The sequence below is a fragment of the Callorhinchus milii genome, unplaced genomic scaffold (assembly GCF_018977255.1).
Source record: "Callorhinchus milii isolate IMCB2004 unplaced genomic scaffold, IMCB_Cmil_1.0 Scaffold29, whole genome shotgun sequence".
Lineage (NCBI taxonomy): Eukaryota > Metazoa > Chordata > Chondrichthyes > Chimaeriformes > Callorhinchidae > Callorhinchus > Callorhinchus milii.
The window spans coordinates 4148165-4273169 of NW_024704770.1; the positions used below are offsets into that span (position 1 = coordinate 4148165).

The window sequence follows — 125005 nt, forward strand, 5'->3', positions numbered from 1 at the left end:
ATCTCTTTTCATGTGGGATAAAGTCTCGGATCGCATAAACAATGATGCCAAGCCGGGGGAGAGAAGGGCGGTGAGTGTTGGCATGGTCGAGGAGGAAGGCGTTCAGTCATGACCTGAAGACGGACAAGGAGGAGCCGAGGATTCAGGATGGGAATGATGGAGATTCGGAGTAAAAATACAGACACTCACCACCACACGAAGGGTCTTCCTCACTCCGTCACTGACAAAAGCTTCATAGACAGAGGCCTTTATTTCGATTGCAATATCTCCAAGCACCAGAGGGATGATGGTGTAGAACACGGCTTCGGAAGACTTTGGGTGAATCTCAACCGTCTGTTTGAACCTCTTCTGTGGTGTTGCCCCACTGCAGATATGTTCATTGTATGGAAACTCCACTTGGACCTGGGAACAAGCAGATTAAATGCAGGTCTTTTTATGGGGTGATAAATAGATACACAGAAGGTACAGCTCAGAAACAGGCCATTCAGCCCATCAAGACTGGCTCGGGTTTATACTCCAACGATGGAGTGTTGATCCTACATCTTATCCTTAGTCCCATATCTCAGCTTTTCCCCCATATCCTCAACATTGCCTCCAGTCTTTTTTTAAGGGGCACATGGTTCCTTCCCCAGCTGGCTGCAGCAGAGAATGCCACATTCCCACCACTCTCTATGTGAAAAAGTTCCTCCTCGTCCCCGTTCGAGATCTCCCGGTTCTGATTGTAAAATAATGCCCTGTACCCCTGGAAATAATCGTTCCCGTCCATCTTATCTAAGCCTCCCGCCATCTTATATATCTCTATCACATCCCCACTCAGTCTTCTGATCTTCAAAGGAATATGTAATAAAACCAGTAATCCCTACATTTGATACAGCGCCTCATCACACCACCGAGACACCTCAAAGTGCTTCAGCGGGATACACTAGAAAGTGACTGTGGGGGATCTTTAATGCCTATCTGAACTGGCCACAGTCGGGGAGAGAGGTTTAATGACTCAATCATCTAATTCCCAGGCCAGAGTGCTACAGACTGAGCCAAGCTGACACCTACATTTCTATAGAATTGATGACTCATTTGAAAGATCGTTCTCTCCAGTTCCTAGATTCAATTCCACTTTGTATTTTGTGGTAACATTTTGTATTTTACTTTGAAATAAAAATCTTGAGTAAGAACAAAACTTACTTTAATCTTCTCGGTGTGGTAATTGTAAAGAATGGCTTTGATTTCCACTTGCTCGTTCCGTATGACCGAATAGGGCAGACGAAGATCAATGAAAAAGTCTTTCATCACTGTCATCTCGTAAGAATCAGACACACAAATACCTGTAGGATACAAGCAGGTCGGGTCAGACCACACTCGTCCCTGTCAAACGTTCATTCGTTCAAATACATTAATAATACCCCTCACATTTGATACAGCGCCTTTCATGTCTCAAAGGGGTTCACAGAATTCACCGTCAAGTGCAGTGACTATTTCTGTAGGCGGCCCATTTGCTCATAGTGACGCCCCGCAAACTGCTGTGAAGTCGACGAACAATTTTTTGTTGGCGGTATTGCTGGCCAGGACATCGGGGAAAGAAACTCCCTTTTCGTTTCGAACAGCGCCATGGCGGGGGGGGGGCTGGGCGGGGGTGGGGGCGGAGAGAGGGTAATCTTTAACATCTTTAACAGACTGTGTGTGGCGGCTGAGAGTTGACGTGTGGCACTGCAGTGCATAACACTCCTCAGAAATATATTGTAGCCTGGACTGCGAGCTCAAAGTCCCAGACGTTGGAGGGGGCTTGAACCCATAACCTTCCAAATGGATGGATTTTTTTTGGGGGTGGGGGGTGCAGCAAACGTAACAGTGTGATGTCCATACCTTTATCCTGTGAAATACTGACCGCCTGCACCTCCCAGGAAGTAATAGAGTCTGGCAGGTGACCTGGTATTTCTTTTGAAGCATAGCTGATTAAGCAGAAAGAGGCTTATTTTCAGTGGACATTTCCACAGCGACATTACCACACCTTGCATTTAACACAGTACAAGTGGGTAGCGCCTCAGAGCGCTTGACAGTGGCAGAGCATGAACGCCGAGTTGGTGGGAGGTGACCGTAGACACAGATGAAGAGGAAGGTCTTAAGGAGGGATCCGAAGATGGACAAAGAGGGGGCGAGGTGAGGGGGATGGAGGCAGGGAGTTCCAGAGTCTCGGAGTATTGGCTTTAAGCATGGCTGCTGATATTGGAGCAGAGGGAACCAGGGTCGCGCAGGAGGCCAGAGCCAGCTGAGCAATGGGAGTGGGTAGAGGAGCGGGATGTGAGCAGAACCCATGTTCTTTTGACCCAAGAGGCAAGGAGAACAGAGAAGACAGGCCAGAGGTTACAACTTCTGATAAATAAACAGGGATTTTAAATGAAACGGATACCCACCCTTCTCTGTCAGTCTCCTTGGGCATGTCGTACAGGTACCAAAGCCAGCTTTCTCTGAAATTACTTCGGGCGAAAATATCTTCATACAGACGATAACCTTGATCATCGTCGCCTGCAAGAGATGAATGGGGGGGAAAGGAAAAAAAGCTTGTGGGACCACGCAGGAATTTGGCACTCCCTACCCACCCGCTTCCTTCCTCAGCTCCCTCCACCCACCATCTCCACATCCCCCTCTCTATAATAATAATAATCCTTGCATTTGATATAGCGCTTTTCACGTCGGGAGGACGTCCCAAAGCGCTTCACAGAATATACTGTAAAGTGAATTGACTGTATATTTGTGGGCGAACGCGGCAGCCAATTGCGCACAGCAATGTCCCACAAACAGTCGTGGATTGAAAATGACCAATTTATTATTGATTTTGGTTTTTGGAGGGATTATTATTATTATTATTAGGCTCTGTGTGGAGTAAGGAAACTTGCCCAAGGTTTCGCCCTCTGCCTGGAATTGAACTCAGGTCTCTCACTTGCAAAGCGAGTGCTCTAACCACTGAGCTACAGGACTCTCTCTCTCTCTCCCCCTCGCTGTCCACCCGCCTGCCCTTTTTCCTGCCCCCACCTCATCAATGGGTGAGCATTCAACCATTTTGCCTTCCTCCCCCTCTCTGTCCATCTGTTTCCTCCCTGCCCCGACCCTCAGCCTCGACTACATTGGTTCCAAGTCGCAGGCCGGCACAGTATCATGTACTTACTTCGTGCTAATGTCATCATACTACTTGCTTCTAATTTCTTCCTTTGCTGGTAAGCGTTGCAGCAGTCCAGGAAGGCATCAACACATTCACGGCTTTGCTTAATGCGTCTTGCTCTGAAGGTACACGAGTAGGCCATTGGAATCGACTTCATTCCATCCCGACAGCATCTCAGTAAACGTTTGAGTACTTGCTCTCTAAAAGAACCAGAGACACGGATACAGTCACCGCAGGACACGGATACAGTCACCGCAGGACACGGATACAGTCACCCCAGGACACGGATAGTCACTGCAGGAGCGGAGCGGGAAGTACTGAGATGCTTTTAGCCCCCTCCCACCACAAGAGGCAAATCCACAATCGGCCGATGAAAACGGCCGCCTTCTGGGTGGTCAGGTCACCGCTGACCTGACTTCGTGCACTCAGCACAGGAAAGGAAGGGAGGTCGGTAATGAGCTGATGAGCTGGCCGGCACTGAGCAAGTGGTGGAGGCCATTTGGCCTAACAGATCTGTGCCGCTGTTGATATTCCACACAGCCCAAGCCCTACTGGGCCTCACTATTCCCCTCACGACTGAGGCAAGATTCCTCTTATATACCTTTGGATCTCCTTAGCTTCATGAGAGTGAGCGATCGACGTTTCCTCTTCTGTATCTGTTTGCACCCGAGTTCTGCAACAAACCAAAGCCAACTTGTCAGTCTGATATGTAATGATAACGTGTTGTTAACCTGGTTCATGGTTTGCACTTCATACAGGCCCAGTAACATGCAACCAGTCTCCCCAATGAGCTTCTCTCTCCCGGTGACCTGGCCATCAATCGCTCATTCACTCCATGGCTGTTTGCGGGACATCTCTGTGTGCAAATTGGTGGCCATGTTTCGCCTTCAAAATACACACGAGTCCCCAGTATGGGTAGTTGAGGCCAGGACACTGGGGCTCGTTTAAATGGGATAATGGTCGGGCGGGTGTGCTGCTGGGATGAAATTAACGGGGTCAAAGTGCCTTCATCCAAACTAATCTTGATAACAATAATCCTTAATCCTAATCCAGTAATTGATGAGACCTTGTGAGATAAGGTCAGGGGCGCTTCTCAGTGACTGGAGCGGTTGCCAAGTGAGGGAGAATAGGGCCGACGGGGGAAAACTGGGAATGGAATTGAAGGGGAAATATCTGAACCGAACCTCTGTGCAATCTTAATTTCAATGGCATTTCCTTGACAGACACTTCTATGTTGAAAGAGTTAATAATAATAACAATCCTGGCATTTGATGCAGCGCCTTATCAAGTCATCGAGATGTCTCAAAGCGCTTCACAGGATACACTGTAAAGTGGAGTGAGACTGTGTGTTATGTGGGCGAAACCCAGCAGCCAATTTGCAGGCCACGTCCCCACAAACAGCCACAAAGTGAGCGATCGATTTTATTTGGGGAAATGATTGGTTGGCCAGGACACCGGGAGATGTCTTTAATTGTCCATCTGAACAAACAGATTGGACCTCGGTTTAGACCATGTGATTCCACTCCCGTGTTTGACCTCACAACGAATTGTCAAAAATGTATTGTAAGTCCTAGCGAACACTACCTGTCCGTGTGGTCGACTTGAACCCATTGCTTGCTGTGAAAGCTAAACCTGCATCACTAAAAACACCAAAGGCATCAGGCCCACTTCCTGCTGTACATCCAATGTCGCTCTCCTCTACTGTGCTCCAGATCTACAGGGAACACACGCGGGAAGTTTAAAAAAAAACATTATTCATCACAACAATAACAACAGGTATCTTGGCATTTGATACAGCGCCTTTCACCGGGGAGGTCAGGATGGCGATTCAAAGCACCTCCCAGGACATTATCCCGAAGCACAGCAATTTGGCGGAAATTTGGAGTCAATATCGCACAAAGGTTTTTTTTTCTGAAGGAAGTTCGACATTCTGTCAGCAGAAGACGATAAAACTATGCGAACCGGACGGACATCAGACTCTAGTTCCCAGAATAGTGTAGCGGGATCCTCACCTTGCTCTGAGTCAGTCTGTTTTTGTTATTCAGCACGTAGATGGCTTTATCCACAGCCACAAGACCAAACTTGGCTCCTGAATCGCCTGTTACTTTCAACTTGAATGCTTGACGTGGGCTATAAATCTTCTTATTGTCCCCTTCGTTGGCCCCAGTGATTTTGAGCTGTGTAGTAATAATAATACTGCTTGTAATTATCATAATAATACTTAAGTTTGATACAGCGCCTTATCACAGCTTTGAGACATCTCAAAGCGCTTCATAGAATATACAGTGAAGTGGAGTGACTGAGTGTTTTGTGGGCAAACGCAGAAGCCAGTTTGAGTACAGCAGTGCCCCACAAACTGCCGTAGAGTGAGTGACCAATTTTATTTGGGGGATTATTATTATTATATTTTATTGAAGGAATTATTACTCCCAGAAAAGTGATCCGCCAATCGACTGACAACCAAGTTCCAACTTACTCCTGGGTAAACAGAGGTGTGTGGAGTAAGGAAACTTGCCTAACGTTTTGCCCTGCCCGGGAATCGAACCCGGGTAGTCTCACCTGCGAGACGAGTGCATAGGATTTTGCTACAGGACTCCTGAGGCATCCCACCCCAGCAATGCATTGGAGCGTCAACTAGACCAAGGTGATTTAAACACCACACCCAGCCCGGCCCGCAAACACGGTCTGGAGCTCTGGCTTGGTCTGACTCGACTGGGAGAAAAAAGCATCACAAGGCATCATTTAGCAGCAGAACCTGTCAATCACTTTCAAACCGGTAACTGGATAGGCAGAGAGACAGAGAGAAATGCAGAGACATCAACAACAACAAAATTACATGTATAGAGCGCCTTTCATGTTGCCTTTCACGTTGGGAGGACGTCCCAGAGACATGAACAAATAGGGAGAGTGAGACAGACATAGAGATAGAGAGACACCCCATACAGACAGAGATACAAAAACATATGCAGACAGACAGATAGAGACACAGAGAGAGACACACACAGACCGAGCGCGAAACACAGAGACACATACCCAGCCAGAGAGAGAGTGAGAGAGAAACACACACAGACTGAGAGAGATACACAGACAGACACACACACACAGAGCGAGAGACACACATACACACACACAGAGAAACACATACAGACAGAGATACACACACACACAGCCAGAGAGAGAGACACACACACAGCAAGGGAGAGAGAGACACACACACACACACCCACAGAGAGAGAGACAGAGACACACACCCAGAGAGAGACACACACACACACACACACACACACAGAGAGAGACGCACACATACACACAGATACACCGAGAGACACAGAGACAAGTACCTCATTGCTGGTTGTATTATTGTTTTAAAATTTGTCTGAATTTTTAAATTGACTAACTAAGGTTTGCAATGTAACCGAAATGAAGTGAACTGAAGTAATACAGGCACACAATTCAAACCAGAGGACTTCGATAGGATTCTTTGTTTCAGGAAGGGAAACGCAAAAATATTGCTTATTGTGAAGAGTCAAAGGGACAGTTCCCAAATCCAGCATCCGGCCCTCAGCAGCCAAAGGGTTGGACCTCCTTCACTTAGACTGTGTGATTTCAAGTCCCGACGTGGGGGCTTGAACCCACAACCTTCTGACTTAGAGGCAACTGAGCCAGGCTGACACACAGAAGAGGCAAACAAGAGGCTGTAAGAGTCAAAGGGGCTCCAGATGATCAGATATCATGGCAATGAACATGCTTCCCCCCACCACCTCCTCCAACTTGGTGGCCTCGGCAAGGCATCAAATAATTACCTCTCGTATATGGCCCCCACGAGCAACGCCCCCCCCCACCACCCCCAGCATAACAGAATATTTACCGATCCCATGCATGTGTCCTTCACATCAATCGAGATGGAATCAGCCACTGATTCAAATTTCCCTCCCACAGCTATGTAGTAATAAGCCACGAGTCGGAACGATGGGATCAGCGCACTGGTGATCGGAACCGTCATCGTCACCACGGTCTGCCCCGGGTCCTTTGGCTGCTTCCCAACTTTCACGATCGCCCCTTTGTTCATCAGCTAAAGCGAGAGGAGAGAGAGCGAGAGAGAGGAAAAATAATTTGAGGAACAAAGATAACAACCGCCCGCCACCCCCCCCAGAAAGAGGATTTTATGGGGTAAAGTTTGCTTGATTTTTACTATTTTGATACAACGCTGCTTCACATCTACACGGTGGTCTTCCCGAGGGGCAGCGTCACTGAACGCTGCTTAACAAAAGCCGAGGGGAGAGGAGAGGGGAGGGGAGCGCAGGAGGGGTTGAAGAGGAAAGCCTTCAGAAGCAATCTGAAGACCGGGAAGGCGGTGGTGGGGCGGGAGGTGGAGGGGCAGAGGCAGTGAGTGACAGAACAGGGTAATACTGGCTGAAAACACACCTCTGACACACAGGGGGTGCAGGTGACCCGAGCTGGCCAAGGGCAAGGGCGCGTGCGAGTGTGTATGTGTTGTTTGTGTGTGTGGTTTGTGTGTGTTGGCAGATGGATGAGGTAGGGAGGTGCCAAGGCGTAAAGTGATTTCTAGGCGAGTGTGAGGAGGTTCTGTGACAGGGAGCAAGTGGTCTCTGTGCTGCTGGGGGCGCGGGTGAGGTCAGGAGTGGCAAGTTTTACACCAGGACTGCAGTCACAAGGCACATACGATATAGCTGATGTGCTTGATCTTCTCGGTAACGGCGGCAGTTTCTTTCGGAACGTGCAGATAAACGATCAGGTTGTCTCCATCTGTCACTTTGGGGTTGATGTGCAAGTAATTGTTTGAGTTAAACATCGTTTTGTAGGCTTTGGCAACCATGGAGGCCGTGGCTTGACGTTCGTTTGGGAGCTCTGGATCTTTTGTTGTAACCTGCACCACACAATGGAAGGACAGAGCCAAAGGGACAGGTCAGGTCAAATGTAACTTAAATGCTGCACTGTAACTGTACAACTCGAAATAAGTCCAATAATCATTAATAATAAGTCTTGTATTTGATTCAAGGCTCTTCATCCGAATCCAATTTCATCCCTCCACGACACCCGCCCTACCCTTCCCCCACCCCCACATAACAGCATCCAGCTACTTAGTAAAAGGGTTCTCAGTCTCCTGGCCTCAACCCTGGCCTGGAGTCCTGCAGCTCAGTGGTTTACAGCATTTGCCTCGCAAGCGAGAGACCTGGGTTCGATTCCCAGCAGGACAAACCTTGAGCAAGTTTCCTTACTCCACACACCTGATAATAATCCCTCAAGAAAACAAATAAAAAAAATTTAAAAAATTAATAATCTGGTCACTCAATCCACGACTGTTTGTGCGACGCTGCTGTGCACAATTGGCTGCTGCGTTTCGCCCACAAAATATAGTCACTTCACTTTACAGTGTATCCTGTGAAGCGCTTTGAGGCTTCTCGAAGACGTGATAAGGCTCTGTATCAAATGCCAGGATTATTATTATTATAAAAGAAGAAGCAACATTAACAAAATTACACTGCAAAGCGCTTTTCACGTCTGGAGGAGGTCCAAAGGCACTGGAAATAGTAAGTGGTGGAGTGCTTACGGTTATTTTGATAACTGTTGACGATCCTGGTGTGTTGATAACCATTCTGGCTTTCCCATTGAGTCCGGTGATGGATTCGCTGTGGGCCGTATCATGACTCCCAGACAATTCGATTCTTCTGGCTGGGGTACCGTCAGGGTTTGTGACAGAGACCTTAACAACAATAACAACAACTACTTAACCTTTACACAATGCTGTTCACATCTGTGTCGGGATAGTGGTGGGGGCGGAGTGATCATAAGTGTGGTTGAAACAAGATGGGCTTTAAATTAAATTGGGGGGTGAGGGAAGAAGAGGGAGGAAGGGGCAAGGTGGTGAGACTCCAGGCTTAGTTTTTTGGGGTAACTGCATCCCAGCTATAAGGAGGTCAGACCAGGAGCAGAGTGGAGTTTGAGCCGGGAAAATAAAAGGTCCAAAGTTTTAAAAAAAGCAATTATTAATAAAAACACACACACACACTACACACAGCCCCATACACCCCCACACCCACCCTCGGCACTAAAGCAAAAAGGAAAACACAAAAAAGGGTTACGTTTACCATGAAGTCAAAGGGTATCCCTGGTTTGTAATACTCTGGTGTTTTAGTGAACAGTATTACGTATGGAGATTTGACGATTTTGGTGGCAGAGTTTTCTGCTTCTACCATATCACTTCCTGGAAGAAACAAGTGGGGAATTAGAAAAGAAACTTACAAAGTGTAAGCAGTTTATAAAACAATTGGCTGATTCACCCACGCAAAGCGGAAACCCATCCCATGATCAACCGGGTGTCTGACCCACGCGGAAACCCATCGCCGTGATCAACCGGGTGTCCAAACAGTTGCAGGGTTTACCTGTGCGGGTTATCACGCTGACAATGACGTAGATCGAAAATCCAACAAGCTTTTCCAAGGGACCCAAAGCCTCAGATATTGTGTTACTCTCCAGAAAAACCGACGCTTTCCCCTCAATAATCTGAAAATAAACACACACGGTCAGACGGGTAAAAAGCTTTTAAATTAATGAGAACACACAATCCCTGCATCTGTCCAGTTCTATTCACATCCTCGAGGCATCTCAAATGCTTCACAAGATTTTACTATCGAGCGCAGTGACTGTGTGTTTTGTGGGCAAACACAGCAGCCGATTTGTACAATGACGTCCCCCAAACAGCTGGGAAGGTTACGGGTTAGCTGTCGGTGTTGTGGGGCTTGAACTCACAACCTTGCGAAGGGGCAGCAGGATGGACCAGGGCGTGACTGTTGTACTCACATCGGTGGACTGAAGGGACGATGGGATTAGTACTTTATCTTTGTCCGTCACCACCCCGAAGAGAGCGAACGCACGGCCTTCTATGGATTCGCCATAGGTGTATCTAAATAAATAAATAAATAATAATAATCCTTGCATTCGATAAGGTGGCATTCAAATCACGAGGAAATCGCTTCACAGGATTTACAGTAAATTCAGTCACCCAACGTGGCAGCAAGTTTGTGCTCAGGGACCTCCACACGAAGTGAGCAACTTACTTTATTTGGGTGACTGCCACCCAGGACACTGGGAGAGAGAGATCTTTACCATCAGACGGGGAGCTCGGTTTAACATCTCATTTGAAGGATGGCACCTGCGGCAATGCAACACCCCCCCAACCCCAGCACTGTATTGGAGCATCAGCTTAGACTGTGTGATTCTAAGACCTAATGTGGGGCTTGAATCTGCAATCTTCTGACTCAGAGGAGAGAGAGAGAGCTGCCCCTGAGCCTGGCTGACTGACAAAGTGTAAACCCTAAATTCGGAAGTGGGGTGAGGTGAGCACGGAACAGAAAGCAGATTTCCTGTCTGCTCTCTTCTCCCCGACAAGCCCACTGACCTAGCCTTGATGTCCACGTCCAACTTCACGTCATCCACGTAGAAAAAATGCTTCCTCGGTTCTAACACGACCTCGAAGCTTGGGAGTACTGCGTGTTATTGAAGAGGAAAGTGGTATTTTTAGGCTTACAGTACAACACAAATTTTAAAGTGCAGTGACCACATGATTTGAGGGCAAATGTGGCAGCCAAGGCACGCACAGCGTGAACAACTAATTTTTACTTGGGGGATTGTCGGCTACGACACTGGGGTGCGTATGAATGTGTGGGTGTACGTGTGTGTGGGGGGAACTCCATCTCTTTTTCAATAGCGCCACGGGGATGTTTGAACATGAACAGGCACCGGTGGTGGTGGGGGGGCAGGTCAATTCCATCAACAGTAAGGGAGCAAAATGGTCGACTGCTTTGTTCAGTGGGATCCCTCACCGTATTCCTTGACCTCGAATTCCGTTGTATAATTGTAGGTCTCATCGGTATCATACTTTGCTACAATTTTCCAGAACCCAAACCTGGAAGTAGAAATGAACCGACATTTAGTTAAGAAAGAATAATAATCCTCATGTTGGACACAGCGCACTAGCGGGTCGTCGAGACATGTGGGAGGAACGCAGCACGTCTTCCAAACAGCCGTGAAGTGAACGAACGATTTTATGAGAGAGAGAGAAATTCCCTTCTCTCCTAGAGTTCCTAGACGTTGCCTCCGACATGCCGGGGTGTGCACTGTGAGCTCAGGACTCAAACCCACAACCTCCTGACTCAGAGACGAGAGAGCGCGCGAGAGAGCAACAGGCTGAGACTGCACCGTGGTTAATGACTGGCCGAGCAGCGTCCCCTCTCCATCAGGGACAAATTTGGGAAGTGCTACTTACTGCACCAGCTCTGGGATAGCGAACGTGCCCGTGCTGATTCCAGACGACTTCATTCTGCTTTCTTTATTTATCTGGACCTGCTGCACGGTGACACCCTGTGGGGTCTGAGAGGAGGAACGAGCTGTGAGAGTAAGCAGAGATCAGGGCTCCACTAAACCCGTTGAGGCACGGGGAGGAGGGGTGGGGGTGAGGGGATGGGCAGAGGGGCTGACACGTGGACAGGTACATGACGTCAGAGACCTTTTCATAGCATCATATAATTATACCTCGGTGACAATATGTCCACTGTTAATATACAAAATCTACGTGAGAATATATCAGGTCAGAGCCTTACCAAAATTTCAACAGTTGCCTTTTTGTTGTTTGGCTTCAGATCCCTGTCCACAGTGAGCAATCGGTAAAGCACTAAGAATGGAGACCAGAGACACAACGACAGAGAAACATTAATTAATTCATGCGCATTTTGTGTGTTAGAATATAAATCCCCCCCCCCCACCCCGGGGTTTATTCAATACACCCCAGAGGGAGGGAAGCTATGCTCCTGCGTGAAGGAGTGCATCTGAATCTTCTCATTTCAGGTTAGTGAAAGCCCTGAAACCCCACCCCTAACACTATCCAGAATTAGGTAAGCAGAGGGTGCCACCACCCTCGAGGGGGAGAGCGAACAATGTGATTCCATTCCCAATTCCACGTGACAATTATAGAATTCTTGGGCTGGTTTGGGAGACAAGTGACAGATTTCCACGTGGATGAGAAACATGGCCGATTGCAGTAACGGGTTTCCTCGTGTGCGGGTGAGACACTCGGACGGGTGACCAAAAATAATTTGCTGAAGGAGTTACCGTTTTGCAATGGTGTGTAGATTGGTTTATCAGTCTGGAGGAACAGGTGACCAGTTTCGTATAAAAGAAGAACTTCTCGGTTCAATTCGAAGTTTGGGAACCTGGCGTTCACGATAACATACTGTTTAAATCTCGTTTTAGGAACCCGATCAGCTGGAATCTGGGCAGAAAACAGGTGGAAAGAGATACGTCATTAATAATAATCCTCGCATTCAGTACTGCGCCGTAACCCGTTGAAATGTCTCAAAGTGCTTCGCAGGAATTCACCGGGGAGGAGAGGCAATACGTTACCGAGGTGTTGAACCCACACTACCACATTGAAACAGGGTTGGTCACCTAAACTTATAACTCCCTTCGCTCAGTGGGGCTCACCTCCGCTTTGTGTCTTGTGCCCCAACCTCGGGTTCAGGCTTTCAGCCTATCTGCCCTCACCCTCTGGAGTTCCTGCTACCTCACCCCTTTAAGGTCCGTCTCAAAACTTTATTCTTGGCCGCTCTTTAGGTCATTGTTTCCCACCTTAACCCCCACCCCAGCTCGGGTGCAAACCCTGGACTATCCAGGATCTTGGGACATCTTCCCGATGTGAAAGGCGCTGTATAAATGTAAGTATTAACTTGCGGTTTACGTCCTCAGCTGATTACCTTGATTTCCACAGAGGCCGGGTTATTATCTTGTGAGAGATGGACTTCGGTAGAAAACAGAATTTCAGACTTGGCAGGAAAGTCTTGGACACGGATTTGCACTTGAAAGGCACTGCTTGTGTCATGAGATTCCACAACAATCTTTTCGAAGATGTCGACCCTCAGGAGATTTGGAGTCGTTAGAGTGTAGCTGGGGAAAGACAACAAATTAACAGGTAATTAATATAATTACAGTAAAACTCCTGGTAACTCCTCAACCCTGGCTTAACTTGTCACTACCAAGTAGTCATCGTGCTGTCAATATTTTGGCCGTGTTTATTTATGCATTTATACATATGCCTAACTCACCCACTCTGGATAACTCGTCAGAGCCCTTTTCATAGCATCATAGAATTATACAGTATGGAAGGAGGCATTCGGTCTGCGCTTTGAAAAGAGCTTCCAAATCAATCCACTCCCCCGCTCTCTCCCCACAGCCCTGCAAACTTGTCTTCCCCAAATATCTATCCATTTCTCTTTTGAAAGTTGTTATTGAATCGGCTTCCACCAGCCTTCCAGATAGGTGTGACAAGTTATCAGTTTACTGGACTACTACTAATAACTATCTTTACATTTTATACAGCGCCTTTCACATCAGAAGGATATCTCAAAGCGCTTCACAGGTGTTTACTGTGATGTGCAGAGACTGTGTAGTTTGTGGACAAACTCGGCAGCCAATTTGCGCTTAAAAAGGCATTCCCGCAAACAGCCCTAAAGGGAACGACTACATTTATCTGGGGGGATTGTTGGCCAGGACATTAGGAGAGACAGAAAAAAAATCTCCCTTCTCCTTTCGAATAGCGCCACGGGGGATCTTTAGTGTCTGACTGAACAGGACACAGCCAGCACGGGAGGGTGGGGGGTAATGTTTCAGCTTCACGGCTATTTGCAGGGATGTCACTGCACGCAAATTGACTGCCCCACTTGGTCACAAAGCACACAGTCGCTCCCCTTCCACAGTAAAATCCTGCGAAGCACTTTGAGACGCCCTCCTGACATGAAAGGCAGTGTATCAAATGCAACGATTACTATTATAGGAAATAGGAATATTAATACTTACAGTGCACCACATTGGGAGAAAGCAGTGAAATACGTCCACAGGACCAGATACAGACATGTCCCCTTCATGGTGACAGACTTTCACTGGGACTAAACCTCCCCAAAAATCTTGTCAGTTTATATGTGGGAATGATATCTATTAATCTTTAACATTGGAGGTGGATTTGCACCATTCGTTTTATCTGTGAACATATTTATTTAAGAGTTGATCGCAATCCAGCGGACAAGGCGAATTCCAGGAAGCAAACAGTTTTCTGGCATGAGGGACGGTTTGACCTTGTCTAATCATACAGTGAACACCTGATATCTCTCTGCTCCAAGGAAAAGGGCTCAGTGGCGATTTATCAAGAATGGCAACTTAGGCAGATGTATAAATTCATAAACAAACGCGGCCAGGATATTGGCAGCACGATCACAAGTTAAGCCAGGGTCGAGTTATCGGGAGTTACACTGTCATAATAATCCTTGCAATTGTGACAGCGCCTTATTATCTCATCAAGATGTCTCAAAGCGCTTTGCAGGGTGTTACTGTGACTGCGCGTTATGGGGATGAAGGTGGCAGCAGATTTGCACACATTTGACATCACCGTACAACAACAACAACAACAAGATTCCATTTATAAAGCGCCTTTCACGTCAGGAGGACGTCCCAAGGCGCTGCACAGTTGGGTCATGACCCGAGCATTGGGGAAATGGTCAGGGTGAGGGGAGGGAAGGGAGGGAGCGAGGAGGGGGGAAATGGTCAGGGTGAGGGGAGGGAAGTGAGGGAGCGAGGAGGGGGGAAATGGTCAGGGTGAGGGGAGGGAAGGGAGGGAGCAAGGAGGGGGAAGAGAGTCGAGAGGGGAGCTGAAGGCACGGTCAAAGAGAAAGGTTTTGAGACCGGCCTTGAAGGAGGAAAGGGAGGAAGCGGCGAAGGCACTGGGGGATGGAGTTCCAGAGCCTGGGGGCTGAGAGGCTGAAGGCCCGACCACCGATGGTAGGGCGATTGGGGCGGGGGACGTGGAGCAGACCGGAGCCAGAGGAACGGAGGGTACGGGCAGGTAGGTAGGGGGATAGTAGGTTGGAGAGGTAGGAGGGAGCGAGGCCGTAAACAGCCATCCCCATCCCACTGGTTTTATCCATGGGATTGTCGGCCAGGACCCCGGTGGGGGGGGGGGTACAGTTTAAAAAAAAATTTGAAAACAACAAATTGTTATTAGGACATCTGTAAACACAGAGGGAGATTATACGAGATCCTGTTGTGAAACGCATCTTAGGACAAGTTTACCTCAGATAAGGTGACCTTATGATTACGGACAGACTTGCAATGTGACTGAAGCTCGGAATAAGTCATTTAGGTCCTTTCTAAGTGTGTCAGTCTGGCTCACGTGACAGCACTCTCGCCTCCGAGTCAGAAGACTTTGAGCTCACGAGGTCTAGAACAAAGCTCCAATGTAGCGCTGGGGGTTGGGTAGGTGGAGGGGTGGGATTGCGAGCCACCTAGTCCGTGCCCTATTCAGACAGACGTTAAAGATCCTCAAAACGCTTCACAGAATTTACTGTGAAGTATTTTGTGGGCAAACGCAGCAGCACAATTGCACACAGCAACATCCCACTAACAGCCATGGAGTGAGTGACACGTTTTTATTTGGGGGGATTATTGGCCAGACACCGGGAGAAACTTCTTTCTCTTTTCGAGCCATGGGAATCTTTATCGTCCACCTGAAGAGGCAGACAGGACCTCAGTTTAACCTCACTTGAAGGACGGCATCTCCAACAATGCAGCGCACCCGCAGCACTGAACTGATATGTCATCTTACGGATGTGCCTACGTGTGTGATTCCAAGTCCTGACATGGAGCTGGAGCCCCCAACATTCTGACTCGAGAGGCGAGAGAGAGAGAGAGAGCTACCACTGAGCCAACCTGACAACGTACATGAAGGGGGGTATACACATGTAGAAGGATAGAGACTTGAAGGGTTTGGGGATAGGGTGCAGACAGTGAGATTGAGTGGAAAGCTTGCTCGGAGAGCTGGGACGGACTCGATCGACCGAATGGCCTCCTGTAGGTGCTACAATTCTAAACCCCTCTAAATCAATCAATCCATCAATCCATCAATCAATCAATCAATTTAAAAAAGAGTGAGACGGGGTGGAATTTTGGGCTCCGATTCTCTGCCATCGATAATGACTAATTTGTTCCTCTCTGTGTTCACAGTGTAAACAGTCAAATGCTGCGCAACACAGAGTCAATAACACAAGAGTTCAAAGAACCGCTCGTTTACTCAGCTTCCCCCATAATATTGTTCAATTAAAGGTTCTAGCGCAGGGAACGTAGAATTCCCCCATGTTACACAGCCCAGCCATTCCCCACCACCTCAACTATCCTGACCGACAAGTCCCTCCTTCCCCCACCCCACCATCACCACAGCTACAACTGGTCGTTCACTTCACGGCCATTTTTGCGAGATGTCAAAATGTGTAAATTAACTGCCGCGTTTGCCCACAAAACACACGACAACTTGCGTTCACGTAGCGCCCATCACATAGGGCATCATCTTGGAGAATTGCACGGTGGGCGGCGGGAGGGGGGGGATCATCGCGCAGTTGAAGAACTAGGTCATCAGTTGGCTTATCTATTAAAGATAAAGAGGGCACAGGCGGAGGAGTAGTAGGGGCAGGGAGTCCAGAGGTTAGAGGGCGCATTGGCTGAAGGCTCGGCCACTGATGGAAGTTGGCCTTTCAGGCCAATTGACCAACTGGCTGAGCTAAGCTCACTGATCGAGTTAAAGCGAGCGAGGGAATTGAACCTGGGGCGTTCATCTGCACTCGCTGGAGAAACCCATAGGGAGGGAGGGAGCCGGGAGGGAGGGAGAGAGAGAAATGGGGATTTGGGGGGAAAATCAATCCACAGCATCCAAAAAAATTAAATTAAGCCCTGCGTTGTAGTCAGCAAACCAACCTAAGATGTCCGGGCAGCGTAACCCGCTGAGCTGGGCTTGGTACCCTTCCCTATCTAATTTATTTAAAGTGAATCCACTTTACAGTACATCCTGTGAAGCTCTTTCAGACGTCTCAACGACGTGATAAAGAGCTATATCCAAATGCAAGGATTCTTCTTCTTGTTATTAAAACTCTGAGCCGACCTAAGGCAGCTGGAAACCGCCTGTAATCAGTGTCCACGGTGGATTACCGGTCCGAGTGCACAAAGGTGACGTAAACATCCCTCGCTTAAGCTGCCAGCTTATCCCATCTCTCCAGCCGCTGAGCCTCTCCAGTGTCCGGCTCAGGCTCCTGGGCTCTGTCAGCAATGGCGAGCGACGGGCAAAAAGTCGTGCTGATCACTGGCTGCTCCTCGGGGATCGGTCTGAGGCTCGCTGTGCAACTCGCTAGCGACCCACTGAAGCGATTTCACGGTAGGTGGCTTGCTGATGGCCCATGCTGGGCTGTCTCGTGCCGGAGCTCAGCCGCCGGCCAGCGCTCTGGTCTCCGAGTTGGGAGGTTGTGGGTTCGAGTCCCCTTGGGTTGAGTTCACACGGTCCAGACTGACGCTCCGGTGTGGCGCGGGGTGGGGGGGGGCGTGTGTGTGTGTGTGTGCGGGCGGCATTAAACCGAGCTTCCTCCCCGTTCAGGCAGAAGTTAAAGAAGCTGTCGGAAAAGAGAAGAGTTTCTCTCCCCCACAACCCGTGTTCTGCCTGACAAATTGCCCCCTCCACCCCCCACCATAAAATCACTCATTTGCTTCCTCGCTCTTCTCGGGGACGTCGGTGTTGCAATTCAGCTCCACATTCGCCCACAAAACACACAGTCACTGCACTCGACAGCGAATCCGGCAAAGTGCTTTGAGACGGAAAGTAATAAGGTGCTGTCTAAATGCGAGGATTATTATTATCATCAATTATTAATTAACGTTAAGATCATTAGCAAACAAAAAAACTGCAGTAAAGTCTATTTCGTCATTTTTATTTTTTACATGGACCAAAGTTCACCCCCAAATCAACTCGATTATTTTACTGCAATTCAAGATGTGTTTGTGTTTGTTATGAAACAGTCCAGTACAGGGTCATTTATCTGGAGTGTTACAGTGATTTAGTTCGAGAAGATTAGGTGTAAAAGGATTAACGGGGACATGTGCTACATTTATATATAATAAGCTTTCTGTCTAATTCTGATCACTAAATTACAGCGACGCCAGTGGCCCACAAAAAACACAGTGAAATCCTGCAAAGCACTTCAAGACATGAAAAACAGGTGTGGAATGCGAAGATTACTAACGATTGGGTCGACATTCAGAATTTTATCATAGTAATAATAATAATAATAGTCCTTGCATTTGATACAGCGCTCTTCACGTCTTCTTGACGTCTCAAAGCGCTTGACAGGATTTTTTTTTCTCTTGAGAGGGGGAAATTCCCGTTACTTGAATACCATCTTAATAATAACTCATATAGTCATCTTAGACTCTACGAGTTTCACGTCCCCCACCCACTTGAACCCACAATCTTCTGACTCAGAAACAAGAGAGCTGCCGACTGAGCCAGAGGCCGACAATGTTTAATAGAAGAGAAAGTGATTCAAATCTGTGGGATCAGTCAGCCTTCCATGTCGAGAGGGTGTCTCGAAGCGTTTGGGTGGGATTTAACTGTGAAGCGGAGTGACCGAGTTAACGCTATTCTTTGGTCTGTGTGGGGGCTGTGGTGGGGGCGTCTGTATGGAAAGTTATCGCGACAATGAGGAACTTGAGTAAAAAAGGGAAGTTGGAAGAGGCGGCTGGAGCGACGCTGAACAAAACATTACACATCGCACAGCTGGACGTCTGCTATGATGAGTCTGTGACCCAGTGTCTCAGCAGCATTCAAGCCGGGCGAGTCGATATCGTGGGTAAGCGAGTGAAGCTTTGTGTACTCAAGAGTAACACACAACCAGACAGCGTGCAAACAGGCCTTTACACCCAACTCGTCGAAGCCGGTGTTTATATCCCACCTTCCTGACACCCTTCTAGTCACTTCTCCCTTGTGTATTCATTAAATACCACCCGATTCTTCTCTGCCCCCCACCCTACCTATCCCTCCCCACCTCTACCTGTCCCATCACCAACCATTCTGCTTCCCCCCAGTACTCCAGCCAACTCCCCTACTCAGTGAGAGAGCTTGATAGGGTGTGCAGTTGGGCTGATAACTGGTACATTAAGTTTATTGCAGAGGTAAGCTCTCTGGAACTCCATCACGGAGTCCCTACATCTCTGCATCAGGTTTCCTCTTAAACACTTAAAAGATTTCTGCTTTAACCCAGCAGTAAGTTCCACATTCTCATACCCTCCCCATGAAGAAGCTCCTCCTAAACTCTCCATTCAATCTACCGCTGTCTATCTTCTATTGACGATATTAATTTGTTCTATTCGTTTACCCCGAACACACACCTTCCCCAGACTCTTCAGCAATTGGAAATAGCTTACCAACATCCTCCTTAATGAATGCTTCACACACAGTCACTACACTTGAACAACAACAACTTTTTGTTCATGTATCACGGGGCAGTGTTTTGGAGGGTTGATAGCATAACTTTGGAAAGCGCTTTGAGATGTCTCGATGACATGATAAGGCGCTGCATCAAATGCGAAGATTACTATTGTTATTAACATCAGAATTATTTTGATCAAGTCAACAACGCAGGGGTTGGAAAGATAGGACCAGTGGAAAGCCTGAGCATCGAGGAAATGAAAACTATCTTTGAAACAAATTTTTTTGGGGTTGTTCGTATGATCAAAGCTCTGCTGCCCGACATGAAGAAAAGGCAAAGTGGCCACATTGTCGTGATGAGCAGTGTCATAGGTCTGCAAGGTACAGGCGCTTAAATTCATGGCATTTTTCTTTGATCATCCAGGAGTCTGACCTCCACGCGTGAAAACCCATCTCCTTGCTTCGAGTCTCCAAAACAGACCTAGAGTCCTACACGTGCATATGCACCTACACGTGGAAATCTCCCCATCTGGCACACACTCTCTCTCCCCCCTCGAGAGATGTACCCCACTTACCTCATTCTGGAGGGTACTAGATTAGGGGAGTGGAGGGTTATGATGGGGTGGGGGGGGCGGGAGGGGGCAGCTGCATATTCTGATGTGCCGGTTTAGACATTACTGCATAATTTAGATGTGGTGGCTGAAGTAACGACACCCAATGATGGTGCGGGGATGGGGGTGGGGGGAGGTCATCCGAGTTAGCTAAGCGAAGGGAGGGATGGGTTCGCAGGAGAGTGGAGTACGAGTAAATCAGAGAAGTAGGGAGAGGTCTTTCATAGCTACTGGGATACAATTTAACAGGACTTCTTTTTGCTTAGGAGTGGTATTTAATGACGTGTACGCTGCCTCCAAATTTGCCATCGAGGGATTCTGTGAGAGCCTTGCGGTTCAACTTCTGAAATTCAATATCTAGTAAGTTTTGACTTTTTGATACACAGATTTTAGCTGTTGGGTAAACTCCAGCAGTTACTTGGTTAAGGTACCCTCCCCACCAATGGACTCTCTAAGGTCCCCAGGCCTTGGCCATCCCCACCCTGCCTAATACTCTCCAGAATTGGGGGTCAGCTCATTCAGAGGCACTCTTGCCTCTGGGCAAGATGCATCCCTCCCGGGACCAAGAGAGAGAGGGGGGGAGAGAGAATGTGCATTCCATTTCAAGACACAGAGATTTCTGTGTGCAGGTGACTTACCGACTTGGGTTTAGAGACCCCTAAACACAGCGAAGTGTTTCCCCGTGTCAGACCCTCAGCTGCCCCAATAACTAACCGAATGAAACAACATAGGTATATGACTTGACCAGATTAATTTTGATTTTATTTGAATTGATTTAGCGTGTCAATGATTGAACCAGGTCCGGTCAACACAGAATTCGAGATGAAGCTGATGGAGGAGGTGTCTCAATCAGAGTTCCCGGGAGCAGACCCAGTGACCGTCCAGTATTTTAAGGACGTCTATCTTCCTGCTTCCCACGACATCTTTATGACAATGGGTCAGACTCCGGACGCTATTGCACAGGTATTCAGCAAACTCACAATCCGGGCTCATTAACCAGCACAGTGCTGGGGGGGTATTGTGGGATATATTGTGAGATGATGAGATGTTAAGACCGAGCTCCCCCCACCCCCCACTCCCCCCAGGATAAAACCGGTCATTCACTTCATGGCTGTTTGCAAGGACGTGGCTGTTGTGTTTGCCGACAAGACACACAGTCACTACAATTTACAATGGAAATCCCGAGGAAGCGCTTGCTTTGAGGCGTCTTCCCGGTGTGATAAGGAGCTCTATCGAACACAAGGATTATTATTATTATTATTATAAATAACTAAATGTCAAAGAAACACAGATGTTGGGATTTGCAACAAAAAAACAGGATCGAATCTGTGAGGTCTGAAGCACCTTTGATCGTTGAAAACATCGGGACATCTGCTAACAGCGTAAAAAACAACTATTTAGGTTATTAACTATATTCCGCGGTTATTCTAAAGTACTTCTTTTTTCCCAGGCAACTATGAAAGTGATCAGCATGGAGAGGCCAGTTTTTCGTTACCAAACGAATGTACTCTACACACCTCTGATAGCAATGAAATATGCGGACAACACAGGAAACCTGTCCGTGCGTACGTTTTATAATTTGCTCTTTAACCACGGGACCATGTTCAAAATTAGTTTAACTCTCCTCAGGATCATAACTTGCAATTGCTTTCGCAGCGGTGAGATTTCACCGAACTGACCGATAAGGTTCAACAGCCAAAATCAACCACAACGGCAACAGAGTGGTTTCCCCCACACAATATACAGTCACTACACTCCACAGTATATTCTGTGTGTGGCACTTTTGAGACAAGATAAGACGCTACATCAAATGCGAGCAATATTATTATCAACAGCATCCGCAACATCATCATGACGAACCTTTAGGCCCCCCCACTCTGCTCTCTGGAACTCCATCCTGGAGTCCACCAACTCCCCTCCCCTCCCTCCCTCCCCTCCCTCCCTCCCTCCCCTCCCCTCCCCTCCTCCCTCCCTCCCTCCCCTCCCCTCCCCTCCCCTCCCTCCCTCCTTTCAAAGTACGCCACAAGACTTACCTCTTTGACTGTGCTTTTGGTCGGGAGAGAGAAACTCCCTTCTCTTGTCGCGTCGCATCGCTGTGGGGGGGGGCGGTGGGTAGGGGGGGAATCCTTAACCTCTACCTGAAACAGGTCATGAATGGGGAAGAGCTCAATGAGGCCAAACTGTTCTTCTCCCGGTTCCCCCTTCGTGGTCAGATTGGGTCGTTATGTTTGCTGTGCTATCCTAATAAATATGGTCCTGTCTGTAACTTGACCTCTCCGGCGTTCCCAGTACTTGGCAATCCTCCCGACCCTCATCACAGGACCTACCTCTCTGTGACCGCTCTTTCGGTCATCTTTCCCCTCTCCCCCCAAACCCCCTCGAGCTCTCACGGAGTCTGTGTATTTTGTAGGTGAACGCACAGCGCTATTCCCTCTCCTTAGTGGAGTCCTGAGGCTCAGTGGTTAGAGCACTCGCTTTGCAAGTGAGAGACCTGAGTTCAATCCCCGGCAGAGGGCGAAACCTTGGGCAAGTTTCCTTACTCCACACAGAGCCTAATAATAATCCCTCCCAAACCAAAACTATAATACATTGGTCATTTACAATCCACGACTGTTTGTGGGACATTGCTGTGCGCAATTGGCTGCCGCGTTCGCCCACAAATATACAGTCAATCACTTTACAGTGTGTTCTGTGAAGCGCTTTGGAACGTCCTCCCGACGTGAAAAGCGCTATATCAAATGCGAGGATTATTATTATTATTATTATTATATTATTAGTAGTGTTTTCAGATGAGCAATCTGTGTGGTTTTAGCTGATTACACTCCGGCAGTAATTCCCCCCACTCCCCTCCCCTCCCCATGCAGACGCTCATGTTTATTATTATTATATTATATATATTATATTAATTATATATTATATCATTATAATCATTAATCGGTTTAGATTAATTCATTCACACGATGCAATAATGCATTAAAATAATTTTTTAGAAAAAAAACAAATCGGAAGACATTAAATTAAAAGGAAACTTTAAGCGAAAAGTCAGAAGTCAAAGTAAATAAAATCAAATAAAGAAATAAAATTACATCAAATAAAATATAACAAAATCGAACAAATTAACGTAAATTAAAATTGAATTACAACATAATAAATAATAAAATAAAACATAATAAAATTGCATAAAATTAATGATATAATTAAAGTTAAACTGCAGAGAACATAACATATAAAATAAAATAAAAGGACATAAAGTACAGTAAAAATGACATAAAATTAAATGAAATAAAATTCATTAAAAACGTGAAAAATAACAAAATAATCAAATGTAATAAATAAAATGAACCGATAATGACGGTTATACCCCCAACTGCAGACCCCCCCTCACCCCCTCCCCCCGGGGCCCGGACCCCCCCTCACCCCCTCCCCCCGGGGCCCGGACCCCCCCTCACCCCCTCCGCGCCGGGGCCCGGACCCCCCCTCACCCCCCGGACCCCTCTCCCCCTCCGGTTCCCGCGGCTCTGACCGCTGTAGAGCTCTCGGCGCCGCCACAGTCCCCGCACTCCCGGAGCGTTCCTTCGGCGCGTGTGGGTGTGTGTGACTGTGACTGTGTGGGGGGTGTCTGTGTGTGGGGGTGGGGGTGTGTGTGACTGTGTGTGGGGGTGTGTGTGACTGTGTGGGGGGTGTCTGTGTGTGGGGGCGTGTGACTGTGTGGGGGGTGTCTGTGTGTGGGGGTGTGTGTGACTGTGTGTGGGGGTGTGTGTGTGTGGGGGTGTGTGTGACTGTGACTGTGTGGGGGGTGTCTGTGTGTGGGGGTGTGTGTGACTGTGTGTGTGTGGGGGTGTGTGTGGGGGTGTGACTGTGTGTGGGGGTGTGTGTGGGGGGTGTGTGTGACTGTGTGTGGGGGTGTGTGTGTGGGGGTGTGTGTGACTGTGTGGGGGTGTGTGTGACTGTGTGTGGGGGTGTGTGTGTGGGGGTGTGTGACTGTGTGTGTGTGTGTGTGTGTGACTGTGTGTGTGACTGTGTGTGGGGGTGTGTGTGACTGTGTGTGGGGGTGTGTGTGGGGGTGTGTGTGACTGTGTGGGGGTGTGTGTGACTGTGGGTGTGTGTGGGGGTGTGTGTGACTGTGTGTGTGTGTGGGTGTGTGTGGGGGTGTGTGTGACTGTGTGTGTGTGGGTGTGTGTGGGTGTGTGGGGGTGTGTGTGACTGTGTGTGGGGGGGTGTGTGTGGGGGTGTGTGTGACTGTGTGTGTGTGGGGGTGTGTGTGGGGGTGTGTGTGACTGTGTGTGTGTGGGGGGGTGTGTGGGGGTGTCCCTCAGTCCCGGTCCTGTGGGTGTCGCGGGTAAGAAAACAGCCGTCTCAGATCAGCAAAGGTTTGCATTTTACTGATCATTTTTACAAACTCAAACGCATGGCTTCCCGTCATATATATACACACACACACACATGTATATATATATACACACACACACACGTGTATATACACACACACACACACATGTATATATATATACGCACACGTGTATATACACACACACACACGTGTATATACACACACACATGTATATATATATATATACACACACATGTATATATACACACACACACACATGTATATATATATACACACACACGTGTATATATACACACACACACGTGTGTATATATATATACACACAGTATATTTAAAAAAAAAGGCTCAAATGGCAAAGATTTGGAAGTTTGAATCCAGTGACCAGTCGGGGGGCGGCACCCAAACCAGGACAAGGGGAGAAGAGCGAGAGAGAGGGACGGGGGGTGGGGGGTGAGGGGTGGGGTGAGGGGGGTGGGGTCAGGGGGTGATGGGGTGGGGTCAGGGGGTGATGGGGTGGGGGGGGGGGGGGGTGCGGGGGCTGCTCGTCCTTTGCACACTTTATTAAAGGAAGTTCAGATAACATTGGTCCAGACGGGAGCTTTTCCAGATCTGTCCAAAGTCCAGAGAAGGAGCATCTCGGAAAAATGCACCTCACTCCTCTACTGGCCTGGTCACGTGGACACGGGGGCGGGTGGGGGGGGGAACAGGTCCACTGACTTACTGCCCACGACCCGCAAATTATCCCCCCCCACCCCCTTCCCCCATCGAGACGTTCCGTTCAGAGAAACGTCGCGCGGCTCGAAAGAGTCGACGTCAAAAGAAAACATAAAAAGTGCTCCTGGCAATTTGGGGGGGGGGGGGGGCAGGGGGGAGGGGGGGGGCAGGGGGGAGGGGGGTGAAAGCTGAAAGAATGGTTCGTGGGGGTTACTGGCAATGCAACACTTTGGTACGTCCTCCAGGCGTGAAAGGCGCTACACAAATGTAATTTGTTGTTGGTCGCATTGGATCCGTTGGGCTGGGAAAGCGGGAAAAGAGTGTGGGCGGACGGACCCTATGTGGAAGATGTCCCAAGATTCCCTAAGGGCTGGCGAATAAGGTACGGGAGTTTTATTGGGAGCAAGTCAGCTGAAACCTCCTTCCGCAGCCTCCAAGCGAGGAGTATTAGGGCTGAGAAACCGAGCTCTGTCCTGCAGGATTCAGGCGTGTAGCCGCATTAAGTAGAACTGCCACAATGGGAGGGTGTTTGGGGGAGTGGGAAGGGTGAGGGGGGGGGGTGACAATATATAAATATATTATATATATATACACACACACACAATCGCCGATTTATACATCGTTGGTCCCCCTTGAAGTGCCAGTCGGGTTGCAAGTATTCACGTCAGCCTAAAGGGAGAGAGAACACACACACACGCACTCTCACGCAGTCCAAATGGCGCTCCACCCCACAGTGTAACCCAGGCTCGGCACAGGGCCGGGTCCTGCCGCTCTCCTGAAGTCGGGCCAGTGAAACCGCATTATGGGTGTGAAGGAGGCAATAACAGGGCCTCCTTAAATAGTACTGAGCAAGGAACTAAAGTGAGTGGGTGGGGGGGGGGGGGGGAAGAGGGGAAGAGTACCTCAACTGAACACCATTCCATTTCTCATCGTCGTCACCCCCCCACCCCCTCTCTCTCTCTCCAGAAAAGCCAAAGGTTTTAAAAAAAAACAGGGCCAAGATTTCAATGTGTGGGAAAAGTGGAGCTTAACAAAAGGAGCTGAGCCACATGTGCCACACGTCACTGGGTAGAAGATGCGAACACGGCTTCAGCAAGTCGGGTCGTGAAGGTTTAGAAAGAGAGTATTCCAATGGACTCTACGGTATGAAGGTACATCTTCATTGCATTCCCCATGTGCAGGTAAATCAGTCACGTTTGTTCGTGTGTGTTTGTGTTCTCCTCCTAACAGTTCTAGAAAATTCGATGGAGAACGAGAGCTTGCATTTATATAGCGTCCTTCACGCCAGATGGCTTCTCAGAGTGCTTAACAGTGGCGGAGCCCGACCCTGAGACAGGGGGAGGTGGGGGGGGGGGGAAGATGACTGTAGGCACAGTCGAAGAGGAAGGTCTTCAAGAGCGAGCTGAAAATGGAGAGGGGGGGGGCGCAAGGCGGAGTGACTGAGGGAGAGAGTTCCACAGCTTTGGGGTGCAGTGGCTGGGTTCTGGGAAAGGTTTTTACTTCATTCACACTCACACACACTCACTCACACGCAGAGAGACAGAATACGGCGGCTTCATAAAGAGGTATCCCGCAGTTTGTCTCTCCCATTGCTAGTTTTCTTCAATTTGGTCACATTTTCCAGCAAACCCGACTCAGTCAATCTATTTGAGAAAATGCACTTTGTAAGTTAATAGTCCACGTTGTATGAGGTTCTCTCTCTCTCTCTTCCTCCTCAACCCCAACCCCATAACCACCACACCATCTGTTCAGATGGACGTTAGAGACAGTGTATCCTGTGAAGCGCTTTGAGACGTCCTTCACGTGTGAAAAGCAGCACATCGGATACGAGGATTATAACAATTACAAAACACAAAGAAAGATAACTCCCCACCCCCATCCCGCACCCTCCAAAAAAGGGAAAGCTGCAAAGCTCCGAATTACTTAAGACATGAAATGACCTCCGTTGCATTATTCTGATGGATTAAAAATTGTTACTTACACCTCATCCATTGTAATATCTTCCTCGTCTAGTGGCAGCTGCAGGTAAGGGTTATTGCAGGCCGGCCGGAACTTGTAGCCGGTTAAGATAAAGAACACCAGTGTGGACACCTCTACAAGGAGCTGAGGGGGTTCACAAAAACAGTTGCTGATCACAGAGCAGTCTGACACTGCAACCAACTAAACAGTCACTACATTTTACAGTTTGTTCTGTGAAGGCTACACTGCTGTGTTTTGTATCTGTGTCACGTCATGTCAGACTTACACTGTACAGCCACTGCCACTCGAATGGGACGGTGAATTTGAGGAGAATGGCGATGATCCTGGTGAAGTAGATGTAACAAACAATCTGCAGAAAAGAGAGAAAAACCGTGAAGATAATTTTCCATCATTACCTTATGTTCGACGCAGCGCCTTTCAGGTCCACAGTGGGTCACGGGATACAGTGTGAAGTTCAATGACTATGTGTGTGTCTTGTGGATGAACCAACACTGAATAACACAGATCTGCAGACAGACGAACAGACGGACTCCCACATCTTTGCTTGAAGCAGAGGGTCAGGGAGAGCTCTCAAACTGCCCCCTACTATCAGACAGCCTTAACTCATAGTATGGTTACTCTGGGCTGCTCCTTGTCTGCCTGCCCTGTCTGACTCGCCATCGGCACTATGTAAATGCCATTTGTTGTTGTTGCGAGTACCCAGCGCTCTGGGACGCTACCTCGCATGAGGGGTCCTATATATAAGCACATTGTTGTTGTCACTGCCAGTGCAGGTACCTACCATAACATAAAAATGTCTGAAGAGTTTCAGCTTGGCCAGGCTCATAGCAGCTGCCGATCGACGTCAGATGCAGGAGAGAAACAAACAGTTAGTGAAGAGAAATGAGAGATCAGACCTTCTGCAGCCACAACACAATCTTCAACAGCTTCTATATCTCGATTAGAACAGGGGAGAGCGACACACACAGACACACACACACACACACTGCCTTACAAGACAATTTTCCAGGCACCTAAATCAAGGAGTCAACATGGAGAACATCAGAACACCAGGTAACAGCAAAAAAAGGGGGAAATGACACTGATATGAGACCTTCTAGTATTTACTGAAGGCAGTAAATGGAGCTCTCAAGCTACCGAGTGCAGGACTTCCCAGGGACAGGATTAACCTGCAGGTCACTGACCTTTACCATCCGTACTGGACGCCTCTTGCAAGTGTCTGATCGACCTGAAAGGCAGAAAGCGATGTAGGGAATGAAACTGGGACGTGGACCAATAGCTCGTTTGTCTTTTCACCCACGTCTGGAGCAGGTCCCAAAAGCGCTTCACAAGATGTGTCTTTCCTCTCTCCTGCACAAAACTCTGTGACCCGACAGACCCCCGTCCCCAGAGGATTGAGTATCGCCCTAAAAAGAAAATCCAAGACCACCCCTCGCTGTACTCTCTCTCTTTAGCCTTTGATGAAGATTCTTACCACACGACAGGAAACAGGATGGCCCCACAGCAGATCAGGTCCACCAGAAACAAGGTCTCCTTCCACAAGGCGTAATCACTGGTCCCTTCCTCTGTTGACTCGATGATTATATAAGCTGTATTCGCCAATACCTTGAAGCAGAGACGCAACAAAATGTCTACAAAATGCGCAAAGTCTCTGTTAAACTCTGAAACGCTTCGAGACATTACCCGCCCGTGTGAAAGGCGCTGTATCCAATGGAAGGATTCTTTATTGTTTGTTACAGTCACATGTGCAGAATCACACACACGTTCACACATCCCCGACACCCCCATGCACACACAACCAGACCTGCAAGCACTCACACACACACCCGCACACACTCATACCCACACATACCCGCACCCGCACACCCATACCCCACACACAGACACCTATACCCGCGCGCACTCACACACACACACCACTGACCTGGAGAGGAATGACTATCATGAAGATCTTCTTGTCCTTGTCTGACAGAATGTACTTGACGAATGCCCAGCCAGTGCCGATTAGAGCCAAAGTGATGAAGAGCAGAGCGCCTTTCAACCTTCACAACAAGGAAAACACTGTCAAACACCACAGACCAGCAGCTTGCATTTACGCAGCAGCCCTCGCTCATGCAGGGTAGTGCCAATCCACTTTACAGTGTATTCTGTGGAGCGCTTCGAGACATCTCAACAACATGATAAGGCGCAGCATCAAATGCAAGGATTATTATAATATGATAATTTCTAGAACTCTGTAATCAATATACTCACAGATGAGTGATGTAGTACATCACAGCCCAGCCTTCAATGGCATACCCTCGAACAGCAATGAAATGGTAGTTTATCTGTAAGGGAGACAAATCTATGTACATTAGCCTGGCTGGAATCAGCCGTGTAATACAAGCTCAACCTGTCTTGAGTGATCCCTGTTGATTATAAAAACGTCACGCTCTTGCATATGATAATCTAATCCCCAAACTCCGCTGCCTGCATACTCACCCGTGGCAAACTCCATCCCCCATCACCCCAGGCCTCGCCAGGCTCCACTGGCTCCCTATCACACACACTAAACTCCGTCCCCCCATCACCCCAGTCCTAGCTGAGGAAAGAAGGAAAGATGTGGAGTGCGAGTCAAAATGGCTTCCACTCCTATAGCAAACTCTATTATTATTATACTCACAGCGTGGAACAGGATGGAAACAGTCTTGGTGAACGCAAGTGAAGCCATCAGCCAGTGGATTTTAAAGACACTGAACCTGAGTGTGGGGACAGAGAGGCAGATACACAGAATGGGGTTTTAAAAGTCTGGGAGCAGTTTTTGTCAAGTAAAATCCAAAAAACAGTCATTTCACTTTACAGTGTATCCTGGGAAGCACTTTGAGACGTGGTAAGGCTCTATATCAAATGCGAGGATCATTAGTAGTAGTAGTAGTAGTAGTATTATCCGGACGGATAACAAAGTCAATCAAAGTCGGGTAAGGAAAGGAGTTGTGGAAAGGCTTGCTGTACCTGTACTTCAGGAGCAAGTAAACCCAGTATACAGCCGCAGTGAAGAAGAAGCCAGACATGACCATGTACAACAGAGGCAGCGGCATTTCCCCGGCTGACAGGAAGTTCTTAGGATTCCTCGCTCTTATATCAATCTAGGGAAAAGGAAGATTTAGAAAGTCACGGCCTCTGCTGGAAACGCTCAATTCAAAATACTAAATACCAAATGACATTTGTATTAGGTGCTTTTCACATCGGGACAACATCTCAAGGCGCTAGACAGTCAGGGGTTTGGAACCGAGGGCGACTCAAATGGTTTTGACTGGGACGCTACCCTTGGTGAGGGGGCGCTGCATAAATACAGCAAGTTGTTGTTGTTGTTGATCTCCCGGGATGTCGTCGCTGGTCGCAAACCGGCTGACGTGTTTGCCCGCCCACAAAACCCACAGTCTTTCCACTTCACAGTGAAATCCTGTGAAGCGCTTTGAGACGTCTCGAAGATGTGATAAGGTGCATATATCAAATGCAAGGATTATTATTATTATAGTTATAAATACAGCTCAGGTCCAGCGGGTTAGAGCATGTGGGGGGACGGGGGCCGAGAGATCGTTTCGGGGCCCGAGGAGCTGGGAGAAAGTTTGGGAACCCCCCTGGTTTAGAAGGATCAGTTAGAGGAAGGTTCATTGACTCACCTTCATATCGAACACCACCGCACCTTGCTTTCCCGGGGCTGCGTTGTAGCAGTTGTGAAAGCTCAGGGTATACAGGCCTTGCTCCTTCGTGGACATCACCTTCACAAAGAACTGCAATAACAACATCACAAAACAATAATATAATAAAAATCCTGACCTTTGATACAGCGCCTGATCAAGCGCTTCCCAGGACACACTGTAAAGTGAATTGACTGTATATTTTGTGGGCGAAACGTGGCAGCCAATTGTGCACAGCAGTGTCCCCGCAAATAGTCATGGATTGAGTGACCACATTATTATTGTTGTTGAAGGGATTATTACCTCCGGGAAAGCGAATCACCAATCAACTGACAACTGGGTTCCTGCTTACTGCTGGGTAAACAGAGGCATGTGCGTGTGTGAGTGTGTATCTGTGGAGTAAGGAAACTTGCCTCAGGTTTTGCCCCGACCCGAAATCCTCGCTTGCGAGGTGAGCTCTCTAACCACAGGGCTCCACACATTACACCACAAAAAGACTTGTGGCTTCCCCTTTTTTTTTTAAAACATAAAACCGCTGTATCAAATCGCGAGGATTATTATTATTTGGCACTTCTCACTCTCCCACACCTCAAAAATGGGACAATGTTCAAAAAGTCAAAATTCAGGTTTTGCAATTAAAAAAAAGCGCTTAGTGTCAAGTGTCCCCGAGGATGGATGGATTGGAAGATGAAATTCTTACGTTAAAGTTGTAGGAATCGTTCATTTTCCCGAGTGGATAAAAGGTTTCCATCTTCGCGTCTTCAGTCTTCTTGCCCTTTTGTTGCGAGACAGAGAGAGGGAGAAAGAAGGTAAGCAAGAGGTATGTGGAGGTTTCCCCCTGACCTGCCCGGGAATCGAAACCAGGTCCTCTCGCTTACGAGGCATGTGCCGCAGGATTTCAATCAGACCTGTTTTGACTTCCAGCCGTATGTACTAGTTGGGCCCCAGCGTCTGGCTGATAAGCACGTCACGGGTATGGGGCTGGGAGCTGGAGAGGTAAAGGGGAGTCTGGAGAAGATGAATGTGAAGAGGTAGTTCCCCCTTTTTTTTTTACACAAAATAAACCTTTCCTTTGAATTGTTCAAACCCACTGGTGCAAGTGTTGTTTTCTGGGCGCGTAGGAATAGGAGGAGGCCATTCAGCCCCTCGAGCCTGTTCTGCCGTTCTATAAGATCATGGCTGATCTGTACCTCAACTCCAATTATCTCGTTATCACGACCCACACCTTCCCACCTCCCTCAGTAACTTGCGCGCTCACACATCCCCAACCTGTTTGGCTTTGACCTGGTCGTTGCTCCCGATTTGTTTCTTCACTGTGTTGCTCTGGCTGTCAGTCTTGTTGCTCTCGATCGAACTTTGCTCCCGTTTCCTTCTGCTTTTCTCTGACAAGTGTTTAAAGGTCAGTTAGGGTCGGGATCAGATACAGCTCGGGGGGCCCTGCAACTTTGGACGAGCTACGCGAGGTATCACCATTGATGTTTTACATTTACAGAACAAAAGGAGGCCATTCGGCCCACAACTGTTTGTGGGTCACTGTGCGCAATTGGCTGCTGCGTCACTCCACTTTACAATATATTCTGCGGAGCGCTTTGAGATGTCTCAATGACGTGATAAGGAAACTTGCCTAAGGTTCTGCAGACCCGTCCGGGAACGGAACCCGGGTCCTCTCGCTTGCTCTAACCACTGAACTACAGGGACTCAACATTAAATGTTGTTAAATTGATGTTAAATGTTACCTGGAGTTTTGGACGGATTCCCGGCAGTACCATTTTGGGATTTCGCGGGCAGTTTATTCTTCTGTTTATCGGCACCGATCACCGGTTTGGCCGACTCTGTCTGGGACGGCACATCACGCACCTTGTCTGTGCCATCGATCAGCAGCTGCCTTTGCTCGCCAAACTTCTTCACGGAGACTCTGCCGGCACAAGGGTTGTACATCTGTCTCCAACACCATGTGGGTGATCCTAGCTGGACAAGCAGCGGAAAAGCTTGCCAGACAGCGCTCTCTCTCAATGGCTAGTTAGACTCCAACAGTTACCCCAACGCACACTTTGGGCTCCCCCAAGCATACTAATCGCCGGTGGTTGGGGCGCGGGGGGGGGGGGGGGGAGGGAGGGAAGCAGAGTCTCCTTGGGGCTGAACTGGCTCCGAGGTGACATGCTTGGCCACGGAAAGTCGGAATCGACCCAGGCCTCTGTGATGGTCTCTAGTCCAGCTCCTGAGCCAGGCAGATCCACAGTATTCCAGGGCACTCACTGGTCCCCATCGACAGCCCTTGGAAGGGCTGACCAGTCACTGGGGGCAGGGAATTCTCCCCCTCAGCTCCTGTTAACCCTGCAGCCAAAGCTCCTAACTAGCGGGTAGGGTGGTCCTAGCACTCTCTCTCTCTCTCTCTCTGGCTCTCTCAATGGCCAAGCTATGTGGATTTAGCTGGCTAGACTCCAGCAGTTACCCCAATGCACATTCTGGGCTTCCCCCACCCCCCTCCCAAACCTTGGCTCTTCGCAACCTGCGTCTAATACTCTCCAGAATTAGGTAAGCAGGGGGCGTCCCTCCAGGGAAAGAGAGAGAGCGCATTCTATTCCGACAATCTATCTCCACGAGTATGAAGCTCAGTACCAGCCGAGCTCAGGACTTACTGATTCGTATTCAGATCAAACTTGAAGAGAGTGAGAGATTCCCTTGTGGATTTATTGTACTTTTCCAGGACACACGTGTCCGATTCATCTACCTGTGGCGGGAAAGCACAATCCTCGGATAACGTCAACGCAACACAATAGACATTTACGCAGCGCATTTAGCAATGGAAGGATGTCTCGAGGGGCTGGAAATGGTGGTCGGAGCAAACCACAACAACTTGCATTTACACCGCGCCCCTCACACACGCAGGGTAATGCAGTGGCGGAGCCCGCCGCTGAGCCAGGGGGAGGGAAGTGACCGCAAGCACAGTCAAAGTGGAAACGGTTTTAACGTACCGTATAGGTTGACACGCCGTCGGTCTTGGACTTGGAAAGGCTGAACCCGATCTGGTGCAAAGAGAAGACACGGGAGGATCAGCCGCAGAAAGTGACGCGAGAGACGCGGGCAAATGTGTGATTGCCGTTCCGACTTCCGTAAGCAACGCACACACTCAGGAAAGGCTACTTCAAGGCCTACGCTACCTCACCCTTTAAACGTCTCCGAGTGTAGAAGGTTACCAGCAGTGTCAGCAGAGTGCGAACGAGTGAGCAAATGAGCGAGGGGTGAAGTGAGGCATTCGTGTAACCCAGCGCTTGTTGAGACAACGACTGAATGAACTGCCACACTGGGAAACACTGAGACTAGCAACAGGGTATTTCCGTTGGCTTGGAAGAAGTAGGCAATTTCGGATCTAAGCTTCCCAAAGCTTCCCACTGTGATGTGAGGCTAACACGTACAGAATTAATCGCTATGAACGTTTCCATTATTGCAGCACTCGACTACCAGGAGGAACCAGATGGACCTTGGTCTTTTCTCTTCGAGCAATTCCTATGTTCCAATGTTCCCGCCCGAAGGGAACACGACAATTCCCTCACGCTCTCGCAAACATGGTAAGAGACCCTCACACTCCCTGAGCTCCTGTAGCTCAGTGGTCAGAACCCTCGCCTCGCAAGCGAGAGGACTTGGGTTCGAATCCCGGGCAGGGCAAAATGTTGGGCAAGTTTCCTTACTCCACAAACAGGCCTCTGTTTACCAGCAGTAAATAGGAACCCGGTTGTTAGTCGACCGGCGGATCGCGTTTCCAGGGGTAATAATCCCTTAAAAAAACAATAAATTGGTCACATCAATAATAATAATAATCCTTGCATTTGATATAGTGTCTTATCACATCTTCGAGACCTTTCAAAGCGCTTCACACAATATACTGTAAAATGAATTGACTGTATATTCGGGTCCTGACCCAACTGTCAAGCGCCTTGGGATGTCCTCCCTACGTGAAAGGCGCTCTATAAATGGAATCTTGTTGATGTTGTTTATTATAGGCAACCATCAGTTTCCAAGGATATTTCACCGCAAACATAAACTGTTGCCTGAACTTACTTTGAGTCACGGCGTAAATGCATGTATTTGCGCAGGTACCCAGGAGCTCCAGTAAGTAGGCGCTTTCCTGCGTGATGTACACAGGGTCCTCGGGACCCGTGTAAATGTACGTTTTTGCAATGCGCCAGTAGAAGAAGACACAACGTGAATCAGCCAGAGGATCACGGAGAGCAAGACTACAGATCTTTTGCGGCTTTCTGTTTATGGGTCCTTCTGGTTCTCCCCTCTGCTCTGCCCGCGGAGCACCCTATTGGCCAATACGATTGACCTGATGGTCAGAGCGTTTAGCAGGTCAATCAGAGAGAAGGGAAGCAGGAGTGTGAAGATAACTTGGAACAATTCAAAAGCCGCCCAGGCCAGTGAAGTGTAAAAAATATCCATCAATTGACACATCCATGGGATATTACTGCTTATATATATTGGTTCTTGGACGAAGAGCCAGGGAATGTTTTTCACTCCACTTAGCAAACACACCGTGGTTATTACAAAGGCAGCCGTTCTCTCGTGGCAATATATTACGTTCAGATTCGGGCAATAAATTGCAACAAATCGATCCAACGTGAAAGCCACGGTTAGCCAGACAGAGCCGTCCGTTGTGACGTAAATCAGAGACACTTTGATAGTACAAAGGGGGACAGAAGACTGTTTGGGAAATAAAGCCCTCCGATGCGATTCAGTATCAAGTCAACCAACAGAACGAAAAAAATCTGCTGCCGCCATGGTCACCAGATAATTGGTAATACATTTGGACAGACCACATCTCCCCCGAGATAGCATGGCCATCGCCAACAAGTTGACTAGAAATAAAACGGAGTGTTAGACAGCGATCATGATTGTTATATGTTATTGAAAATTCCCGATCGATTCTGTGCCTTCGGAAATTATTTTGGAAGATAACTGGTTGAACATATACAAACGATCAAAAACAAACTGCCTGGCTCTGTTTCATTGGAGGGGCGGCATCTCTGTAAATTCAACACATCCTTAGCTGGAGCATCAGGTTAGATTATAACATAACAATCCTTCCATTAGATGCAATAATTTTCACATCGTCCAGACGTCTCAAAAAATACTTTAAGGTGAATTGACTGTGTGTTTGTGGGTGAAATGCGTCAGAAAATGACATACATCTGTGTCCACAAATTGTCGTGGAATCAGTGACCAAATAGTTATTTTTAAACCCTGAAATGGCACTTCAACTCACAGGCCTCTGACTCAGAGTTGCCAATGCTTGAACTGAGACAGACTGACACTCGGTATAAAACCACTATATTCCTGCAATGCATTCCGGTTTAATATACCCAGAAAAGAATCCACTTTACAGTGTTGTCAAAACATGATAGCAAAACATTACACAATGGTTAGATTCATTTCTGGGCTGTTTCTTTATTCCTTTATCATATGCTATAATCGGTGACATTGATGGCCACTCACTACTTTTGTACACACAGAATCCCAGTATGAACACAATGATCACTGTTGCAGTGAGAATCCCCACAGCCAGTCCTATAGTGTGTTTCCCGATCGAGTTTGCCAAAGAGAGAAATAGGCAAACAGTCATTTGTTAATATTGAAGAGCTAATATGGCGGAAAAACTCATCATTTTCAAGACATTACTTAGGTTTGATTTCCTCTTGATTCAAAAATGCTATAGAAACTAATGGTTTCTCTCTTCCAATGAAAGTAGCCAAAGTTCCACAAGTCTATCCTCATGAGACTATCCTGAGGAGGAAGAAATACACAGTTTCTGTTTTGGTACTGCGAAGATGACCTGCCAAGCTGGAGAAGATCGGAATCCAGTTCTCCCTTGATGTTGGTCTCTAGACGGGTCCCTGAGCCAGGCGGGTCAGCAAAAATCCAGGGAAATGCTGATGGCAGCACAGTCCAGCCATCGGCAAGTTGTTGAGGAGTAGATCGGCACTGGGAGCCATGATTCTTCCACCTCGCTTCCCAGTAATACCCCAAGATAGCGCGATTGTTTTTGGTGTTCCACGCTGGACAAGTTGGGCTTGTATACCAGATTGAACTCAATGACAAGCGGAGTGCTTGGCCGGTTCAATATCGGATGCTATATTACAGTAGGATCTGGGATGGCCAAACATTATCTCACCGAAAAGTTACGTGATGATGATTAGAAGAAGTTGGGCGTCTCTGCCTCTTGGAAACGGAGAGAGAGTTTACAACACAGACTTGCCGTGTGGAGATCACACGGGAGTTTGGTTTAGTGAACTGTTTTATCTTGTTGATGGGTTTCCGCCCGAGGCCAAACAATCCAGCATATACCAGGAGTTACCAAGGAAACATGATCGATGTATAAAAAGAGTTTAAAACAGGAGTTGCTGTAAATGGTCAAAAGACAAACCTTTTATTGTGCGAGATTTTATTGAGCTCTTACCCGACAAAGAGATTCCCACTCCCTTGCTCTCTGGTGATGTGAACTGTCGTCCGTCTATGTATGTAGTGTATTTACACGTGTCATTTCCAGCTCTGATCTCCGATGGGGTGAATATTGCTGTGTTGTTATTCTCTGGAGCTGGTTGTGATGTGATAAACTCGCCGTCTCTGTATAAAGAAAAATTGCTGCCAGGATAAATTCCAGCACACGAAATCTCAATGCTTTCCCGCTCACAAACACTCGGTAATCTGGCATCAGGGAAATGGTGGGTTTGTGGAGCGAATCTGCAATTAATCATAGTAAAGATAATTTCATATACACTCCCTCTGATCTGTGTTGTGAAAGTAAACACAGGATCGACAAAGAGCCCAGTGATAGCCTATGAGTCTGCTTATGTGTCACGTCTAAAACGAGGCAGAAATGTGATTGTTATTCAACCGAGTCTTGATGGGACTTAAGACCAACATATATGACCACATTGTGCTTATCCACTCAGAGCACAACCACCTGTGCTTACGCAGGAAAATGTTTCTGCTGTAATTAAACATTTGTCTGTAACCTTGGCTTCAGTGGGAGCTCGGAGTCAATGTGAGCTCCGGGTTAGTGTGAACTCGGGGTCACTTGAGCTCGGGGTTCGTGTGAGCTTGGCGTCGGTGTAAGCTCGAGGTCAGTGTGAGCTCCGGGTCAGTGTGAGCTCTGGGTCAGTGTGAGCTCCGGGTCAGTGTGAGCTCGGGGTCAGTGTGAGCTCGGGGTCAGTGTGAGCTCGGGGTCAGTGTGAGCTCCGGGTCAGTGTGAGCTCCGGGTCAGTGTGAGCTCTGGGTCAGTGTGAGCTCTGGGTCAGTGTGAGTCCGTGGTGCCTGTTCCCTTGCTCCCTGTTCAGGTTAAGGATGCATATTTCGGGGCAATATTCAAAACCAGACGGGAATTTCTCCTGGTGACTTGGTGATAATCCACCAAATAAAATTAATCTTTCTCTTCACGGCTCTTTGCAGTGCTCAGGTCATTATTCTGATTATTGTCGTGGTTTTAAAGATTTCTTCCCGACACGGCAATATCTGGTTTCGAGGATCTTCAGATCCAGCGCCTTGGGACGTGCTCCTGATGCGGGCGAAGCTGGTTACTTGTCGGTGTTGGTGTAACGATCCGATTCACGTCACACTTTGTCTATCGATAGTCACAAGTCAGTATAACCAGGGAATTTATATCCCTTCATCCCCTTGCCCTGTGCACAGTCCCTCCCACTGTGCTCAACCCCTCTGTAATAAACCCCTTATTCTGTGCTCAGTCACTCCCCCTGTTGTTAGTCACTCCCGCTGTTCCCAGCACCTCCCGCTTTGTTCAGCCCCACACCCTGTTTCTAACCCCTTACCCTGTGACAAGCCCCTCCCCCTTTGCTCAGCCTCTCCCCTTGTGTTCTGCTCCTCCCTTATGATGAACCCTTCACTCCTACGCTCAGCCCCAAAACCCTGCGTTCAGCACCTCCCCTGTGCTCAGCCGCAAATCCTTTGATCAGCCCCTCCTCCTGTGCTCAGACCCTCCCACAGTAGTCAGATCCTCCCTTGTACGTAGCAGCTCCAGCTGTGCTCAGCCCTACCCCTATTCTCAGACCCTTGTGTTCAGCCCCCTCCTGTAGTCAACCATCCCCTGCTAAGTTCCCTGTCCACACCATGAGCCCCCCTACCCCCCACCTTGTAGTCAGCCACGTCACTGTGCTCAAGCCCCACGGGGGTCACTTCTGTGTGTCCAACCATATGATGTGTTCTATATCTCACGTGTGCTCAGCCACCCACATTTTCTCAGTCCCCTGTGCTGAGCCCCTGTGCTGATCCCGCCATGTGGTTTCCACCCTCCCCCTGCTCAACCCCTCTTCTAATCCACTGTTCTCAATCCCCTGTGATGAACCCCCACCCCCGTAGGTCAACCCACCTGTTTTGTGTATGAGACAGAGACAGAAAAATACTGTGTGAGTGGGTGTCCGTGAGAGAGAGTCACAGAGATAGGCTACGTGTTTGAGAGACAGAGTGAGGCTGTGTTTGTGAGACAGAGAGAGCTGCTGTTTATGTGTGTGTGTGTGTGTGTGTGTGAGAGAGAGAGAGAGAGACTGCGTGTGTGAGAAACGGAGAGAGGCTGTGCGTGTGTGAGAGATAGGGAGAGAGTGACGGTGTATTTGTGTGACAGGTAGAGAGAGCGAGACTGTGAATGTGACAGATAGAGAAAGAGAGAAAGAGAGAGAAAGAGACTATGTTTTTGTGACAGACAGAAAGAGACGGTGTGTGTGAGGGAGAGAGACTGTGTGTGAGAGAGAGTAAGACAGAGAGAGACTGTGCTTGTGTTAGAGACAGAGAGAGACGGTGTGTGTGATTGAGAGAAACCGACGGTGTGTGTGCATGTTTGTGTGTGTGTGTGTGTGTGTGTGTGAGAGAGAGAGAGAGAGAGAGGTGTGAGACAGAGAGAGATTGTGTGTGTGTGAGACAAAGAGAGACTGTGTGTGTATGAGACAGAGAGAGACTGAGTGTGTGTATGTGTGAGAGAGATGTAGAGAGAATGTGTGTGTGAGAGAAAGAGAGAGGGGATGTGTATGTGAGAGGCACAGAGAGATTGCGTTTCTGAGAGGCACATGGAGTCTGTGTGTATGAGAGAGAGAGAGACAGTGACTGTGTATTTGTGGGTGAGAAACAGACTGTGCATGTGTGTGTGAGACAGAGAGAGAGAGAATGTGTGTGTGTGTCACAGAGAGAGATTCAGTGTGTGAGAGACAGAGAGACAGTGTGTGTGTGAGAGACAGAGAGAGACTGTTTGTTTGTGTATGAGACAGAGACAGAAAAATACTGTGTGAGTGGGTGTCCGTGAGAGAGAGTCACAGAGATAGGCTACGTGTTTGAGAGACAGAGTGAGGCTGTGTTTGTGAGACAGAGAGAGCTGCTGTTTATGTGTGTGTGTGTGTGTGTGAGAGAGAGAGAGAGAGACTGCGTGTGTGAGAAACGGAGAGAGGCTGTGCGTGTGTGAGAGATAGGGAGAGAGTGACGGTGTATTTGTGTGACAGGTAGAGAGAGCGAGACTGTGAATGTGACAGATAGAGAAAGAGAGAAAGAGAGAGAAAGAGACTATGTTTTTGTGAGAGACAGAAAGAGACGGTGTGTGTGAGGGAGAGAGACTGTGTGTGAGAGAGAGTAAGACAGAGAGAGACTGTGCTTGTGTTAGAGACAGAGAGAGACGGTGTGTGTGATTGAGAGAAACCGACGGTGTGTGTGCATGTTTGTGTGTGTGTGTGTGTGTGAGAGAGAGAGAGAGAGAGAGGAGAGTGTGAGACAGAGAGAGATTGTGTGTGTGTGAGACAAAGAGAGACTGTGTGTGTATGAGACAGAGAGAGACTGAGTGTGTGTATGTGTGAGAGAGATGTAGAGAGAATGTGTGTGTGAGAGACAGAGAGAGGGGATGTGTATGTGAGAGGCACAGAGAGATTGCGTTTCTGAGAGGCACATGGAGTCTGTGTGTATGAGAGAGAGAGAGAAAGTGACTGTGTATTTGTGGGTGAGAAACAGACTGTGTATGTGTGTGTGTGAGACAGAGAGAGAGAGAATGTGTGTGTGAGAGTCAGAGAGACTTTGTATGTGTGCGTGAGAGAGAGAGACTCTGCGTGTGTGTGTGTGAGAGAGAGAGAGAGAGACTGTGTGTGTGTGTCAGAGAGAGAGATTCAGTGTGTGTGAGAGGCAGAGACTGTGTGTGTGAGAGAAAGAGAGAGACTGTGTGTGCGTGAGAGAGAGAGAGACTGTGTTTGTGTGTGAGAGAGAGAGACTGTGTGTGTGTGAGAGAGAGAGAGATAGACTGTGTGTATGTGATAGAGAGGGAGATTCAGTGTGTGTGAGACAGAGAGACTGTGTGTGTGAGAGAGAGAGGGAGACTGTGTGTGTGAGATAGAGAGAGACTGTGTGTGTGTGTGAGTTCACACACACAGAATCCAAGATCCTCATCCTCACCTACACGGCCATTCACGGCCTCGCTCCATCCTATCTGTCCGACCTGGTATCCCCCTCCCTACCTGACCGTACTCTCCGTTCCTCTGGCTCTGGACTGTTTCACATTCCCCGCCCCAACCGCCCTACCATCGGTGGCCGGGCCTTCAGACCCTAGGCTCTGGAACTCTATCACCCAGTGCCTTCGCCGCCTCCTCCCTTTCCTCCTTCAAGGCCGATCTCAAGACCTTTCTCTTGGACCGTGCCTTCAGCTCCCCTCTCGACTCTCTACAGCCTCCTAGCTCCCTCCCTCCCCTCCCCTCACCCTGACCATTTCCCCCCTACTCGGGTCCTGACCCAACTGTCAAGCGCCTTGGGATGTCCTCCCTACGTGAAAGGCGCTCTATAAATGGAATCTTGTTGATGTTGTTTATTATAGGCAACCATCAGTTTCCAAGGATATTTCACCGCAAACATAAACTGTTGCCTGAACTTACTTTGAGTCACGGCGTAAATGCATGTATTTGCGCAGGTACCCAGGAGCTCCAGTAAGTAGGCGCTTTCCTGCGTGATGTACACAGGGTCCTCGGGACCCGTGTAAATGTACGTTTTTGCAATGCGCCAGTAGAAGAAGACACAACGTGAATCAGCCAGAGGATCACGGAGAGCAAGACTACAGATCTTTTGCGGCTTTCTGTTTATGGGTCCTTCTGGTTCTCCCCTCTGCTCTGCCCGCGGAGCACCCTATTGGCCAATACGATTGACCTGATGGTCAGAGCGTTTAGCAGGTCAATCAGAGAGAAGGGAAGCAGGAGTGTGAAGATAACTTGGAACAATTCAAAAGCCGCCCAGGCCAGTGAAGTGTAAAAAATATCCATCAATTGACACATCCATGGGATATTACTGCTTATATATATTGGTTCTTGGACGAAGAGCCAGGGAATGTTTTTCACTCCACTTAGCAAACACACCGTGGTTATTACAAAGGCAGCCGTTCTCTCGTGGCAATATATTACGTTCAGATTCGGGCAATAAATTGCAACAAATCGATCCAACGTGAAAGCCACGGTTAGCCAGACAGAGCCGTCCGTTGTGACGTAAATCAGAGACACTTTGATAGTACAAAGGGGGACAGAAGACTGTTTGGGAAATAAAGCCCTCCGATGCGATTCAGTATCAAGTCAACCAACAGAACGAAAAAAATCTGCTGCCGCCATGGTCACCAGATAATTGGTAATACATTTGGACAGACCACATCTCCCCCGAGATAGCATGGCCATCGCCAACAAGTTGACTAGAAATAAAACGGAGTGTTAGACAGCGATCATTATTGTTATATGTTATTGAAAATTCCCGATCGATTCTGTGCCTTCGGAAATTATTTTGGAAGATAACTGGTTGAACATATACAAACGATCAAAAACAAACTGCCTGGCTCTGTTTCATTGGAGGGGCGGCATCTCTGTAAATTCAACACATCCTTAGCTGGAGCATCAGGTTAGATTATAACATAACAATCCTTCCATTAGATGCAATAATTTTCACATCTTCCAGACGTCTCAAAAAATACTTTAAGGTGAATTGACTGTGTGTTTGTGGGTGAAATGCGTCAGAAAATGACATACATCTGTGTCCACAAATTGTCGTGGAATCAGTGACCAAATAGTTATTTTTAAACCCTGAAATGGCACTTCAACTCACAGGCCTCTGACTCAGAGTTGCCAATGCTTGAACTGAGACAGACTGACACTCGGTATAAAACCACTATATTCCTGCAATGCATTCCGGTTTAATATACCCAGAAAAGAATCCACTTTACAGTGTTGTCAAAACATGATAGCAAAACATTACACAATGGTTAGATTCATTTCTGGGCTGTTTCTTTATTCCTTTATCATATGCTATAATCGGTGACATTGATGGCCACTCACTACTTTTGTACACACAGAATCCCAGTATGAACACAATGATCACTGTTGCAGTGAGAATCCCCACAGCCAGTCCTATAGTGTGTTTCCCGATCGAGTTTGCTAAAGAGAGAAATAGGCAAACAGTCATTTGTTAATATTGAAGAGCTAATATGGCGGAAAAACTCATCATTTTCAAGACATTACTTAGGTTTGATTTCCTCTTGATTCAAAAATGCTATAGAAACTAATGGTTTCTCTCTTCCAATGAAAGTAGCCAAAGTTCCACAAGTCTATCCTCATGAGACTATCCTGAGGAGGAAGAAATACACAGTTTCTGTTTTGGTACTGCGAAGATGACCTGCCAAGCTGGAGAAGATCGGAATCCAGTTCTCCCTTGATGTTGGTCTCTAGACGGGTCCCTGAGCCAGGCGGGTCAGCAAAAATCCAGGGAAATGCTGATGGCAGCACAGTCCAGCCATCGGCAAGTTGTTGAGGAGTAGATCGGCACTGGGAGCCATGATTCTTCCACCTCGCTTCCCAGTAATACCCCAAGATAGCGCGATTGTTTTTGGTGTTCCACGCTGGACAAGTTGGGCTTGTATACCAGATTGAACTCAATGACAAGCGGTGTGCTTGGCCGGTTCAATATCGGATGCTATATTACAGTAGGATCTGGGATGGCCAAACATTATCTCACCGAAAAGTTACGTGATGATGATTAGAAGAAGTTGGGCGTCTCTGCCTCTTGGAAACGGAGAGAGAGTTTACAACACAGACTTGCCGTGTGGAGATCACACGGGAGTTTGGTTTAGTGAACTGTTTTATCTTGTTGATGGGTTTCCGCCCGAGGCCAAACAATCCAGCATATACCAGGAGTTACCAAGGAAACATGATCGATGGTATAAAAAGAGTTTAAAACAGGAGTTGCTGTAAATGGTCAAAAGACAAACCTTTTATTGTGCGAGATTTTATTGAGCTCTTACCCGACAAAGAGATTCCCACTCCCTTGCTCTCTGGTGATGTGAACTGTCGTCCGTCTATGTATGTAGTGTATTTACACGTGTCATTTCCAGCTCTGATCTCCGATGGGGTGAATATTGCTGTGTTGTTATTCTCTGGAGCTGGTTGTGATGTGATAAACTCGCCGTCTCTGTATAAAGAAAAATTGCTGCCAGGATAAATTCCAGCACACGAAATCTCAATGCTTTCCGCGCTCACAAACACTCGGTAATCTGGCATCAGGGAAATGGTGGGTTTGTGGAGCGAATCTGCAATTAATCATAGTAAAGATAATTTCATATACACTCCCTCTGATCTGTGTTGTGAAAGTAAACACAGGATCGACAAAGAGCCCAGTGATAGCCTATGAGTCTGCTTATGTGTCACGTCTAAAACGAGGCAGAAATGTGATTGTTATTCAACCGAGTCTTGATGGGACTTAAGACCAACATATATGACCACATTGTGCTTATCCACTCAGAGCACAACCACCTGTGCTTACGCAGGAAAATGTTTCTGCTGTAATTAAACATTTGTCTGTAACCTTGGCTTCAGTGGGAGCTCGGAGTCAATGTGAGCTCCGGGTTAGTGTGAACTCGGGGTCACTTGAGCTCGGGGTTCGTGTGAGCTTGGCGTCGGTGTAAGCTCGAGGTCAGTGTGAGCTCCGGGTCAGTGTGAGCTCTGGGTCAGTGTGAGCTCCGGGTCAGTGTGAGCTCGGGGTCAGTGTGAGCTCGGGGTCAGTGTGAGCTCGGGGTCAGTGTGAGCTCCGGGTCAGTGTGAGCTCCGGGTCAGTGTGAGCTCTGGGTCAGTGTGAGCCCGTGGTGCCTGTTCCCTTGCTCCCTGTTCAGGTTAAGGATGCAGATTTCGGGGCAATATTCAAAACCAGACGGGAATTTCTCCTGGTGACTTGGTGATAATCCACCAAATAAAATTAATCTTTCTCTTCACGGCTCTTTGCAGTGCTCAGGTCATTATTCTGATTATTGTCGTGGTTTTAAAGATTTCTTCCCGACACGGCAATATCTGGTTTCGAGGATCTTCAGATCCAGCGCCTTGGGACGTGCTCCTGATGCGGGCGAAGCTGGTTACTTGTCGGTGTTGGTGTAACGATCCGATTCACGTCACACTTTGTCTATCGATAGTCACAAGTCAGTATAACCAGGGAATTTATATCCCTTCATCCCCTTGCCCTGTGCACAGTCCCTCCCACTGTGCTCAACCCCTCTGTAATAAACCCCTTATTCTGTGCTCAGTCACTCCCCCTGTTGTTAGTCACTCCCGCTGTTCCCAGCACCTCCCGCTTTGTTCAGCCCCACACCCTGTTTCTAACCCCTTACCCTGTGACAAGCCCCTCCCCCTTTGCTCAGCCTCTCCCCTTGTGTTCTGCTCCTCCCTTATGATGAACCCTTCACTCCTACGCTCAGCCCCAAAACCCTGCGTTCAGCACCTCCCCCTGTGCTCAGCCGCAAATCCTTTGATCAGCCCCTCCTCCTGTGCTCAGACCCTCCCACAGTAGTCAGATCCTCCCTTGTACGTAGCAGCTCCAGCTGTGCTCAGCCCTACCCCCTATTCTCAGACCCTTGTGTTCAGCCCCCTCCTGTAGTCAACCATCCCCTGCTAAGTTCCCTGTCCACACCATGAGCCCCCCTACCCCCCACCTTGTAGTCAGCCACGTCACTGTGCTCAAGCCCCACGGGGGTCACTTCTGTGTGTCCAACCATATGATGTGTTCTATATCTCACGTGTGCTCAGCCACCCACATTTTCTCAGTCCCCTGTGCTGAGCCCCTGTGCTGATCCCGCCATGTGGTTTCCACCCTCCGCCCTGCTCAACCCCTCTTCTAATCCACTGTTCTCAATCCCCTGTGATGAACCCCCCACCCCCGTAGGTCAACCCACCTGTTAATAATAATAATAATAATCCTTGCATTTGACATAGCGCTTTTCACATCTTCTAGACGTCCCAAAGCGCTTCACAAGATATACTGTAAAGTGAATTGACTGTATATTTGTGGGCGAACGCGGCAGCCAATTGCGCACAGCAGTGTCCCACAAACAGTAGTAGATTGAAAATGACCAATTTATTATTGTTTGGTTTTTTTGGAGGGATTATTATTAGGCATGTGGAGTAAGGAAACCTGTTCTCACAACCCTTGGCTTAAACGCCCTCTATTCAGCCCCTGTGTTGAACTACGCCTGTGTTCAAGCCCCTGTATTCACCGCCAGTGCTCAACTACTGTACTCAACCCTGTGCTCACAACCAGCGCTCCAAAAGACACGAGTACACTCCCCTGTTCTCATCGACACTCTTCTCTGCCTCTGTGTTCACCCACCCTCTGCTCACCACCTGTGATCACCACGCCTTCACCACGCCTGTGAACACACCCGATGCTCATCCACCCCTGTGGTCACCGCACCTCTGCTCATATCCTGTGTCCCCTCCACTATGCTCAACTCGCCTATTTTTCTTCACCCTCCCTGCGCTCACATCAGCCTGTGATCATATCCTATTTGCTCAACACCTCTGCTCACCCACTCGGCTCAGCCCTCTGCTCACCCTATCTGCTCACCAACCAGTGCTCTACATCGATGAGCTCAACTGTGCACATACTTCAATATGCTAACCGACCCTTTGATCAACCCCCAACCTGTGCTCAATGAATTGTATTTACCTCCCTGTGCTGAAATCCCCGTGCTCACCTCCTTCTGCTCACCTCCCTTTGCTAACACACCTGGTTTTAAGCCCCCGCCCTCACTCATCACCCATGTGCTCAGTCCCTATGCTCTCCCAGCCCTTAAGCTTATCCCCTTGTGATGATCCACCATTGATCTACCCCTGGGCTTAAACCCTTTTGCTCGTTCTCTATTGATCTCCCCCACTATGCTTAATACCATCACGCAGTGCTCAGCCACGTTGGCTCTCACCCGCCTCTACAATCTCCATTGTATTGCTCCATGCTGATTTCCATGTATACAAATGTAATTTTGTTACTATTGTTGCTGAAGTTCCCAAAGTGTTGAATCGATCATGAGATTCATTGGGAATGTCCCGAGAGAAGAGAGTTTACGTGGTATGTGAATGGACGGAGAAGCTGCAGTCTCCGTGGAGGTTTTCTGGGTCTCAGAAACAATTGTTGTTGTTCAATGCCTACGCCAACACCCGGCCACATGGCCTCCATCCGGTTACATCCAGTTTGGAGTCCTGTAGCTCAGTGGTTAGAGCAATCGCTTTGCAAGCGAGAGATCTGAGTTCAATTCCAGACAGGGCGAAACCTTGGGCAAGTTTCCTACTCCACATAGAGCCTAATAATAATACCTCCTAAACCAAAAACAATAATAAAAATTGGTCATTTTCAATCTACGACTGTTGTGGGACATTGCTGTGCGCAATTTGCTGCTGCTCTAGCTCACAAATATACAGTCAATTCACTTTACAGTGTGTTGTGTGAAGCACTTTGGGACGTCCTCCTGACGTAAAAAGCGCTATATCAAATGCAAGGATTATTATTATTATTACATGCCAATACTCGGTCACACGTCACCACACGGTCACATGTCCACCACCCAGTCACTTGTCCATCACCCGGTCACATGTTCACCACCCAGTCATTTGTACATCACTCGGTCACATGTCCATCACTCGGTCACATATCCACCACTCGGTCACATGTCCACCGCTCGGTCACACATCCACCACCCGGTCACATTCTACCTTTCGGTAACATGTCCACCACTCGGTCACTTGTACATCACTCGGTCACATGTCCACCACTCGGTCACACTTCTACCACCCGGTCACATGACAACAACGTGGTCCCATGACCACCACCCAGTCACACATCCATCACCGTGCCACATGTTCATCGCTGGTCAGTTAACCACCGTCCATTCACAACTCGCTTCCCGGTCATATGTCCCTCTTGGTCACACTTCCGCCGGTCACATGTTGCTGAACCGCATGAACGCCAGTCGTCCGCATCACATGTGTCGCAAAGTCGCTGAAGCCTTTATGTTCCAGAGATATTTTAATATCAAATCAAATCAGATTTCATTTGCTTTAGGGACGGGATTGAATAAATCCTCCCAGATTTGGTTGTAGTGAACGAAAATATTGTTAACTGTCTTTATTCTCTTTAAATTTTGAATTGTAGAGTTAATTTCATGTGACGAGTACCTTTGCGGTGGGAGGGGGCGTAGGTGGGAGAGTTTGGTTGTGGAGGATTGCGGGCGTGAAGTGTTGGGGTCTTGAGAAGCCAGCAGCCACTGTTGATATTCAAGCTGATGTAGGAAAAGCGAACGGCATCGGCTCCCGGATAAAGCACACATACACACACACACACACACACACACAAATGCACACACACAGATATACACATAAACACACACACACATTGACTTTGAAGGGAGCTTTATCCTTTCTCGATGTCTGATCTGGGAGTGTGCATGGAAAAGTGTAACGCGTCTGTAAGCCTGACCTGGGAAAATGGCCGCACAGTGTAGAGGAAGTTTTGCTGTGATTGTAACCCTTCCCACATGTGGGAATGTGGACGCAGAGTATAGAGGCAGCTTTATTGTATCTCTAACCCTGGCCCAGGAGTACGAACAGGCTGTGTACCATTTTCAGATTTCTATTATCGAATCGCTAGCAATGTGTTTTATAAAATAATCTTAAAATTAGAAGAAAAGGAAATGTCACCAGTTTCTTAAGTTGCTCCTTGAATTTCTTCTGGGTAACCGCGTAAATACATGTGTTTGTACAGGAACTCAAAAGCTGCAATATGTAACCGGTTTGCCAGCTGACATACAGAGAGGCATTACGGCGTGTGTAGGAATATGTTTTTGAAATCCTCCGATATAAAAAATAAAGAACATATGTCATCCATAATAAAATGAAACTGATGGATACAGCAAATAGTAAAATGATGGATTTCCTTCTGTTCCTCATCTGTGGATCAATGTCACTCGCTCCTCTATTCCTGATCCCAACACTGTGTCCCCGCAATCTCCTGCGGGCTCGACTGGCCACCAGTATGTGCCTGACAGTCAGGGCGTTGAGCAGCAAAATCAGAACAAATGGGAGCAAGGGGGTTAAAATGTGATTAAACATCTCAAACGCTGCCCATGTGAGAGTAATGTAGTAGCTTGTTTTGGGCACGCATTCCCACGGAATATCATTAACTATGTACTGTGGTTCAACTGCAAAACACCAAGGAATGTTTTGCACAAATAAGATCGCACTCAGTACCGCAATTGCTGTACCACATGTATTTTTTGTGCAATATTTTGCTTTCAGGTTTTGGCAACAGATAGCAACATAGCGATCCAAGCTAAAAGCCACAGTGAACCAGACAGATATTGCCGATGTTGAAGCAGACAGGACCATGAGAGCCTGACACACAGGAGTGATGGACACGAACGGATTTCGGAAATAAGAAGGAATAACTCGATAGAAAATCACCGCTATGATAATCACCATCAGATCAGCTACTGACATGGCCACCAGATAGTGAGTGACACATGTGGAGAGACCGCACCGCCCTCGAGACAGGATCACAATCGACAGCAGGTTAGCTACAGAGAGAGAAAGAGAAATGCCCTCACTATCGTACAACAACTTACATTGCCTTAATCCATTGCTACAGTTGATATAATGCCGATAGATCGAAAGTAGTGCACTTTGAAATGGTGCAATAGATACCACTCTCTCCTTGTTTGAATCCTAACCTTGTGATTTCGAAGCGAGACAGCAGAAGACCTGCCTCACAAAGATAAAAAGGCAGAGAAAGAGAGAGTGAGAGACAGAGAGGTAGTCCTACAGACAGAGAGAGAGCGAGAGAGAGAGAGAGCTACGCAGAGTGACACTCAGGCACGGAGACACCGAGAGAAACAGACAGAAAGACAGATACAAACACCAATAAGAACAAAATTAAATTTGTAAAGACACACAGACACAGACAAAGAGTGAGATTGGGTGAAACATACAGACACAGAGATACAGAAGCACATAGAAACCAAGAGATACACAGACATACACAGACATAGAGGGAGATACAGCGATAGAGCGAGAAGCTGGGTGGGGGTGGGGGTGGGGAGAGAAAAGAGCTTGAAAAACACTCAGTCAGATAGACACACAGACAGATTGCATCGCTGGCTATATTATTACTCGAAAACTTGGATTACTTTACACAGCCTTTGTGAAGTTTAAATTGCAAACAAAATACAGTGTGATTAACAATAATAACAATTAAAAAGCATTGCGATGGATTCAGCGTCTTCGTGTTTCACTGAGACGTCTCAAAGCTCTTCACAGAATATCCTGCAAAGTGAGATAACTTTATATTGTGGGCGAAATGCGTCAGTTAAAGGCAAACAATATTACACTGGTACAATTGTGGATAAAACGCCAGTGAACACCAGTAGCAAAAGCTTGGAAACCTTGGCTCGACCTTCAGCTCAATGAGGTGTTGTGGGTTCCAAATTACAAACTTCTGACTCAGAGGCAAGAGCACTAGTATCAGGTGCGATTTTCCGNTTTTTCTCTGTCTCTCTCTGTAATATATATTTATATGTTATACCAATAGCAATATACCGGCTCAAAAACATTTGATAGAGCGCCTTCTGGCGTCGTCCTAACACGTCAACGCGTTTGACGAAACTTGACTGCAACTACTGCACCTTTGGTCAATCGATATCTAAAGGGCTTGCAGTCACGGAATAAGTTTTCAAGTTTCTCTCGAAGATTGTTTTACAAGACACTCAAATCAAATCCATTCTCTTCACAAATTGTGCCATAAGATTTTAAGCATCCAATGAGGCCATTCGGTTTTTTATATTAAGTTCTGACACAAATTACGGGAAATGTTCATTTTCTTGACACGGGGCTTGAACTACGTTCTGATTCAAAAGGAAAAGCGCCAGCAGCCGAGTCAGGCTGGAAACTTTGCTTCACTGCAAATTACTGTAAGGGATGAACTGGTTAAACCACTTGCCAGGAACTCCAAAGGCAGCGAGGATCGGATAGTAAATATGTTCAATCCTGCGCATTAGCGCAATTCCCATCATCGCAGCGAAATGATGATACCTATTTTTGGTACAGACTTTACGCTAACAAGATAATATTGAGGAGCAGAAAACGCAGTCTAATTTATAAAGAGGTTGAACGCTCCATTGAGCAAATTTACTTGCGTGATCATGGATGAAATTCAGCCATGTGGAAAATATGTACTCTCCCTGAGCTGTGCAAATTAACTCTACTATTTACTTTTCTCCAGCTTGTTTTATTTATCCATGTGGAATCTCTTGGCAATGCTTTCAAGATCCGAGATGTTATCCTGCGTAAATGACAGTATCCAAAGCAAATTGTCTTGTTGTGAAAGTATCCCAAAGACAGATCCATATATGTGCCCATTTGCAAACGGAAATTCAGTGTCTGGAATTGATGGCACATTCTCTCTTGGAGACCCGCACCATACTTAAATTATTCTGGAGAATACTGGGTAGAGGATGGCAAGGATCAAGGCTTTGGGAACCCAGTTGTGCGTGGAGTTACTGTTGGAGTTTAACCAATGAATGATATTGCTCGCGATAGAGAATCATTTTCCAAACAATTCCAATACGCCTTCCGTGCAGTCCATACATTTTGTGCAAATTGGTTAAAGACACAGTAAAGCTCCCGCTACACAGTGCGTACACACGCTTAGGTCAGAGTTAGTGACACAGTAAAGCTCCATCTAAACTGTGCGTCCACACTCCCAGGTCAGGGTTAGAGACACAGGAAAGCTCCTCTACACTGTGTGTACACACTCCCAGATCAGGGTTAGAGACACAGTAAAGCACCCTCTACACTGTGTGTACACACTCCCAGGTCAGGGTTAGAGACACAGTAAAGCTCCTCTACACTGTGTGTCCACACTCCCAGGTCAGGGTTAGAGACACAGTAAAGCTCCCTCTGCACTGTGCGTACACACTCCCAGGTCAGGGTTAGAAACACAGTAAAGCTCCCTCTAAACTGTGCGTCCCTCCACGCTCCCAAGTAATGGTCAGTGGCTGCAATCTTTACAGCTGTTCGTATCTCTCCAAAATATCACCTCTTTTCATAATCACTTTCTTTTACCTGCGCTAATCACTTCAAATGAAAGAGTAAGTGGACATGAATACTGAAGCGTGATTTCTTAACAACAAAGTTTAGTAACTGTTTCGAGGTTTCGAAACTGACACCTTTCGCCTTTGAGGCAAACGTGATCACTACTGTGCTACACTACGGAAAATACACTGACATGATTACTGTCGAGAAATTAATAAAATTCAAACGCTGCTCCACCTGCTTTCCGAATCTTTGAGAAAACTCAAATGTGGGATTTAACAGCTGAAAATAAACAGTGTCTTCCGAATCTCCGCAAACGAATGTGGTTTATAAACGCTCAGGTAGGAAGATAAGAAAAGCTCAAAGCCATTCAGACGTGAAACCAGTGTCTGAGGCGTAGCAACATTTTAGAATCAAAGGTCGAACTGCAAACTAACAGCAAATTTCTGGCAATTTATTTGCAAAGCAGTGCAGCAGGACAGTCAATAAAAATGTCTCCGTATTGGCAGGAGAAAGTTTTACCATGAGCAGTGAGAGATGTTGTTACAATTTGTTTTGCAGAGAAAAAAGCATAGGTGGGATATTGTGGCCCAGCGGTCTGAGGCGCTGGATATAAGCTACATTCTCTTTGGGGATGTGGGTTCGAATCCCAGCGCTATCAGATGCTCATGATCTTGTTCAACTTGTACAATGTTCACGTCAGATGTTTTTTTTCTGAACAAAAACAACTGTGCGTTCCATGACTGAATCCATCTTCCAATAACTAAGCAGCAGCCAATGTGTTTAGTCGGTGAGGCAATACCCTGACATGTGATAGTGTCAATGGCCTTTCCATCACTTTCATTCCAGCTGCAAAAAGCTTCACTCCTACAGCTCCAGGAATCCCATTCCATGATAAGTGGTAAACCTCTTCTGACAATTCACTTTTACTTGAAATGCATGCGAAAGAGAGGTAACAGAAAGTCACTGAATTTCCATGAAAAAGAAAAGTGGCTCTCATTCAGGAAGTGAGGAATGCTTTTGAAATTTCAAAAAAAACAAGAATCAGAAACTATAAACAATTTAAATTTGGCAGTATTTCTTGGTAACGGGTTGCAGCTCAGCTTGAAAAAATAACTGATCGTTATCTACGGTCATATCACTCGTATATTTCTGACACATTTCAAACTAGGCAACGGAAATGTTGTCGGTAAATTTGTTACTGACTTGATCCAAGTCATGTTTGAAAGCCTTTTGTATTTCATTGACTGTTCTGGGACAAGCAGACGGCTGATCAGCAAATAATCCCACATCACACAGTAGCCAGTGTTTCCATCTATTTACATTGAGAATTCACCTTTGAAAAACTCACTAATAGGCGTCATTATTTCTTATTAATCCGTTGATTATGACAGCAACTGAGTCAACAATAAGCTGTATTTTTCTGGCAGAAGAGCATGGACAGAAGTCTCTGTGGCGCGGTGGATCTCCGCAGTGATCCAAAAGGTTGGTGGTTCAAGCACATCCAGGTTCGATCCTATTCTGGAAGAAATATATTCTTCTTCAATTCTTTCCTCGCACTTGAAATAAGGCAATGAACCGCGACGACTTTATAATAGTTATATTATTGTGCCTTATTATTACTATTTGTCTTTTTTATTTTGCTCGGAGAAGAATGTTCTTGGCTGTTTAACCGACATTTTGATGGATGGTTTAATTCGGTTTTCAAACCATGTGTGGCAGGATGTGTTGGAATTTGATCGACAGGAAGACTATTAGCTGTGTCTTTTCGTAGAATTGTCGAATTATAAGCACAGAAGGAGATCATTCGGACCATCGTGTCCGTGTCGGCTCTTTTTAGAGAGCTATTCAATTCAATTCCACTCCAGCCCGCTCTCCCCAAAGCCCGTTAAAAGTTCACCTCCCCAACCTGTTTCCTCTCCACTTGACTCCAAATAGTGTCTCAGGATTCTTCCAGGATTATCGAACAGATAGCAAACTTCGTGATGACACAAACTCGACAACATCAGTTTCACTCCGGTCCTCCTCGACTCACGCAATCTTGAAACATCAAAAGGCTGAGAGGTCGGAGCTCACTAACCAGTTAGGTTGGACATTCAGTATACATTCTGCTGTCGTATCGGAGTAAAACAAACAACATTAGCAGCAGCGAACAACATACTATAAATAATAAACCTATCATTAGATATACCGCCTCATCACTGTTAGAGAAGTCTCAAAATGTTTCGCAAAACATACTGTAAGTTGAATTGACTGAATGTTTTGTGGGCGAAACGCGGCTGCCAATTACACACAGCAATACAGTCGTGGTTTGAGTGACCAAAGTAAAAAATAATTTTTGGAAGGTATTATGATCTTGCCAGATTCATCACCCACTCGGGTTAGATTGAACTCAGTTTACTTCATTATCTGGCGAAAATATCGGCACATAAACACGGGATAAATGCAGAGGCTTTTTAACACTAATATTGACATGTTGAACCTCAAAATATAACTGCACATTGCTTGTTCTGCTGGTTGGCAACTGCACTGCAAATGGAGGCAAGTGTACAGCCATGATAGTATAGTGGCTACTACTCTGTGTTGTGGACACAGCAAACCCGGTTCGAATCACAGCAATCGCTATCCCTGTTCACTTTGATTTTGCTCCCGTCAACGTCTTCACTCCTGCGGATCTAAACTCATTCACCTCTCTGGTTCTCCCTCACACTCACCGAACCAGTGCGCAACCAAGGCGTCCGATTCTATTTCCCACTGTCCTTCCTACCGCACATCCGGTTCCTGACCAGGACCGCCTTCTTCCACCTCTGTCACATTGCCCACCTCCGACCGTACGTTACCCAAATACAGCCGAAACCCTCGTGCTCGTGTTTGTCATCTCCAGTTTGGATGTCCTCCAACGCACACATCGCTGGTCTCCCCAGGTCCACCATCCACAAGATCAGCTCATTCAGATTCTGCCTCTCGCAAACTGACCCGGAACACGTTCCGTCCCCACATATCAGCAGTTCTGGCCCAGGCTCCACTGGCTCCCCATCATCGAACGGATCGACATCAAATTCTTCCCTCTCGTGTTCAAACCCCTTCACTCCCTGAAACGTCTCCACCTCTGCGGCCTCCTCATTCCCCTCAAGCAGCCGGCGCCTCCCCTCGACTGGAACCGGCCTCCTGCTCGTCCCTCGCACACACCACCCCACCATCGGAGGTCGTGCTTTCAGCCACTACGGCCCAATTCCCTGTAAAACTCTCCATCAATCCCTCCTCCTTGTCCGCTCTTCCCCTCTTTCAAATCCCGCCTGAAACTTTCCTCTTTGCATGTACTTACGGCAACCTCTCCCCCGGCCCTCCTCGGAGTCAGGCTCCAAACGCTATACTGGGTGGAATGCGCTATATGAATGAAAGTTGTTGTTGATATATTCTTGAAATATTTCAACGTACTCTCAGTGCACAATCTACGCGAATTTGAAATTCTCAGTTGTCGGGTGAGTGATCGTCACCGAAAAAACAAGATCCTACGTTCATGTAGCGCCTTTCACATCGGGAAGACGTCGCAAAGGAGGGATAGGCCGTTGACCGGAGGCAGTGTTGAAGCAGAGGGTCTTGAAGGATGCAAGGAAGGCGACGAGACTGAGGGATGGTGGGATGGAATTCCAGAGGATTGCAATGATGGGTCGGCAAAGTAGGGGACCTGATGCCAAGAGAGCGGAGGGCGCGTACAGGTTGCGGAGACGTTAGGAACTCACTGAGTGATAGAGGAGGACGACCATCGATGACTTTGAAGGTGAGGACCAGGATCTTGTATTCCTGTAGCTCAGTGGTTACTTTGCCCACAATTGAGAGACATAGATTGAATTCCCGCCTGGGAGAAATGTTGGGAGAGTTTCCTTAATCTGCACGGCTCTGCTTACATATTAGTAAGTAGTGGATCGATTGTCAGTCGATTGGCTGATCACTTTTCCTGGGGTAATAATTCCTAAAATGATTCCTCATTTCCTAAATAAAAAACTCGTCACTTCAATCCACGACTGTTTGTGGGATACTGCTGTGTACAATTGGGTGCCACTTTTCGCCCACAATATATACAGTCAATTCACTGACAGTATACATTGTGAAGCGCTTCGAGACTTCTCGAAAACGTGATGACTTTGCATATCAACTGCAAGGATTTTTGTTGTATTAAACTGTGCCCTTTTGGGAGTGGAGGGAAGCCAGTGTAGTCGGGCGAGGGAGTGAATGATAGTGTCGCAAATTCTGGTGCAGGAGAGGACACTGACTGCAGAGTTCTGGTTGATCTGCGATCTGTGGAGGGAAAAGTTGGGGAGGCCACAAAAGGGCAGTTTGTGTCATCAAGACGCAATGTGATGAACGCGTGCATGATGGTAATCTGGGGCCTGGGGTGAGAGACTGTGTTGGAGCCTGGCACCGTTTTGGAGTTGGCAAAGGCGGAGTGGCTCATGAAGGAGTTGTGGTGACAGAAGGAAAGTTGAGGGTCGAACATGACATCAAGTTTCCGCGTTGGTTCCGTGAGATTTAGAATGCATCCATGAAGTTTGATGCTGTCAGCACACGAGGTATGTTGTGCCTGAGGGGAGCCATGCATGAAGGCCCCGGTGACATTCAAATGGAGTAAGTTAGCTCTCATCCACGATTTGAGGTCCGACAAGCATTCTGTGACATTAGCTGTGGTCGTGGAATCCCACCTCCTCCCCTCTCACTTCATGGTTCTGACATTCAGTGTTGCAGATCCTACCTCTGACACCATCTCCAATTTGTCTCCACAAATGGCTTCTTCTCAGCTCTTCTAGCGTGGAAATATTGTGCAGCATGTTTTATGATCCCGCACTACCTGTGCCGCTATCAGTGACCGGGCTTTTGGCCGGTCTGCCAGTCGACTATCTGTAACTGAATCCAAGAGTACCCACAAGCCATTCGTGAGCGGCGTATTAGCAATGCAAATTGTTGTTCTTAACGTTTTTGAGACACACTTCTTTCACCGTCCACGTAAAGATGTTCCTGATTGACCAGTCTATTGTTGATCTGTCTTTTCCCAAACCCCTTGGGAATCACCACCATCTCGGATTTCAACATTACATGTTCAAGTTTGTAAATCTAATCTATGCTTAAACATTAAAACTCCCATGCGACACATGAACGGAGCTACATAGATGCATATAACCCACAAAAATACAATTATTTCACTTTACAGTATGTTATGTGAATGGCTTTCAGTCGTTTAGAAGATGTTAAAAGCGCCATAACAAATGCAAGAATTATTATTATAATAAATTATATTTGTTCTTCTTGTAATTTCTGTAGAATATTTTCAATAATATTCTGCTGCTTATTGTGTATTTATTTTATTGTAAGCTTTATTTTTATGTACCTTTTAATTCACAATTACGAATTTCATCCGAGTATTACGTGTGCAATTCTCAAGTGAATATAGCATCTTGTTTGTTCACCTGTCTGGAAGTAATTGCATTCATGATGCAAGCGGTAGATTCATTCTCGATATAAGTACACATTTCTTGCGGTGCGATCTCAGTGTGTTCAGTGCATCCTCTGCTTTCAGCAGCAATATGTAAAACAGAGCATGGAACTTTCAACGATGTATATTATAATAGGAATCTACTACCCCATTCTTGTAGCATTTGGAATTCCAGGTACGTCTATTTGATCTCTTTAATTTGCAATATTCAATAGGTTACTGCATTGGGTGGCAGAAAATAGGAAATTAGGTATGAGGAGCAGGAGAAGGAGTATGCCACTCAACCCCTCGAGCCCGTCTCGCCATTCAACATGCGTCATGACTGATCTTCTAACCTAACTCCATCTCCACGCCTTGTCCCCATATTCCTTAATCTTTCTATCCTTAAGAAATATATCAATCTAAGTCTTGAATATGTTCAATGACTGAGCATCTATAGCCTTCTGGCGTCAATAATTCCATAAAGTCCTACTCTCTGAGTGAAGAAGTGTTTCCTCAACTCTATTCGAAAAGACTGACACTTAATCTTAAGCTTGTGACCCCAGGGTAAAGAGTCTCACACGGTCTACTCTGTGAAGCCCCAAAATAATCTGATATGTTTCTATAAGATCATTTTACAAAGACTTTTAGAAGTCATTTTACAAAATGACATATCACGGTACTGGTAAAAACAAGTGTTTGAGGCGTGTATTTTGAAAGACAGTGACCTATACTTTCATGTGCAGATGAGCAAAATGATTGGAGAATGCAGCTACTTAAGTCAACCAAAGTAGCATCAGAAGTGGGAACGCTGTGATAAAGGGTTGACAACGATTTAGAAAGATTTAGAAACAATGTACAACACAACAACAACAACAACAAGATTCCATTTATAGAGCGCCTTTCACGTCAGGAGGACGTCCCAAGGCGCTGCACAGTTGGGTCATGAACCGAGCAGGGGGGAAATGGTCAGGGTGAGGGGAGGGAAGGGAGGGAGCGAGGAGGGGGAAATGGTCAGGGTGAGGGGAGGGAAGGGAGGGAGCGAGAAGGGGGAAGAGAGTCGAGAGGGGAGCTGAAGGCTGAAGGTCAAAGAGAAAGGTTTTGAGACCGGCCTTGAAGGAGGAAAGGGAGGAAGCAAGGCGAAGGCACTGGGGGATGGAGTTCCAGAGCCTGGGGGCTGAGAGGCTGAAGGCCCGACCACCGATGGTAGGGCGGTTGGGGCGGGGGACGTGGAGCAGACCGGAGCCGGAGAAACGGAGGGTACGGGCAGGTAGGTAGGGGGATAGTAGGTTGGAGAGGTAGGAGGGAGCAAGGCCGTGAATGGCCTTGTAGGTGAGGATGAGGATCTTGAAATCAATCCTCTGGGGGATGGGGAGCCAGTGGAGGCGAGCGAGGGTGGGAGTGATGTGGTCCCGAAGCCTGGTGCGGGCAGTACACGAGCTGCAGAGTTCTGAATGACCTGCAGCTTGTGGAGGGAGGTGGCGGGAAGGCCGGCGAGGAGAGAGTTCCCGTAGTCCAGCCTTGAGGTGACAAAGGCGTGAAACAGGTTTTCAGCAGCGTGAGGGGTGAGGTAATGCCGTAGTCTGGCGATGTTCCGGAGGTGATGGAAGGCGATGCCAGTTGTGGTGCGGATGTGAGGGAGAAAGGACAGCTCAGGGTCGAACAAAACGCCGAGGTTCCTGACTGGCTTTGAGAGGTGGAGAGTGCAGCCTTGGATGCTGAAGGTGTCGGCGCCTGAGGTGCGGAGGCGCTGACGTGAGCCAATCAGGAGGGCCTCGGTTTTTCGCACGTTGAGCTGAAGAAAGTTGTCTCTCGTCCAGGTCTCGATGTCGGACAGGCAGGCTGTCAGGACGTCGGTGGTCGTGGAGTTGAGAGTAGAGGAGGAAAGGTAGAGTTGGGTGTCGTCCGCATACATGTGGAAGTTAACTCCATGTCTGCGGATGATGTCACCAAGGGGGAGCATATAGAGGGTGAAAAGGAGGGGACCAAGGACAGAGCCCTGACGGACACCACATGAGACAGTACGGGGGGTGCAGGAGAAGCCATTCGTCGAGGCGAAATGAAGACGGTGAGAAAGGTACGACCTAAACCATTCAAGGACAGTGCCTTGAAGGTTGAGGTGGGAGGACAAGCGTTGGAGTAGGATAGCGTGGTCGACCGTATCGAATGCTGCCGATAGGTCGAGGAGGACGAGGAGACAAACTTTGGGTTATAAATGACAACTTATGGGAGCACTCTCTCTCTCTCTCTCTATCTCTCACTCTCTCTCTTTCTCCCCCTCACTCTCTCTGTCTCGCTCACTATGTGGCAGGCGCCGGGGTGACTTAGTGGCAGGAGCCGTGGTTCACGATATGCAGATAGACGAACTTTGGGTTATAAGTGACAACTTATGGGAGCACTGTGTGGCAGGAACCGGTGGTAACTATGTGGCAGGCGCCCAGGCGCCGGGTTTGCTCTGTTGCAAGAGCCGGGGGTCACTATATGACAGGAACCGGATGTCACTGTGTGACAGGAGCCGTGGGTCACTATTTAGCAGGAGGCGGCGGTCACTATGTGCAGTGACAGGAGATCTCGGGGGACGAGGAGGAAACCTGACCCCGTGGAGCGAAGGCAACGGGTACTGTTTTGAGGAGAGCGGAGGTCAGAGAGGTAGGGGGCGTTCAGAGTAGTGTAGGGACTTGAATACAAGTGTGAGGACCTTGAAGTCGATCCTCTCTGGGATAGTCTGGCAAGGACTGGGGTGATCGGGGAGCGGAGTTTCGTACGGGACATAGTAATCGATTGTATTATTATTTGATAAATTTTGCTCCGGTTAGAAAAACATCAACATTAAGTTTCTACAGCTACCTTTCGCAAAGACCTACTTGACAGTAAAATCTTGGTAGAGAGCTTTAAAGATATTTTGATTAGTATTTATTAATGTTTTAGTGAAAAGCGTCTAATACAACAACAATAAAAATAAGTAGTCCAGAAGTTAACGAAATTGCTGTAATGTGCGTTGACGTTTTGTTCTCTCAGCCTCACAGTCATGTGGCTCAGCGGTCGAAGGGATTTTTACGACACATAGCACGATGTTAGGATAATAGTTCAATCAAATAAAATGCAAATAAAATGCTCAGTGCCCTTCCTGACCAGAAAAGTATTTTGAGCATTCTTTTTATTGTGTGCCCGCAGGATGAAAAATTACCGTTACCGAAGTGGATGCGTGTAAGAAAATCTGTCAAGCACAACGTGACCACGGGTTTGTATATAATTATTGCATCTGCAAAGCACACAATAAACAGAGTGTTGTTTTTTCGCTCTCTCCCTCTGGTTCACTCCACAAATCCCCCCATCCACCACGTTACTGTCGGTAAATTCACAGCAGCGGTCATGCAAAGGACCATTTCCAAACAATGACAACAAAACTCTTATTTGGGACTTTCCCCTCTCCTACAGCCCTCTGTTCCCCTCCACTACAGCCCTCTGTTCCCCTCCATTACAGCCCTCTGTTCCCCTCCAAGTCGGTGTTGATCCATCTCTCTCCGTGGAGCAAACTCTTGGTTCTCTTATTCCTCATTTCTTGGGCCTCGTGACACTCACAACCGGTGCGGTTACTGCTGTCAGTCACTCGCTGATCAGATTACAGAGCGTGGAGCTAAAATTAACCGGGACTGACTGCCAACATGTCAGCGGGAAACCCGATGAGCAAAAAACAACTAAGCTTTCCCTTAGTAAATAATGATTTGTTACTTGCTACCAGTTCACCAACCCCCCTACCCACCCGCACCACCCTCTGCCCACCCCCTACCCACCCCCTCTACCCTCTACCCACCCCCTCTACCCTCTACCCACCCCACCACCCTCTGCCCACCCCCTACCCACCCCCTCTACCCTCTACCCACCCCCTCTACCCTCTACCCACACCCTCCACCCTCTACACCTACGCATCCCCTCTACCCCCTACCCACCCCCTCTACCCCCTACCCCTACCCACCCCCTCCACCCACTACCCAACCTCCACCCCATCTATCCAGTCCTTCTACCCCCTCTACCCACCCCCTACCCACCCCCGGTGCCATGTACCTTCCCAGATGATCTGCCCATTGATGTTCTTGGCAAATTTGAACCAGAATCTCTCGCTGACGTTGTGCTGCAGTGAGATGTCGGTGACCCACAGCTGGGGCTGACCCTGGGGCTGGGGCTGACCCTGGGGCTGGGGCTGACCCTGGGGCTGACCCTGGGGGCTGTGAGCCGGGCTCATGGGCACCGCCTTCCCGGGATCCCAGTGACCGAGCTCCGGGCGGGAGCCCGACACACACAGCGTCTCAGCCCCACCGCCCACAGACACCACCACCGCGAAACTGAACAGCATAGCCACAGGGGGACAGCGGGGGGCGGGTCGGGGCGGGGGGACAGCGGGGGGCGGGGCGGGGGGACAGCGGGGGGCGGGACGGGGGGACATCGGGGGGCGGGGCGGGGGGACAGCGGGGGGCGGGGCGGGGGAACAGCAGGGGGCGGGGCGTGGTGACAGCGGGAGGCGGGGCGTGGTGACAGCGGGGGGCGGGACGGTGGGACAGCGGGGGGCGGGGCGTGGGGACAGCGGGGGGCGTGGCGTGGGGACAGAGGGGGGGCGGGGGGACAGCGGGGGGCGTGGCGTGGGGACAGAGGGGTGGGGCGGGGTGACAGCGGGGGCGTGGCATGGGGACAGAGGGGGGGGGGCGGGGGGACAGCTGGGGCGGGGCGTGGTGACAGCGGGGGGCGGGGCGTGGTGACAGCGGGGGGCGGGGCGGTGGGACAGCGGGGGGCGGGGCGTGGGGACAGCGGGGGGCGTGGCGTGGGGACAGAGGGGGGCGGCGGGGGGACAGCGGGGGGCGTGGCGTGGGGACAGCGGGGGGGGGCGTGGGGACAGCGGGGGGCGGGACGTGGTGACAGCGGGGGGCGGGGCGTGGTGACAGCGGAGGCGGGGCGTGGTGACAGCGGGGGCGGGGCGTGGTGACAGTGCGGAGGCGGGGTCTCCCGTACCAATGACGAGACGAGACTGCCCCTTGGTCCCGCCTGCTGTGTCATGTTACGTTGTGAGAGCTCGCAGCCGATTGGTGGAGGAGGCCGCCTGCCAGCCAGGCTGTGCCGGGAGTGGCGATTGGTCAACCGACGGGGTAGGACCCGCCTACTCACCGCCGGTTGGTGGAGGCCGACGTCTGTCAAAGCGGTGGCGGCAGGTGATTGGTGGATAGTGATGTCACTCGCTGTCACTCGCTCCCCCGGTGACATGATGGCCGCCGGCGGGAGACGGCAGCAGCAGCGGCGGCTCCTCAACACCTGTTTCCTCTGGATTGTCAGCCTGAGCGTGTGTGAGGGGTGCGGTGTAAATGCAAGTTGTTGTGGTTTGCTCCGACCACCATTTCCAGCCCCTTGAAGTCCTTCGAGACATCCTTCCATTGCTAAATGCGCTGCGTAAATGTCTATTGTGTTGCGTTGACGTTATCCGAGGATAGCGCTTTCCAGCCACAGGTAGATGAATCGGACACGTGTGTCCTGGAAAAGTACAATAAATCCACAAGGGAAACTCTCACTCTCTTCAAGTTTGATATGAATACGAATCAGTAAGTCCTGAGCTCGGCTGGTACTGAACTTCATACTCGTGGAGATAGGTTGTCGGAATAGAATGCGCTCTCTCTCTTTCCCTGGAGGGACGCCCCCTGTTTACCTAATTCTGGAGAGTGTTAGACGCAGGTTGCGAAGAGCCAAAGTTTGGGAGGGGGGTGGGGGGAGCCCAGAATGTGCATTGGGGTAACTGCTGGAGTCTAGCCAGCTAAATCCACATAGCTTGGCCATTGAGAGAGCCAGAGAGAGAGAGAGAGAGAGTGCTAGGACCACCCTACCCGCTAGTTAGGAGCTTTGGCTGCAGGGTTAACAGGAGCTGAGGGGGAGAATTCCCTGCCCCCAGTGACTGGTCAGCCCTTCCAGGGGCTGTCGATGGGGACCAGTGAGTGCCCTGGAACACTGTGGATCTGCCTGGCTCAGGAGCTGGACTAGAGACCATCACAGAGGCCTGGGTCGATTCCCACTTTCCGTGGCCAAGCATGTCACCTCGGAGCCAGTTCAGCCCCAAGGAGACCCTGCTTCCCTCCCTCCCTCCCCCCCCCGCGCCCCAATCACCGGCGATTAGTATGCTTGGGGGAGCCCAAAGTGTGCGTTGGGTTAACTGTTGGAGTCTAACTAGCCATTGAGAGAGAGCGCTTTCTGGCAATCTTTTCCGCTGCTTGTCCAGCTAGGATCACCCACATGGTGTTGGAGACAGATGTACAACCCTTGTGCCGGCAGAGTCTCCGTGAAGAAGTTTGGCGAGCAAAGGCAGCTGCTGATCGATGGCACAGACAAGGTGCGTGATGTGCCGTCCCAGACAGTGTCGGCCAAACCGATGATCGGTGCCGATAAACAGAAGAATAAACTGCCCGCGAAATCCCAAAATGGTACTGCCGGTAATCCGTCCAAAACTCCAGTTAACATTTAACATCAATTTAACAACATTTAATGTTGAGTCCCTGTAGTTCAGTGGTTAGAGCAAGCGAGAGGACCCGGGTTCCGTTCTCGGACGGGTCTGCAGAACGTTAGGCAAGTTTCCTTATCACGTCATTGAGACATCTCAAAGCGCTCCGCAGAATATATTGTAAAGTGGAGTGACGCAGCAGCCAATTGCGCACAGTGACCTACAAACAGTTGTGGGCCGAATGGCCTCCTTTTGTTCTGTAAATGTAAAACATCAATGGTGATACCTCGCGTAGCTCGTCCAAAGTTGCAGGGCCCCCCGAGCTGTATCTGATCCCGACGCTAACTGACCTTTAAACACTTGTCAGAGAAAAGCAGAAGGAAACGGGAGCAAAGTTCGATCGAGAGCAACAAGACTGACAGCCAGAGCAACACAGTGAAGAAACAAATCGGGAGCAACGACCAGGTCAAAGCCAAACAGGTTGGGATGTGTGACCGCGCAAGTTACTGAGGGAGGTGGGAAGGTGTGGGTCGTGATAACGAGATAATTGGAGTTGAGGTACAGATCAGCCATGATCTTATAGAACGGCAGAACAGGCTCGAGGGGCTGAATGGCCTCCTCCTATTCCTACGCGCCCAGAAAACAACACTTGCACCAATGGGTTTGAACAATTCAAAGGAAAGGTTTATTTTGTGTAAAAAAAAACGGGGGAACTACCTCTTCACATTCATCTTCTCCAGACTCCCCTTTACCTCTCCAGCTCCCAGCCCCATACCCGTGCCGTGCTTATCAGCCAGACGCTGGGGCCCAACTAGTACATACGGCTGGAAGTCAAAACAGGCCTGATTGAAATCCTGCGGCACATGCCTCGTAAGCGAGAGGACCTGGTTTTGATTCCCGGGCAGGTCAGGGGGAAACCTCCACGTACCTCTTGCTTACCTTCTTTCTCCCTCTCTCTGTCTCGCAACAAAAGGGCAAGAAGACTGAAGACACGAAGATGGAAACCTTTTATCCACTCGGGAAAATGAACGATTCCTACAACTTTAACGTAAGAATTTCATCTTCCATCCATCCATCCTGGTGGACAATTGACACTAAGCGCTTTTTTTAATTGCAAAACCTGAATTTTGACTTTTTGAACATTGTCCCATTTTTGAGGTGTGGGAGAGTGAGAAGTGCCAAATAATAATAATCCTCGCAATTTGATACAGCGGTTTTATGTTTTTTTTTAAAAAAGGGGAAGCCACAAGTCTTTTTGTGGTGTAATGTGTGGAGCCCTGTGGTTAGAGAGCTCACCTCGCAAGCGAGGATTTCGGGTCGGGGCAAAACCTGAGGCAAGTTTTCTTACTCCACAGATACACACTCACACACGCACATGCCTCTGTTGACCCAGCAGTAAGCAGGAACCCAGTTGTCAGTTGATTGGAGATTCGCTTTCCCGGAGGTAATAATCCCTTCAACAACAATAATAATGTGGTCACTCAATCCATGACTATTTGCGGGGACACTGCTGTGCACAATTGGCTGACACGTTTCACCCACAAAATATAGAGTCAATTCACTTTACAGTGTGTCCTACAGCTTGATCAGGCGCTGAATCAAAGGTCAGGATTTTTATTATATTATTGTTTTGTGATGTTGTTATTGCAGTTCTTTGTGAAGGTGATGTCCACGAAGGAGCAAGGCCTGTATACCCTGAGCTTTCACAACTGCTGCAACGCAGCCCCGGGAAAGCAAGGTGCGGTGGTGTTCGATATGAAGGTGAGTCAATGAACCTTCCTCTAACTGATCCTTCTAAACCAGGGGGGTTTCCAAACTTTCTCCCAGCTCCTCGGGCCCCGAAACGATCTCTCGGCCCCCGTCCCCCCACATGCTCTAACCCGCTGGACCTGAGCTGTATTTATAACTATAATAATAATGATCCTTGCATTTGATATATGCACCTTATCACATCTTCGAGACGTCTCAAAGCGCTTCACAGGATTTCACTGTGAAGTGGAAAGACTGTGAGTTTTGTGGGCGGGCAAACACGTCAGCCGGTTTGCGACCAGCGACGACATCCCGGGGAGATCAGCAACAACAACAACTTGCTGTATTTATGCAGCGCCCCCTCACCAAGGGTAGCGTCCCAGTCAAAACCATTTGAGTCGCCCTTGGTTCCAAACCCCTGACTGTCTAGCGCCTTCAGATGTTGTCCCGATGTGAAAAGCACCTAATACAAATGTCATTTGGTATTTAGTATTTTGCATTGAGCGTTTCCAGCAGAGGCCGTGACTTTCTAAATCTTCCTTTTCCCTAGATTGATATAAGAGCGAGGAATCCTAAGAATTTCCTGTCAGCCGGGAAATGCCGCTGCCTCTGTTGTACATGGTCATGTCTGGCTTCTTCTTCACTGCGGCTGTACACTGGGTTTACTTGCTCCTGAAGTACAGGTACAGCAAGCCTTTCCACAACTCCTTTCCTTACCCGACTTTAATTGACTTTGATTGACTCCGGAACATCGCCAGACTACGGCATTACCTCACCCCTCACGCTGCTGAAACTCTGGTCCACGCCTTTATCACCTCAAGGCTGGACTATGGGAACTCTCTCCTCGCCGGCCTTCCCGCCACCTCCCTCCACAAGCTGCAGGTCATTCAGAACTCTGCAGCTCGTGTAATGTCCCGCACCAGGCTTCGGGACCACATCACTCCCAACCTCGCTCGCCTCCACTGGCTCCCCATCCCCCAGAGGATTGATTTCAAGATCCTCATCCTCACCTACAAGGCCATTCACGGCCTTGCTCCCTCCTACCTCTCCAACCTACTATCCCCCTACCTACCTGCCCGTACCCTCCGTTCCTCTGGCTCCGGTCTGCTCCACGTCCCCCGCCCCAATCGCCCTACCATCGGTGGGCGGGCCTTTAGCCTCTCAGCCCCCAGGCTCTGGAACTCTATCCCCCAGTGCCTTCGCCTTGCTTCCTCCCTTTCCTCCTTCAAGGCCGGTCTCAAAACCTTTCTCTTTCACCGAGCCTTCAGCTCCCCTCTCGACTCTCTTCCCCCTCCCTTCCCTCCCGTTACACTGACCAGTTCCCCCCTCCTCGCTCCCTCCCTTCCCTCCCCTCACCCTGACCATTTCCCCCCTGCTCGGGTCATGACCCAACTGTGCAGTGCCTTGGGACGTCCTCCTGACGTGAAAGGCGCTTTATAAATGGAATCTTGTTGTTGTTGTTGTTGTGTCCGTCCAGATACTACTACTAATACTACTAATGATCCTCGCATTTGATATAGAGCCTTACCACGTCTCAAAGTGCTTCCCAGGACACACTGTAAAGTGAAATGACTGTTTTTTTTGGATTTTACTTGACAAAAACTGCTCCCAGACTGTTAAAACCCCATTCTGTGTGTCTGCCTCTCTGTCCCCACACTCAGGTTCAGTGTCTTTAAAATCCGCTGGCTGATGGCTTCACTTGCGTTCACCAAGACTGTTTCCATCCTGTTCCACGCTGTGAGTATAATAATGATAGAGTTTGCTATAGGAGTGGAAACCATTTTGACTCGCACTCCACATCTTTCCTTCTTTCCCCAGCTAGGACTGGGGTGATGGGGGGACGGAGTTTAGTGTGTGTGATATGGAGCCAGTGGAGACTGGCGAGGCCTGGGGTGATGGGGGATGGAGTTTACCACGGGTGAGTATGCAGGCAGCGGAGTTTTGGGATTAGATTATCATATGCAAGAGCGTGACGGTTTTATAATCAACAGGGATCACTCAAGACAGGTTGAGCTTCTATTACACGGCTGATTCCAGCCAGGCTAATGTACATAGATTTGTCTCCCTTACAGATAAACTACCATTTCATTGCTGTTCGAGGGTATGCCATTGAAGGCTGGGCTGTGATGTACTACATCACTCATCTGTGAGTATATTGATTACAGAGTTCTAGAAATTATCATATTATAATAATCCTTGCATTTGATGCTGCGCCTTATCATGTTGTTGAGATGTCTCAAAGCGCTCCACAGAATACACTGTAAAGTGGATTGGCACTACCCTGCATGAGCGAGGGCTGCTGTGTAAATGCAAGCTGCTGGTCTGTGGTTTTTGACAGTGTTTTCCTTGTTGTGAAGGTTGAAAGGCGCTCTGCTCTTCATCACTTTGGCTCTAATCGGCATTGGCTGGGCATTCGTCAAGTACATTCTGTCAGACAAGGACAAGAAGATCTTCATGATAGTCATTCCTCTCCAGGTCAGTGGTGTGTGTGTGTGAGTGCGCGCGGGTATAGGTGTCTGTGTGTGGGGTATGGGTGTGCGGGTGCGGGTATGTGTGGGTATGAGTGTGTGCGGGTGTGTGTGTGAGTGCTTGCAGGTCTGGTTGTGTGTGCATGGGGGTGTCGGGGATGTGTGAACGTTGTGTGATTCTGCACATGTGACTGTAACAAACAATAAAGAATCCTTCCATTGGATACAGCGCCTTTCACACGGGCGGGTAATGTCTCGAAGCGTTTCAGAGTTTAACAGAGACTTTGCGCATTTTGTAGACATTTTGTTGCGTCTCTGCTTCAAGGTATTGGCGAATACAGCTTATATAATCATCGATTCAACAGAGGAAGGGACCAGTGATTACGCCTTGTGGAAGGAAACCTTGTTTCTGGTGGACCTGATCTGCTGTGGGGCCATCCTGTTTCCTGTCGTGTGGTAAGAATCTTAATCAAAGGCTAAAGAGAGAGAGTACAGCGAGGGGTGGTCTTGGATTTTCTTTTTAGGGCGATACTCAATCCTCTGGGGACGGGGGTCTGTCGGGTCACAGAGTTTTGTGCAGGAGAGAGGAAAGACACATCTTGTGAAGCGCTTTTGGGACCTGCTCCAGACTTGGCTGAAAAGACAAACGAGCTATTGGTCCACGTCCCAGTTTCATTCCCTACATCGCTTTCTGCTTTTCAGGTCGATCAGACACTTGCAAGAGGCGTCCAGTACGGATGGTAAATGTCAGTGACCTGCAGGTTAATCCTGTCCCTGGGAAGTCCTGCACTCGGTAGCTTGAGAGCTCCATTTACTGCCTTCAGTAAATACTAGACGGTCTCATATCAGTGTCATTTCGCCCTTTTTATGCTGTTACCTGGTGTTCTGATGTTCTCCATGTTGACTCCTTGAATTAGGTGCCTGGAAAATTGTCTTGTAAGGCAGTGTGTGTGTGTGTGTCTGTGTGTGTCGCTCTCCCCTGTTCTAATCGAGATATAGAAGCTGTTGAAGATTGTGTTGTGGCTGAAGAAGGTCTGATCTCTCATTTCTCTTCACTAACTGTTCGTTTCTCTCCTGCATCTGACGTCGATCGGCAGCTGCTATGAGCCTGGCCAAGCTGAAACTCTTCAGACATTTTTATGTTATGGTAGGTACCTGCACTGGCAGTGACAACAACAATGTGCTTATATATAGGACCCCTCATGCGAGGTAGCGTCCCAGAGCGCTGGGTACTCGGAACAACAACAAATGGCATTTACATATTGCCAATGGTGAGTCAGACAGGGCAGGCAGACAAGGAGCAGCCCAGAGTAACCATACTATGAGTTAAGGCTGTCCGATAGTAGGGGGCAGTTTGAGAGCTCTCCCTGACCATCTGCTTCAAGCAAAGATGTGGGAGTCCGTCTGTTCGTCTGTCTGCAGATCTGTGTTATTCAGTGTTGGTTCATCCACAAGACATACACATAGTCATTGAACTTCACACTGTATCCCGTGACCCACTGTGGACCTGAAAGGCGCCGCGTCGAACATAAGGTAATGATGGAAAATTATCTTCACGGTTTTTCTCACTTTTCTGCAGATTGTTTGTTACATCTGCTTCACCAGGATCATCGCCATTCTCCTCAAATTCACCGTCCCATTCGAGTGGCAATGGCTGTACAGTGTAAGTCTGACATGACGTGACACAGATACAAAACACAGCAGTGTAGCCTTCACAGAACAAACTGTAAAATGTAGTGACTGTTTAGTTGGTTGCAGTGTCAGACTGCTCTGTGATCAGCAACTGTTTTTGTGAACCCCCTCAGCTGCTTGTAGAGGTGTCCACACTGGTGTTCTTTATCTTAACCGGCTACAAGTTCCGACCGGCCTGCAATAACCCTGACCTGCAGCTGCCACTAGACGAGGAAGATACTGCAATGGATGAGGTGTAAGTAACAATTTTTAATCCATCAGAATAATGCAACGGAGGTCATTTCATGGCTTAAGTAATTCGGAGCTTTGCAGCTTTCCCTTTTTTGGAGGGTGCGGGATGGGGGTGGGGAGTTATCTTTCTTTGTGTTTTGCAATTGTTATAATTCTCGTATTCGATGTGCTGCTTTTCACACGTGAAGGACGTCTCAAAGCGCTTCACAGGATACACTGTCTCCAACGTCCATCTGAACAGATGGTGTGGTGGTTATGGGGTTGGGGTCGAGGAGGAAGAGAGAGAGAGAACTACATACACCGTGGACTATTAACTTACAAAGTGCATTTTCTCAAATAGATTGACTGAGTCGGGTTTGCTGGAAAATGTGACCAAATTGAAGAAAACGAGCAATGGGAGAGACAAACTGCGGGATACCTCTTGATTAAGCCACCGTATTCTGTTTCTCTGTGTGTGAGTGAGTGTGTGTGAGTGTGAATGAAGTAAAAACCTTTCCCAGAATCCAGCCACTGCACCCCAAAGCTGTGGAACTCTCTCCCTCAGTCACTCCGCCTTGCGCCCCCCCCTCTCCATTTTCAGCTCGCTCTTGAAGACCTTCCCACCCCATCACCCCCCCACCCCACCCCATCACCCCCTGACCCCACCCCCCTCACCCCACCCCTCACCCCCCACCCCCGTCCCTCTCTCTCGCTCTTCTCCCCTTGTACTGGTTTGGGTGCCACCCCCCGACTGGTCACTGGATTCAAACTTCCAAATCTTTGCCATTTGAGCCTTTTTTTAAAATATACTGTGTATATATATATATACACGTGTGTGTGTATATACATGTGTGTGTATATATGTATACCTGTGTGTGTGTGTGTGTATACACGTGTGTGTGTGTGTATATATATGACGGGAAGCCATGCGTTTGAGTTTGTAAAAATGATCAGTAAAATGCAAACCTTTGCTGATCTGAGACGGCTGTTTTCTTACCCGCGACACCCACAGGACCGGGACTGAGGGACACCCCCCACACACAGTCACAGACACCCCCACACACAGTCACACACACCCCCACACACAGTCACACACCCCCACACACAGTCACACACACCCCCACACACAGTCACACACCCCCACACACAGTCACACACCCCCACACACAGTCACACACAGTCACACACTCGCCCACACACAGTCACATACTCGCCCACACACAGTCACACACTCACCCACACAGTCACACACTTGCCCACACACAGTCACACACACCCCCCCCCACACACACACACACCCACGCACACACCCCCCCCCACACACAGTCACACACACCCCCACACACAGTCACACACACCCCCACACACAGTCACACACCCTTACTCACAGTCACACACACCCACACACACAGTCACACACCCCCACACACACACCCCCACACACAGTCACACACAGTCACACACACAGTCACACACACACCCACACACAGTCACACACCCACCCTGACACACAGTCACACACACCCCACACACAGTCACACACTCCCCCACACACAATCACACACCCCCACATACAGTCACACACACCCCCACACACAGTCACACACACCCCCACACACACCCCCACACACACCCCCACACACAGTCACACACCCCCACATACAGTCACACACACCCCCACACACACCCCCACACACAGTCACACACACCCCCACACACAGTCACACACACCCCCACACACAGTCACACACAACCCCACACACACCCCCACACACAGACACACAGCCCCACACACACCCCCACACACAGTCACACACACCCCCACACACAGTCACACACACCCCCACACACAGTCACACACACCCCCACACACAGTCACACACACCCCCACACACAGTCACACACCCCCCCACACATACACACCCCCACACACCCCCACACACACACATTCACACAGTCACACACCCACACAGTCACACACCCACACAGTCACACAGTCACACACCCACACAGTCACAGTCACACACACCCACACAGTCACAGTCACACACACCCCCACACACCCCCACACAGTCACACCCACACAGTCACACACACCCACACGCGCCGAAGGAACGCTCCGGGAGTGCGGGGACTGTGGCGGCGCCGAGAGCTCTACAGCGGTCAGAGCCGCGGGAACCGGAGGGGGTGAGGGGGGTCCGAGGGGGGAGGGGGGTCCGGGGGCTGAGGGGGTCTGGGCCCCGGGGGGTGAGGGGGGTCCGGGCCCCGGGGGAGGGGGGGTGAGGGGGTGCCCCGGGGGGTGAGGGGGGTCCGCGGGGGGAGGGGGGTCCGGGCCCCGGGGGTGAGGGGGGGTCCGTGCCCCGGGGGTGAGGGGGGGTCCGGGGGCTGAGGGGGGTCCGGGCCCCGGGGGGAGGGGTGATGGGGGGTCTGCAGTTGGGGGTAACCGTCATTATCGGTTCATTTTATTTATTACATTTGATTATTTTGTTATTTTTTACGTTTTTAATGAATTTTATTTCATTTAATTTTATGTCATTTTTACTGTACTTTATGTCCTTTTATTTTATTTTATATTTTATGTTCTCTGCAGTTTAATTTTAATTATATCATTAATTTTATGCAATTTTATTATGTTTTATTTTATTATTTATTATGTTGTAATTCAATTTTAATTTACGTCAATTTGTTTGATTTTGTTATATTTTGTTTGATGTAATTTTATTTCTTTATTTGATTTTATTTACTTTGACTACTGACTTTTCGCTTAAAGTTTCCTTTTAATTTAATGTCTTCCGATTTGTTTTTTTTCTAAAAATTTATTTTAATGCATTATTGCATCGTGTGAATGAATTAATCTAAACCGATTAATGATTATAATGATATAATATATAATTAATATAATATATATAATATAATAATAATAAACATGAGCGTCTGCATGGGGAGGGGAGGGGAGTGGGGGGAATTACTGCCGGAGTGTAATCAGCTAAAACCACACAGATTGCTCATCTGAAAACACTACTAATAATATAATAATAATAATAATAATCCTTGCATTTGATATAGCGCTGTTCACGTCGGGAGGACGTCCCAAAGCGCTTCACAGAACACCCTGTAAACTGAATTGACTGTATATTTGTGGGGGAACGCGGCAGCCAATTGCGCACAGCAATGTCCCACAAACAGTCGTAGATTGAAAATGACCAATTTATTATTGTTTTTGGTTTTGGAGGATTATTATTAGGCTCTGTGTGGAGTAAGGAAACTTGCCCAAGATTTGGCCCTGAGCTCCCGGGATTGAACTCAGGTCTCTCACTCGCAAAGCGATTGCTTTAACCACTGAGCCTCAGGACTCCACAAAGGAGAGGGAATAGCGCTGTGCGTTCACCTACAAAATACACAGACTCCGTGAGAGCTCGAGGGGGTTTGGGGGGAGAGAGGAAAGATGACCGAAAGAGCGGTCACAGAGAGGTAGGTCTTGTGATGAGGGTCGGAAGGCTTGCCAAGTACTGTGAACGCCGGAGAGGTCAAGTTACAGACAGGACCATATTTATTAGGATAGCACAGCAAACATAACGACCCAATCTGACCACGAAGGGGGAACCGGGAGAAGAACAGTTTGGCCTCATTGAACTCTTCCCCATTCATGACCTGTTTCAGGTAGAGGTTAAGGATTCCCCCCCTACCCACTGCCCCCCCAGCGATGCGACGCGACAAGAGAAGGGAGTTTCTCTCTCCCGACCAAAAGCACAGTCAAAGAGGTAAGTCTTGTGGCGTAATTTGAAAGGAGGGAGGGAGGGGAGGGGAGGGAGGGATGGGAGGGGAGGGGAGGGAGGGAGTGGAGGGGAGTTGGTGGACTCCAGGATGGAGTTCCAGAGAGCAGAGTGGGGGGGCCCAAAGGTTCGTCATGATGATGTTGCGGATGCTGTTGATAATAATATTGCTCGCATTTGATGTAGCGTCTTATCTTGTCTCAAAAGTGCCACACACAGAATATACTGTGGAGTGTAGTGACTGTATATTTTGTGGGGGAAACGACTCTGTTGCCGTTGTGGTTGATTTTGGCTGTTGAACCTTATCGGTCAGTGCGGTGAAATCTCACCGCTTCGAAAGCAATTGCAAGTTATGATCCTGAGGAGAGTGAAACTAATTTTGAACATGGTCCCGTGGTTAAAGAGCAAACTATAAAACGTACGCACGGACAGGTTTCCTGTGTTGTCCGCATATTTCATTGCTGTCAGAGGTGTGTAGAGTACATTCGTTTGGTAACGAAAAACTGGCCTCTCCATGCTGATCACTTTCATAGTTGCCTGGGAAAAAGGAAGTACTTTAGAATAACCACGGAATATAGTTAATAACCTAAATAGTTGTTTTCTACGTTGTTAGCAGATGTCCGATGTTTTCAACGATCAAAGATGCTTCAGACCTCACAGATTCGATCCTGTTTTTTTGTTGCAAATCCCAACATCTGTGTTTCTTTGACATTTAGTTATTTATAATAATAATAATAATCCTTGTGTTCGATAGAGCTCCTTATCACAACGGGAAGACGCCTCAAAGCAAGCGCTTCCTCGGGATTTCCATTGTAAATTGTAGTGACTGTGTGTCTTGTCGGCAAACACAACAGCCACGTCCTTGCAAACAGCCATGAAGTGAATGACCGGTTTTATCCTGGGGGTGTGGGGGGTGGGGGGACCTCGGTCTTAACATCTCATCATCTCACAATATATCCCGCAATACCCCCCCAGCACTGTGCTGGTTAATGAGCCCGGATTGTGAGTTTGCTGAATACCTGTGCAATAGCGTCCGGAGTCTGACCCATTGTCATAAAGATGTCGTGGGAAGCAGGAAGATAGACGTCCTTAAAATACTGGACAGTCACTGGGTCTACTCCCGGGAACTCTGATTGAGACACCTCCTCCATCATCTTCATCTCGAATTCTGTGTTGACCGGACCTGGTTCAATCATTGACACGCTAAATCAATTCAAATAAAATCAAAATTAATCTGGTCAAGTCGTACCTATGTTGTTTCATTCGGTTAGTTATTGGGGCAGCTGAGGGTCTGACACGGGGAAACACTTCGCTGTGTTTAGGGGTCTCTAAACCCAAGTCGGTAAGTCACCTGCACACAGAAATCTCTGTGTCTTGAAATGAAATGCACATTCTCTCTCCCCCCCTCTCTCTCTTGGACCCGGGAGGGATGCATCTTGCCCAGAGGCAAGAGTGCCTCTGAATGAGCTGACCCCCAATTCTGGAGAGTATTAGGCAGGGTGGGGATGGCCAAGGCCTGGGGACCTTAGAGAGTCCATTGGTAGGGAGGGTACCTTAACCAAGTAACTGCTGGAGTTTACCCACCAGCTAAAATCTGTGTATCAAAAAGTCAAAACTTACTAGATATTGAATTTCAGAAGTTGAACCGCAAGGCTCTCACAGAATCCCTCGATGGCAAATTTGGAGGCAGCGTACACGTCATTAAATACCACTCCTAAGCAAAAAGAAGTCCTGTTAAATTGTATCCCAGTAGCTATGAAAGACCTCTCCCTACTTCTCTGATTTACTCGTACTCCACTCTCCTGCGACCCCATCCCTCCCTTCGCTTAGCTAACTCGGATGACCTCCCCCCACCCCCATCCCCGCACCATCAATGGGTGTCGTTACTTCAGCCACCACATCTAAATTATGCAGTAATGTCTAAACCGGCACATCAGAATATGCAGCTGCCCCCTACCGCCCCCGCCCCCATCATAACCCTCCACTCCCCTAATCTAGTACCCTCCAGAATGAGGTAAGTGGGGTACATCTCTCGAGGGGGGAGAGAGAGTGTGTGCCAGATGGGGAGATTTCCACGTGTAGGTGGCATATGCACGTGTAGGACTCTAGGTCTGTTTTGGAGACTCGAAGCAAGGAGATGGGTTTTCACGCGTGGAGGTCAGACTCCTGGATGATCAAAGAAAAATGCCATGAATTTAAGCGCCTGTACCTTGCAGACCTATGACACTGCTCATCACGACAATGTGTCCAATTTGCCTTTTCTTCATATCGGGCAGCAGAGCTTTGATCATACGAACAACCCCCAAAAGATTTGTTTCAAAGATAGTTTTCATTTCCTCGATGCTCAGGTTTTCACTGGTCCTATCTTTCCAACCCCTGCGTTGTTGACTTGATCAAAATAATTCTGATGTTAATAACAATAGTAATCTTCGCATTTGATGCAGCGCCTTATCGTGTCATCGAGACATCTCAAAGCGCTTTCCAAAGTTATGCTATCAACCCTTCAAAACACTGCCCCGTGATACATGAACAAAAAGTTGTTGTTGTTCAAGTGTAGTGACTGTGTGTGAAGCATTCATTAAGGAGGATGTTGGTAAGCTATTTCCAATTGCTGAAGAGTCTGCGGAAGGTGTGTGTTCGGGGTAAACGAATAGAACAAATTAATATCTTCAATAGAAGATAGACAGCGGTAGATTGACTGGAGAGTTTAGGAGGAGCTTCTTCATGGGGAGGGTATGAGAATGTGGAACTTACTGCTGTGGTTAAAGCAGAAATCTTTTAAGTGTTTAAGAGGAAACCTGATGCAGAGATGTAGGGACTCAATGTTGGAGTTCCAGAGAGCTTACCTCTGCAATAAACTTAATGTACCAGTTATCAGCCCAACTGCACACCCTATCAAGCTCTCTCACTGAGTAGGGGAGTTGGCTGGAGTACTTTGGGTAGCAGAATGGTTGGTGATGGGACAGGTAGAGGTGGGGGGGATAGGTAGGGTGGGGGGCAGAGAAGAATCGGGTGGTATTTAATGAATACACAAGGGAGAAGTGACTAGAAGGGTGTCAGGAAGGTGGGATATAAACACCGGCTTCGACGAGTTGGGTGAAAAGGCCTGTTTGCACGCTGTCTGGTTGTGTGTTACTCTTGAGTACGCAAAGCTTCACTCGCTTACCCACGATATCGACTCGCCCGGCTTGAATGCTGCTGAGACACTGGGTCACAGACTCATCATAGCAGACGTCCAGCTGTGCGATGTGTATTGTTTTGTTCAGCGTCGCTCCAGCCGCCTCTTCCAACTTCCCTTTTTGACTCAAGTTCCTCATTGTCGCGATAACTTTCCATACAGACGCCCCCATCACAGCCCCCACACAGACCAAAGAATAGCGTTAACTCGGTCACTCCGCTTCACAGTTAAATCCCACCCAAACGCTTCGAGACACCCTCTCGACATGGAAGGCTGACTGATCCCACAGATTTGAATCACTTTCTCTTCTATTAAACATTGTCGCCCTCTGGCTCAGTCGGTAGCTCTCTTGTTTCTGAGTCAGAAAGTTGTGGGTTCAAGTGGGTGGGGGACGTGAAACTCGTAGAGTCTAAGATGACTATATGAGTTATTATTAAGATGGTATTCAAGTAACGGGAATTTCCCCCACTCTCTCAAGAGAAAAAAAAATCCTGTCAAGCGCTTTGAGACGTCAAGAAGACGTGAAGAGCGCTGTATCAAATGTAAGGACTATTATTATTATTACTATGATAAAATTCTGAATGTTGACCCAATCGTTAGTAATCTTCGCATTCCACACCTGTTTTTCATGTCGTGAAGTGCTTTGCAGGATTTCACAGTGTTTTTTGTTGGCCACTGGCGTCGCTGTAATTTAGTGATCAGAATTAGACAGAAAGCTTATGATGTATAAATGTATCACATGTCCCCTGTTAATCCTTTTACACCTAATCTTCTCGAACTAAATCACTGTAACACTCCAGATAAATGACCCTGTACTGGACTGTTTCATAACAAACACAAACACATCTTGAATTGCAGTAAAATAATCAAGTTGATTTGGGGGTGAACTTTGGTCCATGTAAAAAATAAAAATGACGAAATAGACTTTACTGCAGTTTTTTTGTTTGCTAATGATCTTAACGTTAATTAATAATTGATGATAATAATAATCCTCGCATTTAGACAGCACCTTATTACTTTCCGTCTCAAAGCACTTTGCCGGATTCGCTGTCGAGTGCAGTGACTGTGTGTTTTGTGGCGAATGTGGAGCTGAATTGCAACACCGACGTCCCCGAGAAGAGCGAGGAAGCAAATGAGTGATTTTATGGTGGGGGTTGGAGGGGGCAATTTGTCAGGCAGAACAGGGTTGTGGGGGAGAGAAACTCTTCTCTTTTCCGACAGCTTCTTTAACTTCTGCCTGAACGGGGAGGAAGCTCGGTTTAATGCCGCCCGCACACACACACACACACACACGCCCCCCCCCCCCCCCCCCCCCCCCCCTACCCCGCGCCACACCGGAGCGTCAGTCTGGACCGTGTGAACTCAACCCAAGGGGGCTCGAACCCACAACCTCCCACCTCGGAGACCAGAGCGCTGGCCGGCGGCTGAGCTACGGCACGAGACAGCCGAGCATGGAGTCCTGCAGCTCAGTGGTTAGAGCACTCGCTTTGCAAGCGAGGACCTGAGTTCAACTCCAGGCAGGGCGAAACCTTGGGCAAGTTTCCTTACTCCACATGCCTAATAATAATCCCTCCAAAAACAAAAAACAATAATAAATTGGTCATTTTCAATCTACGACTGTTTGTGGGACATTGCTGTGCGCAATTGGCTGCCGCGTTCACCCACAAATAGACAGTCAATTCACTTTACAGTGTGTTCTGTGAAGCGCTTCAGGACGTCCTCCCGACGTGAAAAGCGCTATATCAAATGCAAGGATTATTATTATTATTATTATCAGCAAGCCACCTTCCGTGAAATCGCTTCAGTGGGTCGCTAGCGAGTTGCACAGCGAGCCTCGGATCGATCCCCGAGGAGCAGCCAGTGATCAGCGCGACTTTCTGCCCGTCGCTCGCCATTGCTGACAGAGCCCAGGAGCCTGAGCCGGACACTGGAGAGGCTCAGCGGCTGGAGAGATGGGATAAGCTGTCATCTTAAGCGAGGGACGTTTACGTCACCTTTGTGCACTCGGACCGGTAATCCACCGTGGACACCGATTACAGGCGGTTTCCAGCTGCCTTAGGTCGGCTCAGAGTTTTAATAACAAGAAGAAGAATCCTTGCATTTGGATATAGCTCTTTATCACGTCGTTGAGACGTCTGAAAGAGCTTCACAGGATGTACTGTAAAGTGGATTCACTTTAAATAAATTAGATAGGGAAGGGTACCAAGCCCAGCTCAGCGGGTTACGCTGCCCGGACATCTTAGGTTGGTTTACTGACTACAACGCAGGGCTTAGTTTAATTTTTTTGGATGCTGTGGATTGATTTTCCTCCCAAATCCCCATTTCTCTCTCTCCCTCCCTCCCAGCTCCCTCCCTCCCTATGGGTTTCTCCAGCGAGTGCAGATGAACGCCCCAGGTTCAATTCCCTCGCTCGCTTTAACTCGATCAGTGAGCATAGCTCAGCCAGTTGGTCAATTGGCCTGAAAGGCCAACTTCCATCAGTGGCCTAGCCTTCAGCCAATGCGCCCTCTAACCTCTGGACTCCCTTCCCCTACTACCCCTCCGCCTGTGCCCTCTTTATCTTTAATAGATAAGCCAACTGATGACCTAGTTCTTCAACTGCGCGATGATCCCCCCTCCCCCCGCCCACCGTGCAATGCTCCAAGATGATGCCCTATGTGATGGGCGCTTCGTGAACGCAAGTTGTCGTGTGTTTTGTGGGCAAACGCGGCAGTTAATTTACACATTTTGACATCTCGCAAAAATGGCCGTGAAGTGAACGACCAGTTGTAGCTGTGGTGATGATGGGGTGGGGGGAAGGAGGGACTTGTCGGTCAGGATAGTTGAGGTGGTGGGGAATGGCTGGGCTGTGTAACATGGGGGAATTCTACGTTCCCTGCGCTAGAACCTTTAATTGAACAATATTATGGGGGAAGCTGAGTAAACTAGCGGTTCTTTGAACTCTTGTGTTATTGACTCTGTGTTGCGCAGCATTTGACTGTTTACACTGTGAACACAGAGAGGAACAAATTAGTCATTATCGATGGCAGAGAATCGGAGCCCAAAATTCCACCCCGTCTCACTCTTTTTTAAATTGATTGATTGATTGATGGATTGATGGATTGATTGATTTAGAGGGGTTTAGAATTGTAGCACCTACAGGAGGCCATTCGGTCGATCGAGTCCGTCCCAGCTCTCCGAGCAAGCTTTCCACTCAATCTCACTGTCTGCACCCTATCCCCAATCCCTTCAAGTCTCTATCCTTCTACATGTGTATACCCCCCTTCATGTACGTTGTCAGGTTGGCTCAGTGGTAGCTCGCTCTCTCTCTCTCGCCTCTCGAGTCAGAATGTTGGGGGCTCCATCTCCATGTCAGGACTTGGAATCACACACGTAGGCACATCCGTAAGATGACATATCAGTTCAGTGCTGGGGGTGCGCTGCATTGTTGGAGATGCCGTGCTTCAAGTGAGGTTAAACTGAGGTCCTGTCTGCCTCTTCAGGTGGACGATAAAGATTCCCATGGCTCGAAAAGAGAAAGAAGTTTCTACCGGTGTCTGGCCAATAATCCCCCCAAATAAAAACGTGTCACTCACTCCACGGCTGTTAGTGGGATGTTGCTGTGTGCAATTGTGCTGCTGCGTTTGCCCACAAAATACTTCAAAGTAAATTCTGTGAAGCGTTTTGAGGATCCTTAACGTCTGTCTGAATAGGGCATGGACTAGGTGGCTCGCAATCCCACCCCTCCACTTACCCAACCCCCAGCGCTACATTGGAGCTTTGTTCTAGACCTCGTGAGCTCAAAGTCTTCTGACTCGGAGGCGAGAGTGCTGTCACGTGAGACAGACTGACACACTTAAAAAGGACCTAAATGACATATTCCGAGCTTCAGTCACATTGCAAGTCTGTCCGTAATCATAAGGTCACCTTATCTGAGGTAAACTTGTCCTAAGATGCATTTCACAACAGGATCTGGTATAATCTCCCTCTGTGTTTACAGATGCCCTAATAACAATTTGTTGTTTTCGAATTTTTTTTTAAACTGTACCCCCCCCCCCCCCGCCCCCATCGGGGTTCTGGCCGACAATCCCATGGATAAAACCAGTGGGATGGGGATGGCTGTTTACGGCCTCGCTCCCTCCTACCTCTCTGACCTACTATCCCCCTACCTACCTGCCCGTACCCTCCGTTCCTCTGGCTCCGGTCTGCTCCACGTCCCCCGCCCCAACCGCCCTACCATCGGTGGTCGGGCCTTCAGCCTCTCAGCCCCGAGACTCTGGAACTCCAACCCCCAGTGCCTTCGCCATTTCCTCCCTCTCCTCCTTCAAGACCGGTCTCAAGACCTTTCTCTTTGACCGAGCCTTCAGCTCCCCTCTCGACTCTCTTCCCCCTCCTCGCTCCCTCCCTTCCCTCCCCTCACCCTGACCATTTCCGCCCTCCTCGCTCCCTCCCTTCCCTCCCCTCTCGACTCTCTTCCCCCTCCTCGCTCCCTCCCTTCCCACCCCTCACCCTGACCATTTCCCCCCTCCTCGCTCCCTCCCTTCCCTCCCCTCCCCTGACCATTTCCCCCTCCTCGCTCCCTCCCTTCCCTCCCCACACCCTGACCATTTCCCCCTGCTCGGGTCATGACCCAACTGTGCAGCGCCTTGGGACGTCCTCCTGACGTGAAAGGCGCTTTATAAATGGAATCTTGTTGTTGTTGTTGTACGGTGATGTCAAATGTGTGCAAATCTGCTGCCACCTTCATCCCCATAACGCGCAGTCACAGTAATACCCTGCAAAGCGCGTTGCGACATCTTGATGAGATAGTAAGGCGGTGTCACAATTGCAAGGATTATTATGACAGTGAAACTCCCGATAACTCGACCCTGGCTTAACTTGTGATCGTGCTGCCAATATCCTGGCCGCGTTTGTTTATGAATTTATACATCTGCCTAAGTTGCCATTCTTGATAAATTGCCACTGAGCCTTTTTCCTTGGAGCAGAGAGATATCAGGTGTTCACTGTATGATTAGACAAGGTCAAACCGTCCCTCATGCCAGAAAACTGTTTGCTTCCTTGAATTCGCCTTGTCCGCTGGATAGCGATCAACTCTTAAATAAATATGTTCACAGATAAAACGAATGGTGCAAATCCACCTCCAATGTTAAAGATTAATAGATATCATTCCCACATATAAACTGACAAGATTTTTGGGGAGGTTTAGTCCCAGTGAAAGTCTGTCACCATGAAGGGGACATGTCTGTATCTGGTCCTGTGGACGTATTTCACTGCTTTCTCCCAATGTGGTGCACTGTAAGTATTAATATTCCTATTTCCATTAATAGTAATCGTTGCATTTGATACACTGCCTTTCATGTCAGGAGGGCGTCTCAAAGTGCTTCGCAGGATTTTACTTTGGAAGGGGAGCGACTGTGTGCTTTGTGACCAAGTGGGGCAGCCAATTTGCGTGCAGTGATATCCCTGCAAATAGCCGTGAAGCTGAAACATTACCCCCCACCCTCCCGTGCTGGCTGTGTCCTGTTCAGTCAGACATTAAAGATCCCCCGTGGCGCTATTCGAAAGGACAAGGGAGATTTTTTTTCTCTCTCTCCTAATGTCCTGGCCAACAATCCCCCCAGATAAATGTAGTCGTTCCCTTTAGGGCTGTTTGCGGGAATGCCTTTTTAAGCGCAAATTGGCTGCCGAGTTTGTCCACAAACTACACAGTCTCTGCACATCACAGTAAACACCTGTGAAGCGCTTTGAGATATCCTTCTGATGTGAAAGGCGCTGTATAAAATGTAAAGATAATTATTAGTAGTAGTCCAGTAAACTGATAACTTGTCTCACCTATCTGGAAGGCTGATGGAAGCCGATTCAATAACAACTTTCAAAAGAGAAATGGATAGATATTTGGGGAAGACAAGTTTGCAGGGCTGTGGGGAGAGCGCGGGGGAGTGGATTGATTTGGAAGCTCTTTTCAAAGCGCAGACCGAATGCCTCCTTCCATACTGTATAATTCTATGATGCTATGAAAAGGGCTCTGACGAGTTATCCAGAGTGGGTGAGTTAGGCATATGTATAAATGCATAAATAAACACGGCCAAAATATTGACAGCACGATGACTACTTGGTAGTGACAAGTTAAGCCAGGGTTGAGGTGTTACCAGGAGTTTTACTGTAATTATATTAATTACCTGTTAATTTGTTGTCTTTCCCCAGCTACATTCTAACGACTCCAAATCTCCTGAGGGTCGACATCTTCGAAAAGATTGTTGTGGAATCTCATGACACAAGCAGTGTCTTTAAAGTGCAAATCCGTGTCCAAGACTTTCCTGCCAAGTCTGAAATTCTGTTTGCTACCGAAGTCAATCTCTCACTAGATAATAACCCGGCCTCTGTGGAAATCAAGGTAATCATCTGAGGACGTAAACCGCAAGTTAATCCTCACATTTATACAGCGCCTTTCACATCGGGAAGATGTCCCAAGATCCTGGATAGTCCAGGGTTTGCACCCGAGCTGGGGTGGGGGTTAAGGTGGGAAACAATGACCTAAAGAACGGCCAAAAATAAAGTTTTGAGACGGACCTTAAAAGGGGTGAGGTAGCAGGAGCTCCAGAGGGCGAGGGCAGATAGGCTGAAAGCCTGAACCCGAGATTGGGGCACAAGACACAAAGCGGAGGTGAGCCCACTGAGCGAAGGGAGTTATAAGTTTAGGTGACCAACCCTGTTTCAATGTGGTAGTGTGGGTTCAACACCTCGGTAACGTATTGCCTCTCCTCCCCGGTGAATTCCTGCGAAGCACTTTGAGACATTTCAACGGGTTACGGCGCAGTACTGAATGCGAGGATTATTATTAATGACGTATCTCTTTCCACCTGTTTTCTGCCCAGATTCCAGCTGATCGGGTTCCTAAAACGAGATTTAAACAGTATGTTATCGTGAACGCCAGGTTCCCAAACTTCGAATTGAACCGAGAAGTTCTTCTTTTATACGAAACTGGTCACCTGTTCCTCCAGACTGATAAACCAATCTACACACCATTGCAAAACGGTAACTCCTTCAGCAAATTATTTTTGGTCACCCGTCCGAGTGTCTCACCCGCACACGAGGAAACCCGTTACTGCAATCGGCCATGTTTCTCATCCACGTGGAAATCTGTCACTTGTCTCCCAAACCAGCCCAAGAATTCTATAATTGTCACGTGGAATTGGGAATGGAATCACATTGTTCGCTCTCCCCCTCGAGGGGTGGTGGCACCCTCTGCTTACCTAATTCTGGATAGTGTTAGGGGTGGGGTTTCAGGGCTTTCACTAACCTGAAATGAGAAGATTCAGATGCACTCCTTCACGCAGGAGCATAGCTTCCCTCCCTCTGGGGTGTATTGAATAAACCCCGGGGGGGGGGGGGATTTATATTCTAACACACAAAATGCGCATGAATTAATTAATGTTTCTCTGTCGTTGTGTCTCTGGTCTCCATTCTTAGTGCTTTACCGATTGCTCACTGTGGACAGGGATCTGAAGCCAAACAACAAAAAGGCAACTGTTGAAATTTTGGTAAGGCTCTGACCTGATATATTCTCACGTAGATTCTGTATATTAACAGTGGACATATTGTCACCGAGGTATAATTATATGATGCTATGAAAAGGTCTCTGATGTCATGTACCTGTCCACGTGTCAGCCCCTCTGCCCATCCCCTCACCCCCCCTTCTCCCCGTGCCTCAACGGGTTTAGTGGAGCCCTGATCTCTGCTTACTCTCACAGCTCGTTCCTCCTCTCAGACCCCACAGGGTGTCACCGTGCATCAGGTCCAGATAAATAAAGAAAGCAGAATGAAGTCGTCTGGAATCAGCACGGGCACGTTCGCTATCCCAGAGCTGGTGCAGTAAGTAGCACTTCCCAAATTTGTCCCTGATGGAGAGGGGACGCTGCTCGGCCAGTCATTAACCACGGTGCAGTCTCAGCCTGTTGCTCTCTCGCGCGCTCTCTCGTCTCTGAGTCAGGAGGTTGTGGGTTTGAGTCCTGAGCTCACAGTGCACACCCCGGCATGTCGGAGGCAACGTCTAGGAACTCTAGGAGAGAAGGGAATTTCTCTCTCTCTCATAAAATCGTTCGTTCACTTCACGGCTGTTTGGAAGACGTGCTGCGTTCCTCCCACATGTCTCGACGACCCGCTAGTGCGCTGTGTCCAACATGAGGATTATTATTCTTTCTTAACTAAATGTCGGTTCATTTCTACTTCCAGGTTTGGGTTCTGGAAAATTGTAGCAAAGTATGATACCGATGAGATCTACAATTATACAACGGAATTCGAGGTCAAGGAATACGGTGAGGGATCCCACTGAACAAAGCAGTCGACCATTTTGCTCCCTTACTGTTGATGGAATTGATCTGCCCCCCACCACCACCGGTGCCTGTTCATGTTAAAACATCCCCGTGGTGCTATTGAGAAAGAGATGGAGTTCCCCCCACACACACGTAAACCCACACACTCATACGCACCCCAGTGTCGTGGCCGACAATCCCCCAAGTAAAAATTAGTTGTTCACGCTGTGCGTGCCTTGGCTGCCACATTTGCCCTCAAATCATGTGTTCACTGCACTCTAAAATTTGTATTGTACTGTAAGCCTAAAAATACCACTTTCCTCTTCAATAACACGCAGTACTCCCAAGCTTCGAGGTCGTGTTAGAACCGAGGAAGCATTTTTTCTACGTGGATGACGTGAAGTTGGACGTGGACATCAAGGCTAGGTCAGTGTGGGCTTGTCGGGGAGAAGAGAGCAGACAGGAAATCCGCTTTCTGTTCCGTGCTCACCTCACCCCACTTCCGAATTTAGGGTTTACACTTTGTCAGTCAGCCAGGCTCAGGGGAAGCTCTCTCTCTCTCCTCTGAGTCAGAAGTTTGCAGATTCAAGCCCCACATTAGGTCTTAGAATCACATAGTCTAAGCTGATGCTCCAATACATTGCTGGGGTTGGGGGGGTGTTGCACTGCCGCAGGTGCCATCCTTCAAATGAGATGTTAAACCGAGCTCCCCGTCTGATGGTAAAGATCTCTCTCTCCCAGTGTCCTGGGTGGCAGTCACCCAAATAAAGTAAGTTGCTCACTTCGTGTGGAGGTCCCTGAGCACAAACTTGCTGCCATGTTGGGTGACTGAATTTACTGTAAATCCTGTGAAGCGATTTCCTCGTGATTTGAATGCCACCTTATCGAATGCAAGGATTATTATTATTTATTTATTTATTTAGATACACCTATGGCGAATCCATAGAAGGCCGTGCGTTCGCTCTCTTCGGGGTGGTGACGGACAAAGATAAAGTACTAATCCCATCGTCCCTTCAGTCCACCGATGTGAGTACAACAGTCACTCCTGGTCCATCCTGCTGCCCCTTCGCAAGGTTGTGAATTCAAGCCCCACAACACCGACAGCTAACCTGTAACCTTCCCAGCTGTTTGGGGGACGTCATTGTACAAATCGGCTGCTGTGTTTGCCCACAAAACACACAGTCACTGCGCTCGATAGTAAAATCTTGTGAAGCATTTGAGATGCCTCGAGGATGTGAATAGAACTGAACAGATGCAGGGATTGTGTGTTCTCATTAATTTAAATGCTTTTTACCCGTCTGACCGTGTGTGTTTATTTTCAGATTATTGAGGGGAAAGCGTCGTTTTTTCTGGAGAGTAACACAATATCTGAGGTTTTGGGTCCCATTGAAAAGCTTGTTGGATTTTCGATCTACGTCATTGTCAGCGTGATAACCCGCACAGGTGAACCCTGCAACTCTTTGGACACCCGGTTGATCATGGGATGGGTTTCCGCTTTGCGTGGGTGAATCAGCCAATTGTTTTATAAACTGCTTACACTTTGTAAGTTTCTTTTCTAATTCCCCACTTGTTTCTTCCAGGAAGTGATATGGTAGAAGCAGAAAACTCTGCCACCAAAATCGTCAAATCTCCATACGTAATACTGTTCACTAAAACACCAGAGTATTACAAACCAGGGATACCCTTTGACTTCATGGTAAACGTAACCCTTTTTTGTGTTTTCCTTTTCGCTTTAGTGCCGAGGGTGGGTGTGGGGGTATATGGGGCTGTGTGTAGTGTGTGTGTGTGTGTTTATTAATAATTGCTTTTTTTTAAACTTTGGACCTTTTATTTTCCCGGCTCAAACTCCACTCTGCTCCTGGTCTGACCTCCTTATAGCTGGGATGCAGTTACCCCAAAAAACTAAGCCTGGAGTCTCACCACCTTGCCCCTTCCTCCCTCTTCTTCCCTCACCCCCCAATTTAATTTAAAGCCCATCTTGTTTCAACCAAACTTATGATCACTCCGCCCCCACCACTATCCCGACACAGATGTGAACAGCATTGTGTAAAGGTTAAGTAGTTGTTGTTATTGTTGTTAAGGTCTCTGTCACAAACCCTGACGGTACCCCAGCCAGAAGAATCGAATTGTCTGGGAGTCATGATACGGCCCACAGCGAATCCATCACCGGACTCAATGGGAAAGCCAGAATGGTTATCAACACACCAGGATCGTCAACAGTTATCAAAATAACCGTAAGCGCTCCACCACTTACTATATCCAGTGCCTTTGGACCTCCTCCAGACGTGAAAAGCGCTTTGCAGTGTAATTTTGTTAATGCTGCTTCTTCTTTTATAATAATAATAATCATGGCATTTGATACAGAGCCTTATCACGTCTTCGAGAAGCCTCAAAGCGCTTCACAGGATACACTGTAAAGTGAATTGACTATACTTTGTGGGCGAAACGCAGCAGGAAATTGTGCACAGCAGCGTCGCACAAACAGTCGTGGATTGAGTGACCAGATTATAAATTTTTTAAAAAATTTTTATTTGTTTTCTTGAGGGATTATTATCAGATGTGTGGAGTAAGGAAACTTGCTCAAGGTTTGTCCAGCTGGAAATCGAACCCAGGTCTCTCGCTTGCGAGGCAAATGCTGTAAACCACTGAGCTGCAGGACTCCAGGCCAGGGTTGAGGCCAGGAGACTGAGAACCCTTTTACTGAGAAGCTGGATGCTGTTATGTGGGGGTGGGGGAAGGGTAGGGCGGGTGTCGTGGAGGGATGAGATTTGATTCGGATAAAGAGCCTTGAATCAAATACAAGACTTATTATTAATGATTATTGGACTTATTTCGAGTTGTACAGTTACAGTGCAGCATTTAAGTAACATTTGACCTGACCTGTCCCTTTGGCTCTGTCCTTCCATTGTGTGGTGCAGGTTACAACAAAAGATCCAGAGCTCCCAAACGAACGTCAAGCCACGGCCTCCATGGTTGCCAAAGCCTACAAAACGATGTTTAACTCAAACAATTACTTGCACATCAACCCCAAAGTGACAGATGGAGACAACCTGATCGTTTATCTGCACGTTCCGAAAGAAACTGCCGCCGTTACCGAGAAGATCAAGCACATCAGCTATATCGTATGTGCCTTGTGACTGCAGTCCTGGTGTAAAACTTGCCACTCCTGACCTCACCGCGCCCCAGCAGCACAGAGACCACTTGCTCCCTGTCACAGAACCTCCTCACACTCGCCTAGAAATCACTTTACGCCTTGGCACCTCCCTACCTCATCCATCTGCCAACACACACAAACCACACACACAAACAACACATACACACTCGCACGCCCCTTGCCCTTGGCCAGCTCGGGTCACCTGCACCCCCTGTGTGTCAGAGGTGTGTTTTCAGCCAGTATTACCCTGTTCTGTCACTCACTGCCTCTGCCCCTCCACCTCCCGCCCCACCACCGCCTTCCCGGTCTTCAGATTGCTTCTGAAGGCTTTCCTCTTCAACCCCTCCTGCGCTCCCCTCCCCTCTCCTCTCCCCTCGGCTTTTGTTAAGCAGCGTTCAGTGACGCTGCCCCTCGGGAAGACCACCGTGTAGATGTGAAGCAGCGTTGTATCAAAATAGTAAAAATCAAGCAAACTTTACCCCATAAAATCCTCTTTCTGGGGGGGGTGGCGGGCGGTCGTTATCTTTGTTCCTCAAATTATTTTTCCTCTCTCTCGCTCTCTCTCCTCTCGCTTTAGCTGATGAACAAAGGGGCGATCGTGAAAGTTGGGAAGCAGCCAAAGGACCCGGGGCAGACCGTGGTGACGATGACGGTTCCGATCACCAGTGCGCTGATCCCATCGTTCCGACTCGTGGCTTATTACTACATAGCTGTGGGAGGGAAATTTGAATCAGTGGCTGATTCCATCTCGATTGATGTGAAGGACACATGCATGGGATCGGTAAATATTCTGTTATGCTGGGGGTGGTGGGGGGGGGCGTTGCTCGTGGGGGCCATATACGAGAGGTAATTATTTGATGCCTTGCCGAGGCCACCAAGTTGGAGGAGGTGGTGGGGGGAAGCATGTTCATTGCCATGATATCTGATCATCTGGAGCCCCTTTGACTCTTACAGCCTCTTGTTTGCCTCTTCTGTGTGTCAGCCTGGCTCAGTTGCCTCTAAGTCAGAAGGTTGTGGGTTCAAGCCCCCACGTCGGGACTTGAAATCACACAGTCTAAGTGAAGGAGGTCCAACCCTTTGGCTGCTGAGGGCCGGATGCTGGATTTGGGAACTGTCCCTTTGACTCTTCACAATAAGCAATATTTTTGCGTTTCCTTTCCTGAAACAAAGAACCCTATCGAAGTCCTCTGGTTTGAATTGTGTGCCTGTATTACTTCAGTTCACTTTATTTCGGTTACATTGCAAACCTTAGTCAATTTAAAAATTCAGACAAATTTTAAAACAATAATACAACCAGCACTGAGGTACTTGTCTCTGTGTCTCTCGGTGTATCTGTGTGTATGTGTGCGTCTCTCTCTCTCTGGGTGTGTGTGTGTGTGTCTCTCTGAGTGTGTGTGTCTCTCTCCCTGGCTGTGTGTGTCTCTCTCTCTCTGGGTGTGTGTGTGTGTGTGTGTGTATCTCTCTCTCTCCCTTGCTGTGTGTGTGTCTCTCTCTCTGGCTGTGTGTGTGTGTATCTCTGTCTGTATGTGTTTCTCTGTGTGTGTGTATGTGTGTCTCTCGCTCTGTGTGTGTGTGTCTGTCTGTGTATCTCTCTCAGTCTGTGTGTGTTTCTCTCTCACTCTCTCTCTGGCTGGGTATGTGTCTCTGTGTTTCGCGCTCGGTCTGTGTGTGTCTCTCTCTGTGTCTCTATCTGTCTGTCTGCATATGTTTTTGTATCTCTGTCTGTATGGGGTGTCTCTCTATCTCTATGTCTGTCTCACTCTCCCTATTTGTTCATGTCTCTGGGACGTCCTCCCAACGTGAAAGGCAACATGAAAGGCGCTCTATAAATGTAATTTTGTTGTTGTTGATGTCTCTGCATTTCTCTCTGTCTCTCTGCCTATCCAGTTACCGATTTGAAAGTGATTGACAGGTTCTGCTTCTAAATGATGCCTTGTGATGCTTTTTTCTCCCAGTCGAGTCAGACCAAGCCAGTGCTCCAGACTGTGTTTGCGGGCCGGGCTGGGTGTGATGTTTAAATCAACTTAGTCTAGTTGACACTCCAATGCATTGCTGAGGTGGGATGCCTCAGGAGTCCTGTAGCAAAATCCTATGCACTCGTATCACAAGTGAGACTACCCGGGTTCGATTCCCGGGCAGGGCGAAATGTTAGGCAAGTTTCCTTATTCCACACACCTCTGTTTACCCAGGAGTAAGTTGGAACTTGGTTGTCAGTCGATTGGCGGATCACTTTTCTGGGAGTAATAATTCCTTCAATAAAATATAATAATAATAATCCCCCAAATAAAATTGGTCACTCACTCTACGGCAGTTTGTGGGGCACTGCTGTACTCAAACTGGCTTCTGCGTTTGCCCACAAAACACTCAGTCACTCCACTTCACTGTATATTCTATGAAGCGCTTTGAGATGTCTCAAAGCTGTGATAAGGCGCTGTATCAAACTTAAGTATTATTATGATAATTACAAGCAGTATTATTATTACTACACAGCTCAAAATCACTGGGGCCAACGAAGGGGACAATAAGAAGATTTATAGCCCACACCAAGCATTCAAGTTGAAAGTAACAGGCGATTCAGGAGCCAAGTTTGGTCTTGTGGCTGTGGATAAAGCCATCTACGTGCTGAATAACAAAAACAGACTGACTCAGAGCAAGGTGAGGATCCCGCTACACTATTCTGGGAACTAGAGTCTGATGTCCGTCCGGTTCGCATAGTTTTATCGTCTTCTGCTGACAGAATGTCGAACTTCCTTCAGAAAAAAAAACCTTTGTGCGATATTGACTCCAAATTTCCGCCAAATTGCTGTGCTTCGGGATAATGTCCTGGGAGGTGCTTTGAATCGCCATCCTGACCTCCCCGGTGAAAGGCGCTGTATCAAATGCCAAGATACCTGTTGTTATTGTTGTGATGAATAATGTTTTTTTTTTAACTTCCCGCGTGTGTTCCCTGTAGATCTGGAGCACAGTAGAGGAGAGCGACATTGAATGTAGAGCAGGAAGTGGGCCTGATGCCTTTGGTGTTTTTAGTGATGCAGGTTTAGCTTTCACAGCAAGCAATGGGTTCAAGTCGACCACACGGACAGGTAGTGTTCGCTAGGACTTACAATACATTTTTGACAATTCGTTGTGAGGTCAAACACGGGAGTGGAATCACATGGTCTAAACCGAGGTCCAATCTGTTTGTTCAGATGGACAATTAAAGACATCTCCCGGTGTCCTGGCCAACCAATCATTTCCCCAAATAAAATCGATCGCTCACTTCGTGGCTGTTTGTGGGGACGTGGCCTGCAAATTGGCTGCTGGGTTTCGCCCACATAACACACAGTCTCACTCCACTTTACAGTGTATGCTGTGAAGCGCTTTGAGACATCTCGATGACTTGATAAGGCGCTGCATTAAATGCCAGCATTGTTATTATTATTAACTCTTTCAACATAGAAGTGTCTGTCAAGGAAATGCCATTGAAATTAAGATTGCACAGAGGTTCGGTTCAGATATTTCCCCTTCAATTCCATTCCCAGTTTTCCCCCGTCGGCCCTATTCTCCCTCACTTGGCAACCGCTCCAATCACTGAGATGCGCCCCTGACCTTATCTCACAAGGTCTCATCAATTACTGGATTAGGATTATTGTTATCAAGATTAGTTTGGATGAAGGCACTTTGACCCCGTTAATTTCATCCCAGCAGCACACCCGCCCGACCTTTATCCCATTTAAACGAGCCCCAGTGTCCTGGCCTCAACTACCCACACTGGAGACTCGTGTGTATTTTGAAGGCGAAACATGGCCACCAATTTGCACACAGAGATGTCCCGCAAACAGCCTTGGAGTGAATGAGCGATTGATGGCCAGGTCACCGGGAGAGAGAAGCTCACTGAGGAGACTGGTTGCATGTTACTGGGCCTGTATGAAGTGCAAACCATGAAACAGGTTAACAACAAGTTATCATTACATATCAGACTGACAAGTTGGCTTTGGTTTGTTGCAGAACTCGGGTGCAAACAGATACAGAAGAGGAAACGTCGATCGCTCACTCTCATGAAGCTAAGGAGATCCAAAGGTATATAAGAGGAATCTTGCCTCAGGCGTGAAGGGAATAGTGAGGCCCAGTAGGGCTTGGGCTGTGTGGAATATCAACAGCGGCACAGATCTGTTCGGCCAAATGGGCTCCACCACTTGCTCAGTGCCGGCCAGCTCATCAGCTCATTACCGACCTCCCTTCCTTTCCTGTGCTGAGTGCAGGAAGTCAGGTCAGCGGTGACCTGACCACCCAGAAGGCGGCCGTTTTCATCGGCCGATTGTGGATTTGCCTCTTGTGGTGGGAGGGGGCTAAAAGCATCTCAGTACTTCCCGCTCCGCTCCTGCAGTGACTACCCGTGTCCTGGGGTGACTGTATCCGTGTCCTGCGGTGACTGTATCCGTGTCCTGCGGTGACTGTATCCGTGTCTCTGGTTCTTTTAGAGAGCAAGTACTCAAAACGTTTACTGAGATGCTGCCGGGATGGAATGAAGTCGATTCCAATGGCCTACTCGTGTACCTTCAGAGCAAGACGCATTAAGCAAAGCCGTGAATGTGTTGATGCCTTCCTGGACTGCTGCAACGCTTACCAGCAAAGGAAGAAATTAGAAGCAAGTAGTATGATGACATTAGCACGAAGTAAGTACATGATACTGTGCCGGCCTGCGACTTGGAACCAATGTAGTCGAGGCTGAGGGTCGGGACAGGGGGGAAACAGATGGACAGAGAGGGGGAGGAAGGCAAAATGGTTGAATGCTCACCCATTGATGAGTTGGGGGCAGGGAAAAGGGCAGGCGGGTGGACAGCGAGGGGGAGAGAGAGAGAGAGGGAGGGGGATGTGGAGATAATAATAATAATAATCCTTGCATTTGATATAGCGCTTTTCACGTCGGGAGGACGTCCCAAAGCGCTTCACAGAATATACTGTAAAGTGAATTGACTGTATATTTGTGGGCGAACGCGGCAGCCAATTGCGCACAGCAATGTCCCACAAACAGTCGTGGATTGAAAATGACCAATTTATTATTGGTTTTGGAGGGATTATTATTAGGCGTGTGGAGTAAGGAAACTTGCCCAAGGTTTCGCCCTCTGCCTGGAATTGAACTCAGGTCTCTCACTTGCAAAGCGAGTGCTCTAACCACTGAGCTACAGGAGATGGTGGGTGGAGGGAGCTGAGGAAGGAAGCGGGTGGGTAGGGATTGCCAAATTCCTGCGTGGTCCCACAAGCTTTTTTTCCTTTCCCCCCCATTCATCTCTTGCAGGCGACGATGATCAAGGTTATCGTCTGTATGAAGATATTTTCGCCCGAAGCAATTTCAGAGAAAGCTGGCTTTGGTACCTGTACGACATGCCCAAGGACACTGACAGAGAAGGATGGGTATCCATTTCATTTAAAATCCCTGTTTATTTATCAGAAGTTGTAACCTCTGGCCTGTCTTCTCTGTTCTCCTTGCCTCTTGGGTCAAAAGAACATGGGTTCTGCTCACATCCCGCTCCTCTACCCACTCCCATTGCTCAGCTGGCTCTGGCCTCCTGCGCGACACTGGTTCCCTCTGCTCCAATATCAGCAGCCATGCTTAAAGCCAATACTCCGAGACTCTGGAACTCTCTGCCTCCATCCCCCTCACCTCGCCCCCTCTTTGCCCAACTTCGGATCCCTCCTTAAGACCTTCCTCTTCATCTGTGTCTACGGTCACCTCCCACCAACTCGGCGTTCATGCTCTGCCACTCTCAAGCGCCCTGAGGCGCTACCCACTTGTACTGTGTTAAATGCAAGGTGTGGTAATGTCGCTGTGGAAATGTCCACTGAAAATAAGCCTCTTTCTGCTTAATCAGCTATGCTTCAAAAGAAATACCAGGTCACCTGCCAGACTCTATTACTTCCTGGGAGGTGCAGGCGGTCAGTATTTCACAGGATAAAGGTATGGACATCACACTGTTACGTTTGCTCCACCCCCCCAAAAAAAAAAATCCATCCATTTGGAAGGTTAGGGGTTAAAGACCCCTCTAACGTCTGGGACTTTGAGCTCGCAGTCCAGGCTACAATATATTTCTGAGGAGTGTTATGCACTGCAGTGCCACACGTCAACTCTCAGCCGCCACACACAGTCTGTTAAAGATGTTAAAGATTACCCTCTCTCCGCCCCCACCCCCGCCCCGCCCCCCCCCCCCCCCCCCCCCCCCCCCCGCCATGGCGCTGTTCGAAACGAAAAGGGAGTTTCTTTCCCCGATGTCCTGGCCAGCAATACCGCCAACAAAAAATTGTTCATCGACTTCACAGCAGTTTGCGGGGCGTCACTATGAGCAACTGGGCCGCCTACAGATATAGTCACTGCACTTGACGGTGAATTCTGTGAACCCCTTTGAGACATGAAAGGCGCTGTATCAAATGTGAGGGGAATTATTAATGTATTTGAACGAATGAACGTTTGACAGGGACGAGTGTGGTCTGACCCGACCTGCTTGTATCCTACAGGTATTTGTGTGTCTGATTCTTACGAGATGACAGTGAAGAAAGACTTTTTCATTGATCTTCGTCTGCCCTATTCGATCATACGGAATGAGCAAGTGGAAACCAAAGCCATTCTTTACAATTACCACAGCGAGAAGATTAAAGTAAGTTTTGTTCTTACTCAAGATTTTTATTTCAAAGTAAAATACAAAATGTTACCACAGAATACAAAGTGGAATTGAATCTAGGAACTTGAGAGAACGATCTTTCAAATGAGTCATCAATTCTATAGAAATGTAGGTGTCAGCTTGGCTCAGTCTGTAGCACTCTGGCCTGGGAATTAGATGATTGAGTCATTAAACCTCTCTCCCCGACTGTGGCCAGTACAGATAGGCATTAAAGATCCCCCACAGTCACTTTCTAGTGTATCCCACTGAAGCACTTTGAGGTGTCTCGGTGGTGTGATCAGGCGCTGTATCAAATGTAGGGATTACTGGTTTTATTACATATTCCTTTGAAGATCAGAAGACTGAGTGGGGATGTGATTGAGATATATAAGATGGCGGGAGGCTTAGATAAGATGGACGGGAACGATTATTTCAAGGGGTACAGGCCATTGTTTTAAAATCAGAACCGAGAGATCTCGAACGGGGACGAGGAGGAACTTTTTCACATAGAGAGTGGTGGGAATGTGGCATTCTCTGCAGCAGCCAGCTGGGGAAGGAACCATGTGCCCCTTAAAAAAAGACTGGAGGCAATGTTGAGGGATATGGGGGATAAGCTGAGATATGGGACTTAGGATAAGATGTAGGATGAACACTCCATCGTTGGAGTATATACCCGAGCCAGTCTTGATGGGCTGAATGGGCTGTTTCTGAGCTGTACCTTCTGTGTATCTATTTATCACCCCATAAAAGGCCTGCATTTAATCTGCTTGTTCCCAGGTCAAAGTGGAGTTTCCATACAATGAACAGATCTGCAGTGGGGCAACACCACAGAAGAGGTTCAAACAGACGGTCGAGATTCACCCAAAGTCTTCCGAAGCCGTGTTCTACACCATCATCCCTCTGGTGCTTGGAGATATTGCAATCGAAATAAAGGCCTCTGTCTATGAAGCTTTTGTCAGTGACGGAGTGAGGAAGACCCTTCGTGTGGTGGTGAGTGTCTGTATTTTTACCCCGAATCTCCATCATTCCCATCCTGAATCCTCGGCTCCACCTTGTCCGTCTTCAGGTCATGACTGAACACCTTCCTCCTCGACCATGCCAACACTCAACGCCCTTCTCTCCCCCGGCTTGGCATCATTGTTTATGCGATCCGAGACTTTATCCCACATGAAAAGAGATATGTAGATAGATATTTGGGGAGAACAGATTTGCAAGGCTATGGGGAGAGCGAGGGGGAGTGGGGTTGATTTGGATAGCACCAGACACAGTGGGCCGATTGGCCTCCTTCTGCGCTGTATAATTCTATGATTCTTTCACGTCATGTGGATGTGTTGAACGCTTCACAGGAGAGACTGTTCAATGCAATGGGTGAACACACAAGCCAATTTGCGCACAGCGACATCCCGCAAACAGCATTGAAGTGAACATTTTATTTTATTTGGGGGGATTGTCAGACAGGATGAACAATCTTCATCTCAATCCCGATCACAAGATCCCAGGGGTGGGGGGGGGCGTGTGGGCATCTGAAGCCCCTGGATCTCATCCTTCAGATGAGCTGTAGAAACCTAACTCCCAGTCTGTGCTCTGTTCAGGCAGATGTTAAAGATCCCCCACAGCGCTATTGGGAAAATAGAAGGGAGTTTCTCTTCCCCAATGTACTGGCCAACAATCCCCCAAATAATTTTAATCTTTCTGTCTTTGAAACGAGTTAAGAACTGGGAACTCACACAAATGTATTTTTTTTCATAGGCCGAGGGCAAACAGGTGGAAAGAGTGCAGACTATCATATTAGATCCTCAAGGTGTGTTTGATTTTTATTTACAATTATGCAGTACCCTTCACTTAGCCTAACTCCACAGGGATGGGGGTCAGACATTGAGCAAAGGGAGGGGAATGAGGCACGTTCAAAGAGACTTTAAAGACAGAAAAGAAGGGGGTGGGGGAGTTGGGGGTTGGCATGCAACAGGATAGTGGAAGGAGGGAATTCCGAAGGTCAAGGGGCATGAGAACTGAAGACTCGGCTGTCGATGGTGGGTCACCACTGACATCACTTCCTGCACGTTGCACCCAGAAACAACAACAACAACAAGATTTCATTTATAGAGCGCCGTTCACGTCGGAAAGACGTCCCAAGGCGCAGGACCCGAGCAGGGGGGAAATGGTCAGGATGAGGGGAGGGAAAGGAGGGTGCGAGGAGGGAGTAGAGAGTCGAAACAGGAAGCACTCGCTGCACTTCACAGGGAAGACTCCACAATGCACTTTGAGATGTTTCGAGGTGATGGAGGGGTGGGGGGGAGATGAGATGCAAGTCCAACACAGTTTGGAAAATGATCATCAAAAAATATATAAACTATATTGATTTATTTTCCCTTCTTCTCTTCAATAGGTGTACATAAAGAATTCCAAGTTGATAATAGAATCCCAGATAATGTGGTTCCAAACACAGAGCCCCAGACCTTCATCAGTGTACAAGGTACAGGCACCCAGGGTAGACTTGGCTTGACCTGTCTTGCTTTCAAGGTTAAAAAGAGGGACATTTTGTGATTTTTTTTCCACAAATCTCTTGACGTTTAAGAGTCACTTGGGTTGGGTCAGCCTGTGTTTCAGTTGGTCGCACTCTCGCCTCTTGATCCAAAAGGTTGCCCACACATTTATCACATCTAGGCTGGACCGTGCTAACTCCCTGTTTGCCGGCCTCCCAACTTTTCCCTCCACAAACTGCAGATCATTCAGAACTCTACAGCTCGTGTCCTCTCCCGCACCAGGCTCCATGACCCTATCACCCCCACCCTCACCCGGCTCCACTGGCTCCCCATCCTCCCGAGGATAGAGTACAAAATCTTCGTTCTCTACTTCAATGTCCCCCATGGCCTTGCCCACTCCTACCTCTGACCTAACTCTTCGGCCACTCTCCTCTCCCTGCCGTCCAAGCCCTCCTGATTGCAACCCCGAGCTCAGGTCCAAATCCCTGACTGTCCAGCGCCTTGGGATGTCCTCCCAACGTGAAAGTTGCTGTGTAAAGTCATTTGTTGTTGATGCTGAAGATGTTGTGAGTTCAACCCCCTCCCCCCATGTTGGGGACTTGGAGCTCACAGTCTATGCTGCTTGCCTCACCCCTTTATCTATCGAACTCCCACCTTAACACTTACCTCTTTGATTGTGCGTACAGTCCCGTGGCCCCATCCCCTTCTCCCTCGCTCTGAGTCTGACCCCAGCCACTAGGACTCTACCCCTTGTGAAGGGCCCTGTGTAAATGTAAGTTGTTGTTGTTTTTGTTCTGCTGAACCAACAAAACAGGGAACGTGTTGGCTGAGACCATTGAAAATTCTATTGATGGGAATAAGCTGAAACATCTAATCCGACAGCCAACTGGGTGTGGCGAGCAGAATATGATCTCAATGACCCCCGGGGTGATTGTCACTCATTACCTGGACAAAACCGCTCAGTGGGATAAAGTGGGCCTGGACCGCAGAGAGACTGCGCTAACCTACATAAGGAAAGGTAGGCGATCACCAGCGAGAACCCCCAGCCTCAACTGCTCTGCTTCACTTCCTCTTTGCCTGTCATCGGGTCAGCCTGAAGGCTTCTCTCTTCAACTGCGTCTACAGTCACCTTCCCTTTCTCCCCACTCGGGCTCAAACTCCACCACTGTTAAGTGTTCCCAGACGCTACCCTGAGTGAAGGGTGCTGTGTGAATGCAAGTTGTTGTTATTCTCCTAATCTTCCTCCTCCACATTTGCCACACTTCACTACATTATAATCAGCCAACGTCCTCCACCATTTATAACCCCACTGCCATCTGGTCAGGCTATAAGCCCCTCTGTCCCACTCCTTGAAGCTCCATCCCAGAGTCGCTCCAACTCACATCTTTCCCCCCTCACTCGTCTCCCAAACAAAGCTCGGGTGCACAGCCAGGGTTGTTGAAGTTTCTCGGTCCATCCTCCCAATGTGAAAGGCCCTGTGTTACAGTAAAGTTTGTTTCGCTCTCAACTGTAGGTTACGCTCAACAGCAGGCTTTTCGCAAGCCAGGAGGATCGTATGCAGCCTTCATCAACCGCGCTTCCAGCACCTGGTACGTCAGTCAAGTCAGTCTTGTCTGTAGTTTGTACAGGCCGCCAAGCTCAACTCGTCCACATCAGTTCCCCCCGCGCCTACTCCCCTCTCCTTATATCCTTCTATTTCCCTCTCCTATGTCCGTATAATAATTGTTGTATTTGACGCAGCACCTTACCACGACTTCGAGAAATCTCAAAGCGCTTCACAGGATACACTGTCAAGTGAATTGACTGTATATTTTGTGGGCGAAACGCAGCAGCCAATTGCACACAGCAGCGACCCACAGACATTTATGAATTGAGTGACCCAATTCAATATTTTTTTGAAGGAATTATTACCCCCGGAAAAGCGATCCGCCAATCGACTAACAACCGGGTTCCTACTTACTGCTGGTAAACAGAGGTGTGTGTAGTAAGGAAACTTGCCCAATGTTCGCCCTGCCCAGGAATCAAACCCAGGTCCTCTCGCTTGCGAGGCGAGTGCTCTAACCACTGAGCTACAGGACTCCCAAATCCTTCTATTCCCATCTCCTACACCCCTCTATTCCCCTCCACTGCGGGGGTCGTGGGGCTAATTGTGACTCTGTGTCTCGCCAGGCTGACCGCGTATGTGGCGAAGGTGTTTGCAATGGCCCAAAGTCTGATCTCAATAAAAGCTGAGGTTTTGTGCGAAGACCTGAAGTGGCTAATATTAAGGAAACAGAAACCTGACGGGATCTTTGTGGAGTACGCAGCTGTGAGTCAACTCGAAATGCAGGTAAATAAAACTGGGGAGAGAGAGAGTGCCACACATCGGGGACCCTGACCCTTCAGATGAGACGTTGAACTGAACTTCCCCATCTTTGCCCTGTTTGTGCTGTTGGAAAAGAGAAGGGAAAAGAGTTTGCTCTTCTGTCTGTCTGTCTGTCTGTCTCCAAGTGTCATGGCCGACACGACCCTTCCCTCTTCCCCCCCCCCCCACCGCTCCCCGAATAAAGTCATTCACTTCAGGGCTGTGTGCCAGGTGTTGCTTTGCACAATTTGGCCACTGTGCTTGCTTACAACATACACAGTCACTTCACTTGACAAGGGGAGTTTTTCTCTCTCTCTCTCTCTCTCCCCCGGTGTCCGGGCACACAATTCCCCATCCCTCTCCCCCCCAAATAAAGTTGGTTACTCACTCTGGTGATTCGTGGTGTCGTCGCTGTGCACAAATCAGCTGCCGTGTCCGCCTACAAAACATACAGTTACCACACTTTACATCCCTGTGAAGGGCTTTAAGACGCTTTGTGAACGTGTGAAGTTGTTGTATCAAACGGAAGGATTATTATTATTAAAATCCGACGATGAGATTTAAGGTGTCGGTCGCGAGGGGAAAGGGCACGTCATCAAATGCGAGGATTGTGACCGTAACACTTTAACCGATTTCTCTAGGGTGGAGTGCACGGGGCTGAAAATGATGCCTCGTTGACTGCGTTTGTTCTTATCGCAATGATTGAGGCCAAAGATCTCTGCTCAAGAAGCATAGGGGTAATGTATTTCAGTATTACAATTTAACATTGTTCCCAGGAAAAGGGACCGACAAGCATTGATAACCGGGATGAGTGGTTTGGCCGATGAGCAGTGACAGGAGGAACTGGGACTATTTCTGCTGGAGCAAAGAAGGTTGTGGCAAGACCTGATCGAGGTCTTTAAAATGCTTTAAAAGGGAGAAATGATTTCTATTGGTTGGTGAGTCAGTGACTGGAGGTGTGTCAATTTAAGATAGTTAGCAAACGAGTAAAAGGGGAGTATTTTCCCCCCGAGTGGCTAGGATGTGGAACGTGCTGCTGGGAGCCGTGGTTGAGGCAGAATCCACATTAGCTTTCCGAAGGGAAATGGATGGATATCTTAAAAGGGATTGGACTGTAGAGGGCACCACTGATGGGCCTGACCTCCCCTCACAACCAGTGGAGGGCCCAGGAGCAGTGAACCCTGACCCTCAGCAATGATCCTTCTCATGGCCAAGCCCCGGGTTGGAAAGGGGACCCGATGGGATGATTTTGATTTCATTTCGATTTTAACTAACGATGAATAATCTTACGTCGACATTCGTTCCAGAGTTATGAAAGCAGCATCCAGAAAGCCGGTAACTATTTGGAAGGCCGTATTGCCAAGCTGACCCGCGCGTACTCCGTGGCCATCACTACCTACGCCTTGTCGCTCTTGGGGATACACAAGGACGACATTTTGATGAAGTTCGCCTCCAAGAGTAAATTTTTTTTTCTTTCTCTTTCCCTCTGGGCGAACCCTAGTTACAAGGTGGTGTTTTTGCTCCGTATAATTACTCTCCAAACTTACAATGGCTTCCCCCTGTAATTCGCTTCCCCCGTAATTCAGTTCCCCTGCTCCCTCCAGAAGCTGCAGGTCATTCAGAACTCTGCAGCTCGTGTACTGTCCCGCACCAGGCTTCGGGACCACATCCCTCCCACGCTCGCTCGCCTCCCCTGGCTCCACATCCCCCAGAGGATTGATTTCAAGATCCTCATCCTCACCTACAAGGCCATTCACGGCCTTGCTCCCTCCTACCTCTCCAACCTACTATCCCCCTACCTACCTGCCCGTACCCTCCGTTCCTCTGGCTCCGGTCTGCTCCACGTCCCCCGCCCCAACCGCCCTACCATCGGTGGTCGGGCCTTCAGCCTCTCAGCCCCCAGGCTCTGGAACTCCATCCCCCAGTGCCTTTGCCTTGCTTCCTCCCTTTCCTCCTTCAAGGCCGGTCTCAAAACCTTTCTCTTTGACCGTGCCTTCAGCTCCCCTCTCAACTCTCTTCCCCCTCCTCGCTCCCTCCCTTCCCTCCCCTCACCCTGACCATTTCCCCCCTCCTTGCTCCCTCCCTGCTCGGGTCATGACCCAACTGTGCAGCGCCTTGGGACGTCCTCCTGACGTGAAAGGCGCTTTATAAATGGAATCTTGTTGTTGTTGTTGTTCCCCTCTAATTTGCTTCTGTTTGAGCTTCCCTGCCATTCGCCTGGACCTTCTTCTCGGTTCTAGATGGAACCTACTGGGCAAAAGCCAATAAGGAGAATTCCATGTACACCATCGAAGCCACAGGATACGCTCTGCTCGCATTACTGCAACTGGAGAAATTCGAACAAACTGGTAAAATCGTGAGGTGGATGTCTGCGAAGAGAGATTATGGTGGCGGCTACAAATCCACCCAGGTTACGTTTTGTTTTTCCATTATAAAGTGAATTAATTTAAAAGACATCGAAAAAATAACACTGGGGTGGGGCGGGGCGTGGTGGGAGGGGTGGGGTTGCTCAGCCTGTGTCACCCTCTCATCGCTGTGGTCAGAAGGATGTGGGTTTGACGCTGGGGAGGGATAGGGGAAAGATGACCACAAGCACGGTTATAGGGCTAAGTCTTGAGACAGACATTGAACGAGGGGAGAGTGCGAGCGAGTTGGTGGGACTCTGGCTTGGGGGAGCAGAACAGTTGAAAGCCCAATGGGGTGTGTTTGGGAGGGGATGGGGAAGAAGCCGGTTCACTGAGCGAATCGAACAGCCTAGTCAACAGGGTTGAAGCAGGTCCGCAGGTCGGGTGGAGATCATGGATAAGATTTGAAGACAATTACTGACGGGCAATAGATAACAACCACAACAAGATTCCATTTATAGAGCGCCTTTCACGTCGGGAGGACAAAATATTGCATCTATTTAGCGCTCCTCATGCAGAGAAGTATCCCAGAGCATTTGAGATAATGGCAATTAAAATAATGCCAGTCTCTTCTGATTGGAAATGGTTTAATGAAACTCTTTCTCTCTCTCTCTCTCTCTCTCTCTCTCTCTCAGGCCACCTTTGTTGGTTTGCAGGCTCTTGCTGCATACCTGATTCAAATGCCCGATTCGAAAGCTGTCAATATGGATGTCACTCTGACCATCAAGGGCAGGCAAAATTCCTTTCCCTGGCATTTTAACACAGAAAATGTGTATGTAGCGAAATCTGAAAAGGTTAGTGCTTATATAATATAATTTACACTTACACCGTGCCTTTCACATTGGGATAATGCGTTGCCCCTTCCTTACCCATCTACAGGTCGCGCCTGAAGACATGAGGCTTACGGTCACCTCACACCGGCTCGGAGCTCTGCTCTGCCACTGTTCAGCTCTCTGGGACCCACCCCGCTCTGCATGAGTGAGGGGCGCAAGTTGTTGCTGTTGAATTCAATCTTGTGCTTCGATTGAGACAGAGCTCTCTCTCTGCTCTGTTCAGGCAGATGTTAACGGTCACCTACCGGGGAATATCGTCCTCCCCCCACCCCCCCCGGATAAAATTTGCATTAAATTCTTGGCTGTTGGCGGGACATTACTGAACATAAAAAATTGTGTTGGCCTACAAAGCACACAGTCACTATGCTTTGTGAAGCACTTTGCGATGGGGGGGGGGGGGGTTCTGACTCTTTTAATATTCTATGTTTTTATGTTCCAGATCAACATCAATCAAAACTTCACTGTCGCAGTGACAGGTCAAGGCCAGGGGATGCTAACAGTGAGTTCAGTTAGTTCAGGGAAATTTACTATTCATGAGTTTGTTTCTCAAGAGGAATTCTCATCCCAGGTGTCGGAATTCGAGGCTCCGCGAATTGTCGGATGCAGGTGGGAATGAGATACAATACAATCGGCTGAGCGGAGGGATCGGGCAGGTTGGCAATAGGTTAGGAGGTCACCGAGGTAAGGAGGAGCAAGGCCATGGAGGGCTTTGATGATGAGTAACAGGATCTTGAACTGTATCCTCTATGTGATGGGAAGTCAGTGGAGTCGGGCGATGATGGGGGTGAAGGGTCACAGAGCCTGGTGCGGGAGAGGACACGGCCTGCAAAGTTCTGGATGATCTGCAGCCTGTGGAGGTAGAGGTGGGGAGGCCGACAAGCAGAGAGTTTGTGTAGTCGAGCCTGGATGTGATGAATGTGTGTATGAGGGTCTCGGGCCTGCGGTGTGAGACAGTGGCGGAGCCGGGCGATGTTGCGGAGGTGGGGAAAGGTGGAGCGGGACACGGCACAGATGTGAGGGATGAAGGACAATTGAGGGTCGAATAGGATGGTGAGGTTCCATATTGGCTGCGCGAGGTGTAGAGGGCATCCATGAAGGGTGATGCCCGAGGTATGGAGACGCTGACGGGAGCCAAGCAAGAGATCTTGTTGGCATTCAACTGGAGGAAGCCCATCTGAGATGGACGAGGGGGAGAAGGGAAGGACTTAGAGATCACAAATCCAGCTCCAGCTGTTCGCCCGCCCTTCATTTCAGCATTTTTTTTAAAAAAATTATCTTCCCCCTTTGCTAATTATCTGAACCTGATATGTTTGTGGCTAAGTTTCTGCTGTAACTGAACCTCCCACATCCTTTCCCTGAAGGTGACGACCATTTACAACGCTTTATTGACTGAAAAAGCCAAGGAGTGCCAGAAATTTGACTTGCGAGTTACTCTGGAAGAGGTTTTTCCAGGTAAGCACCACATTATCCGACCAGTGTCAGCGTCGGTGTTCCTATAGCATCAGAAGTAAGGATTGGGGAGTCCTGTAGCATAGTGGTTAACACACTCGGAGGGAGGGAGGGGGGGAGGGGAGTCCTGTAGCGTAGTGGTTAACACACTTGGAGGGATGGAGGGAGGGTAGTCCTGTAGAGTAGTGGTTAACACACTTGCAGGGAGGGAGGGGGGGAGGGAGGGGAGTCCTGTAGCGTAGTGGTTAACACATTTGGAGGGAGGGAAGGAGGGGCCCAGTTTTGAGACCAGAAATACATGGAAATGGCCAGTGACCAAAATTTAAAAATGGCCATTATCTGAGGCACCACCGGCATCACATTCGGGATAAATCGGAGCCGGAATCGGGAAGTGGAGGGTGGATATGCCGTACAAACAGAATCTTCCTTCACATTGTTACAGAAAAAAAACCACAAGGCGCCCTGAGCTCTGTATTGATAAACGTGTGTGCACGGTAAGTGGGCTGAATATTAATCAATACATGACCAAATTGTACAATATTTCCCCTGACAATAAACAGCGCTGTGGGCGGCCGAGCAGTTCCTGAGCGTGAATTCAAGGGGGAGTTCAATTTAACGCGTTCAAATTGCTGCCTTATAAATGCATTTTCTAAGCCCGTTACTCAGACCCCCAACTCCCGGCACCGACCAGCCAGCTTCTCGCTCTAAAGAAAACGTCCGACTCCCTGATGGTCAGGTTTGCCCCCGTCACCCCGGCCTGTGTGCAGGAAGTCATGTCGGCAGCGACCAGGAAGCCGATCCAGAAGTTGGCTGTTTTTTTTTCACTTCGGCCTCTTGAGATATTCGACCAAGACGATTTGTGTGTTCCTCTTTAGGAATCTGGAAGAGACAGAGGTGACAATGACCATCGCGGATATTTCCATGTTAACTGCATTTTCTCCGGATTTGGATGATTTGAAAGCGGTAATATTGCATTTCTAAATTGATGGGCAGTCTAAGGATTTTAACACTATAATAACACTCCTCACATTTGGCCCAGTGACTTTCACGTCAGGAGACCTTCACTGTTCAGTGGAGTGCTGTAGCACGTTAGTTAGGGCACTCGCCTCGCAAGCAAGAGGACCCGGGTTTGATTCCCAGGCAGGGCGAAACCTTGGGCAAGTTTCCTTATTTCACATGCCTCTGTTTATCCTACAGTAAGCAATTATAATGATTTGGTCACTCAATCCGCGACTGCGTGGGGGACACTGCTGTCTGCAATTGGCTGCCACGTTTCGCCCACAAAATATACACTTTACAGTATATCCTGTGAAGCAAGCACTGAGATGTCTCAATGACGTGATCATGCGCTGAATCAAATGCAAGGGTTATTATTAAGCGAGTCGGAGAATATGGCAGCTTTCTATAAAATGCCTTAAGTGTACTTGTCGGCAGGTAAGTTATGCTGTAATTTGAAGGTGAATATCTTAACAATATCTTTTCAAGATGGAGGTTGATAAATATTTGTTGGGTCCGGGTGTTAAGGGATATGGGACAAGGGCGGGTTACAGGAAATGTCAGCACAGGCTCGATGGGCTGAATAGCCTCCTCCTCTTTCAAGATGTCTATGTATCTATGTATTAGTAATGATCTTAGTCACAAATAACAAGTTGTTTGATAAGTTGATATATTTTATTGATCTGTGGGTTTCTTTGCAGATTTCAACTGGCGTCGATCTGTACATATCAAAGTTTGAACTCAACAAAGATACTTCACGCAAAAGTTCCTTGATTATTTATCTGGATAAACTAAGACACGACACATATTTGTATCTTTTTACCGAATATTCCTCTTATTTAAAAAAAAACTATTTATGTAACCAGAGGTTTATCGTGCCCCCATCCGCCCTTGCCCTTCTCTGATGACGTTGCTTCCTGTGCCTTGAGGTAGTTGGTTGAGAGGGACGATGGCTGAAGGGGTGGGGTTGTGCTATATTTGGAGCTATAATTACAATTCTCCAATTGGGTTTCCTTAAACGCCTTAAAAATTATCTGTAAAGGAACCATCAGCCCAAAGTGTCTGCTCATATTTCTGCTTGGAAACCCCCGCAGGTCTCCCGTGATGAAGACACTTGCTTTGCATTTAAAGCACATCAGTAGTTTAAAGTTGGTTTCATGCAACCAGCTGCAGTTGAGGTGTATGAATACTATGATTCAGGTGAGTATTTACAGGACGGGTGCCTCTATACCAGAGCCCCCCACCACCGTCCATCTCCCCACGCATTGATGATCTGGATTCACCGACCCAGTGTGAGGTACTTACATTTACAGATGACATCAAGTTAGGGGAAAAATTGCAGAACCTGAGGAGGCAGCAAAAGTCTTGGGCTGATAAGTGGCGAATGAAGTTTAGTGCAGATATCTGAAACTCCATCCCGGAGGCTCTCTGACACCCCACCCCGCACATCACCATCTTGTTGAAGGCCTGGCTCAATATGCGTCTCTTTGACCTTCTGCCGCCTCTCCCCACCTCAGCTCCCATATTCCACCCAAAGCGCGGTCAAAAAGATACGTTTTGAGAAGGGCCTTGACCGAAACAAGGGAGGGAGTGATTTGCCAAAGGGGGAAGCTGATAAAAACTGTCTATTTATGCTTTATGTTTCTTTTTTGTTCTAATATCCTCAGCAAACAGCTGCACATCGTTCTACAACTTAAAGGCAAGCAACGCCATGCTTGGTAAGATTTGTCACAACGAGATCTGCAGATGTGCAGCAGGTAATAAATCCAGACTTTCTCTCTCCTTGAACAGAGTTTTCAGATGGCTTTGTCCATCAGTCCCATTGTGTAAAGATTCGATCTGGGCGCTGGTCTTGTCAACTTGGCTCAGTGGGTCACGCTCTCGCCTCCGAGTCAGAAGATTGCCCATACGAAAGGGGAGTTAGAACTCATCTAGTCCAGGCTCAGGCTCCAGTGCGTTGCTGGGGGCTGAGCACCACATTGTGAAAAGCACCCTTTCAGGAGAGATGTTGGGGGAGTGGGAGCAAAAGTAGGAAAATAAACTTCCTAACCTCCCCATTGGCTCCTTTACAAATTATTGTAAATCAACACCCTCTTGTCACTTTCCTCTGGAGAGATTTAACTGAAAAACTTGACCCATTGACCACAGTGATGTGAGGATATTAATCTCTCTTTCTATTCTTCCCGATAGAAAACTGTGTTTCGCTACAGAAACCAAACGACAGATTGATAACTGCTGATATGAGACAATACCAGGCCTGCCTTCCGGAAGTTGATTTTGGTAATTATTTTTTCTGTCAGACAACAACTGTCTGATATTATCCCACCTCGTGGCTCAGTCACTCACACTCTTGCTTCTGAGTCAGGTCATGGATACATGCCACGTTGGGGACTTTGAGCTCACAGTGTAAACCTGAGGATCTGGTGCAACGCTGGGGGAGCACCACATTGTCGGAGGCGCCATCATCCGTATGAAACATTAAACTGACCTGCCTATTCGGGTGGATGTTAGAGATGTCTCCTGTGATGCTATTCGAAAAGAGAAGGGAGTTTAGTTTCTCTCTTTCCCCTAGTTTTCTGGTTTACAAACCCCAAGATAAAATCAGAGACTCATTACAACGGCTGTTTGTGAAGACATCACTGTGCCAAATAGTCTGCCACGTTCACCCACAAAAACACAGTCACTGCACTTTACAGTAAATTCTGTGAAGGGTTTTGAGACGTCTCATTGACATGAAAGGTGCTGTATTAAATAACTGTCCTTATGTTTGTTACAGTGCCTTGCAGGACATCTCTATAAAGTGCCTCGCAAGGATTCAATTGAAGCATTGTTATTAATAATTATAATTTCCACTGATTTCTAGTTTACAAGATACGATTCCTCAAAAAGGAAGAAAAAGAGGGTTACGATTACTACAGTTTCAAAGTCCTGACAGTGATTAAAGCCGGTGAGACAATCATCAGTTCAAATTGTTACTTGTCTAATTCGCGCAGAAACCCATCACTGTGAACAGCCGGGTGTCTGAGGGACAGGGAAAGCCATCACCGTGATCAGCCGGGTGTCTGAGGGACAGGGAAAGCCATGTGGAGTCCTGTGGCTCAGTGGTTAGAGCACTCGCTTTGCAAGTGAGAGCCCTGAGTTCAATTCCAGGCAGAGGGCGAAACCTTGGACAAGTTTCCTAACTCCACACAGAGCCTAATAATAATCCCTCCAAAACCAAAAACAATAAGAAATTGGTCATTTTCAATCTACGACACTTTGTGGGACATTGCTGTGCGCAATTGGCTGCCGCGTTCGCCCACAAATATGCAGTCAATTCACTTTACAGTGTGTTCTGTGAAGCACTTTGGGACGTCCTCCCAACGTGAAAAGCGCTATATCAAATGCAAGGATTATTAATATTATCACTGTGATCAGCCGGGTGTCTGAGAAACCCATCACTGGCAAAGATAAAATGAGTCATGGTGTCCGGCTGTGAATATTCCTCTTACAGGAAGTGACGAGGTGGTGGAGGGAAATGACAGGTTCTTGGTGTCACACGCCAGCTGCAAAGAGACGTTTGTGGTGGATCTGCAGGTCAAGGATTATTTGATTATGGGTTTTCAGAAAGATCTGTGGCCGATGAAAAATGGGTGAGTTGCAAATTCTGGCTTCTATTCTGCCTTTCAGTCGATCCATCGCCTGATCCACACACTCCTCCTGATCCACACACTCCTCCTGATCCACACACTCCTCCTGATCCACACACTCCTCCTGATCCACGCGCCTCCTTATCCACATGTCCATGTAATTCTCTACATCCATGGCTGCAATGTCCAGTTACAAATTGGAGGCGATGCCCGGTCAATCCTCACGAGTTACAAAATATCTTAATTTCAGAATGACCTACGTGGTCACGAAGGGGACCTGGGTGGAATGGTGGCCGAACAACGAGGAGTGTCAGGCTCGGACTTACAGAAGCCTCTGTGAGAACCTGATAGACTTTTCAGACACCCTGCGTGACTTTGGATGCACCACTTAAACACGCTCTGACTAACCACATCCAACAACAGCCCTCGCATTTGATACGGCGCCTTTTCACGTCAAGCCGCCTCACTGAGCTCCACGGGGGGGGGGGGGGGGTGTTGCGCTGTGACTGTGTCGGAGGATTTTCACCGCAGCGTCCGGCTGACGGGAAAGGCTCTGTATCAAAAGTAATTTTAATCAATAAAGTGCCGGCGTCCGATCGCCTCGGGAAGAGTCTCGAAGCGCCTTGCGGGGATTTTCCCGTGTGTCGTGTTAATTTTGTGCTGGTGGTGGTGGTTGTGACTGTGATTTGAGGGCTTTCGTGTCGTGACTTGTCGTGCGCGTGACATCATTTTGGGAACCGACAATAAAAAGCAGCTGAAATCAAACCAGTCTGTGTCAATTAATAAATTATTATCCCCAACCACCCTCGGCATGACTTGCTTACCATCGGGTGGTGGGGGGGGGGGGGGTGGGCAGGGTTTCTGCCTCTACTCTCTGGAACTCCATCCCCTTCCTCCCCTCTCTCTGACTCGCTCCCTCCTGAACAGCGCACAGATGGGGAACTCGACGACATGAAGGCGCTATACAAATGTAATTTTGTTGTTGTTGTTAACATCTCATCCGCAGGAAGGTGCCTGTGATGTTGCTTCCCTCCCCCCAGCGCTGGGCTGGAGCATCAGCCTGGACTTTGAGCTCAAAAAAGTCCCCAAACCTTAGGTTGAGGGTTGACAGGAGTGGGGGGGGGGTTGACATTTGCAGAATGATTGGCTTTAATCTGACTGAAGGTCAGAGATTGAGGATTTATAAACAAGTGAGAGGCTTGTCATCTCGGGGGAGAGAAACACTTGCTTTTTAACTAAAGGAATTTATGTAAAGCTCCTGTGAGGGAGACTGACTGGCCCAGCAATCCTGTTACTTTTCAACCTCAATGTCAGACAGACTGGCAGGGCGGGCAGGGCAGGCAGGCAGGGCGGGCAAGACAGGCAGGCAGGGCAGGCAGGACAGGCAGGCAGAGCGGGCAAGACAGGCAGGCAGGGCGGGCAGGACAGGCAGGCAGGGCGGGCAGGCAGGCAGGGCGGGCAGGCAGGCAGGGCGGGCAAGACAGGCAGGCAGGGCAGGCAGGACAGGCAGGCAGAGCGGGCAAGACAGGCAAGCAGGGCGGGCAGGACAGGCAGGCAGGGCGGGCAGGACAGGCAGGCAGGGCGGGCAAGACAGGCAGGCAGGGCGGGCAGGACAGGCAGGCAGGGCGGGCAGGACAGGCAGGCAGGGCGGATAGGCAGGCAAGACAAACAGGCAGGTCGGACGGACGGGACTCGAAGGGGAAGGGGAAGCGGGTTGGTTATTGGCTTGTTTGTGGGAGGGAGAAAGGTCAACCTCTTTAGAGTCATCACTACTGAACATTGCCACAGTGTGAGACAGAGAGTGTGTGTCACAGAGAAAATGAGACAGAGTGTGTGAGACGGAGAGTGTGTGAGACAGAGAGAGTGAGACAGAGTGTGAAACAGAGAGAGTGAACCACAGTGTGAGACAGAGAGAGTGAACCACAGTGTGAGACAGAGAGAGTGAGACAGAGTGTGAGACAGAGAGAGTGAACCACAGTGTGAGACAGAGATAGTGTGATAGAGGGTGAGACAGACCGTGTGTAAGTGTGTGAGACAGACGGAGAGTGTGAGAGAGAGTGAGCCGCAGTGTGAGACAGACGGAGAGTGTGAAAGAGAGTGAGCCGCAGTGTGAGTCAGACGGAGAGTGTGAGAGAGAGTGAGCCGCATGACAGGCGGGGATACTAACCAATATACTAACGAGCATTCACAAGGAGGAATATACTTTAACTCCATGGTGTACATATGTGATGAAAGCTTAGAGAGGTAGGGAGTGCCAAGGATTGGAGGGAGTTAAACAATAGAGAGAGTATCTTGAATCCGAACCGTTCTGTGACAGGAAGCCAGTGTACAGAAAAGTAAATCACTTCATATTTGGTTGTACAATCGGGGCTCTTAAGTGCTCAAAGCAAATTTCACAGGGAGGATCACATAGATCCGAAATGGAATTGAGAAACTACTTCCACATAATGTTGATGGTTTAATTCTTTCCTCTGATTCACTTGGATATATATCTGGCTGGAACATTGTGTTCAAATTGCTGCCAGCACATGTCGCTCCCAACCGAAGTGCCCTCTGGCATCTGAACGAGGTTTTCACAATCTGTCATAGACATGTCAGTTTTGTGTTCAAGTCGATTTCGTTACGTTAAAGACGTTAACGTCACGATATTGACTTTGACTTCGTGCCTGGCTTCTTATTGGAAATTTTATACATTTCCTAGATATTTTTTCAAAAGCATGTATTTCATCTGCAGCATGTTGTGCTGACCCAATTGGTTTAATTCTACAGAAATCATTACTGTACTTGAAACATGTATGTATATATATGTAAAATTCGGTCTTCCAATCGACAATTGTTTGTGTGGCAATGCTCTTTGTAATTAGTTGCCGCGTTTCACCGAAAAAATTACAGTGAACTCATTTCACAACATGTTCTGCGAAGCGCTTTTTGACGATTCGTAGGTATCAAAATTCTAATTCTGGACTGGAGACACTTATGTATGGAAATGGAATTGTGCACGTTCCAACATCACCATTGTCCCCACAGACTGACCTCCCAAAAAATATTGCAGAAAAAAACTCCGATTTGCAGATCAACATTATTATTTATTCAATTGTCTCGTAACTCGGCCAATATTATATGGCCGAATTGTGCTACACATGGCTGGGAAGCTTCCACGCACATCAAAGAACTGAGATTTGCAGGTGATGGAGAGTGTTTCAAACACTGACCTCAAAAGCGAGGTTACCTGAGTTCAATTCCCAGGCTGGAGTATGCCCAAGGCAAGTTTCCTTACTCCACCCACCGCTATTTCCCCATCAGAAAGCAGGAAATCGCTTGATAGACTGGCAGATCATATTTTTGGGAATAACAATCCCTCCATAAGAAAAAGACAATATAATAGTTTGTGAAACAATTCACGACTGTTTATGCTGTGTACAATCGGCTACTGTGTTTCGCCCACAAAATATATCGTCAATGCACATTACCGTATATCCTGGAAAGCGATTTGCATTTTCTCGAAGTCGTGATAAGGCACGATATTAAATGCAAGGTTGATTAAAATTATTATCATCTTTCTCCTCACAGCACAGCGCAGAAACTAGCGGATCACAATCGTGACTAAATGACCAAAGAACGTAATTGGAAAACCGTAACAGATTTCATTCAATGCATTAACCTGGCTTTTAGTTTTAGAAATTGAGCGAATGGAAAGAGCACACCATTTCTGAGCTCCTCTCTGAACTTCCTCTGGCTCACCGCATAAATACACGTGTTTGTGCCACAGCTGAAAAGCTGGAGCATAATCCCCACTTCTTGTCTGATGAACAACGGATCGTCGAGACCTGTGTAATAGTAGTTTGCCGTGATTCGGCCGTATATACCATTGACCACGTAAGTCATCCAGAGGAGGATAAAACTGCCTGAAACAGCGAAGAGTAAAATAATGGACTTCCTGCGACACTCCATCTCCGGATCCTTCCGTTTCCCTGCAATATTGCCCGACAGGAGTTTTGCACGGACTTTGCTGCTCACCAGTATGTGTCTGACAGTCAACGCATTCAAGAGCAGAATCAACAGGAATGGGAGCAAAGGATTCCAAATGTATATAAAGTAGGCATAGATTTTCCATCCTAGCAACAAGTTAAAGCTCTCAGTGTGGACACAGCCCCATGAGACGTTGTTAATAACGTAGCGAGGACCAAATATAAAATAATCACCAATGCTCCTCAAACAGTTTATGATAAATAATGTGCCGATCACCTTGACCGCGGTTTCTTCAGTACAAAATATTGTTTGCAGCTTTTGCCAACAAATGGCTATGAAGCGATCGAAGGTAAACGCAACTGTGAACCACACAGAGCAATCTGTGGAGGCCTTAAATAGAACTACATTGACACGACAAACCGGGGTGAAATTCAGCACCGTGGTGGCAAAGTAAATGTATCCAGTTCGGTAACATATCACATCAAATATCACCACCATCAGATCTGCCGCTGCCATGGCCACCAGGTAGCGAGTGACGCATTTGGAGAGACCGCACTTTCCTCTATACAGAATCACGATGGCCACTAGGTTTACTGGAAGAGAAAGAGAGAATACAGGTTCAGCAATTGCCACATTAATGCTTAGAAACCAGGTATATTGATATTCAGGAGCAAAATAAATGGAATTAGAAATGGACGGATGAATGATAAATTTGCTGCAATTCACTCCACAACCAGGACAGGCTGGAGTGGGATGAAAAGACAATTCCTTTCACAGGTTCTTCACAAAGACGTGTAAAAGACTGCAAACAGAAACATGTTACTCAGACCAACCTTCTTTGTCAGTGTTTATGTTCCGCATTAGTCGCCTTCCCCGACTCATCGTTCACTTTTCTGCATACCCATATAATCCTATCTACCTCACCTCTCTACCGCGCATTTTTTTTCAATCACCACTTATGGCTGTGTGTTCCGCATTCTCACTCATGAAGTAGTTCTTCCTAACTTCCCATTGGAATCACTTTAATATTATTTTGTTCTCCTGGTTACGCACTCCGTATCTTGTTTGAACAGACTATTGATGCTATACCCATCAAAAGCTTTTGGGGAGTAGTTTATTGTCTCATGGTCAGGAGCTCGCCTCGCAGAGTAGGCCATAAATTGCTGTGTGTCGTGTCAACCATTAAGTTCACAGTCATGACGTGGGGCTTGGACCTACGCCTTTCTGAAATATATGTGAGATTGCTACCGGTTGAGCCAGACTGGCACCAAGTTGCAGTATGCCTGTCAAGACAACGGTGAATTAGATGCGGTTGCATTAAACTTTTAGCTCCTTCAGGAAACTTCATCATATTACCACTCAATCTCTTCCTCACAGCATCTCTGCATCACCTGCTCCAGTTCTCAACACGGATGCGTGTCCTGCACTATTATGTCTCTGCCCTGTTGGCCTCTGCGTGAGAGGGTTTTGATTTCCAAAGCTATCGTTCCTGTGCAGTGCTGGTGGAGACGCTGCATTGACCGATATCAATGCACATAAATGTTATGTAATCAGAACCGATACATTCTTTACTCAATGTTCCTTGATACTCAACACGTACTGGTTACCTGAAGGGCTGCGAGGATGGGATAATAAATGTAAGTTATTGGAAGAATAAATGCCTGTCGATGCATTTTCTGTGAGAAACAAACAGAAGTGCTCGTGCAGGCCACACGGGTTCCAATCAACAGTGTATCAGTCAGACGGCTGACACGAGCTTTATTTAAACTGCTGGAAGAATTCCCGGTGAGATGTGAAGGTCTCCCGTGCTGCAATTTGTGACAATCTGTTGAACAATTCAATTAGTGAGCCTGAGTCTGTGACATATGACGTTTCAATCAGTGCAACCGCACATGAATATAAGAAAAACAAAATACCTGCCGAATATTTTTATTCCGCAGATATTTGAAAATCTGTCCTCTCCTGGGAAATGCCTCCAATGCGTGAAGGTTTGTTATTTTCTTTTTATGTATGTGGCCATTTGAGCAGCTAAACTGTTGACCGTCAAACTCAAAAAAACTGTGGAGATTTTTGCACATACCCAAACACCAACTGACTTAAAACACTGCGGAGACAGTTTTCGAATCACATCAAGTTGTTTCACAGAATGTAATGGAAACAAATGATCCCTTTCTTAATTAAATTGTGGGGCACAAAAAACTACAAATTGAAATACAAAACAGGAACAAGCCATAACGATAACAAAAATAATAGTACTAATAACAATGCTTGAATATGCTAAAGCACCGATCGCAACGGGAGGATGTCCATAAAGTGCTTCACAAGAGATATTATACTGAGCAGTAGCTCCGTATTTTGTGGGCTAACAAACAAAGACGTTTGCGAACAGCAACGTTACACTAACAGCCATGGATTCAGCAATTAAATGTATTTGGTCATTTCTCCCTTCTTTGGATCTCTGAAACTTGCTGACAGGTATCTGCTCCTGCTTTACCCAGATAATGCGCAAGATGACATGTGAAGCGCCTTTCACTTCAGGAGGACGTACGAAGGCGATGAACAGTCACGGATTAGGACCGAGCTGGGTGGTTTGGAGCAACTGGGATCAGGGAGGGTAGAGGGAAGAGATGGTGGTAGTGTGGCCGAAAGCACGGTCGACGAAGAGGGTCTTGAGGCGCTCCTTAAAGCAGCGAAACCAGGGAGCGAAGGGAATGTGGGATGGATTCCATTCATCCTCAGCCATTAGACTATGAATGGGGCCAGACTGACTGAAGACCCTACCATCATTGGTAGTGCATGCCGACATGGAACAGGCCGGAGTCTGTTGAACAGAAGGAACGGGCAGGTTCATAATGATTTGTAGCAGGTCGGAGAGGTAGGAGGTGGCAAGACCATGGAGAGCATTGAATGTAAGCACGAAAACTTTGAAATCGATGCTCAGGGAGGGGAAACCAGTGGCCTCTGAAGAGGGTGGGTGTATTGGGTTCACGGAGACTGGTGCGGGAGAGGACACGAGCTGCAGAGGTCTACATAATCTTTAGCATGTGGAGGGAAGATGGGAAGTTTGACAAGCTGGGTGTTGGCATATTCTGATGACTGAGGATGAATGAGAGGACCGTGAGAGTTCAAAGCTCAAACACTGCCACTGTTCAGTGCTCCTAGAAACTACACTGCATAAAAGCTCGAACCTCTCTGCAAGATCACAGCAACGTGATAAGGCATATATCAAAGGATATATTATTAAATAATTTTTTGCAGCTGCATGTTCAGCTCATCATCACTAATTTTGGCACTGGCCCAGAAGGATATGATAATTTAATAATCCTTGTGTTCAATATAGCGGCTTACACTTGATTCAGAAGAACCAAATCGCTCAAAAGCATTTCCATCAACGTGAATTGAATGTATATTCCGTGGCTGAAACGTGGAAGCGAATTGCATATAACAGTATCCCACATTCATGGATTGCGTGTCCAAGTTGTTATCATTTTTCAGTAAAGGTATTATCATCCCCAAGCCGACCCCCTCACCCCATTACCAACACCCTGGGAAGCTTTCTTACTGCTTGGAAAACAGAGGTATGTGAAGTGAGGAAACATGCCTAACGTTTCGCCCTGCCAGTGGATTCAATCCGGGTCCATCGCCTTTCCTCAGTCATTCACCTCACTGGGATCACACTCGCCTGATTCGATTCCTACCTCACAAACCGCCAGCAGTACATCTACACAAACCGCTTCTCCTCCCGCTCTCACCTGTTCACTTTCGGTGTACCCCAAGGAACCATCCTCGTCACCCTCCTCTTTCTGACCTACATGCTCCTTCTTGGGAATTTCATCCGCAGACATAGGATACATTTCCACATGATTAGAGATGACACCCAACTCTATTTTTCCAACAAGTTTTGCAGCATCCATTGGTGAGTTTCAGCCCAACGGACACTCACTGCAATCGCAATTCACATTGAAATTCACAGCCAGTGTCTGCCATGTTTACAATTACTTCAGCTCTCAACAGACAGATTATTTTAAACCTATATTGAAGCATATTTCAGAGTAGTGATTAAAAACAATTTTATTCATTTTAAAGATTCGTGAGCATACATACTTTTCCTTGGTGGACACCGGAGCAAGGACGGCGGTGGACGGTGGGGAGGGTTGGTGTGCGCGTTGGTTAGGGGAAGGGGAGGATGACAAAACCGCCACCAAATAGATTAATTTGAGGCTCTTTGAAAGACGTAGGAACTCTGAGATGGTTTTGCACAGTGAGGCGCATATTGATAGTGGGTGGGGATTTAGGGGTTTAGGGGTTGGGGAGGAGAAGGTGGGAGGGGTGGGATGGATGAAGCTACCGACANTTTTTGACCGAATAGTATGTTTGGGTCAGTTGGCTTGAAGGAGGTGGCGAAGGAAGGGCCGTGTAAGGCAATGAGGGCAGTTGAAATTGAAGGCATGATCGACGACGATGGCCTTCAGACCTGATTCGAAGCAGGTGAGGCAGAGGTTGTTAGTTGGATCAGGCGCCTCNTTTTTTCAATATATTCCGAAATATTCCTCAATTGGTTCTTTACTTAATGGGAATATCATTTACTTTTTCTTGGAAAATCAACGACTTTCTACCTTCTTTATTCCATGCATTCAAAGCATACTTGCACGAAGATATTTAGATTTACATATTTACATCTTGCCACTGAATGGATTTGCTGGAGCTGGAGGGAAGCGATCTTGTGCGCGATTGAAAGTGATCGAACGGCCAACTGCTGCTATCACAGCTCTTTCTGTTCAGAAAATACAAGATGTACAAGAAAGAACAAGATCATAAGTATTTGATAGCGGTGGGATTCCAACCCACGTCCCCGAAGAGACTGGAGTCTAAATCAAGTGTCTAAGCCCGCTCGGCCACGCTATCCCCTGCTTGCCCTTGTCTGCAAGATGAATTAAACCGTCATATCTCACTATTCATGTTAAAATTTCTCCTGCCAAGACAGAGAGCTCCGTTCATACTCCGACACACTGTTCACATTGCTTTCGTAAACGTTCACCAAATTTAGCAAATTCATCAATAATTTCAAATTGTTTTTTAACCCGTATTCAAACAAAGCATGTGTAGAAGCATTTGATTTTGATCCAATGTCCCGATATTAATCAGCTCACTGAAGTTTCCGTCGTGTAGTGGTTATCATGTGAGCCTCACACTCGAATGGTACCGCAATCGAAACCTGGAGGAAACATTTATTTAACATTTATTTAACAATAATTGACAAAATGCAATGCAGAGTGTTTGGGTTACACTTGGACCTCTAAAAATGGACAGTGGAGATGAAGCTAGGCGAAGTGCACGATAAGGTTATACAGTGAAAATTGAAAATAAATAGAGAGTGATTGCGGTGCATTTAACGAAGGTACTGAAGGTCAACAACATTGGTGACAACGGAAGGACGGGAAGCACACAGTGAAGGTCCGTGTCAGCTCAGTGCATCAGAACTCAACGGTGCCCGAGCAAAATTTGGCAGAGAATCTTCAAGTCTTACATCCCAGACATAGTTCATTCGGCGCATTGTAACTCTCTTTGGAAGAGCTACACAATTAGTGTCACTCATCCTTTCTTTCCCCACAGCCTTGGAGATGTATTCCTTTGAAACTATATCCAATTGGCTCATGAAAGTTACTGATGCATCTGCTTGCCCCACCCCGTCAAGCAATGCCATCCAGATGGTAACAACTCCGTGGTTAAATACGTTTCTCTGGCTCCGCATCAACCGTGTAGAAACAGGATTCCTGTCAGGAAAGCCTAGAACACGTACACCAAGTCCTTCCTTATCGGATCCATCCAAAATACATCTAAACCTGCAGGCGATAATTGCCTACTCCCACATCAAGAGAGACAGGTTCAAACAACAGGATAATCACTCACATGAATCCTGGAGATGGCTTTTGAATTACATCTAAGACGTTGGTCATATATTTCCTTGGATTCCAGCCTCAAAAAGGCTTCATAATCAATGAAATCAAAGTAGTTGAGTTTTACCCTTAGTCTTATGACGATCACTTCTCTCATCCTTTAAGCCACAATGTGAAGATGTCTCGCATATTCTTGTTGGCACTGTAATCCTGCAGGGTTATTCGGGATCAAATCATTAACCTTTGCTTCATGTCAAACAGTGACTATATGAAGCCATACCTTCACAAAATGGAAATCAGTGAAATTCCTCTGTATATCTGGATGCCCACTCGGGTTATCGTACATGTGTATAGATATTAGAATTCCACTCTGTAACAATGATATAGAGTTTGCCGCAGAAACGTGTAGTCCAGCTCTGGGATGACAGCTTCAATTCGAGTTGTCGTTTACTGGAGACGTTGAGTGCGATGCTCGCTGTTCACCCCACAGAGCAGCGTTCAGCGACTCGGCTTTAATGGCCTCCACATCTGCTGCCTTACTGTCAGCCAGGCAATGGCCTGCCATCTACACCATCTTCCATTACATCATGCTTGCCATGGCCGCCCACTACACCTGCTGCCATATCATTAGGCAGATTTTGCAAAGCAGAATCCGTCAACTGTCTGGCACTGAGTCTCATTGAGTTCTAACAGCTCAAATCAGACCTCTTGTTTTCCTATGAGCGAGTGATTTTTGGTCACGATTGATACAAAGCTAATTAGCTTTTGTTGACCATTACTGTCAGGCAATTAAATTTCTTGTTGCTATTTTTCAGTTGCATCCCAATGTCTCGTCTCCAATATCTGCTACTTAAATATTCACCCAGCATATACGATGACACTTCAATGGTGATTTTTGACATTATGCCATTGTACGCGTCAGAAATAAAGATATTGTTTGATTTGTTATCTACGGATGACTGTACTTCACAAATCTTCCCTCTACAGACTGTAGATCATTAACTGCAGTGGTATATTGAAGTCTCAACCAGTTGCACACAGAAGTGTTCCGCAAATACGTGTGGTTTGAGTGACCCATTCATATATTTTTTTACTTTTTGTAGGAAATATCTCCCCGAGAAAGATATCCTCCAATCCAATAGATGGTTGTGAGGCGAGTGCTCAAATCATTGATCCACGTGAAACGGCAAAAAACGATTGGGCATTGGAGACTGTCAAATAATGCCATGATGAAAGTTATAAGTTTCGAAAATGGCGATGAATATGGGAAGAGAAGGCCTAAGTTGATGCAATTCTGCAGTAGAATTTCCAACGTAAGAGCATGATACGAACGATGTTGGGACTGGAGGAATTAAGCTGTAAATAGGAGTAGGAAGAAAGGTTCATCAAGCGATGACTGGAGAACAGTGCAAAAGAATTATTCATATTTATGTTTATTAACATTTAAAAAGGTTCTGTTTGTACAACTTGTTTTTCATTTCTCTATTCACAAGTTTCTACTCAACTGACGTCCGTTGACCACCTCGTTCTTGATTGTGGCTTGGAAATATCTGTAAATCAAAACAAACATCTACATTTCCGAATTTTGTGCAACAGGTTTATCTAAGGATGCTGGCGTTACAATGTTGATTGTCTGCTACATATAACGTGAACATATTTTGACTTATATGTACTCCTTGTCAAACCGCACGCAATATCTGTAGAGCATTAATCTGCACTGATTTTAAACCTGAGAATATTGTTGCGCAACATTAGATAACAACACAGTGGAATGAATCCGCTCGAATAAAGTGTATCATCATCACAAGATAGAGAAGAAAAATGACACACATGACTGGACAGAATGTTAGTACAACAATAAAAACATATTACATTTAAATAACGCCTGTCACTTGGGGAGGACGTCAAAAGACCACAGACTGTTTCCGTTTTCTTCTCTCACTTCCCTTGTGTAACTTGAATTTTTTACAAGAAAAGCACGAAAACACGAAAAATGGCGGTTTAAATATCATACTTGCAATTAGTTAAAATTACTAGCCGAAAGGTGAGTCGAACCTAGGATTAAGATTGTTTGGGGCGAAAAAAGGCTTACTGAGGGTTGTCTGGCATTCTGTTTGGTTTCCGGGCAGTTAAGTGGAATGTCTGTAAGTCGTGCAGATATAAAGACACATTTTCTTCATGAAGAGGCAAATCTTGCGGAAAGTGGCTTCAGTGAGAGTTACGTTTTAAAAATAGATATGAAAAATACTACGCCTGTTTGAAAATCTCCAACTTAACGGTAAGAATGAAAGCATTTCGAAATTTTTATTTTACTGAATGCAATGAAATAAGTCTTTACTCAGTTTGGAAACTGAATTCTCTCGTATCAGGTTAGAATTTGATTCTGTAACATGAATGGAACTTACTGAACAATAAACCGGAATACAAAACGATAATTACATAGCGCCTTTCACATCGGGAGATTAGTGAAGCTCATTGAACTTCATTGTACATACTCTTGGTGCTGTGTCCTGTTAAACACTCAGTTGATGAACGATTATAAAAGATTATGGAGTTCAAAATTATGCGTTGTTGTTGCGTTTGTTTATGGCTTATCAGATGAGCCAGGAAGGTGATGGTCAGCGATTGTACATAATGATTATAGATCAATATTAATATTGTGCTTTTAAAATCCTCAATAATAATTTCCCATCATGGGGAGTATTTAACGCTCAATAATGATATTTATTTTCTTAGTACAAGCTGAACACACATGTTGTCTTCAGACTTTAATCTGTGATTTCCACGTGTGGGACTGATATGACTATCGCTTCCAGACTAAAAATAGCAATGCTCAAATTTCGTATGAAGACGATAGCTCTCTGTGAACAATCAAACTGAAATGAAACGAGAAACTGGAGGGAAAAAAGCGTATTTATTCAGAATCAATGCACCGACATAAAAGTTACTACATCATGTGAAAATGTTCTCAGGGATCTCAACTGCCTACTCAGATTGACGCGAATGATGGAAGTGAATATTAATTTTCCTTTAACATTTAAAATGAAAGAGACGTGAACAGCTAAATTTTATTTGAGAATGCATCCTGTGCGATAACGTTTGCATTTCCGTAACAAATATCTGAACACATAAGATCTACATTTTGTAAATATTATGTTGTTTTTCCATTGTGAAATAGAGTGGTATAGTTTGGACAAAAAGAGGGCAATGGCATAAGCTGCAGGTGTGTGGCAACGATTCATAATCAATCTGCTCAATAATAATGTTTTACTTAACCGTTTGAAGAAACAAAGCTAATGGATATTTCAGAATCTTCTTCGTTTCCTCTCTAAACTTGCTCTGAGTCACCGGGTAGATGCAAATGTTTGTACATGAGCTCAAAAGCTGAATCATGAATCCAATCTGTTGGATGCTGTACCGAATGCTAATTTCTTTCTTTGCATTGTGATAGTTTGCAACTGACCATTTTAATGAATAGACGACATTTGTCATCCGCAAAAGTAGAAAACTGCCTGATACTGCGAAGAGCAAAATGATGGATTTTCACCGTTTCCCCATCTCAGGATGTTGCTACAAATTTAAAGGAATACATTGGCAATAGAAAAATGGCGGACATTGTTAATTTCCTGCACGTTTTTTGAAATTGTTGATGTCATCAAATCGAAGGCCCGATAGAGCAAAATGCTAGATCGAAACTACTGGAAAGAGGAATATTGCTGCAAACAAGAATTTGGGAGTATTTTGTATGAAAACACTGCTGCACTGGGTCTATAAGTTTGACGTAATTCCCCAAATGAATCAGCTATTGACACCACTGATCGTTGCGTAATACGAGTCAAAATCCGTCGGAGTGAGAAACGTACACGAATTTCGGAAAAACTGCGGGGTCGTCCGGGGGTTGAACCCGGGACCTCTCGCAGTTTCCTACAGTTGTGAACCCCCGAAGCGAGAATCATAGCTCCAGCCCAACGAGCAACATATACGTCATGTAGCTGAAATTTTAATGGATACAATTGGCAATACCGTAATGAAGGGGAGATTGTTCATTTCCTGTATATTTATCAACATTCATAATATATTCAAAACGAATTACATACAAAAATATTGAGCAATATCAAGCGTTGCTCTTTATTCATTGACTCAATGTGTCACGTAGCCGACACGCGGCAGATAATGAACTAACATAAGATTCTGTAACACACATTTCTTGACGTATTGCCAAAGTTTTTGCTATGTTTGCAGGCGATTTCGATTTTAATGTGGAGTTTGAATGTCAGTGCACCTCAGTAAATAGCAGTGTCACGTCGAGTCGGAATTCAAAAGGTGCGACATGCTCCTGCCTTAACGTTTAATATCTCTTTGCGGTATGTTGTTTTCACTTAAACGGAAATTAATCAAATTCATGTTTTGTAGAGTATGGGATTGAATGATGATGGATCACAACCATCAAAGAACTACTCCGCATCCACCATATTGTCCACAGAGGCAACTCATTTGATTAAACCAAAGAAAGTTGAGGCTCTCAGTGAGTGTCAAACACACACCCTCGGCAATTCTTGATTAAGTACTGTAATATAGTTTGGCCATTTTGAACAATGATGACCAAGTCTCTTATATAACGGAAGAAATTACCAATCATCAGCAAACGGTGCAATTGTGTTTGATTTTTAGACAATGACAGCATCTGAAATTAACTGCAGCAGTAACTTACGTGTTAAACAGTTGTGCTGATTGACATTGTTCAATATTGTGATACAAAGATTTTGAGAAGACCTCCCAAATGAGTGGCCGCTATCAGATATCGGGAAAAAAATTGTCGTTTGTCCGACCCTGCATGGAAGAGGGAGAGTTTAAGTTTCCGTGTTTTAGATTAAAAGTGTTTGATCCAAACACAATAAGAAAATAAGTCTGTTACGCCTACTAGTAACTAGTTAGTCTTTTGTCAATCATCATCAAATAATAATAATAATAATCCTTCGGTTTCATATATAACTTTATAATGACTTCTAGACGTATCAAAGCGATTGATATAGCATTCAGTAAAATAGCTCCTGCCCCCTCTTTTAACCGACATTATCAACCACTTCTCATTCACTGGCACTGTTTCCACACTCTATTCCCACCCCACTGTTCCCAGCTATCATCATGCCCTTTCTAAAAAAAACCATCCCATGACCCTTCATTACTCTCAAGCTACAGCTCCGTCTCCAAAACCTCATTCCTCTCCAAAGATTTGGACCAAGACGTCATGCACCAGCTTCGCTCTTTCCGTTCTCGCCATTCACACCACGAATCCTACCAATTGGGGTTTCACGTAATCAGCCATTAGTAGATCGCAGCCCTGGTCAAAATCATCAACGATATTCTTTCCATCGGCTCCCGAACTCCCTCTACCTCCATTATCTTCGACCCGCAACGGTACGTCATCCCCCACATCTGTGCCAGGACACATTCCGCATTTACCCAACGCCGTCTCTTGTCACAGGCCACCGAGATCCTCATTCCCGCTTTAGAATACGCAATCCTCAAGCTCGACGGTCTCACCAACTCCTCACTTCCCCTGAGGCGGCAGCGGGCTGAATGCTCAAGCTCCGATTCATTCAAAACCAGTAGCCATATATTCACCCACACCAATCTCGGTTCCACTGGCTCCACATCAATCCGATGATACCTTTCAAGATCCTGGTCCTCGACTTGAAAACCTTGCTCCCCTAATC

At 47.6% G+C, this 125005-nt stretch overlaps 5 protein-coding genes and 1 pseudogene across 6 annotated transcripts in view; 3 read left to right on the top strand and 3 right to left on the bottom strand.

The window, feature by feature from the left end:
- Positions 1-14106, bottom strand: part of LOC103191243 (venom factor) — a 26924-nt gene extending 12818 nt beyond the window's left edge. The window contains exons 1-21 of the mRNA XM_042344639.1: positions 14024-14106; positions 12925-13114; positions 12284-12443; positions 11776-11846; positions 11442-11545; positions 10999-11081; positions 10575-10662; positions 9977-10079; positions 9559-9679; positions 9265-9380; positions 8727-8879; positions 7839-8042; positions 7023-7226; positions 5167-5331; positions 4739-4868; positions 3750-3827; positions 3161-3400; positions 2409-2520; positions 1861-1946; positions 1183-1322; positions 190-402 (exon numbers count right to left, since the gene is read on the bottom strand). Of these exons, the coding sequence (XP_042200573.1) occupies positions 190-402; positions 1183-1322; positions 1861-1946; positions 2409-2520; positions 3161-3400; positions 3750-3827; positions 4739-4868; positions 5167-5331; positions 7023-7226; positions 7839-8042; positions 8727-8879; positions 9265-9380; positions 9559-9679; positions 9977-10079; positions 10575-10662; positions 10999-11081; positions 11442-11545; positions 11776-11846; positions 12284-12443; positions 12925-13114; positions 14024-14091 (2829 nt within the window). The 5' untranslated portion in view covers positions 14092-14106. The remainder of the gene's footprint in view (positions 1-189; positions 403-1182; positions 1323-1860; positions 1947-2408; positions 2521-3160; positions 3401-3749; positions 3828-4738; positions 4869-5166; positions 5332-7022; positions 7227-7838; positions 8043-8726; positions 8880-9264; positions 9381-9558; positions 9680-9976; positions 10080-10574; positions 10663-10998; positions 11082-11441; positions 11546-11775; positions 11847-12283; positions 12444-12924; positions 13115-14023) is intronic.
- Positions 14107-17311: 3205 nt separating this feature from the next.
- On the top strand, positions 17312-21849 carry rdh8a (retinol dehydrogenase 8a). The gene is made up of 6 exons (XM_007912212.2): positions 17312-17417; positions 18721-18882; positions 19662-19841; positions 20338-20431; positions 20851-21034; positions 21522-21849. Exons 1-6 carry the CDS (start codon positions 17312-17314, stop codon positions 21747-21749), a joined length of 954 nt encoding a protein of 317 aa, XP_007910403.2. The 3' UTR covers positions 21750-21849.
- Positions 21850-26603: 4754 nt separating this feature from the next.
- Positions 26604-32711, bottom strand: LOC121851144 (protein GPR108-like). 2 transcript variants are annotated; one of them, XM_042344742.1, is made up of 14 exons: positions 32654-32711; positions 32066-32178; positions 31497-31571; positions 30779-30889; positions 30108-30241; positions 29779-29854; positions 29370-29443; positions 29041-29158; positions 28591-28721; positions 28301-28344; positions 27898-27947; positions 27382-27465; positions 27118-27239; positions 26604-26779 (listed from the first exon to the last, which is right to left on the bottom strand). In XM_042344742.1, exons 3-14 carry the CDS (start codon positions 31545-31547, stop codon positions 26692-26694), a joined length of 1083 nt encoding a protein of 360 aa, XP_042200676.1. In that variant the 5' UTR covers positions 31548-31571; positions 32066-32178; positions 32654-32711; the 3' UTR covers positions 26604-26691. The 2 variants fall into 2 exon arrangements, 1 of the variants encoding a protein (XP_042200676.1); XR_006085833.1 differs by lacking the exons at positions 28301-28344; positions 32654-32711 and having other exon boundaries at positions 26738-26779; positions 32066-32123.
- Positions 32712-62667: 29956 nt separating this feature from the next.
- Positions 62668-70873, top strand: LOC121851106 (protein GPR108-like). Its single transcript, XM_042344640.1, is given in 17 exon segments — positions 62668-62799; positions 63232-63246; positions 63968-64025; positions 64501-64613; positions 65107-65181; positions 65784-65894; positions 66433-66472; positions 66475-66565; positions 67544-67619; positions 67955-68028; positions 68240-68357; positions 68676-68806; positions 69053-69096; positions 69448-69497; positions 69930-70013; positions 70156-70277; positions 70614-70873. Coding segments are annotated over 17 exon segments (1419 nt in total). The 3' UTR covers positions 70699-70873.
- Positions 70874-74334: 3461 nt separating this feature from the next.
- On the bottom strand, positions 74335-79098 carry LOC121851138 (annotated as a pseudogene).
- A 3296-nt stretch (positions 79099-82394) lies between these two features.
- Positions 82395-109898, top strand: LOC121851107 (venom factor-like). Its single transcript, XM_042344641.1, has 41 exons — positions 82395-82477; positions 83387-83576; positions 84058-84217; positions 84653-84723; positions 84951-85054; positions 85415-85497; positions 85833-85920; positions 86418-86520; positions 86817-86937; positions 87075-87190; positions 87576-87728; positions 88413-88616; positions 89226-89429; positions 91139-91303; positions 91602-91731; positions 92636-92707; positions 93109-93303; positions 93927-94094; positions 94482-94586; positions 95141-95280; positions 96061-96273; positions 97033-97084; positions 97661-97756; positions 98581-98784; positions 99280-99368; positions 99898-100095; positions 100752-100847; positions 101418-101568; positions 102351-102520; positions 103151-103309; positions 103788-103847; positions 104710-104800; positions 105240-105291; positions 105673-105760; positions 106495-106651; positions 106943-106993; positions 107461-107550; positions 107984-108073; positions 108657-108798; positions 109258-109425; positions 109673-109898. Exons 1-41 carry the CDS (start codon positions 82410-82412, stop codon positions 109812-109814), a joined length of 5199 nt encoding a protein of 1732 aa, XP_042200575.1. The 5' UTR covers positions 82395-82409; the 3' UTR covers positions 109815-109898.
- The last annotated feature ends 15107 nt before the right edge of the window (positions 109899-125005 follow it).

Bases quoted from the DNA above. Each gene is read 5' to 3' on its own strand.
- LOC121851144 (XM_042344742.1), bottom strand. From the start codon at position 31,547: ATGGAAACCTTTTATCCACTCGGGAAAATGAACGATTCCTACAACTTT. The intron at 27,466-27,897 runs GTAGGTACCTGC...TCTTTTCTGCAG, and splicing joins TCAGACATTTTTATGTTATG to ATTGTTTGTTACATCTACTT. The intron at 26,780-27,117 runs GTAAGTAACAAT...TTTCTCAAATAG, and splicing joins GATATTACAATGGATGAGGT to ATTGACTGAGTCGGGTTTGC.
- rdh8a (XM_007912212.2), top strand. From the start codon at position 17,312: ATGGCGAGCGACGGGCAAAAAGTCGTGCTGATCACTGGCTGCTCCTCG. The intron at 17,418-18,720 runs GTAGGTGGCTTG...CTGTATGGAAAG, and splicing joins CCCACTGAAGCGATTTCACG to TTATCGCGACAATGAGGAAC. The intron at 21,035-21,521 runs GTATTCAGCAAA...CTTTTTTCCCAG, and splicing joins CTCCGGACGCTATTGCACAG to GCAACTATGAAAGTGATCAG.
- LOC121851107 (XM_042344641.1), top strand. From the start codon at position 82,410: ATGAAGGGGACATGTCTGTATCTGGTCCTGTGGACGTATTTCACTGCT. The intron at 83,577-84,057 runs GTAATCATCTGA...TTTTCTGCCCAG, and splicing joins CGGCCTCTGTGGAAATCAAG to ATTCCAGCTGATCGGGTTCC. The intron at 89,430-91,138 runs GTAAATATTCTG...ATTACTACACAG, and splicing joins AGGACACATGCATGGGATCG to CTCAAAATCACTGGGGCCAA.